Raw genomic sequence first — 107,010 nt, 5'->3', positions numbered from 1 at the left:
CAGCGTTTTTCTCCACACGAACGACATTCTCCAGGAGTACTTCTATTATCAGACACTTCAGCCCGCACTAGTAGGTTCCGTAGACTACTAGGTTGCCTAAAAGCTATCATTGGAGGCTCAGGGAAAATCTTGGACAGTTTGGAATTCTTTTCAACTGATTTCCACTAAAACACTAAAAATAACAATAAACCTTTTGACAATCTTACCAATGAAGAACGGACTGCACTGAAAAACTTACGATCTAACAACAATATCGTTATTAAACCTGCAGACAAGGGCAGTGCAGTGGTTGTCATGGATAAAACTGCCTATATTCAAGAGGCTGAACGACAACTTAGCGATGCAAGGTTCTACCAAAAACTAGACTCTGATCCTACTACATCTTTTAGCAGAGATATTACTAATAGTTTGGTAGAAATGCATGCCGATGGTTTCATCGATGACAAAACTCTTGAATATTTGAAACCAGAAAACCCAAAACCGGGCAGATTTTATCTATTACCTAAAATTCATAAGGCCAATAACCCAGGAAGACCTATAGTTTCAGCGAACGGTCATCCGACGGAAAAAATATCGGAATTTGTTGACTTCCATCTTCGTCAACATGTTGAAGACTTACCATCTCACATCAAAGATACAACCGATTATCTTAGAAAAATGCAGGCCTTAAACCCACTCCCCTCCGACACGACTCTTGTTTCCATGGATGTTACCTCCCTCTACACTAATATTCCACATGCAGATGGCATCGATGCATGCAAAGAAGTTTGGAATTCCAGACCAGTGAAATATCCACCTACTGAATGCCTGGTCAAAATGCTCACGCTGGTACTTAAGAAAAACAACTTCACTTTTGATGGAGATCATTATTTGCAAGTAAATGGAACTGCCATGGGCACCAAAATGGCTCCGTCATATGCCAACATATTTATGGGCAAATTAGAGAAACAACTCCTTGAAACTTCCATCGAAAAACCGCTTTCCTGGTTTAGATTTATAGATGATGTGGATATGAAATGGAATAAAAGCGACGAGGATTTAGACACTTTTATCACTCATGCCAACAACATACATCCAAGTATCAAATTTACTCATGAGAAGTCTAAATCCAAAATCGCCTTCCTCGATACTTCAAGTTCGCTCACAGAGGGCATCATATCTACAGATTTATATTCTAAGCCTACTGACACTCATCAATATTTGTCCCCTAAAAGTTGCCATCCTGCTCATCTTACCAAGAGCATTCCATACAGTCAGGCACTTAGAGTCAAGCGAATATGCTCCAACACAGAAACAACTAAAAGACAACTGCGTAAACTTGAAACTCGCTTGAAGAAAAGGGGCTACAAACACAGAAATATCAAAAAAAGCTTTCAGAAAGCGGAGTCAATTCCGAGGAGTGAACTATTGGAATACAAAGTTAAAAAGAAAAGCAAAAGGACTCCATGTGTTCTAACTTATCACCCATCTCTCAAAAACAGCTTTGGTGTCATTCGTGAGCATTGGAAATCAGTTGAAAAGAATTCCAAACTGTCCAAGATTTTCCCTGAGCCTCCAATGATAGCTTTTAGGCAACCTAGTAGTCTACGGAACCTACTAGTGCGGGCTGAAGTGTCTGATAATAGAAGTACTCCTGGAGAATGTCGTTCGTGTGGAGAAAAACGCTGCAAATGCTGTTTACAGATGCAGCATTCGTCAACATTTCACAGTAAGGCAACCGAAAATAACTATAAGATATTTTGCAATGTTACCTGCAAAAGTATGAATGTTATTTACATACTAGAATGTTCGGTTTGTGGCCTCCAATATGTTGGTGAATCAAAGCAGCCTTTCCACAAACGCCTCAATGGCCATAGGAGTGATATATCTAAGAAGCCACTTCTTCCAGTCTCTCAGCACTTCAGACAGTCAGATCACAAACTTGATGACTTTAACCGCATGAAAATTCTAGTGATTGAACAGAACATTCACTGGAGTGATGCACAGCGACAGGTTCGGGAAAGCTTTTGGATAAAGGAACTTAATGTACATCACCCAAACGGCATCAATAAGAAATACTAACAGTTTTGTTTTCACTTATTTTTATTGTTAATATACACAGACACGTATATTGATTTAAAGTGTTTTGTTTAAATTATGATATTCAGGATTAAAATCAATCGACCAAAACTTACCTGTATTATCACCTGATCTATTTTCACACCTTATACATTATGTATCAGTATTGTTAAAACTTGTGACACAAGAAGAAGGCCATTTGTTGAGCCGAAATATTTGTCAACACGATTTTATAACAACATTTTCGTTTAATAACACCTTATATCAGTACCGTTGTGCAAATCTTTAGACTGATATAATTTTTTCCTTATCTGCATAGTATCGCCTATTCTAGACGATCCGGTACATAGTAAATTTGCTGGTTGGTCCTTTTTATAGACTTTTATATATATATATATATATATGATCAATTTTATTTGGCAATCGCCAATGGCAGTCAGCAGGGTTAAAGAACATCAGTTGTTCGACCTGTTAGTCAAATGCGTTTTGTTTAAATATACTTTTTCACTCTTTTGGTCTTTTGGAAAATGTTGTTTGTGCTGTTTTTAGACCCTTCTACAACGAAATTTGTTTGACATGCACACGTATAAAAATTGCGGTTTTTATCCAACGCAGTCATAGGTTTGAACGTAGTTTTCAATTTAGACTCGTTTATATATATATTATATATATATATGGTATATGTGATATATTATACTGTCCTAATAGTCATCCCACAATTCATATTTCATCGATTTTATATAAAGATTGGTGGATTTATAAAAGTTCATATTGTAACAGGGTCGGCATTCCAATGGGTATTAATTGTAAACCCCAGAGACAAACTCGTGATACTTAACTCCAAGTCAAATTAAAAAAGGGAAAGTTTATGAAAAATTAAAAATAAAACGTCAAAATTCCTATCTCAGTATATTCGCAGTTACTGAAATCTAGTTGAAGTCAAATTTTAATAATAATCACTAAATCATGACTTCAAAGACTATTACTATTAAGCAGTACACAGCCAACGGAAAATTCAATTTTGGTTAATTGATCATTTTATACTTCAGAGTTTGAATTCCCTCTGGTATCTTTCGCCTTTCTTTTCAAGTAGAGGTTGAGCCTGACATGCCCATGTAGATTCATATCTACCCCCAAAAAATTTAGGCTTTTCATCAGAACTAATGTTATACTCAAAGTGTGTGTGTGCCTTGAAGGGTAGATTGCTTTCATTTTGCATTTTTTTGTAATCTTCAATAAAACCTTGATTTGTTATTGAGTGGCAATTTTTAAATTTGAGTTGTTTATCCTCATATTTCTAACGATCATAACCAAACATTTTTATTTCTAAAGAACATTGCTGTATAGTTTGATTTTAATTTTCTATCCTCTGTTCTCAGCATTTCAGTGAAACTTAAGACTTTGTTTCAATTGGTTCATTAATAAGTTTTTGAAAAAAATCTTTGGAAATAAGATCAATGGACACTATTTTAGTCTCTTGAAGTCATAATGTACTATTCATCAGTATCTTCTAAAGATCATTACCACGTGTTTTTCTTTGTTTGCTTCGTTTTGTTCTTAAAGAGAAACCCAAGACGTATTTTACCCTAGGGTTTCAATATTCACTTTGACCTCCATCGAAAACCTGATTGACACTTTGATCTTCAATTAATTAACCACACTTATTGAAGATCACAAAAGAATTTGTCTGACACGCTTGGTTTTCTAGTTGTTCCTTTTGGTTCTTTTCTTCCTTTACGTTTTATGCTTCTCTTAAAGATATCCAACTGGGGACAATAGGACGCTATTTATGACCCTTGCAGTTATATTTGACTATCCTCTTCACCAATATCAAATAACACCTTGTAAGTAACTTCTAGAGGGCTTTTCTACATTGTTTTTTTCTTTTCACTTCATTTATTCTTGAAAAAGAAAAACGTAATTCACCATTGGTTCTCAATATAACTTTTGAATTTCTCTACAGTACCAAAATAAAATCACCTAATCTCCTGTCCTACTGGTGACAAGAATGAAAAGGTTTCTTCAGTTCAGCCAATCAAAAATAATACTGGAATACACACACGTAAATGTGTTGCCCATAATTACCATTGATAGTCCTAAATATAAAGCTTATTGACTATCACATAAACTTAACATAATCTAAGAAAATGAGGCCAAGGTTAGATAAACCAAACTGAAAATGAACTTACACCTCAAAATCATTCCATACACCAAATATGGTTTTAACATATTTGAACTTTTGATCTTTTAGAAACACCATAACCAGGAAAACTTATCTTTGATCAATGTACCATGAAAATGAGACCGAGGCCACCATCCAAATTAACCCTGCCAGACAGACATTCACATCTTACAATCATGGCATAATTTTAGTATAGCTGACTTTTTGCATATAGTATTTACAAAACAAACCTAACCAAGAAAACTGTTGACCAAGGAACAATGAAAAAGAGGTCATGATCAGATTATAATTGCCACACAGACATATACACCTTAGTTACAATGATTATTATTCCATACATTCATTATACTTGTCCTATTGATTATAGTATAAGAAAAACAGACCAAAAACAAATACTTAACATTAGGCAATTGACCATAAAATTGAGGTCAAGGTCAAGTAAAGCATGATAGACATATAAGTAAATCGTAAAATATTTTCATACACCAAAAATAGTTGACCTATTGCATACAGTAATAGAAAAACAGACCAAAACATAAAAACTTAACTTTAATCACTCAACCATGAAAATGAGGTCAAGGTCAGATGACACCTGTCAATTGGACATACACCCAATTGCTTATAGACTTGACCATGAAAACTTAACCTTGGTCTCTTGTCAATGAAGTGAGGTTGAGGTTATGTGACTGCAGCATCATCATTATCCTTAAACCCAGCTTCTGCAACAGAAGTCAGAGGCTTAACAAAAATGCCAAAGGGAAATTGTTTTATACATTAATTGTCACCTAATTAAGAACATTCAGAAATGACCTTGCAAGGAACATCTAGTGGCCATCCTGGATGATGGATCAGCTACAAAGTAACAACACTAAGTCAGTACCCCTTAAAGAAACATTCATGCCATGTTTGGTTCCCTTCCATTCAGTGGTTCTCTAAAAGAAGTCATTTGTATGCATTTCCCATAGGGTCCTATGTTAAACTAAGTCCCCCACTCGCTGCCATCTTGGATGATGGATCCGCTACAAAGTAACAACACTTTGTCAGCACCCCATAAGGAACATTCATGCCATGTTTGGTTTCATTCCATTCAGTGGTTCTCTAGAAAAAGTCATGTGTATGCATTTCCCATAGGGTCTTATGTTAAACTAAGTCCCCTGCTGGCGGCCATCTTGGATGATGGATCAGCTACAAAGTAACAACACTTGGTCAGCACCTCATAAGGAACATTCATACCATGTTTGGTTTCATTCTATTCAATGGTTTTCTAGAAGAAGTTCAAAATGTAAAATGTTAACAACAGACGACAGACGATGACGACAGACGACGGACGCCAAGTGATGAGAAAAGCTCACTAGGCCTTTCGGCCCAGGTGAGCTAAAAAAGGTAGTGATAAGCCTTGGAACACTAAGTTATCAAGTCAGTCACATAATGTTTTGATTACATTTCATGCAATCTTTACCTAAAAATGAGGAAAGTAATTTGATGGACCCCATGTGCCTGACATAAGCTCAGTTTGGCCTCCAGCTAAAGTTTACTATAGTAACTATAAAAATAAATACTCATATGACATTGCTGCATTCTGGATTGTAAAAAAATAGTTACACACACATACATGTGCTATACCACTGATGTGCACTTTATTCATCTCACAATTTGTGTGCAATAATCACCTTTGTAATACAAAAAATATTTATTGGTGAAAAATTTCAGCCTAAATTTATGCATGAGTAGTGAGTATTATGATAAAAGTCTTTGAGACAAACATGCATGAGGCAACTGCAGCTATATTACCAGCTAAAGAAATCCTGTCAACTCAAATGAACAAACAGGTACATAGCCAGAAATTTTCAAGGGGGACTTTACTCTAGTACTTATTTGTTTTCCTAGAGGGTAACTAACCCCTTAGGTACAGGCCTAACAAATAAGCCGACTTAGTCAATACACTTCACCTGAATTAATCAGCTGCTTAGATTCTTCTTAGATTTTTGTACAAGTATTTTCTTTATTGAATAATATCGAAATATATCCTTATCAAAGGAAATAAAGTATGAAACAGATCTGCCTGGAAATATAATGCTTTTATTATTTTGATTACACATCATAATAATGATTGTTTACATAATAATCTATAACTTGGAAGTTATGGAATCTACATAATCTTAGTCCTAATCTAAATTCAATTCGATAATATCAGCATGTAGCTAATCTGAAACTTCTGAAAAATAAAACACATGTACCACAAAAAAAAACCAACAAGAAGAACAAAAACAAATTCAAAATTATCTTATTCAATTCTAAAAAGTTTTATAAAAGCATGTTAATTCCATGAAATTTATTCAAAATTCAAATGACTTTGTAACTTCAATATTTCAGCGCATTTTAATTGCTGACAATAGTTTTTCCAAAACCATTGATAAAAAGTTGTTGAAAATTTTCATCAACTGTGTTCACAGTTAATATGTGCCCTTAATTTTAACACTTATCTTCAGTTTTTTTTTTTATGTAGAAAGCTTTAAATATTTTAATATTTTAAGATGATTTGTTGAAAAAAAAAATAACAGGTATGTCACCTGTATGTATTAAAATTATGATGTATAATATAAAAACAAAAACAAAATTTTATATATAAACAACCTTCACATAAAAATAAATGCAGATTTTGAACTAAATGCAAAAAAATGTAAAAATGAAAATAAAAAACCCTGTGAAAATTGATAAGAAATATCAAAGATATGTTTTCCTAATATGATGCCTTTGAAAATATCAGACAAAGCAATGATTTTAAACCAAGTTGATCATGTTTTACCCTTAGTACAGAAGATAATTATAGCATATTTTCTGATAAGAGATGTTTCTTAATAAATACTTATCAATTCATTTTGAGTTACAAGATTCAACCCAAAATTTATAAGAAACTGCTAGTTTTATACTTTCACATGATTTTGATAATATTTTCTTCCTATTTTACAAAGATAAAACTAAAATTGGACGGAATGTACTGAAAAAACAATAAATAAATGAACAAAATAAAATATAAATAATATCACAGAAATAAGTTCTCAGTAATATCCACTTTTGTGCATTTCTGTACAAATTTTAATTACAAAGAATATAAAAAAAATTTGCATAAAACACTTGTTGTAGTTAAACATAACGTTGTTCAATTTGTAATCAATATATATTATGGAATATCTTGTGTTTGAAAAGACACTTAAGTTATACAGTTTTACTTCTACTTTAATACTGCTATACATGATTGTAATATATTGGCACTGAACTATTGGATAATTATTTTCTATCTTCCTGATTAAGATATTTGGTATTCTAATAATATGAGTAGAATATTTTAGCCTGCTTTGTTTCTTATTATATGAATTAAGATTAAACAATTTTGTAATCACATTACAACAAAATACATATTATATGTTGAGACTTTTTGTAATTCATAATAAAAATTTGATGAACTAGTCTTGAGAAACTGGCCTTTCAAATTAATGCTTGGAATCCAGTATCTATACATGGCATTACAAATATGATTTAATCCAGATTCATATTAAAAATCTTATTTACCAAATCTGTAAGTAAAATAAATTTTAATCAGACCTGACTGCATTTTAGATTCAACCCTGTCTAACAGACATCTCTTGAGGAAATACTGTACATTAATCTGCTGTCAGATTCATATTAAAACACATGACCATTTGACATTCACACATTTTGTGAAAGGTCAAAACTTTTAAGATCTGACAAAATGAATTTAACTCTCTTTCTGATGGATATTTACAGCTTCACCTTAATCCTATGTTGAAGCCTGATAATCAGGCAAAATTAAACAATAACAATCTTTAGGTGGCAAATATAATGATAACTATGGCATAGTTCTTTGTAATATCACAGATAATATAGATTTCCCTGTAACTGTTAATGGATTTCACTGTAAGATCATCCAAAATAACAACTACCGCCCATGTGGTTCAAATGCTTTAGGACGGACATGTGATCTGGATGAACGAGTTGGTGTCATGTATTTAGGTGACCTGAAATAATATAAAATATAATGTTATCAATGAAAAAATCATATTGCTATATGCATGCTCATATTCTTCAAATCAGAAGTCCCTGCCTACCATTATTCCAGGTTACAGTTTACTCATATTTCTAATAATGAATCTTAATTTGTGCTTTACTTGAGTAAATTTAATAGCTGATCTGACATAACATTAAGGTGCAATGCATGCCAATGGAATGATTCAGGGTAAAAGCATATTCAAGTACTGTAAATTCAGAAATTATAGCGAGGTTTTTATTATTGCGAAAAATGCGACAGAGGTGCAAGCGCAATAATTTAAACTCACATTTCGAAATATTTTATATGAATTAAACAGGATTTATTCTTAAAATCGTAAAAATCAGCATCGCATTTAAGTCAAAAATGACAAAATCGCAATAATAAATGCATGCAATAATTTCTGAATTTACAGTATGTGATATTTGCTAGTCCATTTCCACTAGGAAAAAAACATGTCCTTTTCTGGGTTCCTTTTTTTTCCGTTTGCCTGATAACAAAACTGATTGATTGATTGTTGGTTGCTTAACATCCAGTGGCAAATATTTCATGCATGTTCAGAACAAGCCTTTTTTTTAATACTGTGGATTCATTTTTTTTCGTGGGTATCAATTTTTCGTGGATTGAGAACTTGCATTTTCATTAATATCAAGTTTTGTAGTTTTATCAATATCAATATCTGCTTACAAAGCCTAGAGAAAATTTGTAAGTCGCTAAACATTTAAATTTCTGGATCACCTGTACCCATGAAACCCACGAAAGTTGGTATCCAACAAATAATGATTGATTTGATTGATTGTTGGTTGCTTTACGCCGCATTAGCACAAAAAGGCTATATCGCGGCGAGAGCTAATTCGAATATTTTTACAATTTAAAGCATATTTTTAAAATAAGACAAAAGGTCCTTCAATATACTAAAATTCTTGACTAAAGCAAATTGAGTATATACAAATAAAAATCAACAGTAAAATAACGTGATAAAAATTAAAATCGATTTAAATATAATAACAATTTTATATTCTATAATAAATTCCAATTTCTTTTAAAAAAGCAACAATATTTGTAAATGGAACATTATTAAATAAATCATACATATTATTGACATTGAAATGCTTCTTACGAATATCAGCAAAGTCAATACAATTAATTAAAACATGTTTAATAGTATACTTGCAGTTGCAAGGAACACATTGTGGTTCATCTTCATTTTTTAAAAGATACTCGTGTGTTATTCTAGTATGACCAATACGACATCTAGTAATAACACACTGATCTTTTCTGCACATAATATTATCAAAATTATTATCCAACAAATAATAATGAATTCACAGTAGAACAAAACCAACTATATTAAAAACGAAAAATGTTTGATAGTTTTAGTTTAGAACCCCAATCTATCTTTAATTCTGAACTGAATATGCATTAAACAGTTAACAGTAACAATTTCATAATTAAATCAGAAAAAAAGAACACAACACAAATAACATACTTACCTAGTATTAGAAGTACCTGTAACTTACCCAAGTGTACACTCATAAAACCTGCATGGATTTATCAAACATTTACACAAACTTATTTACAATGAGTAAACTCAAAAGGCCTATTAAACAGATTGCAGGTATCAAAGAAAAATCTTGTACCAAAGATGTAGTGCTCAGTAAAAAGGTAAATGTAACAAAAGTCAATAATATTTTAGTACTTTTTTTTTATAAATTCATAAAAAAAAAAAAAAAGTTCTCATTTTTTTCAAGGTTAGTTATCTAGTTTTTACTCTTTTTATCCTTTACTGATATACCAGACAAAGATAAACTACACAATGAGAAAGTAATATGTAACCTCAAACACCTTCAAATCTTCAAATGCTGTGTGGAGTTTCAAACAGGAAAATTTAAATACACACTGAATATAGAACTTTAATTTGCATTCACAACATGTTAAGAACTAATGAGTATGATCTTCAAAGGTAAATTGTTAGTTATTTAAAATTGTTTATATCTGCTCAGAACCTCTTACAAAATGAGAAACATATCTCATAATAAAATAAATTTATGTCCAGAGCCTGGACAGAAAATTGCCGCCATGTAAAGCAATGCCAAGTGCACTTTTCCTTTCCATAGAAGGTTGTATATGTTACTACTTACTTATCAGTTTTCTTACTGCCAGTTTTTGGAGTGGCTACTTTAGCAGCAACAAAGGAAATATCAGAATCTTCTCTGAAAACAAAACAAACATTGATGTCAGATTAAGACATTCCTGTAGTGTTCATGATGATCATATATAAACTGTATTAAAGTTGTTTAAACTAACAAATCTTGTGAATTTTTTTGGAAAAAAAATAGTGTTGATCTGGTTTACTTTTTCATGGCTTTTGTAAGTACAGGTGAACCACGATTTTAAATGTTCAACTAATATAAATACACATTTCTATTAGGTTGTATGCAGACTTTGACAAAACCACAAACTTGCGTATCCATAAAAAGGAAATTTTTTACTCCACAAAAATGGGTATCCACCAAAATAAATGAATCTGCAGAAAAAATAAATAGAGAAGTAATATGTTCTCTTTTCATCAATACTCCACACAGTACACAATTTGAGCCCCTCTTCTGTTGTCAGTTTGTTTATATGATTGTAGGCAGACTTACTTTATAGGCAAGAATTCAGCACTTGTGGAGTCAAAGAAGTCTTCTTCACTGTGTCCTTTATGACAATCTCTGGTCGGTATTTGAGACTGAAATTAAATTAATTCATTTCAAAATATTGATGACTTAGTTTTAAAATTTCTATTCTAAGTGCTTTTAGAACATGCATGTGTGTCCAATGCACACCAAGTTCTCCTTATATCATTAAATTTCGATGTTCAGTGGACTGCAAAATTTGGTTCAAAAACAATAATTTTGCACACATCTTAAAATTTAACTACATATGTACTAAGTTTCATGCTAAAGGGACCCTAAATTGATAATATACATTTATCTAAAGCTTTAAGTTGGTAAAGGATGGACAGACAAATAAACTAGAAAAAATAAGGTGGGTCATCAAAATGATTGTATTGTTGAATCAATGGAAATGTACTTTTTATTCAGTATTACAATTCCTGATTTTTACACTTGACTATTCACAAATAGTGGCATGATATAAATATATATGTCCATTCACAGTACTATTCAAAACAAGAGGCTGATAAATGATATCAGGTAAAAAAAAAACTATAAGGATATTGGATATTGCGTATCAGAAATAAGCTGTATTTAAATCCTACATTATATATATACTTTATTGTAGCATACCTCTTCTTCATACTCCCTCCTGACAGCATCACTGAGTTCTCTCTTCAGTGTCAGTATATGTCTCCTATGTGATTCTATCTCATCCTCTAAAGCTTTCACTTTAGCATAGGCTTGGTTCTGGTGATCTACAAATGCTCCAACCAAATTCTGTAAATATACAAGCATAAGATTGATGAACTGATTATTGCATGCTTAAAACTGAAGAACAGGAATGGTTCCTGTATATTCTATTTCAAATTTCAGACATCATCACATTCAAGTAATATAGCACGACATTTATACAGTGATTCTTAATCGCTTAGGGGGAGAACACTGCATAATGTGAATATAGTTAATAATTTCATCAAAGGGAGGTTATAAAGTTTATAAGCATTCAAATAAATGTAATTTTTTTTAGACACATTTTTATTTCATTCCCTTCTATTTATTTATTTCGAAAATGTGTTGTGAACTAACAGCTATGGAAAGACTAGCATGATGCAAGTAGCAACCACAGCATATTAAGTTTGTACAATAGAAAAGGTAGTCACATTATGTAGAGATAAATACCATTCTGTTTAATATATCAGAAGTTTATTGACACAGTAATTTGCAGATAGAAGTACTAATAGCAAATATGTGGGGAGGGAGGGGGGTAAAGCAAAATTTTATAATTTGGAATTCATGAATAAATTACGTCCTTGTTGGCTGCCAAAACCACTTTTATTTCAGAACCTGAAGAACTGGTCATATACAATTAAATAAAACTGTGGGAAATTTTTGGAAATAGCAGACATAAAACAAATTCCTAATTTTTAGGTTACGAAAAAATGTTTATAGAAAGTATGTAATTGTTTTAAAACACATTTGATATAACTCTACAAAAGAGACCACAGTTCATATTTTATTTCATTTTTGAATGTTCCAAAATCAATCTATGTTTTATAAGTGTACATGTAAATGTGCACTGGCATTAGGTCGTTTCTTTCAAGTGCAGCTCATTTGCCCAGACCCACAACAAAATAAGTGAGAATATCATGTTTTGGATTTACCAGCAAAGATAATACATATAAAATATAGGTTCTTGTCAATCATGGCATCTTCTTAACACAATTAAAAATCAAATTCACGCATAATTAAACTTTTTACAGCGCAATGCAAAGCATAATAAAACAAAATGTAAAAACAGCATGCAGTGATTATTCTGTCTTGACAATTTTTATGTTACTTTTCAACTAAATTAGTCTCTCTAATTTCAGCTAAAACACATTAAGTCGGGGAAATACATGCACTTATAAATAAACCGAGTTAAATAAACTCAAGACATCAACATAAAACTTCAGCCTGACATTGTTCCTCAGTGAAAAGTGATGAATATCAACTATATAAAGTGATGTGTTTCTCTGATCAGACTTTAGCTACAATACCTGATTATCCGATGAGCTATGCAAAATTAGTAATATGACATACAATTTCAAAAGCATGATAATATCTTAGCATGGTCACTTAGACACTAAACTACTGGTATCAATTAATATTTAGTTACAAAGTTTGTTCAAGAATATTATTTTACCCTCTATAATAACATTTTTTCATGAAAAAAAGTTTTGTCAAATCTTATGACTCCTGAAATTCTTGGCTACCTCTACCTTTGTGCAACCTTTAACCTGTGTTGTGGTCACCTGGTGTGCTGAACAAGCAATGTTTTTATAATGCAGATTCCTCATTGTATGAACTAAACTTAAATCTCTGTGGTTTTAAAACTCAACAAAAAAATCTTCAAGAAAATAGCTGACAATTTTAAGAAATCAAGCAACAAATCATGTTTCTGATGTCCTTTTTTCAACCAGAGTAAAGCTTAAACAAAAGACAGAAATGATAAAAGGTTCCTTATTATCAGTACAGGAGGATAGCTATTAAATAGATTTTTCCTGTAGCAAACAATCTGGACATCATATATATAATTCCCATCAAATCATTCCCCATGTACAATGTTTGAAGATAGTAGTTGAGATGAGTATTCATTGAGCTTGATGCTGCAGAATTAGTGCACATTTATCTTATCACACACAACTTACACAAACAGTAAAATACAGGCCCTGAAAATTGTGTGCATAACAATTATTAAATATATCATTAAGAGAATAAAGGATTTTTTTTCATGAACATGTCTGTATCAATTCATAATGTCTTGCCTGTGGTCAGTTCAGTCTATACAGAAAACTGAAACTTAGACATACCATAGTAATTTTGTTTTAAGATAAATCTTTTTGTAAATACCTACCATATAATTGATTTGCCTTGAACTGAACTCAGAAGAAATATGGCATGTGCTGTAATGTTAGTTTTTATCTTAAATAATGAAATATTTTATGTTAACCTTATAGTTTCCAATTACTTCTTCTACATTATCATCTTTACAAGTAATTTAAAATAATACCATTTAGACAAGAATATAGTATTAAAAGATATAAACTTTAGAAAAAATAGATATTTGTTTTTTTTTAAATAATTTGATATTTTACCTGGCAAGCTATTAGCTCTTGACCTGCTTTCCCCACATCCCCAGGTATAAAGTCAGCATTCAGTAACAGCTTGGACAAAGATATTTCTCGTCCAGACACAGGTTTGGCTAACAATAATTCTTTCCTTGCCTTAAAACATAGAAAAAAATACATATTACCAATTCAAAATGTTTTTCACTAAAAATCAAAATGTTGATACAAGGACATTTCTCATCATTAAAACAAGGACATTTTCATTAACTCCAAGACTTGCCTAAAAACAATTCTGTTCTTAAGGATGTTCTTAGGTGAGGTTTTGAAATTTGTATCAAATGTTCGGACTCCTTGGTGTTTTTCCTTACAATACAATGTTAAATATTTTGCCCCATAACACCCATTTATTTTTTCATATAAGACTTAATAGCTCATGCAAGGTCATTTACCAAAATTTTAAAAGATTCTTGATTTTCTAGCTTATCTTTATCCTTAATTGATGCTCTACCAGCTTAAAGTATCACTTTTAATTTCTTAATTTCTTAATTTTTACCTAACCTCACCTAAGTACATCCTTAGATGAAGTTTTGTCATTTTACACAAACTGTTGTATTGTGTCAACACATTACCACAGTCAGTATGTTTAATGTAATATAAATCTATCATTGAAAAACTTGCCAAATAGTTTATACTGATCCTTAAAATAGTGTTTTAGTATATATCAGTATCATTCTTCTTCCAAATTTCTATCTTTTTTTTTTCCTAAATCAAATGTCATACTCATTACTGATTTTCATATACAAAAAAAACACTTTCAAACAGTACCAATTCTGTGACTCAAAATAGGGGACTATTTCTTAATATTAATATTTTACCTGTTCTAAGGCATTTTCAACATTCTTCACATAAACAATCAATATTTCTTTGTCTCTGTAAATATACATTCATAAAATCTGTGTTAAGATACAAAAAAAACACTTTTATAATTATTACACATCTGACTTACAATATATACTTGAATCAGAAATTATTGTGATGTTTTTATTATTGCAAATGATGCGAGGGTTATATCACAGTAATTAAAACTCGCTTTTTGATTTTTTTTATATGAATCAAACAGGATTTTTCTGAATATGGCAAAAATAAAAATTGCATTTGAGTCTTATTTGACAAAATCGCAATAATATTGCACTCAATAATTTCTGAATTTACAGTATATGATTAAATAGCTTATAATAAGATAAATTTTGATTTGTGTTGAATATTAGCTTTATATCATTGTTGTTATGCTTGTAACTTGTAATAATTTGATCATCTTATAACTGCATAAGCAATATCCTTTTTTTTTCAAATCTACTTTAAATAAATCTTGAAATTTATTTTTTAGAAAGTTAGTATATACCTATTATGATTCTACAACAAATCTTACTTTGCGACAGTTCTAAGAGCTTTTTCAGCATCATGAATATTCTGCATCAAGGTCTTTTTGTCCCCTTCATATGTAATGACTTGTCTGTTTAACTGACGTAATGTCTGCTCTTTACGTTTTACTTCCATCTTGGTTTCGGCTAAACCCTGAAATTATTTGTAAAATAAATGTGCAGTTTTTTTCTTCTTTTAATTTATACTATATCAGAATCCAAGTCTGTTTGGGAGATTACAGATATTAATATGAAGGCTTTTTTTAAACCCTTTTCTGTGATACACTGAAGAGATCTCAAGATGGCCTGTTTTCCCTTGCCATATTGCTGTTAAACTGAAATCCTAAAGCTATCCTCTTATCCCTTAGAAACAAGATTTTTGTAAGTATTGTATGACTTTATAAGGCTAAATACATTGATAGAGAGCTTATTTCCTATAATCCTTACTACAAATACCACAAGGCAAAGTTAACCATAGCCAATTTATAATATAGTGTGTTCTATTTAACTTGTTTTAGTTAGTTTCCTGCATTATAACATTGACTTTTAATTAGAATTTAAAATTTTGCTTTTGAAGGTTTAAACAGAATTTTTTTTTGAAAGCAACTAAATATAAAAATAATATGTTAAAATTATTAGACCAAAGACAGTAATTGTCTTCCATTGCCCTCTATTGACTTACATGAACTGCTTCAGTTAGGGTTTGCTCTTTCTCCATGCCCTCTGTCGTGTACAGATCTAATCTCATTGTTACTTCTTCCAATTGTCTCCCTTGTTCTATTAATAACTGTTGAGCCTGTTGTTCTCTGCGTAGAGCATTGTTCAGTTCGTGACAAACTGATTCAAATTTGTCCATACTGACATTCTGTAATTCCTGTTTTAATAAAGAAATTTGTAAATCAACTACTGTAAACAGAGTCCATTTATTGTTAACTTGCATCTTGCTTTATAACTCTCTTCTGCATGTAGGTATTTTTCTACTAAAATTCAAACTATGTTTTTGAACAAGATAATAATTATCCTCATCATCATTTTAAGAAGTGAGACAGAACTTTCAAGATCAGAACAAAGCTATCACTTTGTTGACCATGTGCTTGCATAAAATTCAAACAGTGAAACAATTGTCAACAGACAAAATAAATAATTGAGTTTTACTAATGGAAAAGCTGTATGATATCGTAAATATCATATACTGGAATGAGTACTGGCCAACAAACTTCCTGATACTTTAGTAAACTTAAATAAACCTTTTCACACATGTAAATACCTTATCTTTTAGAGTATTAAGTTCATCTTGTAGTTGTTCTACTTCCCCTCTATCAGGCCCCATTTCACTTTCTTCCCTAAGTTTGTCCATTTCACTCATTAAGTTCCTTCTCTCCACCTCCACTGTGTGTAGTCTCTGTGTAAAATCTAAAATGTGATTCTGTAAAGCACCTAGTAATTCCTGAAAGTACAACAATTACTTACATTAAAAGTCTTTAAGTGAACTTAATTTCTCCACAACCCAACACAATATGCAGGGACCGTGCCCTGGGCCAATTTACAGCTTCTGGTGATACTTCTGGGGACAACATTTAACTATGTCCAAATTTTCAATTCTTGACTGTATTAGTTTATTATAGTTCTTCATTTGAATTTGTATACGTTAGAAAAATAAATTGTATGAATTTATATCTGTCAACAAATTTATACTTTGATAGTATTATTCTTCTGTGTCATGTACAGGAATTGCATTTATCAATTCAATTTATCAAAAATTGTCTACTTTTGAAGATTTGCAACTATAATTACATCATTTAAAGTTTGAATTTTACGGACTACAGTCCTCTATCAAGAGTACCGGTACTTGAAAACATCTTATCAAATATATCTATAAACAAATCTTTAAAAATAGTAAACAAAGCTTACTTGTAATGATACCAAATGTTGTTTCTGTTCTAGAGTCTGACTATTACATGTCCTAGTTAGTGCTCTTCCCATTTGTCTGACCAGAGAATTCCTTTCTCTGAATGCCATTTGTGGCTGACCAGGTACACCCTCAAAATATTTGGATATTTTATCTATTAATTTGGTAAAACAATTCTTGGCTGCATTTACAACTGCTCGAGATTCTGTTTGAGAAGCTGAAATAGAAAAAAAGATGAAAATTTAAAATATTTTAAATATAAATTATACCTGGTAATGCAATAAAAAAAATGTGGTTCACTTGCAGATTGGACAACTTTCAACAAGAGACTGTGTGTCCATACTCAAAGACATGGATAAAACAACTAATTCTGATAAAGCAAGACAATCAGGTTTTTGTCCATCACTGGCAACAACAAAAAATCTAAAATATGATTATTTCCCTTTTGCCACCAAGCAATTATTGTATAAGCTAGTTAAAGTTCCTTTTGGGTTATTGAAGACTTTCACTAAAATGTGTTTCTGGTTTAGAAACCCATTGAAGCATAACATACCTTTATCTTTGTCCTTAACATGGTCTATGACCTCTAGGAAATCAGAGGTTGATGTCAGAATTGTGTTCAGTAACTCTGGATTAGAAAACCATTGAAGCATGACTTCTGGTGACTGCTGTTCATGATCAAAGTCTTCTCTAGCACCTAAAACCACAAAAAGAACTACAAATGTACCATCCAAAAACTCATCATGTTTGAGCTTTACACAGATGATGCCCCACTTGTATATAATGTTATAAAGGGATATAACTCAAGAAATGTAAAAATGATTTATCCAAATTTGTACTTGATCTGAGTTTGGTGGTAATAAGCCTTTTGTATACATTTCATAACATTTAGTTGCTGCAAACTTAGGTTAGGAGAACAGAAACGAAAACAATTTATCCTTTTGTAAAGGGCATAAGTCTAAAAGTGACACCTCTAAAATTCAAATTTGACCCGCGTTTGGTGGTAATTAGCATTGTGTATAAGTTTCATAAGATTTGGTTGAGGCACACTAACGTTAGAGAATGGAAACCAATTTTGGGACATGGGAACATACAGACAGTCAAGGGTAAAATTTAATGCCCCTCCGCTAAAGTAGGGGAATAAAAACAAAGAGTAAGCAAAAGGTTTACATCTATCAAAACTATATCAGATATGCTAATGATATGTCTCTTTAGTTACGAGGTTAATCTACAATAGAATAATTTTCAACTATAATAGTCTATTAATAAAGACGGATTTCTTTCTATATCTGAATTTATAATCTCATTAATTATTAAAGAATTAAATACAAATACAACTAACCTGAGATTGAAATGGCTGGTGGTTTAACCCCTCCTGTACACACAACTAAACCATTCTGTGGAGAAACACCAGTATCATATGTCACAAACATCCTAGAACAGCTATTTCTTAAACAACGAAGTCTGTTAGCTGCTATCACTGTTACAACACCCACCCTGAACAACAATAATGGCTGTCTACGAGAGTTAACTGGTTTAGATTTCTCTGTTATGGACCCTTCCTTCACGACTTTCATTTCCTCTCCTAACGTAGCCACTAACAGTTCTATCCTGTCTCTACAGAACTCCCAGTTAGTTAACTGATCCTCTAATATCTTTCTCTGTAATGACAACTGACTGTTTCTAGAGCACAGAGGAAAGAAAGCTCCTGATAACAAACTGACAGCTGCTAACAATGCTGTGTTATGTTTACGTGACTCTGTCAGCTGTTGACGAAGGTCTACAACTTCCCCCTCTAGACCCTGTTTTACACTTCCTGTCATTCTAATCTTCTCCCACGCCTGATCTGCCATTGCCTGACTTTTCTGAAACCATAAAAGTTCTTGTTCAAAAGTAGGAAAGTTCTACCTCAGTTGTTGAAACAATCCAAAATATTCAATATGAAATACAAATCTTCATATCAAAAAACTATAAATATCAGTTTCTGAACTAGAACTGGCTGCAGAGCAGGATGGTAATATTGCTTCCAATGTTTGTTTGCCATACATTATATCTATTTCCTTGAATATATCATTAAGTGTTAATGATAGGCATGTTAATATACATTTCTTTTCTTAAAATTCCTGAACACATGATAAAATATATATTAGGAGTTTGCATCCATAGAGTACATACTGAATAATACAAAAAAACTTTTAAGAGAAATTCAGCATAACTTAAAGATTTCTTATCAGATCAGGATTTCAAACTTATATGTGCATCTTAGTGTTAGAATCTCTCAATGTATAACGTTTTAGGATTATCAGTTAAAGCATGATGAAGGATTGTGTCCACAAAGTGTATACTGCATAGTTTACAAAAATTCTATGTGCTAAGGAGCATAGCTTTACATACTGGAATAGAATCAAAAAGTTTAAAGTGCAAGTGTCAGAACTCTTGGATTTGTAGACAGATCAGGCTGCCCTTCTAATATACATCTTTTCATATAAACATCTTATAAAAGTTTTATGAACATCTAATGAAGCAAGCAGGAGGATTCAAGTGAACAAAATGCATACTAAAAAATCTATGTACATGTATGAAGGGATAATTCTGGGATCTGTCAACCCACTAGACTGTCTAGAATATAACAATGAACAAAGTTACATGAACATGTTTGATGGATGTATCATGTAAGGAGACTAACATAAATAAGGATTATACTAATAAATATAAAAAATTCTCAATGAATGTAAAGGGGGGGGGGGGGGAATAATTCCATAAATATTCAATAGACAAAAAAAAAAATGCTGACAAGTTGTCCTATCATAATCTGCAATTGTACAAAGGACTTTGTTCTGACAAATAGACAGGTTGATTCAAAACATAGGCATTGGGGTGGGTTATAAAACCTTGTACATTTATCAAAATATGATTGTCAAAAATAGAAAAATTGGTAAACAAATGTCTTCTTCTGTAGTCAGTACAAAGTTAAAAAACTGCAAATTAAAGTTTCAAGGATGAAGGTCAACATATTATAGAAAAGGATGGATAGACAAAATTCTTACTGCAGGTCTTCCATTTGTTTTTGGCTGGCTCTAAAACATTTAGAACCTAACAATTTATAACTTGAAACAATCTCAATACAGATTTCAAATCCAGTCATCATTACTATGAAGATAAAACAACTGCTTAAAATATGTTATTTCATATCTTATTGATTTTGACAATAGGAAACACACAATTTTACTGAAACCATTTGTAAATAATGTGTTTTTATAATAATTCACTTCCTCCTTGTCAATTTTGAAAGCTAAAGCAACTAATTTCATTCAGGATATAAAAGATATGAATGTTTCAAGTTTAAGAATCAGTTTGTCAAACATTCGTTTGATGTGTTTGAGCTTTTCATTTTGCCTTAGGCCAAAAAAAAAAATAGGTGTGTTTCCTGTTGCATGCCCCCAAAAAATTAGGGTCGGCAGGTAGGTATTTTTTTTTTTTTTTTTTTTTTTTTTTTTTTACTGGCCTGCTTCGGTTGTTTTTTGTGTATTTTTATAATCAGTTTGTTATTCTTTCAGGTTATTTTCATCAGTTCATTGTATAAAGTATACAAGATATGAATAGTCCATGTTCAAAAGTTGCAGAAGACTTGGCCAGGACTTCCAGCTTATAAAATTTTCGAACTTTTCAGAACTGATACGCCATCTGTACGGGTCAGGCTATAGTCTTACACAGAAAGCCCATCAAAGTCTGTCTCAGCAAAGACCTGTTTTATAATCAGTTTCTTTCAGACAATTTAGTTCACAGAACTGATGCCAGCTTTTCTACAAATACCAAATATTAATAACATGATAGAGGGATGGGTGAAAATCTTTGAAATTTTGATTATATACTAGCTGTTTAAAAGAAAATCAATTACAAATTGAGTTTTGGGGCTATGGTTGAGCAAATATCAGATATTAAAATTAAATTTAATCCTAAATTGAACGTTTGGCTTCCCTCTTGTATTAGAAAAGACTGTCAGAAGTAAATGCCAAAACATTGTAAACTTGTTATACTGTCAATTTTATTCCTATAAAATTCTGAACAAATTATAAACATTGAAACAACCGAAACATTCAAATAATGTGAGGCAAATAGTCATTGAATGATGGCCATAGCAGAAGCCGTGCCGTTGTTTGACTTCAATCTGTATCACACAAATGCTTACTGTATTAAAATTTTATTTGAAATCAAACGTTTAAAAGATGCCATTCAAAGGCTATACTAAACAAAAACCGTTTGCTAGAAAAAAACGATAAAAATCCGGATTTTTTTTTATTTTTTTTCCGGGAAAAAAAAGTTAGGGTCGGCGCCAAAAAATTAGGGTGGGTCGGGCGACCGGAAACACACCTATTTTTTTTTTTGGCCTTATGGAATTTCCATTTTGACTATTCCTCTGAATTTAGTTATAGCGATTTTTTTTTTTACCAAAAAATAATTTATCTAAACAGATTACAGATATAATAACAACCAACCTTAGATCGATTCTGTAATTCATTTAACAACTGTTGATAATGTCCCTCTATTTCTTCTTTTTGTTTCTGCCATGACAGTTCTCTTTCTTTAGTAAGTGATGTCAATTTGTTCAGCTGATCTTCATATGATTTCTGTATTTCTTCTACAGCGCCTTCCTTGGCTCTTAAAGCTTCCTCTAAATGATGTACCTGTGTAATATAAACACACCAACATTACACTCTTACTGGAATGTTACATTCTACATGTTCTATGTGAATTTGTTTTTTGATTGACAATAATATTTTCATAGAATAAAGTCTCTGTTTGAGGATTAATTTCTTACAATTGTAGATATAATTGTTCAATCATTGACATCCTCACGGAAATTAACAATATTATGTAACATAGATTACAAATCTAATTAATTCAAAGGTACTGTAAATTCAGAAATTATTGCGACTTTGTCATTTTAAAGGTAAATGCAATTTTTTTTTTTTTGCGTTATTGAGAAAAATCTTGTTTAATTCATATAAAAATTTTCAAAATGCAAGATTAAAATTATTGTGATTATAACCCTGTCACAATAATTTCTATATTTACAGTAATCAGAACAGACTGATGATGAGAAATGAGTTGTAAACAAACCTTTTCTTCAGCTCTTTGATGAGTTGATACTAAAGCTGATACTTGATCATAGACCAAACTGGCTAAATCACCCCAGGAGAACTGGTTCAAGCCATGATCTTTGGCAGACACCATGACTCGTCCTGCCAACAATCTTTGGTACATTCCATGGAGAAAAGCTAACTTTTCTTCATCATTATTCTTCTGTCTTTTCACAAGCTTCATAATCTGTTAAAATAAAATATTTAAATTTTAAAATACAAATTATAAGGAACTTACAGGTAAATACAAAGGCTTTATAATCTGTTAAAATAAAATATTTTAATTTTAAAAAACAAATTATAATGAACTTACAGGTAAATACAAAGTTGCCAGTCATAGAAAGAAGGAAAGCCTTATTTTTGCCCTTTTAAACACATAGAAAAGAAGTGTTAAACATCTTTCAACATATGGTTATCATCAATCAAATATAAATATGTTAAATATAGACCATCTTCTTTTACCAGCTATCCTACGTTAAAGGAAATCCTCTTCCAACTATTCATGGAATCTATTCCTATCTATATCCTAATTAGGTGTACTAAAAATGAAGTCTATATCCTCAGTCAATTCATGGACCTTCTTCCAACCAGTCTGATTTAATACTGCACAATTATCAAGGCCTACCTCCTCAGACAAAGCATGGGACATCTTCATATCTTTAATCTGAGCTGATACTGAACAATTACCATTGAAGATATTCACCCCTTCCTAGCTTGTTTCTGAATTAACATTGTACAATGATAAAAGGCCTACCCCCTCAGACAAAGCATGGGACATCTTCATATCTTTAATCTGAGCTGATACTAAACAATTACCATTCAAGATATTCAACCCTTCCTAGCTTGTTTCTGAATTAACATTGTACAATGATAAAGGCCCTACCTCCTCCGGTAATTCTTGAACCCTCTTTCTATCCTTGGTCTGATTTGATGCTGTAAGAAGACTAAAACCTACCTCCTCTGATAATTCATGGACCCTCTTTCTATCCTTGGTCTGATTTGATGCTGTACTATGGAGGTCTATCTTCATCTTAGTGAGCGTACTCTCCAGTTCACCATACTCTGATCTCACTCTATTTAACTCCTTGGCTGTCCTAGTGTAGTTCTTCTGGGCATCCTGTGTTAATAACAAAAAGCTTAAATAGCCTCAATGCTAATCTTTAAGTATTAATTTTGATAGTGGTAAATCATATTTTCACAGAGACAAGTCAAAAACCTCATACAGAAACAAATCCTGTTTATATTTAGATATCTTATAACTCATTATATAAAAAAGAAGATGTGGCATGATTGCCAATGAGACAACTGTCCACAAGAGACCAAAATGGCACAGACACTAACAACTATAGGTCACCGTACAGCCTTTAGCAATGAGCAAAGCCCATACCAGTTAGAAATCAAATGTTTTATTCTTCACCAGTTATCATGTGAATAGTGTGAAGTGTAGACATGCAATATTAACTTGGTTTTCGCATATTGATTCCCAAATTTCATAATATATGTCCAGATTTGTCTCCAGTGAAGCTGTCAATGAATAAATTGAAAATAGTAAAAATTAATTCATAAACAACGACTTAATTCTTATTTAGAAAAACCCACAATTTATTTAAAATATCAACTTTTTTATAATTAGTAACTAAAATATCCTAACCCATATTTGTAATAGTTACAAAACTGGTGAATATATAGTTTTAAATGTAAAGCTCTAATATATAGAAAAAATATTCTCCTATAAACAGGTCACCTTCACCATTTCTAAATGGACAAATAATTCATGAAGCCATTATCAATGAAGTAGCTAAACAATAGTTGGACCATAATAATGTAGAAATGTTTTCACAATATTATGACCTCTACAGAAGTAAAGACCTTTTCCATTGAAAAAATATACCTGTAAACCTTGTTCTTTTGTCTCAATTCTATTCTGTATGTCAACAAATAACTTACAATATTGAGATATATTTTCTTTGAAGGTTTCTTCCTTTGAAGATGAAAATATGTAAAACAAAACTTTTCATAACTTTTTCTTTTCATATTTAACATTTTAGATATATCAAATTCATACAAACGACACGGTAATAAATAAAAACAGAATTATTAAAATATAAAGAAAAATCCAGAAAAGAGAACCCCATAAAAACAAAAGAAACACATGGTACACATTATGGTACTTTTCTATATTTGATGATAGCCATTTTCGTTTTTTGTATCCATACGTTACAGTACAAGAAACATGCAACTTTTATATCTAGACTTAAAATCAATTAAAATTAATAGTCTCCCATTTATTAACAAAAAAAAATCTATATTTTAATAAAGGTTTTGAAATATACAACTTATCTGTAAACTAACCTCTAAAGATTTATCTTTTGCCCAGATCATCTCCTTACATTGGTCTACTTCTTTTCCAAGACTTTCACATAGTTTCCTCATCCTGACAAGCTTAATAAAAACATTGAATTCTTATTGTATACGTTTGAAAAAATGTTATGATTTTATATACTGACTGGCGAATTAGAAATTTGTTCTAATCAAAAATGAAAATACAATACAATCCAAATATTTCAAAAAAGATATTAAAACTTGAAGTACAGGTACTAATCTTTTTAAGCATCACTTGTCTTCCATTTTATTAATGAAAGAGCAATAGAAGGTTCTCCTTTAATGTAAGTAAATCCAGTGAAAGAAGGTCTAAGAGTCAATCATGAATTGACTTTGCTTCTCCCATAAGCATGTAGAATTTAGGAGTAAATGTAAGCAGTGTTCTTCCAAGTGAGAATAATTGTCTGTGTTACATGTGAGCTACCACTTTAAAAATGTGACACATTGTGTCCGTCTGGTAGAAAGCATGGGAAATTCCTTTTAATCATGTTATCTTTGTGATTATACATGCTGGACATTACTCACGAGATTAAAAAAATCACTTTATAATTTTGCTAAAGAGTATGAAAAGACTTAATAACAAACTTACCTCATCACTAGTAGTTTCCAGCCTTCTCTTGTACTCTGACAAAGTATGCCGCAGAGACTCCAAAACAGTTGTAGGGGCAGGTAATTTGTCTGATTCTTTCTTCCCTCCTTTAAAATTGTTAGAACATTTATCAAGATCAAATATTTATGAATATGTGCTCATAAGACATCCTACCCTGTCTAGTTAGCACATTGGTGAAAACAGAAAAAGAAAGATCTTTCCAAAATTTGAAATGCACTTATTGTAACCGCAGAAAATAATGTTGTGAACTGATTATCTAAGTTTGCAAACAGTTTAAACAAACATTAATAAACAATATTAGTATTTCATAAATACATTCCTGAAAATATTTTTCAGACAAAATCATGTATGAGCTAAAATCTATGAAGTTTTCCTATAAAAGAAAATACTATTTTGTAACCATTATTGTACCAAAATCAAATGGTTAGATAACACAATTGAATATCTTACTTGATTTTTTAGGATTGTCATCAACTTGAAAATTGTGCAGTAGTAATTCTAACTCTCTCATGCTTCCTCCATATGTCTCTTCTAAATATATCTGTCTTTTCTTTGCCTGATAAAAACAGATGCATACCATTAAATTCTGTTTATGAACTATTTTAAAATATACAAAAAGTAGATAAATCTATTGCCACATTTGTGTAAAACAATACCAAATACATGTATTATGGTGAGTAAAAATACCAAATACATGTATTATGTTGAGTAAAGAGTCTACAATGTCCCTTGTGAAAACTCCATACCTAGCAAGCACACTGGTTTAACAAAATCACTTTAATTCTTAATCTTGGACATATTCAATTGTCCATTCAACAAAACGCAAACTAACCCTTTTTTTAAATAAATAAAACCCTCTAAATGTTGTCTATGAAGCACTGAATATGAATATAATTACAGTGGAAAAATTGTTTTACCGATAATAAATTATAATTTCTGGCTAAGACCTGAACACCAACATATATGTAAACCAAATTATAAGGTATACATGTACAGCAGGAAAAATGCAAATCAAGATACATCTTTTACATTTGTGGAAAGTCCTCAGAGTTCTAATTATAGGAACTGTCTAAGGTTTAGATGTAGAAAGCAATCATATATTTGTAGTATTCTATCAGAAATTGCAGATAGACTTCATATTATTTCTTCCTTAGTTATTTTTTTCTTCTGACACTAAGTTTTACCTTATTAAGTTCATCTTTGAGTTCATTAAAATTCTTCTGATGGACTTCTAACTCTTTTGACAAGCTACCAATCACATTTTTCTTGTTGTCTACTTCATTTGTTAGCTGTTTCTTCACAGATTTATATTCTTTTTCTGTTCTATAAAATAAATATAAGGTGAGTATTAACTTGGATTAATAAGTGAAAATACTCCCCTGGCTTCATAGTTTACTCTTCTCTATTTGCATAAAAAAGTGCATATTTGTGGATATTTAATTTTGTGGTTTTGGCAAAGTTTACATACATTCCTTTAGAAAACCTGTACCTCGTGGAACATTTATAATCATGGCTCCCCTGTACCTGAATTCTTAAAAAATTGCCATCCAACCAATATTAATGAATCACAATAACACAAAATAGTTTTCTCCTGGTGCATTTAAGGTGGTACCTAACACTTTCACTAAAATAAATTTGGCTCGTTTAATATTCATAAATAAACTTTTGACAAACTACTAACTTCGACCCTATGACAAAAATATAAAAAAAATCAAAAAATTTGAACCAACCATTTTATCAGAAAAATTACACAGGTTATATAGAGTGGGGGCCCATATTCACCGGGGACACAATTTCGCCGTTTTATGATTTTGAGGTGTAAACACTTCAAAGGATGGCTGAAATTGAAGAAATATGCCGATAAATTATAATTTTATAACAAATATGATTATTTTTTAAACCTAAACCAAATTAAGACACTTACTGCAAAAGATTGAAAAATGGACAACGATTTTCGGTCAATTTCCTGAATGAAAAACAGGATTTTCAAAGGTTTTTCCTTAGTAATTTTTTGACTGATTGGCCTAAACTTCTGTTTTTTACACCTTTGAAATGTCTGCTGTTCATCTATAATGAAATTTATTTGATAAATATTATATAAAGCTGCAGTTATTTGGTTTTAAAAAGATGTGTAAAAACGGCGAATATGTGTCCCCCATTGACAAAACTTTAGGAAATTTTAAACACCCTTTAATCTAACTTTACAGATGATTATTTTCAAACAAACACGTTTTCAAGCTTGGGAATGTTTTGCATTTGAAGTTATCTTCATATAGAAATATCAGTTTACTTCAAAAACATATAGACCTGAACATAAACTGTAGAAAACATGGAAAGATGTGGCGAAAATGAGCACCCCACTCTAGTAGTTTGACAAACACTTATTTTGATCATTGAGAAGCTTAATATTCCTCTAACAACACAATGTAATTAAAACGTTTTTAACTGCTTTTACAGAGTTATCTCCCTTTAGTGTTAGGTACCACCTTAATTGTACACCAAATTGTATTTCTTATAAGAACAAACCTTTCCAGTTTAATCCCTAGTTCTTTCCCATTCTTCCTTTCCTCATCATAAGAATGTTCCAATTCTCTGATCTGTTTGGACAGTCGGTCAATGGCTTTGTTTGCTTCATTATTGGCTGATTTCTCCACATCTAGTGCACCCTCTAAATCTCTCACTCTTAACTACAACACATAATTAACATATTGTGTTGGTTTTACACATATAGTATATAAGATATTTTGTACATTCAGAAAATACAATGCAATGTAGAAAATAAGAGCTTGTAGTTACATTTTTTCTAAAAGTGATATAATATTGTGTTCTGATGAATTTTAATATAATCATAGAAATAGTTATAGGCTTTATTTCTTAATATTCTATTTGATATAGTGCATGATATACCCCCTCCCCCTCCTTCCAGTACTCTGCTCAGGTTTTGTTGACTACTTTATAAAACTAAAAAATGTGAAGCGTTAGGTACTGAGACCATTACTTTCCCCCCAATTTTTTTAATGCTACAAAAAGTATAAAGCTACTTATGCCACTATCACAATTCTGGATCATTACATGATTTAATGAACTTATCCCAAAACATCTTTTTAAGCTGAATATCTTTCTTACCTGTACAATTTCAGAGTTAAATTTAGTTTCTAAATGTGATGCTCTTTCTGCTTCTATATTTTCTTCAATACTTCTCAGTTTATGTAATGCAGCCTGCAAGAAAATATTCATAAAATTTTGTTCTACAAAACACAAAATAAACATATCTTAAATTATTTTTTAAACATAGGACACTACTTAGTGAAAATTGTGCACAGAGGAGATCTTGAATCCTTTTTTTTTGAGATATGACAGTAGTTTGATTATCCTGATCCTGAAAAAAAATACCTTCCAAGCATGTCAGTTTATCAAAGATATCAAGGAAAAGACATAGAAAATAACTAAGCCTTTTCAAAACTAAAACAAGAGGTTGTCAGAGTAACAGCAAACCAGACTTTTTAACATTTATTTGTGTCCTGGCATTTTCAATATCACAAGGATCACTAGTCCTGAAAAATTAGAGTGAAAATCATCAATATCAAACTAGACCTCTATTTTTTCATCAGTTACAACATATTAAAATTTGAAAAGCTTTGGTTGAACAGTTCATGAGTTAATGCACTGACACTGTTTGGCAGACACTCATCAATGCCTACCTTCTGTTCTCTCCCCCCCCCCCAAATCAATAACCAATTTTTTTACTTGGTAAATCAGGTTACAATACTTTTCTTTTTTCTGTTAAATGTATAAAATTTTATCATGTATATTTTCTTCTCTTTAGCTAATTCCACTTCACCTTACCTCTAAATCTTTTTTGAGTCTATCTTCCCTCTCTTTTGCATACTCTATTTCTGTTAATGTTCTCCTTAAATTCTCTGTCTGGTTCTTTCTTTCAACTGAATAATAATAGGATATTTAGTAGGTTCATTAAGATAGCAAACATCAAATAGTCACTCAGTATATGATATGGTATACATTAAATAAGGAACCATTTTAAACATTGAACAATTATTAAAAAATCTTATGTATAATACCGCTGACATGAAGCTTATCAAAAATAAGCATCTCCCAAGTCATCAACCAATATTCCTGTTAAACTTTTTAAATTGAAATTAAAGCTTTTCATGTTACAAACAAAATAACAACATTACAGTTATCACTTTTAATATTCCAAAGATTTTAATATAATTACTATTTGAGGCATATATACTTACTTTCCAACTCTTGAATTTTGTCACTCATATCTCCGATTCCACTGAAAAAATAAAATCAAAAAGTTTTTTACAAATGGTACCCCTAAAAATAGATCCTACCAACATGAAAGTTTAAGTTTTCAAGGGACATAACCCTGATCAAAATAATAATCCAACTCGTCTTCATTGTAATTTTTAAACCTTTGATAAAAAGTAAGATAATAATCCTACAAAGACTTTAAATAAAAAGTGCTTGCATGCAATTTCCATCTAATTTATAATTCAAAATATTCCGATATATGTTCTCTGTAACGTCTCTTTCCACAATGTAATAGTTATACAAACTTTTCATGTTGCTGCACCAGAGAATCAAGTTTGTCTCTTTCTGCCCTCATTATCTCTAACTCTGTTTGTAGTTTGGATACCTCATGATTCTGTGAAAATTAATATAGTGTTTAATTCAGTATGCTATTTATTTTTAAAATTATAAATGACTAAAAGATCACCATAGTATAATTGTTTAAAATATATATGTGATTTTTACCATAACGCAAACTAACCCTTGGAAGGATGTGTCTGGTAATCAGAAAATATGTTAGCTTAATCTTTAAATCTTAAAAATCAGCATCTAAAATTTTGTTTCAACACTTTTTTTTATGGTCGGTATGATTATATCCTTATTTTTTTTTAACTTTTGACAGTATGCAATATAAAGAAATATTTGAACTAAATAGAATAATTAATAACCATATATATAATATGAGTAAATATGATGTTATCTAAATTTTTAAAGTATTAAGCTATGAAAGTAAATGCTGGTAAGTAAACACACCTTGCACCTGGTCTTTTAAATACTTATCTTGTTATTTATAATATTTACAAATCCAGAAATATATTCAATCAGTAATAACATTTTAATTTCTATTGATAATGATATGAAGTGTTAATGCTGATTCCTAATCAAGCATATTATCATGAATTTACAAATTAACATGATAAAATATAGGTACCAATCTTGTATACACTCAGGTGGTCAAATAAACAAACATGGATTAAGAATAATATAAAGATAAATCTTTCTATGAGGTCTCAGTGTTACCAGGATCGTATGTTCTTTGGATTAATCTTGTCTTCAACATACTGTTATTCGGAAATTATTGCATGCATTTATAATTGAGATTTTTTTTAAAATAAACATTGATTTTTGATTATTGGTTGCTTAAGGCTGCATTAGCACAAAAAGGCTATATCGCGGCGAAAAATGCAAAATTATATATTGCGATGTCAGGAAGATCTGCATATACATATATGTATCAGAAATAAAAATGTGACTCCTTATTATTGCAATACACACTACGTCGCATTATTCCCATTAATATTAAAAAATGCTTCGCTAAGCATAGCCTGTTACAACCACAGAGGTTGAACCTGAACAGTTTGCCCAAATTTGGACACAATATTCAAGCTTGATACTGTTTGAATTTGGATTGTTATCAAAATTTTGACATGATACAGGTTTCTGACACAAAAAAAATATCAAGATCTCACAAATCTATTGCGCAATACTGTGCAATTAAAGATTTCTTCCTTAAACTTTATAAAAATTTTAAAGAAAAAAATTGAACCCCCCAAAACTTTATGAATCCAACCTTGGAGCAATTACCCTCATTCTTGATCCCTGACTTTCCTTTTGTAGTGTGTAACCTTGTAGTACAATTTTAGAGAGCTCCTTACACTTAAACACAAGTTATTATCTGGATACTAGATATATTATATGCTGGTTTTTTGGACCATAATTCTTGCATGAATGGGACAATAACCCCCAAACTCAATCCCAGCCTTCCTTTTGTGATATGGAGCCTTGTGGTACAATGTCAGATAGATCCATACTCTTTACATTCAAGTTATTGTCCAGAAACTACAAAAATGCTTGTTTTTGGCCCTTAATTCCTAAACTTTTGGCACCATAACATGAATCAAAATCTTCTACTTGTGGTATTGAACATTGTAAAACAATTTCAGAGCAATTGAAATAGACAAATAATTATCCTGAAAGTAGAAAAATGTTTGTTTTGGTCCCCTTATTCCTTAACGATTGGGACCATCATCCCCAAAATCAATCCCAAATTTTCTTTTGTGGTATTGCACCTTCTTACAAAATTTCAAAGAGATCCATTTACATAAAGTAAAGTTATTGTCCGCAAATCAATGTGTCCTCGGATGACGCAGACGACGCAACATCATACCATTATAGGATAAAAAAAAAATGTTGCTGTCTTTTAAATACCTCACAATAATTTCTGAATTGACAGTACACAAACTTATTCACTCAAAGTTATATTGTAGCTTTAGTTATTTACCTTTTCTTCTATTTTCCTCTGTTGTTTTCTATCTTTGTCCTCTGCAGATTGACGTGTTGACTGTACTTTGTCTTCCATTTTTGTCAGTTCTTCTGTCAGCTCAAAATTCTTTCCTGAAATTAATCAAATATAATGTTATTCAACTCAACAATATTTCATTTTATAATCACTCTTACCACAAATATTTCATTAGAGAAAAGGAGAAAGGAGTGTAATGTATATAAAACACTATACAGTAATTCAAGGTCATGTTATACATGTCAAGGAGGCTCGAGGGAACAAAAAATTCAGCAAAAATTTAAACATTTTTATTTCATTTCAAATTTGGTTTATTACACTGTTAGTTGTTACTTTATGATATGGTACTAAAATAAACCAAAAGATCAAGTCGCTTTGATCCCCAAATGACTTTTAAATGGTTAATATCATTGAAAAAGCCCCAAGTTATCTCCCTTTGCAATTTTTTGCATTAAAATTGAAATATCTTTTTTAACTTATCAGTGACCTATATTTTTTATTATTTTTTTCAATAAGCTGTAATTAAACAAAACTGTTGTAAAATTTACACGATTTCTGTAATTTAGTCCTTTTTTTTTTATTTCAATACATGTTGTATTACCTTTTTTACCTATAAGTTCAACAGAAAAAAAGTACCATAACAAAAATACATGCTTCTTTTGAAAGGCAGATTGTGAGCTTAAATGAACAGTGACCCCATATTTCCATTTTATCTTTCTATTCAGTATAGGATAAAGTTTATTTATATCATTATATTTCTATTTGTGGGGAGCAATCCTTCAATAAATGATGTGTATTACTTTCCAAATCTTCTCTGATGTCAGAAAAGTTTGACATTTTTTCTGCACTAGATTGTTTATGTTGATTAACATCACGTCTTGACTTGGTTAATTCAAACTCCAGATTCTGTCTTATAGCTTCTCCTTTCTCAAGCTGGGACCTCAGTCTAGCTACTGTTCCTTCCAATTCAGTAATCTGCAAATGTATGCTACATGTAAATTCAATTGAAGACTGAATATCAATTTACTTATGGAAGTTTCAACATTGCCAAAGAAATTATAAATTTCTGAAATTTATCTATTGTAGTTTATCTTCATAGTTCAGAAATAATGAAATTCTTCAAGGTACTTAAAAAAGGTCACTGTAATGTTAATGATAAAATTATATTATAACAGAGATTGAAAATAATATTTAAAACCTTTATACTTGTGGTCCTAAATAATCAAAATACCTCAGTATTTGAACGACTTGTTGATTCAAGTCTTTCTTTTTCTACAGCATTTAAACGTCTTTTTAGCTGGGAAACCGTCTCTGTCAAAACAAAATAAAAATTTAAGCAGTCTTTTTCAAAATATCTCAAATCTCTCTCTGAAAGATTTTTCCTTCAGTTACCATTTTCTGTGATTCAGCACATATATCAGGGCTTCCAAAAAATATTTGAGCCAGCCGGACATTTCATATTTGATCCTGATTTTAATCCCTTAAGACTTAGCCACAAAAGGCAATTATGGTAATCAGATGGCCACTCCAATGATTGACATTTATACATTAAAAAAAAACGATTTTAAACTTTACTTTGATATGATATGAATTTGATGTTCGGATGTTACTGTTAAATTGGCAGTGCATCATTCAAAGTGTGCACATCAGCGTGCTCCTATCTGCCTTAGATTTTTTATTTGTGCAAAATGACATTGTCAAAAACTTTACTTTCATTTTCAAACGGATGTTGACTTGACAATGGTAAAACGTGGACCATAAACGGATACATAAAATCTGTGTACGTTTTCAAAGCAGGACTGAGAGAAGAAGCTCTTTCCACATTTTCTTCGACAAAATACTTGAATTGAACGTTAGATACAGGTATCAATGATAATTTTAGCATTTTTAAAGAAATGTAGGATGCATTATTAAATTTTCCACCTGTGCACATGCGCACACTTGTTCTAGTTCATACGACGTAGTTCTGACGATTTTTTATTTAAAACCTTTTTAAATTTTTCATCAAATCATGTTAATAAACTAATTTCTAATAATTTTAATCTTTTGGACTAAATCAATTAGATACAAACCGCTGAAAGATGTAAGAAAATAATACCGATCAATTTATACGATGTCCGGTACTGAACATAGTTCACCTGTCACCTGAACAGGTAGATTTCAGCTGTCCAACTTCTAATTAGCCTTGATTAAAATTAGAAAGTATTGAAGTAGGTGTTGTTTTAATAGTAATTAATCATCATGTCACATTTATGACCGGAAATGTGTTGATGTTAAAGGCAAAAGGTGATTTGACCGTGAATTATGTAAAAATGACCGAAAAAGCCTTGAAAACTAAAAAGTATATGACTGTTTCATGCTTTGCCCAGCCGGTCTTTTACCGGACATTATATAAATGACCGGAATATATGACCGTTTTGGAAGCCCTGACATATATATATGTAAAATCTTTTGTAATGCAGTGTTATATTTATTGTTACTTTACAGATACATTTATGTAGTGGCAAGTGCTACCCACTACTCTAGTGTACAATAAACTTAGGTAAAATGCTATCATAGAATTAACAATGAAGACACTATAATTTCGTATTAGATTTTTTTTTTACTGATCTGACTGAAACATAATGAATCTGTATAAGAACAGACATCTCATTGACATATAACAGTTATCATACAATCTTTGTGATTTTTAGACTACCTTACCTTGTTCAGCTTGCAGGTCTAACTGGAATTGTTTAACTTGTATTCTTAGTTGATTGTTCTCAAGACGAAGTTTCCCATCTTCTTGTGATGGAGACGATTTAGACAGATTCCAATCTTTGGTTGGACTACCAAACCCATAGGAAATATCTGCTGGCTTCTGAAATATTTCAGTTATCGTGAATTGACAAGTTTAATACTGTATAATAATACGATGATCCTTCATTCCCCATCATGAAACGTAGTCTTCTAAGCTGTTGCATATTAACTTCAGTGCTCTCTTACTTATTAATCTTATACATTTTTGTACATCTGAACATGGAGGTCAAAAATATTTTTTATTTTTTATTTTGAAAAATGTCAGACAAAATAATGCCATAGACTCATACAATAATGATTTTCAAAACAAATGATAATTCTAAAACAGGTAAAGAAAGTTATGTACATACTGAATATCCCTGATAGGACTGTGTTCCAAAGTCATTCTCCTCACCACTGCCTGGCGTTCCCCTTTCTGTCTGCTGGTTGGGATGGTACATTTCACTGTTAGTCTCCATGATGTTACTTTAACATTCTGGAACAAAGCCAAATTTTATAAATTTAAAATATTTGTGTGACTGTGAGACTTTAACATTTTAAAATGGTAAATTACCATTTGATACAGCCTAATATTTTATTTATTTTACCTGAGAATTTCACTCTCAATGTTTTGAATGATGTATTATTCAAACAAGTACATTACCTTGGTCTATGTTTCCTCCCTCCCCCTTCCCAAAATTATGTCAAGGCTTAAAATTTGGAAAATGTATATGAGAAAAAAAATGTATGATCAAAACTAAACCCAATTATTCACTGATCTTTCAGTATGTACTGACAGATCTCCTGATCATTTTATGAGCCATCTTTAATTGGGTTAATTTTTATCATTATCAATTTCCTAGAATTCAAAATTATTCCAGATTGAAATAATTCCTTGTTGTATGGTTTAATGGGTAAATAAAAGGCCCACCAACACTTTTTTGGGGGGAAATGTCGGCAAAGATGTTGTACTTGTTTAAAATTTACATCAACACATTGTAAATTGATTTCTTTGATAGCAGTTAAGAATCTTCCACTGTTCCTTTTCTAGTCTTATATGAGTCAGAGTCACAGAGTTAACTTGGCTTTTGATCATCATGACAGTGTAACCACAGAGCATGATTCTACATTTAAATAAACTTGGTCACCACTGGAAATAAAACTCCTGGACTTCTGAGTAACAAGGCTGCAGTGTGTCTACCGACTGAGCTAAGGAAGTACACTTAAGGCAGAGTATTTATCTACTATATTTACTATGGGGAGTGATCCTGTCACACTTCCCCCACATAAAGAGTAAGTATACATATAAGACTCTCAAAACACATTACATTATTTTATATTCTTCAAAATTAGTCGATTTTTTTTAAAGTCTAAAAGAAAGTGCACATGTTATCGTCATGTAAGTCATTTGGCAAGAAATTTTACAGTTATTTGACATGAAGGTACCCCCATTAATACCCTTTTTTATGTGTGAGGGAAGATATGACCTTTATTGGGACTCCAGGTTCGGGTGTTTTTAAGCTTAGGATTGACCCTTTAGGAATCCTGGAATTTTTTTCAACTTTAGGGACTTCAGGATTTCGTGTTTTTAAGTCCGGGATTAGTGATTTCATGTTTTTAAGCCCAGGATTTCGGGATCAGGACCCCTCCTACCCCCTCTCATGTGTGGCATGCATGCAGAGTGAAACTGTAAGGGAGTGAACATGGTTTGCACAAATAATTGTAATGTTGTTTGAAAACTTGCAGTCAAAGACATATGTGCAACAATTAAAATTCTGACTGAAGACTTATCCAACCATAAAAAAAAGCATCCAAGGCAAGCACTGACTGAGCTCTGATAGTGATAGTCTGATATGCAAAATAAATATATTTCATTCATTCAGTGTTCCATTGATAATGTACCTTCAGTGATTTTTTTGCATTCAAACTGCACGTTTGTTATGACACCATAAATTTAATTTCATTGCTTTTTAGCTAACACAGGCAAAATTCGAAAATGTGTGCAAGTCCAAACTGGTCAAAGATTAATATTTGATAAACAAGCAACTGATTTGATGATTAGTGCAAGAATTTTTTAGCGAAAATTTCCAAATTCAAAATCATTTCCGTGTTGTCTCGTTTGCTTTTCTTACTATGGGTTTGTTGCTGAGGTTGAACAAGTAAAAAAGTCTATATAAATTTCCAAGTTTGTTTAGACCGCCATTAAAGTTGTTGATACTTCCGGTTGTTCCGATCTTTTTCAAATATCCAATTTCATTGGTCAATAGTAAAGGTAAGGGCTATTGTTACAGTATTTCTGTATCGCTTAAGTTTTGTCTATGTTCACATGTTTACAGACCCCCTTTAAATGTCGGCCTCATATCTTGACTTACATCTAGAAATTAACAATGAGGGTCGATTGGAAACAAAACTTTACGACATAAGAGATGATTTCAGCTTTCCATTTGTGATTTTTCCATTTCTAATTTATTTAGCAACATTCCAGCAGCATACCTGCATATACGGTGTATAATTTTTATATCTCCCAATTGATATGATATTCCCGTGCTTGAATTTCCTACCTTGATTTCTTGATAGAAGATTGTTGTTCACAAGGTAGCTATTAAATCAAGAGTTCCAAATGTTGAAATAAATCAACCTTGAAATAATGTGGAAATAAATCAACTTGATACTAAACCCCTAACGGGAGGGATTGTGCCTGATATTCATATGATGAAGACATAATCAGTTTAATTGAGGTCTGGAGCTGGCATGTCAGTTAACTGCTAGTAGTCTGTTGTTATTTATGTATTATTGTCATTTTATTTATTTTCTTTAGTTACATCTTTTGACATCGGACTCGGACTTCTCTTGAACTGAATTTTAATGTGCGAATTGTTATTCTTTTACTTTTCTACATTGGCTAGATGTATAGGGATAGGGTTGAGATCTCATAAACATGTTTAACCCCGCCGCAATTTTGCGCCTGTCCCAAGTCAGGAGCCTCTGGCCTTTGTTAGTCTTGTATGATTTTTTTAGTTTCTTGTGTATAATTCGAAGTTTAGTATGACGTCCATTATCACTGTATTAATTTTAGTTTCTTGTGTATAATTCGAAGTTTAGTATGACGTCCATTATCACTGTATTATTATGCATATTTTTAGGGGCCAGCCGAAGGACACCTACGGGTGCGGGAATTCTCGCTACATTGAAGACCCATTGGTTGCCTTCGGCTGTTGTCTACTCTATGGTCGGGTGGTTGTCGCTTTGACATATTCACCATTTCCTTTCTCAATTTGATTCAGTTTACGGACACCATCACGCGTTATGGATTAACATTTCAAAAATGATATTGGATATGTTCCTTACGTCGTTACTACAATACCCTTCCCTTTCATAAATGTGACCTACCGAATTAGACTATTTACCGGATTTGTTATCTTATAAGCAACACGACGCGTGCCACATGTGGACTCAGGATCTGCGGCTTACCCTTCAAGAGCACATGAGATCACCCCTAGTATTTTGGTGGGGTTCGTGTTTATTCTTTAATTTTAGTTATTTTTGTAGAATTTGAACAGAGACTTTTAAAAAGATACGAATTTTAAATCAAAATAAATGAAAGCCTTTTGTAACTTTTTATCAAAATACGGTTCATATCACGCTGTGTAAAAAATAATACAACTGAATAGGTCATGGTGCTATTTTAAAAGCTAGATCTCTTATTCTGGATAACCATTATATAAAGACCAATTGGCTTATGATTACTTTCTGGTGCATGCATTGTTTCACTGTATTGTTACAGCAAAATGCCATTGAGTGTGTAAGTAAATGTAATTATGACGTTACGCACGGTAATGCGTTCGGATTAAAATTACGTTATTATATGATTTTAGAACAGCAACCATTTGCCTATAAAGAAATAAAATCACCAACATCCATATATCTACAGAAAGGCCCGGACATGTTTTTCTTATTTTTAAGTTAATTCTATAAATTTTTGCACCATACATTTGTTTTATTGAACTCACAAATCTTACTTTTGCGTTAAAAATATCATGTCCGGCGTAACATTTCAGATTAAATAAAATGCTTTTCCCTATGCCCCGTTGTAAGTTTGCACATAAAATCTGCGAAATTTAGTATATCAGCTTCCTACTAGATTTATATTATAACATCATATCCGTTTTTTGGTATTGGCTGAAATTTGAAGCAAGTCTTCAACGAAAAATTCAGCAGAGGAACCTGTCTTAATGAGTTTTGAGGAAAGTTTATCGAAATTTCAGTTTTATTATTATCCCTATAAAATATTCAAATCATATTAAAACTATACTCAATGGAAAGTTCAGAAAAAGATAAACATTTTCAAAGTTCAAATGCAAAAAAAAACTTTTTCTTGAAGCAAAATTTTTAAAAAATCGAATGTCTAGCCACTATGTCCAAACGTTATTTTTGTCCATTCCTTAGGTGAAACATGTTGTATAAATACTAAATGTGCATTTATAAAACAAAACTAACATATTTATAAGATACAAATTATAAGTTCATACAAATGGCGAAATGAGTCGGGTGTTTTCACAAACATAATGACCTTATATTTTTTTCTGAAAGCATTCCCTTTGTCTAGCCATTATGTCCAAGGGTGTCATATTGACGTTTCTGCACAGTGGCGTCTTCTATACAAATGCACACTATTTACGAACTGTTTAGGCAGTTAAAATGATGCCGGGAAATGTTCATTCCAAAATGGTCTGCTAAATCAAAATAACACTTAGATAAGAAAAACATACACACATAAGGAGTAAACCTTAGACAAAGGGGAGAAAAGGGGGGATGGGCCGATGGATAATTTATTATGGACAAAAGTTTTCAAGCAAATTTAAAACACCTTTATAGATTAGAAACCGATTAGAATCCGAGTTCTAATGGACAATGGTCTTATAAATTTCAAACAACTATATGATAAATACGTATTTGTAAAATGAAACCATCAGTGCTAAAAAGATAGAGAAATAGTCTGAAAACTCGCACAGTCACATACATTTATTGGAAAAAAGTGAGTTCAACAAAAAAAATCAAAAAAAAAAATCAATTAAAATCATTATTAAAAGAAATATTGCTAAATTATTATATAACCGATTTTTATGAAATAAATACCATAAATTTTGATATTAATTTGTCAAAAAAATGTTCAGGCTAAATTTATCTTCTCATGTGTCCCTCCAAAACAAGATTTTTTTTTAAAGATTGCTATGTATTCTATCCAAAATAAAATTGGAAAAAAATGCATTTTTTCATCTAATCACAGATCAGAAAATAAAAACGATCCTTACGTAATTAATTGCCTTATACATGATAAAATTTGAAACAGTTTTTCAGCTTATGGTATTTATTTGACAAAAGTCGATCGAGTAGGTACTCCGCACTTGATAACAAAATGTCAAAGCTAGTATATGGCGTCAAATTAGTCAATTATACATGTTACGTCTTGCGACGCAATACAGTGCGTAACGTCAATATGATCTATAATTACAGGCGCGGAGACAGAGGGGGTTCCGGGGGTTGGAACCCCCCTTTTTTGGACAATCAATGCATTTGAATGGGGACATGTAATTGGAACCCCCCTTTTGTCCTGATTCATGATTAGGTAAGTTATACTACCTCTTAGTCGGAGTAGTATAGGCCTACAAACAGATAGATATTTTGTTCTCTGTCGAACTAGTTTACCATTAAAGGAGGGTAGTTTACCTTTCAAAATAACGACTTTGGTTAGCTAGAAAGAAAGCTTACCAAAAAAATAACCATTACCTACACAAGGAATTTTGCTGTAATAATTACATATTTTAAAATCAGTTTCATGTAAATAGATATCAATTATAGTGGGCTTTCAGAAAATAGAAATACAATCGACGTCACTGGTCATACTCGTTTTTTTTTTTTGCTACTAAACAAACAGAGAAAAATATCTACATATTCTATTAAAATATCAAGGGTGCTATCAGATGAGCTGCGTGAGATTATTGACGCATGTTCGTTTTATTGATCATTATACTTTTCGATAACCAGATTTTCAAATTTTGGGGAAATTGTACTGGAGTTTGACCAATACCTTATGCTACTAAGCAATATTTTATGGTATGTTAGTCGAAAGGGAACGACACTGGAAATAGTTTTGCGACCACCATGTTGTTGACCAAAATAGGGGCTTCTACTAATTACTAGTATGTAGCCTGGGATCATTGTTCCCTTGCTCGCTTCTAAGAGGAGGTGGTTGGACAAGAACCCAAGGCAACTATTTATGCTACATTCAAGTTAATGGGTCACATCAATTATTTTTTTTTTATCAAAAAACAAATGTTCTAAAAGTATATATTTGTGTCTTCACAATGTTTTTCTTCATTTAGAGGTACACATTTTCTCTAGCTTCCTCAAACATCTTCACATATCTACGCCGGAAATATAAAAAAAAATATATAAAAAATGGGATTTGTTTTTGTTCAATCATTAATGAAAGTGAAAAAGTTCAATAAAAAATCGCATTTAGCAACAAGTATGGTTCAGTTTTGACAAAATACGCTAAGAAACTATAAAGATTAAGTATACACTTGCAAGTGAATAATTCGACCTCATTGAATCCGTATTCACGTGAACCTCAATTTAACCCCTTGGCTAGAGATAGATAACGCATCAATCGTGCTTGGTCAGTCTTTTAAAGGAAAAAGAATGTCAACATTGAAAGTGAAACGAAGTCAGGAAATCATTTGATTGACTGATTCACTCGTAAAAAAATCGGTCTTATACAGGTAAACACGATGATTATATATATTTTAAATCTATAATATTAAATTAAATACTAGTAGATCTAGAACAATCCAATTGCACGATTTCTCTTTTAGGAGGCGCGCAGGTAAAAAAAATCAGCAAAAAATTAAACATTTGTTTTTTTTTCCATTACAAATCTTATTTATTACACTTTTAATTATTACTTTATGATGTGGTACAAAAATCAACCAACAAAAATCGATTCGGTTTGGTCCAAGAATACTTCTTTTTTTATTTCGATATTATCTCTATTTTTCCTATTAGTTCAACTTCAGTATGAGATGTTGCTCCAATTTCTTCCTTAATGGCAATCCATCTGGCATACTGACTCCCTATGAAGATTTTTTGAAAGCTAAGGAACCGAAGTAATAGACAGTAAGGGGAAAGCTGCTATACTTAATGAACAGTATGATAGTGTATTTACAGACGAGGATATGAATACAATGCCATCACTTGGGAACAGCAACATCGACGACATAGAAATACTTAGAGTAACAGAAAATGGAGTAACCAAACTTCTCAAAAAGCTGGACACATCAAAAGCCATAGGGCCAGACATGATACCAACTAGAATTTTAAAAGAGGCAGCTGACCAAATATCACCATTTTTAACATACATATTTAACCAGACTTTGACAACTGGGACAGTACCATCAGACTGGAAGCTAGCAAACATCACAGCTATCTACAAGAAAGGTGATCGTACACAAGCAGTCAACTACAGGCCCGTCTCTCTGACCTCTATATGCTGTAAAACAATGGAACATATCATCTATCGCCATGTAATGAACCACTTGGAAAAACACAACATCCTAGTGGACTACCAACACGGTTTCAGGCAACACCGCTCCTGTGAAACTCAACTGGTGAACACAATAGAATCAGTGGCCAGATCTCTGGACATGAGAGAACAGATAGATATGCTTGTCTTAGATTTTTCCAAGGCATTTGACACAGTCCCACACCAGCGGCTACTGCAGAAAATGAGCTATTACGGTATCCGTGGAGATGTTCTTGGTTGGATAAGCGCATGGCTTACCAAACGAAACCAACGAGTTTGTGTAGATGGTGAAATGAGTGATATGAAAGCAGTACGTTCCGGTGTACCCCAGGGGACGGTCCTTGGACCCTTATGTTTTCTGCTGTACATCAACGACATAGGCGATTCTATATCGCCATGTACCAGTCTACGACTGTTTGCTGATGACTCCCTTTTGTACAGAAGCGTCCACAACTCGGATACATGCCAGCAGCTACAACAAGACCTTACGCAACTGGTAGTATGGGCAAGACGCTGGCAGATGACATTCCATCCAGCAAAATGTTTCATCCTTAGGGTAACCAGAAAACGCAACCCTGTCGTTCACAACTACCATATGATGGGGCATTACCTGGAAACTGTTCAGCACTATCCATACCTCGGCTTAGAACTATCAGAGGACATGAATTGGGACCACCATATAACAAAAGCAACATCAAAAGCCAACAGAACACTTGGATTTTTAAGAAGGAACTTAAATAAGTGCCCACAAGACATAAAAGAGAGTGCATACAAAACATTAGTCCGACCACACCTTGAGTATGCATCTGCAGTGTGGGACCCATATAAAAAGTGCCATATTAACCAAATCGAGATGGTACAACGAAGAGCTGCCCGATTTGTAACATCAACCTATTCTCGGGAACCAGGAACTGTAACCAACATCCTACAGACACTTGGCTGGCCAACACTAGCAACACGCAGACAAGGAGCCAGGCTCATACTCCTTTATAAGATCCTACATGGAGAAGCATCAGTCATTATTCCAGATTACATCAGAAGACCAACTGTAACAACCCGACAATACCACAGAGACAGGTTTTCCAGAGTCAGCACTTCAACGGATGCCTATAAATACAGTTTCATCCCAAGAACAATTGTTGACTGGAACCAACTACCTGAATGTGCCATCCAAGCTCCCACAACAGTCGCCTTCCGGGTCTGTGTGTGGCAGTTCCTGGCGTAACTATTGATGCCTGATTTTAACCCTGTACAGTTGTTGCAAACATCACATAATTTTATTTGTTTTTGTTCCTGTAAATACACAAAGTTTGTTATTTTTAACTTGGCGTGTACTGGTTGACACACGCGCACAGTATATTTGCGTTATGGATTTTCCGACTGCAGATTAACCATATAGAAGTAGAAGTAGAAGAACAGAAAAAAGGACATTAACAAAAATGTATGATTCTTTCGGAGGCAGATTGTAAGCTGAAATGAACAGTGACCCCATTGTTTTATTTCATTTTCCTATTTTAAATATATGAAAAAGTTCATTTAAAAAATATAAAGAGAAATCCTATTTAAAAAGTTATAAGAGTTATACCCTACAGTGAGGGAACGGAACTGTACGGTTTTCTTCTAATTTGGTCATTCGGGAGACTGTCAAGCGGTGCTCCGACATTTGCAAAATAACAAGTTGCTTGATGGAAACTTTGACGAACTCTTATGTTCCTATATAACGTTTCTGCCTCAAGTTTTGAATGTTAATGGCGTCACTTTTACTGCTCTAGAGTTTAGAAATGGAAAACTGCTGAAATTTTTACAGCCGTTTTTAAACTGTAGTTTGCCTTAAAAATGGTAGGAAGCTTATATGCAATGAGGTCTAGTATGAATTTTGGTGGCCTCACTTTTCCTCTTATGTCCTATATAAATGGGGAAAATACTGACTTTATTGGTTTTTTTTCTTAACTTAATATAAAAAAAGAAGATGTGGTATAATTGCAAATGAGACTACTCTCCACATGAAACTGAATGACATAGAAAGTAACAATAATAGGTCAACGTACGGACTTCGACATTGAACAAAGCCCATGCCGCATAGTCAGCTATAAAAAGCCTCGAAATGACAATGTAAAACAATTCAAACGAGAAATCTAACGGTCTCAAGCAAATTTTATGAAACTTATACACAATGCTTATTACAACAGAGGTTAGATCAAGTACAAATGTGGGTAGTGTCACTTTTGTCGTATGAGGTTATGTCCCTTTTGGATTGTTATATGCAAGCGGACTCATTTCCCATTTTAATATAGGATTAATTGCCCTAAAATGAAAACCTTTTTTTGCCTTCTATCTTGAAAATTATAATAGATATAGAGAACTTAATGGTGATCAGCAAGATCGGTTCTATAAATGAGGTAACATAGTCAAAAATGTTAATCGACTCTTTATTACAGATAATGACAATTGATGATAATTTTTGACCATTTTTTGGGGGGGGTGGGGGGCTTTAAACCTTATATCTTAAGTCTACCATGAAAACAATATGAAGGGGACTACTTATTGGAGTTTTTAGCCTTTAAATTTAGTGTCTCTCACATTCTTGGATTGTAAAAAACAAGAAAATCTAAGGTATAATTTATAATCATAATAGCAAAATTTGATGCAGAAATGCAGATGACTAATGTGAATTTTCAATTAAAAAAACAATTTTATAAGAATTAAACTGATAAATATTAATTTTTTTACAAGCATAGATTTTATTTGTTTGATTTTTAATGTTTTTAAATTGGCATTTTTAGGGGAGATAGTGCATTTTCTGAAAGAATTTAAATAAACTTTTGCTATCTTAAATTTTAGCAGAAAAAAAACCGCACGGTGACCCTATAGTATCTATTGATAATTTCAAAGCATTTTCTAAAAGCTATCTACTTGCAATTTGTTTTCAATTCTAAAATTTAAGTTAGCTTCTGATCACATAAAGCTGTTTCCTCCCGTATAATCCATATGCAATGAGGTCTAGTATGAATTTTGGTGGCCTCACTTTTCCTCTTATGTCCTATATAAATGGGGAAAATACTGACTTTATTGGTTTTTTTTCTTAACTTAATATAAAAAAAGAAGATGTGGTATAATTGCAAATGAGACTACTCTCCACATGAGACTGAATGACATAGAAAGTAACAAGAATAGGTCAACGTACGGACTTCGACATTGAACAAAGCCCATGCCGCATAGTCAACTATAAAAAGCCTCGAAATGACAATGAATAACTGATTTGGTCAGTTCTACCTAGAACTGATTTGGACAGTTCTAGCTAGAACTGACCAAATAGTTAGAACAGTTCTACCTAGAACTGATCCTGACAGTTCTAACTAGAACTGACCAAATATTTAGAACAGTTCTACGGTTAGAATTGATTTCTAATTCTACGGCTAGAATTGACTTTAATAAATTCTACGGCCAGAATTGATTTCTAAATTCTACGGCTAAAATTAAATTATAAATTCTACGGGTAAAATTGATTTAAAATCCTACGGCTAGAGCTAATTTATAAGTATTAAAAACTCTTTGCCTTAATTATATAAAGGCTTGGGTAAAAAAGCGATTTAAATTATGTAAAATTTTGCTATTTTGTCGGTTTTATTTCAGATTTATAATCGGCAAGAGAACATGTTTAACCTGTTAACCCCGCCATATTCTGCATGAATGTGCCTGTTCCAAGTCAGGAGCATGTAAGGCAGCAACCATTTGATTTTATTGTTGTTGGGGGGGGGGGGGGGCTACGAATTTTTTTTGGAAAAAAAGTTTGTTTCCTGTTTTTAGAGAAAACAATAATTTGTTTTCAACCCTGAGAAAACAAATTGTTTGTTTCACCCTCAGATTCTACTATATGTAATGCTTAAATTGAAAGAAAAAAAATGTTGTCAACTTGTCGCCAAAAAATAGATTGTTTTTACCAGAAGGCGAAGAAAAAAAGAAAAAAAATTGTCCAGAAAAAATAGTCTGCATCGGCACTTCAAGCTAATTACAGATATACCGTATAACTAATTTGACAGCTGATTAATAGAGGAGAAAAAAGTGCCGATGCAGACTATTCCATTATTCAAATATCCATTTTATTATTTAAAATTGGCTTTCTTAATTTTCACACGTATTTTGGCATTCAGGTCCTCCGTAACTCCTCTAATTGTTATTGCGGCACATGTTGTTTATAACAATTGTGTTCCTCTATCAATAAGCTTTCATATTGTGTATAAAGGCTTCTTAATCTAGGACCTGTATTGGTGATCATGTGCTGGTTGCATTACTTCTATCTTGTTAAGTTTTGCTCAAAACACAAAAGAAGATAAAAGAAATCCTTATTGAAGGGCAATGACTTCTATAAAGATTCACAGTCTACTTAACTTATATTATACAAAATTATAATATACTAAGATACACTTTAAATCACAAAAATGATCAGAAAGGCAATATCTACTATCATGTCAAATGCTGTCGACAAAGTTAAGTCACTGCATATTTTCCACAATTGATTCGATATTTCCGGTCTTGCATTTCCTATCATGATATTCTTGATAGAGGCTTGCTGCTCACAAGGAAGCTTTTAAATCAAGAGTTCACATGGTGAAGTTGAAATAATCTCTTCGTAAAGTTTACGGACACCATCACGAGTTGGTTGACCGTTATGGAATTAACCGTTTCACAAATGATATCGGATATGTTCCTACAATACTATGTAACTACAATCCCCTTACTTTTCAGAAATGTGACCTACCGAATTAGACTATTTACCGGATTTGTTATCTCATAAGCAATACAATATCTGCTTACCCTTACGGAGCACCTGAGATCACCCCTAGTTTTTGGTGGGGTTCGTGTTGTTTATTTTTTAGTTTTCTATGTTGTGTCATGTGAACTATTGTTTGTCTGTTCGTCTTTTTCATTTTTAGCCATGGCGTTGTCAGTGTATTTTCGATTTATGAGTTTGACTGTCCCTCTGGTACCTTTCGTCCCTCTTTTAAAGAGTCTTTTCAAAGGATGCAATTGCTTATAGACTGTATATTTACCCTCTACAGTAGAACAAATAATCCACAAATCCTCAAAAAGGACCTTTTAATGATCGACCATGTCAAAGGAGATATAAAGCAACAAACGCCAAGCAGGATCGATGCGTTTGTCTGAAACATCTCCGATATTGATTTCGCGTGGCTTTCAAATTGACATGAGTATCCATGTGGTGTTCATGGTAAATTCTTTGGGGTTATATCAGTTTCATGGAAATTAACAAAGAGAATGACAATCTTTCCTTGGTGAAGTTGAAATGGCTGCCCATTTGTTTTTTTTAAAAAGCAAGTGTTGGACTCTATAAGCTGTACTTGCTTTTGGAATAAAGTATCATTATTATAATTTCATGTTAGCTGTCATATTTTAAATGTACTTATCTGAGAACAGGAGTGCATTCCAGCGGCTTTCTTTCGTTTACTTTTGCGTACATTTTATAGACCAGTATTTTTTTTTCAATTGTTTTACCAATATTTTAGCTGCATGCAACATCTTGAATACTCAAAATAGCGGGGGGGGGGGGGGGGGGGGTTATTTCGGAAATAAATAGCATTTAGCCATCATGCAACAAAAAGTCTTTCAAGAGATGTTTTCGTTAAAGGATAACCATCATTTTTTTAGCTGTTTTAATTCTTAACGACAAAAAAAAAAGATAAACAGAACATTACGTAAATCACCACCTATAGTATTTTACAACCTTCATTGGTGGTAGTTCATTTATATTTCTGATAATTTTTTTGGATATAAGTTATTGTCCTGGATAAACATCTTGATGCGTTTGTGCGTTTTTCCGCATGCGTTTCAGTTTTTATCATGAAATTTCTTCTGTAAGCCAAGAAAAACCTTAAAATTTGACCGTTATAAATGTTTCACCATTACTTTTTTTTAATTGTTATTTGGATGGAGAGTTGTATCATTGGCACTCACACCACATCTTCCTATATCTATTTGTCATCTTATAGCGACACATTTAATCATTATATTATTATCAACCATCGCATACGGCTTTAAAATAAAACTCCAATCAAATTTAAACTAAAAATGCTAATTTATATCTTAGAATTAAAATATTAGGATCAGCACCTCCAAAACACGTTGTATATTGTAACTGAAAAATCTCGGGCAGATGGATCTTGACATGATAAACACTATTATCCCAGACTCTAAATGCTATTATTTCAGATATATAAGCAAAAATCTACATTTTATCACAATGTTCTATTTTTAGATATGGCGGCCATTTTTATTTTTGTGCGGGGCCATCGGATACTTTTTTGAAACTAGATACGCTAAGGATGATATGAACATATTTGCTTAAATTTTGTCATTGGTTTCATATTTTTCTGAAAATTAACGACGACGATGGATGTCAAGTGATGAGAAAAAGCTCACGTAACCCTCTGGTCCAGGTGAGCTAAAAAGGCAAAACGGACAAAGAGCAAAAGTGTCGGACAAAAAGCAAAACGGACAAAAAGCAACGGACAAAAAGCAAAATTGTCGTACAAAAAGCAAAATTATCGGACAAAAAGCGAAACGGACAAAAAGCAAAAGTGTCGGACAAAAAGCAAAATTATCGGACAAAAAGCAAAAGCGGACAAAAAGCACCGTATCAGACGTATAATAATAATAATAATAATAATAATAATAAATTCTTTATTTAAAGAGGGTAACTCAATTAGAAATAGTCTAATTTTCATTGAGGCCCTCAAACAAAATACATGCATACAGTTAACATTGATACATTAAATTACAATATGTATTACTAGTATATACAATAATTCAATCATTGAAATATACAAAGGGTAATAAATGACAATATTTGATATAGTTTTGTTAGAGAAAAACAAATTATTTGACTTAATAATTATAACTATGTTTCTTGAATAATTCCACATTAGGACTTTTTTTTTATATCGAGTGGTAAATTATTCCATACTTTGGTTGCAGAGTAATGAAAAGATTTTTTATAAAAAATTGTATTTGGTCTTGGAACAAAAAGATCATTATTAGAGACAGATCGTAAGTTGCACATCATCAATATTTAGAATTGCTAAGTAATCAGGTGTTAGCCCATTTACAATTTTATACATTAAAATTGATTGTTGGTATATTTTATTCTTTTGATAAAAGATAGCCATTTTAAAGAAGAAAACATGAAATTAGATGGAATACAAATATCGCATTCCAGTATAATTCTTGCTACTCTTTTTTGAAGTTTTATGATTCTATCTGTAATAAATTTACCCAAACTGAACTACAATGGTTTATATATGGTAGAATATATGCATTATAAAATAGTTGCCTTGTGTGTATTGGCAAATATACTTTAATTTTATATAAAAGTGATACTTTAGATGAGATTATTTTACACACACGATCAACATGATCTTCCCAGCTTAAATTTTCATCAATGTCAATTCCAAGTAATTTGAAAGAATGGACATTCTCAATTCCATGTTTCGTTGACGGTAATGCATAATTCTGATAGTTGTTTAAGTTTTGGTTTTGAACCCAATTTCATACACTTAGTTTTTTGTGCATTGATTTTTATACTGTTATTGTTACACCAAGATTGTATAACATGAAGTGTTAAATCATTTATATATATTAAAAATAACAGCGGACCTAAAATAGAACCTTGAGGCACTCCATACTTTACAAACGATTTATCAGATTTAATGTTAGCGTATTGGACTTCTTGTTGTCTGTCAGACAAATATGATTTTATCCAATCTATTATATGTTTTCCGATATGATAAAATTTTAACTTTTCTAAAAGTATGGCATGCTTAATAAGGTCAAAAGCCTTACTGAAATCTAAAAACACTGTACCAACTATTTCTCCATTATCTAAATATTTTAACCATTCGTCAATTAGTTTAGTTAGCGCTGTTTGGCAGGAATGACCTTGTCTGAAACCTGACTGGGCGATATGTAACAATTTATTATTGTTTAGGAATTCATATAACTGTGTACATACATGTCTTTCACAAATTTTAGATATGGTATTCAAAATAGAAATTGGACGATAATTTGAGGGAATATCTCTTGGTCCTCCTTTATGTACAACAGTTACTCTTGCAAGTTTTAATTTTTGCGGAAAACAATTTGAAGTTATACTTTTGTTTATTAAAAAAGTTAATGATGGGGATATTATTTCTGCACTTAGCTTTAAAAATTTGGGACCAATTCCATCCAAACCTGCGAATTTATTAATATTAAGATGTTTTAGTTGAGAACACACCTCTCCAATGGAAATGAGTTTTAAATGAAAATTTACAGTTTTCTTTAATTTTTCACTAGTAAAATTTTTTAGCATAGAAAAATCCATATCTGAAGTATTATTTCAAATAAGTTTTTCAGCTATAGTATCTGATAGTATAGTATACAAATCCTTGGACGACGTTTAGACTAAAATACACACGAAACGAAGCTACATATTGGCGATCATTTGCTCTATAAATTGTTTATTTTAAACGTTTTAAAATCTAAATAGATGTTTTACGTTGCTATGAATCAAATATGAGAAATTGAGTCAAATCGGTGAACATGAATTTGACAGCTAGTGCCCCTTTAAACATTGACAACTTTTTAAAAATAAATGTAAAAAAATATGACGTTTTAAACTTTATGTAAAAAATCAAGAATAGCAAAGACAGTAGGGGTAAGTGCATGGGCAAGATTGTCCATGGCACAACATGGATAGAAATTGAGGTTCAATAAAATCTGATCAATTAATTGGTTTAAAACGTTATAAACAATGGAAATTCAACCAATCGGACGTAACGTTATTTTCACTTTGGGGTACGAACAATGAAATTACCCATGATGCTTTTGATTCTGAAACGGCTAATTGTGTAACTGTTTTCAAGACAGATAGACAAAGAACAGATCTCTGTCAAGTCCTTTTGACTATAAATGTATCAATTTATGCCCCTAACATTAATTTATTCCTTTATTCTAGAAGAATTTATAAAGACAAATTTCTAGTGGAAAAAGCTACTTGTAATTAAGGTTCCGGCGAGCCTTGCTGATTGTTTCATTTTTAGCTAAAAACTATTTGAATCAATATGCACATTGGAACTTTCAGATCACGACTCTTTTCAATCTAATTTGAAAATATAGAACTCTGATTTCGTTATGCTTCATATTTAGTATACTTTTAAAATCATGTAATGTGCATGTATATACATTGAACATAAGACAAAACATACATTTTGTAGACTAGTCTACGTATGCCAACAATATGTTATCATCGGTTGTCGATGGACTATTGTATTTAATACCAAAAGAAGAAGAGAACCAATTTGAATTGTATGCAGGTCGATATCTAACTTTCTTTGGCTCATCAAATTATGTTAGACATAGTAAAATCACAGATTTATATTTCAATAAGATTGTTCTCGAACAAAGAAAGAAATTCGTCATCATCACAATTGTTGGGTATAATGTATAATAATGTGAACATGTGGTTCTGACAAGTACTTTATGCCAAATTTCCTGTTTCGACTTGCATGTTATATATATGCCACTTACCGTACACTAATTATCCACAAGGGATGTGAATATTTCCTAGGAAATCTATTGAGTATCAAAGTTTAAAATAAATTTTGGGATTTATTTTCTTTCTTGGTATTCAATAACAGAAAGAATAAACTGCTTGTCCGCTTTTGGTGTATTCTTGCCAGTTAAAACAGACTAATTACATATTTGTTTTTCGAGCGTTCATTTTTTTTTTATATAAATAAGGCCGTTAGTTTTCTCGTTTGAATTGTTTTTCATTGTCTTAACGGGGCCTTTTTATGTAGCTGACTATGCGGTATGGACTTTGCTCATTGTTGAAGGCCGTACAGTGACCTAAAGTTGTCAATGTCTGTGTCATTTTGGTCTCTTGCAGACAGTTGTCTTATTGGCAATTATACCACATCTTTTTTTATATAGTATTCACTAACCATTCATCTATTCTTCTTTTGTTTTAAGTGAGGGGGAAATCATAGGACACACATTTGTTCTCGACTCTAATATAAAACGAGCTACTTGACCACCTAAAACCATAGGCGAATCTAGCCATTTCCCCTGTTGTGGGAAATTTTTGGTTGGTTATAGAGGGAATCTCTGAAGCTTACTTTTTTGTATTGGCGCTCTGTTAGAAACATTAATTTTCAAAAGTTATCTTTAAGAGAGGTTGAATGCTCACAAACATATCAAACCATGCCAAATAATTTGCTTGCATATCGCAAGTCTGTATGGATGCTTGCTGTTTAATTGTTACATCTGTTTTCCGTTTTGTCATTGATCACCCCCCCCCCCCCCCCCCTTTATGTTTTACAGTTTGTGACATTGCTAAACGCCGCCGTTCATTGACCTGTAATTTTAGTTACTATATAGGATAGTTTATTGACATGTCATCCAACATTAGGAAAGAAGCAGGCTGTGCTTATATGATTTCAAATCATGCCTTCATCGGTCAAGCTATGTTATTTTCACTATAAAGATTTGTTTTGATTCCTATACTTAATTAGATGGGTCTTGAATAAACTCATCATAGATACCAACAGAGACATATAATACAAGAATCTCTTGTATTATATGTCTCTGATACCAGGATTAAAATTTTATATTTACGCCAGACACGCGTTTCGTCTACATAAGACTCATCGGTGACGCTCGAATAATTTATTTTTTAAAAGGCCCCAAAAAAGTACGAAATTGAAGGGCATTCAAATTGAGGACCAAAAATTCCTAAAAGTTTTGCCAAATACAGATAAGGTCGTCTATTCCTATACAGATAAGATAATCTCTTCCTGAGGTAGAAAAGCCTTATTTTTTTCAAAAAATCAAGTTTTGTTAGCAGTAAAAGCATACTATTTAAATTTTTTACAAGTAAATGTATCACTCCCAACATTTGAGTTGTCAGGCCCAAAATCCTGGAGGCGCACCTGTCAAGACAGTGGCATATATATGAGGGTAGTAATGCCCTTTACCATCAGGCGTCAGACGGTCATTTTCGGCTACCGTTAGCGTCAAATTGATTAAAATTTTACCGTGATTTGTCAAAATATCTTTACCGTGATTCGTCATATAGGTCTAAAATTGATTTATCGTCTAATAGAACGTGCGCATTTTATCGTCATGCACCAAATTTTACCGTTATTCGTCATGAAGGTACCCCCATTACCATCCTCATATATAAACTATTGACGTCACGGACCTGGACTTCATGCGGACTGGTTTTTTCTTTTGTTTAAGTGCATGTAATTGAGAATGAAAATGAGGAATGTGTCTTTATTTTTGTTTTGCAAGGACCAGAGTTAGGATAGATAATATTTTAAAAGAGATACAAAAGACACCAAAAAAAAACACCAATCAAGCTCAAAGGTCGAAAAAAAAATTGACACATATGGGCAAAGATTCAACAACCCGACCGAAGAGCAGAAAACTCAATACATTCTGAGTGCGTTTTTTTGTTTTGTTTCATTTCATGCATTTCCCTATTCACGGTTCATTAAGCCGCTATCCATTTATTGGTTAATATATTTGGCGGGTAAATCTGTCGAGACCGGAAGTCATGATCTAACTCTGGAACTGCGAAAAAAATCTAAAACACCTATTTACCATTTAATAACTTGACTTTGTGGTTGGAAATTCATTATATTATCAGTCAGGTAAGTCTTATTCTTTCGCTATTGACACAAAATGGCCAAATCACTGTGTAATTTAATGTTAACCGATATTATGAATGTTTACTTGATGATCCTTGACTGACGAGAGCGAGTAAATATTCATATATATAATTATGATATACACCTCCTGTTTATGACTAGGTTATGTCTTATTGTTATCAGCCCTGATATTCATCTCAAGTCATAACTCCTGTCGATGAAAGTTAAATGATCAAATATGCGAAAATTAAAGATGCCATATTTAAATGAGCTAATATGGGAATCGAGTAGACCGGTATACATGTAAATGCTGATTATTTAAATTTTAAATTTTGTTTGACAGGTGGAGGACAACTCACCAAATGATTAACTATCCTTCATTTGAGTAATTTGGTAGTGCTAAAAACTAAATTTTCTTATTAAACTGAGTTTTTGTTAAAATGACACATTCATGAGATATGCTGCAAATTCTCCAAAAGATGATTATCCCTATCTTGATTTACTTGAAAAAGTTGTTCCATTTTCTATGAATTTGTGTAGTTTTTTCCTAATACATTGTAATAGCAGTATGAACATGATGAAATGATGAAATGATTAGTCAAATGAGGGATTGTTATGTATTTGGGGAGTATGACTTGAGATGAATATCTGGACAAATAGTGTATGAAGAACAGTCCCTCATTTTAGGGATATCGCTTATTTGGAGGGTTGTCCTGAACCTGTTTAACTGCATACTGTATGATAATGTAATGGAAGAAAGTCCATATACTGGTATACATAGATATAGAAAGATGTGGTGTGAGTGCCAATGAGACAACTCTCCATCCAAATAACAATTTAAAAAGTAAACCATTATAGGTTAAAGTACGGCCTTCAACACGGAGCCTTTGCTCACACCGAGCAACAAGCTATAAAGGGCCTCAAAATTTCTAGTGTAAAACCATTCAAAAGGGAAAACCAACGGTCTAATCTATATAAACAAAACGAGAAACGAGGGACACGTATATATTACATAAACAAACGACAGCTACTGTACATCAGATTCCTGACTTAGGAAAGGTGCAAACATATGCAGCGGGATTAAACGTTTTAATGGATTTAAACCTTCTCCCTTTTTCTGAAACAATAGCATAACATCACAACATAGAAAAACATACGATAAAGTATCAAATGGCAGACTTAACTCAATCAAAAAACGTATGATTACACAATGAACGATTAAATTTGATCTGTGATATCTGAATACAAATGCAGTTAATTAAATATTAGAGACAAACATTCATGACCAAAAAGCTAACAAACAAATTCAAACAAAGCCATGGCAGGACATCACTGCAATCAATCAAAATTCACTCTAGAAAAAAACCGGTTTTAAAAAAAAGATTTATAATCTTGAAGTTTATACAAATGTAGTAAGAATAAGTGAAAAATTTAAGATATTACAAATAATCAAGCTGGTGTGACAAGATCCATATAAATAAAAAATAACAAAAAGGCATTATAAACAGTATCAACAGGTCGAATTAACAAGAAAATACGATTTGAAAGTACTCGCAGTTACTGACAGCTAGTTAAAAGCCAAAACCAATTAATAATAAAAAAATCATGCATCAGAGACTAAAATCAACTAAAACATAACATTTGTATAAAGGAAAAAACAGGATAAACAGGAAATAAATTTTAACAAAATTTCCTTCTAGATACTAGTTTTTGATCATAACAAGTTTCTGTCCAAGTTTGATAGTAATCAAGGCTAGGAAGAAAGTTAAAAAAAAAATTAAAACTTTAAACACACAGTGCCAATGTACTTTTCTCTAATTTTTTGTGCCATTTTCACATTTCCTGACCGGTGTGAGAAAAATATTTCTCCTCACTAGTGAAAAATCTGTTCTCTGCAAATGATTGGTTGAAATCTAATTGTAATTGAATTTACTTGCTTTCTTCTGAATTTTCTTATTGTGATGTCACAAAAAAGGCGACAATGCCTGGTGACGTCACATCAAAAGTACTTTCCTCTAATCTCTCAAAAGGAAGGATAAAAATCATAAGAGAAACAGATTCCACCACTATAACTGATGTATAACGATATTCCTCCACTCTCGACAGTTAAATTTCAATTATTTAACGAAAACTAATCTAGGGTTCTGTTCTTTTAATACACAATATTTAAGACCCTACAACATATAATCTATAATACTAAAATTAAGAGGTCCAATTTGTCAGCCGTCATCTCGTGAAAACGACGAATCTAAGAATTCAACTTTATATACAACTTATATAGTACAAAGGTGTAGATTAAAAATTACACCTCTCCAGGCCCTTTTGTTTTCCACGTTATTAATATTGCCAATAATTAAGAAGTTCCGGGTCGAGTCCGATACCGATACCAATAGTATAATCACCTGTTACCTATTACCTTATCTGTACGTTCCGCATCTGACAGGGGCACCACCAAACAGTGTATGCAGGACTTATTTGCTATTTGTCATAACCACAGGGTTGAAACACTACTAAATTGTCAAATTGTTACCTATTGTAGTATTTTAATCAGTAAGACTTTCTAAGATAACAATACGAATACTAAAAATCTGGACTAAAAATAAGGCGTATAGGTAAAGTTTTCAATTTGTTAGCGGAAATGATCAGTGACGTAAAACAGCGAATCAAAGAATTCAACTTAATTTATAACTAATACAGGACAATGCTGTAGATTAAAAAATAGTCCATTCCAGGACCTTTTGTTTTTCAAATAATTAGTATTTATCATGACCAATAATTGATAAGTTCCAGTTCGACGGGTTCAAACAGAAAGATTTGAAAGCAGAGAAAACTGTGTATCTTATAATCGGCATGATTTTATCAGATGACAATACTAATACTAAAGTAAGGCTTGCGCATAGTTATATACTTTAATTCAGTCACTGACCCGCGATGTCACGGGTGTGTTCTAGTAACAAATAATAAATATTCACATCACAAGACAGTACATGTAACAAATGGGCAAAGGGGAATAACTACAATTCATATTTATTCCTTTGAATATCTATATGCTGAAATAAGTCCTTAAAGCACACAAATGTAACTCTTTGGTTAACTTTCCAATAAAATACTCATATGTATCTCATAATAATTGATGATTATATATATACATCTCAAATCTATTAATGAGTTGTCCATTTTATAAATATATTTGTAAATAAAGTAAACAAATTCTGACCAACATAGATATATTACATAAACTACACTTCACATAAACAGACAATTACTTGAGTAAAACATAGACAGGGCCAACCTTAAAAATATGTTTGTTTGCAGTTTTCCGACTGTACCTTCAGACTGAAGGGTCGGTAGGTAGGAAAAATATTTTATTTTATCAGCCAAAATACAGTTTAAACAAGCAGTTACACGTGCACTAAACCAAGTTTCTTGTGAAGAAAAAAAACCCATTTTGAAACAACAAACACTGGACATGCTGAAAACCAACATCAAATGAACAGGCATTTTCAGATAAAAAAACTTTTTAACCAAAACTGAAACTTTAACATAGTGTCATTATCCAATTTATGACATAAAATATGGTATAATTATTAAATACTGGAACATTTATAAACAAGGATTGTCAATATGACTAGAACTGTTTTAAAGAAATATATTCAGACAAGTATGCTTCTTGACTAGAATGTTTTCATGAGTAGAGTATTTTCATCAGAAAAATGTAAATATTATTATAGATTTATAAGACAATTATTAAAGAGTGTATTTTTAATAAAAAAAAAATAACCATTGAATCTTCCTCAATTGAAAAAAAGGCAACTTAAAAAAAAGTATTCAGACATCCGACTGTTTTCATATTTCTAACAATATTTAATTATATGTGATAAGGTTACACTTTTGCCAGGCTTTAAAGAAAACCAAAGAAATCTAAAGTTGGGGTGAAATCCATAGCACCCTATTAAAAGTAAATGGTCTGTATTGAATGCATAAAAAAAAATTGGCAGCATAGCTTCTTAGGACATGATTTAATTGAATTCACACAGGCCACACAGTTTGGGTATATTTAAAATTGTAAGGAAGAGAATACTTGCAATGAGTGGGGCAGCCCCCCTTATCCTAAAGGAGCATACTCATTGCAATCGAAGATAGATTTAATATAGAGAGAGTATATTTATTTTTCAAGCTAACCATTCATTTTCTCTACATCTTTGTGTAGTTAGGGTTGCTTCTTATTGATTTGGCATAATCTATATCCATTAACATTTTCAAATGTCAGAGCCCTTCCTCCATACAGGCGTGTTTACAGATATCCATGAAGATTTAAGTCACGGATGAGTGGTTTCATCTTTGTCCTCTTCGGAACGATTTGTAGAAAATATGCCATACTTCAAGCTGCTGTCGAATTATTTAACCACTGAAATTGGTTCCATAAAGTCAGGCTCCACAGATTCTGGACCCTATTTGTTTGAGACAGAATGGTTATCGTGTCAGTTATGAGTATCTGCTGCATCATCGTCAATGATATCATCACACATCATTACATGTGCCTGAATCTGTATAAACAGTTTACTAATAAACTTTTTTGTTTGTTATTTGTCTTAAAATTGACACGAGACGACAGCGTAAAGTACTCCTCCGAGACTTCATGGATACCTGTAAACAATTTCCATGTGCTTTATCATTAAATGGTCACATGAACGCTTGACGGGAAGCTAAGAAAATCCGTACTTGAAATGCGTAATTGACCCAGACTTTAAATCATTTCCCGAAAGGACCCAAAGTTCCGGATCGCGTCAATAGAGGTATTAAAAAAAATTTCTTCAAATTTAAAGCAATAAAATTTTCACAGTCGGGAGGATTTTCAAGGGTCGGTCGGTAAACTGCAAACAAACAATATTTTAATTTAAGCCCAGTACAGACATTACAAATAGATAACATAGAACGCAATGTTTACCATGTATATGGTACAAAGGTCAGTGTATTAGCTGGAAATATCACAGTGCTGTGACTATATTAAAATATGAGCACTACTCATATGACAACTTGACAAAGTATTAATCCATATCCTGAATAAATACAAATATAACATTCATAAGTCCAGTGGCAGGACTATCTCACCAATTAAATAAAATATACAACTACATCTAAAATATGTAGTTTCAGAGTTCTGTATTATTCAATTTCTAAAGTTTTCTGTCTTTTACTTTTATTGTAACTTTATATAATATTTGTACTAGAATGTTTTATATTAAAATGTTTAATATGACTTTGCGTTTTTTTAAAATGATTTAATCTTTTACTCTTTCATACTCCAAATATTCTTCCATTCAATTAATTTGATGAATTGTTTATATCTTTTGATATTCATGTTTGCAGACAAGTACTTCAACAATGAGAAAAGGTTAAAAAAAATTGAGGACAGAAAAAGCAGCAGAAAGTGAAAGACTTGAAGAAATATAGGGAATGTAAGTACGATTAAATGATTTTGCTGCTTGTGGCGTTTCCTTGAAGTAGCTCGTTTCCTCCAAATGAGATGACAGTCATGGATGTTTAGAAAAACATGCATGAAAAAATAGAAGAATAAGAAAGGGAAAAAGTCAAATTCACTTGGTCTACAACAAAGGAGCACTTTTGTTTATTTTATTCCAATTCTACCAAGGAGGACAAAAGTAAAGACTTGGAAGAAAAAAGGCAATGTAAGTAAACTGATTTAATAGAGATATGCTTGGTTGGCTTTTTCTATATATTAAAGTTATGTTAGTGAAAATGGGTTTGGTTTGCAAAATGAGGACATATTTGCAGTGTTTTATTTCAAATTTCAAATCAATATAGTGCAAATGTATCAGATTTTTTTTCAGTTTTTGGTATATTGAATGCATCGTGTTATATTGTAAAACAGCATAAACTTTTAATTAATTAAAACTGATTTAAACAGCTTGATCGAATAAAATATATTTTTCTCTTTTAATTTTCATAAAATTTTGACAAAATATTTTCTTTAATGACTCTGACAAAAATATAAAAATCTCAAATAAACTTATGCCACACACTTTATCAGAAAAAAATCATTTAATATATAGGAGTTTGACAAAGACTATTTTTTATCATTGAGAAGCTTAATATTACCTCAACTAAAGAATGTGATTAAAACGTTCAGCTGTTTTTTACAGAGTATATCTCCTTCATGTAATGAAGGCGTCAGACCACTAGTTACTCCCTCAAATTTAGAACATATGTAAAAGAAGGCCTACTCTAACACAAAACAGTGCTTTTGATGTCATTGTTTACTTTTAAAATTTAACCAACAAATTTGCAGAAATGAAACTTTTGGTGAAAGAAAAATGTGTTTCGACCAATTCATGCAACTTGAGCCAAAATTCACTTGTCTATCCGTTTGCATTAAATTTCAGCATAAATGCGCTCCACATTATACTCATTTAAGATTACCAGAAAACCAGACGTTATTTAAGGAGTACCTCTGTTTCTAAGGTCAGATGTACCACCTTAATAGTAGAATTTTGCAACAAAATATTTATCTTAATTATCTTAATTTGAAAACAATTTGCCATTGACAATACAAATATCAAATGATCATTTCAGAAATACATTGTGCTTCAAGTGCAAAGTCTTTTCTAACAATTAACAATTAACAATTTAATAACATAGTTGTTTTCTGAGCTAGTTCTGATTGGTCAGGTTTTATTGTGTTTCTTGCTTTTTTTCTATGGATAGTTCAGTGGTATCTTGTTTTTCAGGATATGGTGTGTGTTATTCAAAGGCATCTTTTTATGTAATTTTGAAATGATATACATTTGATATTTGATAGCAATTGAGATTGAAAAGACCAAACATTATAGTGCATTAAGGAGGTACATAACACTACAGGGAGATAACTCTGTAAAATCAGCTAAACGTTTTAATGATATTGTGTTGTTAGGGGAATGTTAAGCTTCTCAATGATCAAAATTAGTGTTTGTCAAACTGCTATATATACAGTCCGCCAAAAGTTAAGCACCACCCTATATTTAACATCAATGATATTTAACAACACCTTTTAATCTAAAAAACTCAAAAGTTAACTAAAAAGTGTTATTCTTTTGTTAAATTATGAGTCATAAACAAAATTTAGGTCAAATTTTAAAATGGTCTTTTTAAACTTTTGGTACTCTAAATTTATGTTTGAAATACTGTCAAAATTGCAACTTGTTAGGGCAACAAAAAGTTTCACTTTGACAATTTTTTTTCATTGTTAAACAAAATTTAATATGTGCACAATTAGCATAGCATAAAGTCAAAGGACCTGATAATGTCTACATGAAATTTCGCATCAATATCATGTGTATCCGCCCCGCTTCCGGTAAAGTTCTCTTACACAGCGTCTCATACAGTGGACCAGGCATCTCAAATTTGCAAGTGGAAATATCTGCCATTCCAAAACTATTGCTGCTCGTAACTCTTGGAGATTTTGCCAGCGGTTAAGATTTCATCCAATTGCATCCCACACATGCTCGATTGGGTTCATATCTGGAGACATGGCCGGCCAAAAGATACTGTCAATAGACTCTTGCTGCTTGTAAGCTGTCACAATTCTTGCTCTGTGCGGTCTGGCATTATTGTCCATGTACAGGGGACGATCAGCAAGTGGATGGCCATCAAAATGTGGAACAACAATGTCACGTAGCACTAAGTCCCTGTAAATCTGACCATTCATATTCCCTTGTAAGACATGCATATCCAGTTTACAACTTAACGAGAAACATCCCCACACCTTGACACCACCTGCACCAAAAGCATGAGTTGGAAAAATGTTCCTTTGGTTATAGGCGTCAACAATGTATTAGTTTGTGATTAGCTCAGTTTTATGGGGAACCACTAGTGGTATGTCAATGATAATTGGTATGCAGATGTATTACCATTGCCACATCTCATTGCCATGGAGATTATTTGGCTCCCCCCTCAGTCATGGTCTATTGACTTTGAATGGTTTGCTTACTTTACATGTATTAGTTTGTGATTAGGTCAATTTATGGGGATCCACTTGTGGTAGGTCATTGATATTTGGTTTGCAATTGTATTAGCATTAATTGGCACAATTCATTGCCAAAATTACAAAAAGGCGAGACATATCTCTGTGATAAGTTTATTAAAATAAAGTTGAATCAAAATCTATTTAACATATATGTATGTTGAAAATGTTACATAACCAATCTTTAAAATTAAAAATTGGATATTTTAAAGTTTCAGTTTTCAACAATTTCTTCAATATCCATATTGATTTAATGGCTGGTAATTTTCTTATTTATTTAAAAAAAAAAAGGCCATGTCACTTAAGTCCTTTCTTGTTAATTTTTGAATAAATTATTTTAAAGAAAATTCTTATTTAATGTCAAACCTTTTTGGTTGGTTAATGGGTTTTTATTGGTTTAGTCGTAGAACTTGTAAAAGATACTACTCTTTAAGCTATGAGAAATATAAAAAATATAATGTTATTTTTTTGGCTGAATCATTAATCAAAAGCAAATAGTGAAATAATAATTCCCTGTAAACAGACAGTATGGGTCAATTTTAAAAATGTTTTGATTTGTGTACATTAATCTGAATAATAATGACTTTCTTTTATTTCCAATTCTACCAAAGAAGACAGAAGATCGAAGCAACCCAAAGCGAAAGACTTGAAGAAATATAGGCAATGTAAGTAGGATTAAGTGATTTTGCTGTTTGTGGCGTTTCCTGGAAGTAGCTGGTTTATACCTCCAAATGGGACAACAGTCATGGATGTTGAGATGGCCTACGTCGCAGATTCGCGAGGACGGGCGGCTCGGATGTTCGCTAGCGACCTACGACAGCTACAGGCTTCCTGCCTATGCCTGTAGAAGGGGACTTTGAGATGTCATGCTGAAGTTTTCTGGAGATTATCTGGTTTCATTTTTGGGAAGCAGTCCACATGGAAAAATGATGCAGCCAAACTAAAGATACGCTCGATTGGTTCTTTCTAACCTCACTAGCTGTTATTAAGAAGCAGGAAAAATTGCAGAATAAGAGAGGGAAAATGTCAAATTTGCTTGGTCTTCAACAAAGAAACCCTTTTGTTTTATTGCTGTGCTTCATATACAAGTTGACAGACCAGTCCTTCAACAATGAGAAAATGTTTAAAAAAAATTGTGTATTAAAATGTTTTGATTTGTGTACATTAATCTGAATAATAATGACTTTCTTTTATTTCCAATTCTACCAAAGAAGACAGAAGATCGAAGCAACCCAAAGTGAAAGACTTGAAGAAATATAGGCCATGTAAGTAGGATTAAGTGATTTTGCTGTTTGTGGCGTTTCCTGGAAGTAGCTGGTTTATACCTCCAAATGGGACGACAGTCATGGATGTTGAGATGGCCTACGTCGCAGATTGAGAGGACAGACGGCTCGGATGTTCGCTAGCGACCTACGACAGCTACAGGCTTCCTGCCTATGCTTGTAGAAGGGGACTTTGAGATGTCATGCTGAAGTTTTCTGGAGATTATCTGGTTTCATTTTTGGGAAGCAGTCCACATGGAAAAATGATGCAGCCAAACTAAAGATATGCTCGATTGGTTCTTTCTAACCTCCCTGTTATTAAGAAGCAGGAAAAATTGCAGAATAAGAGAGGGAAAATGTCAAATTTGCTTGGTCTTCAACAAAGAAACCCTTTTGTTTTATTGCTGTGCTTCATATACAAGTTGACAGACCAGTCCTTCAACAATGAGAAAATGTTTAAAAAAAATTGTGTATTAAAATGTTTTGATTTGTGTACATTAATCTGAATAATAATGACTTTCTTTTATTTCCAATTCTACCAAAGAAGACAGAAGATCGAAGCAACCCAAAGTGAAAGACTTGAAGAAATATAGGCCATGTAAGTAGGATTAAGTGATTTTGCTGTTTGTGGCGTTTCCTAGAAGTAGCTGGTTTATACCTCCAAATGGGACGACAGTCATGGATGTTGAGATGGCCTACGTCGCAGATTCGCGAGGACAGGCGGCTCGGATGTTCGCTAGCGACCTACGACAGCTACAGGCTTCCTGCCTATGCTTGTAGAAGGGGACTTTGAGATGTCATGCTGAAGTTTTCTGGAGATTATCTGGTTTCATTTTTGGGAAGCAGTCCACATGGAAAAAGGATGCAGCCAAACTAAAGATACGCTCGATTGGTTCTTTCTAACCTCCCTGTTATTAAGAAGCAGGAAAAATTGAAGAATAAGAGAGGGAAAATGTCAAATTTGCTTGGTCTTCAACAAAGAAACCCTTTTGTTTTATTGCTGTGCTTCATATACAAGTTGACAGACCAGTCCTTCAACAATGAGAAAATGTTTAAAAAAAATTGTGTATTAAAATGTTTTGATTTGTGTACATTAATCTGAATAATAATGACTTTCTTTTATTTCCAATTCTACCAAAGAAGACAGAAGATCGAAGCAACCCAAAGTGAAAGACTTGAAGAAATATAGGCCATGTAAGTAGGATTAAGTGATTTTGCTGTTTGTGGCGTTTCCTGGAAGTAGCTGGTTTATACCTCCAAATGGGACGACAGTCATGGATGTTGAGATGGCCTACGTCGCAGATTCGCGAGGACGGGCGGCTCGGATGTTCGCTAGCGACCTACGACAGCTACAGGCTTCCTGCCTATGCCTGTAGAAGGGGACTTTGAGATGTCATGCTGAAGTTTTCTGGAGATTATCTGGTTTCATTTTTGGGAAGCAGTCCACATGGAAAAATGATGCAGCCAAACTAAAGATACGCTCGATTGGTTCTTTCTAACCTCCCTGTTATTAAGAAGCAGGAAAAATTGAAGAATAAGAGAGGGAAAATTTCAAATTTGCTTGGTCTTCAACAAAGAAACCCTTTTGTTTTATTGCTGTGCTTCATATACAAGTTGACAGACCAGTCCTTCAACAATGAGAAAATGTTTAAAAAAAATTGTGTATTAAAATGTTTTGATTTGTGTACATTAATCTGAATAATAATGACTTTCTTTTATTTCCAATTCTACCAAAGAAGACAGAAGATCGAAGCAACCCAAAGTGAAAGACTTGAAGAAATATAGGCCATGTAAGTAGGATTAAGTGATTTTGCTGTTTGTGGCATTTCCTGGAAGTAGCTGGTTTATACCTCCAAATGGGACGACAGTCATGGATGTTGAGATGGCCTACGACGCAGATTCGCGAGGACGGGCGGCTCGGATGTTCGCTAGCGACCTACGACAGCTACAGGCTTCCTGCCTATGCCTGTAGAAGGGGACTTTGAGATGTCATGCTGAAGTTTTCTGGAGATTATCTGGTTTCATTTTTGGGAAGCAGTCCACATGGAAAAATGATGCAGCCAAAGTAAAGATATGCTCGATTGGTTCTTTCTAACCTCCCTGTTATTAAGAAGCAGGAAAAATTGAAGAATAAGAGAGGGAAAATGTCAAATTTGCTTGGTCTTCAACAAAGAAACCCTTTTGTTTTATTGCTGTGCTTCATATACAAGTTGACAGACCAGTCCTTCAACAATGAGAAAATGTTTAAAAAAAATTGTGTATTAAAATGTTTTGATTTGTGTACATTAATCTGAATAATAATGACTTTCTTTTATTTCCAATTCTACCAAAGAAGACAGAAGATCGAAGTAATCCAAAGTGAAAGACTTGAAGAAATATAGGCCATGTAAGTAGGATTAAGTGATTTTGCTGTTTGTGGCGTTTCCTAGAAGTAGCTTGTTTATACCTCCAAATGGGACGACAGTCATGGATGTTGAGATGGCCTACGTCGCAGATTCGCGAGGACAGGCGGCTCGGATGTTCGCTAGCGACTTTGTAACGACAGCTACAGGCTTCCTGCCTATGCTTGTAGAAGGGGACTTTGAGATGTCATGCTGAAGTTTTCTGGAGATTATCTGGTTTCATTTTTGGGAAGCAGTCCACATGGAAAAATGATGCAGCCAAACTAAAGATACGCTCGATTGGTTCTTTCTAACCTCCCTGTTATTAAGAAGCAGGAAAAATTGAAGAATAAGAGAGGGAAAATGTCAAATTTGCTTGGTCTTCAACAAAGAAACCCTTTTGTTTTATTGCTGTGCTTCATATACAAGTTGACAGACCAGTCCTTCAACAATGAGAAAATGTTTAAAAAAAATTGTGTATTAAAATGTTTTGATTTGTGTACATTAATCTGAATAATAATGACTTTCTTTTATTTCCAATTCTACCAAAGAAGACAGAAGATCGAAGCAACCCAAAGTGAAAGACTTGAAGAAATATAGGCCATGTAAGTAGGATTAAGTGATTTTGCTGTTTGTGGCGTTTCCTGGAAGTAGCTGGTTTATACCTCCAAATGGGACGACAGTCATGGATGTTGAGATGGCCTACGTCGCAGATTCGCGAGGACGGGCGGCTCAGATGTTCGCTAGCGACCTACGACAGCTACAGGCTTCCTGCCTATGCCTGTAGAAGGGGACTTTGAGATGTCATGCTGAAGTTTTCTGGAGATTATCTGGTTTCATTTTTGGGAAGCAGTCCACATGGAAAAATGATGCAGCCAAACTAAAGATACGCTCGATTGGTTCTTTCTAACCTCCCTGTTATTAAGAAGCAGGAAAAATTGAAGAATAAGAGAGGGAAAATGTCAAATTTGCTTGGTCTTCAACAAAGAAACCCTTTTGTTTTATTGCTGTGCTTCATATACAAGTTGACAGACCAGTCCTTCAACAATGAGAAAATGTTTAAAAAAAATTGTGTATTAAAATGTTTTGATTTGTGTACATTAATCTGAATAATAATGACTTTCTTTTATTTCCAATTCTACCAAAGAAGACAGAAGATCGAAGCAACCCAAAGTGAAAGACTTGAAGAAATATAGGCCATGTAAGTAGGATTAAGTGATTTTGCTGTTTGTGGCGTTTCCTGGAAGTAGCTGGTTTATACCTCCAAATGGGACGACAGTCATGGATGTTGAGATGGCCTACGTCGCAGATTCGCGAGGACGGGCGGCTCAGATGTTCGCTAGCGACCTACGACAGCTACAGGCTTCCTGCCTATGCCTGTAGAAGGGGACTTTGAGATGTCATGCTGAAGTTTTCTGGAGATTATCTGGTTTCATTTTTGGGAAGCAGTCCACATGGAAAAATGATGCAGCCAAACTAAAGATACGCTCGATTGGTTCTTTCTAACCTCCCTGTTATTAAGAAGCAGGAAAAATTGAAGAATAAGAGAGGGAAAATGTCAAATTGGCTTGGTCTTCAACAAAGAAACCCTTTTGTTTTATTGCTGTGCTTCATATACAAGTTGACAGACCAGTCCTTCAACAATGAGAAAATGTTTAAAAAAAATTGTGTATTAAAATGTTTTGATTTGTGTACATTAATCTGAATAATAATGACTTTCTTTTATTTCCAATTCTACCAAAGAAGACAGAAGATCGAAGTAATCCAAAGTGAAAGACTTGAAGAAATATAGGCCATATAAGTAGGATTAAGTGATTTTGCTGTTTGTGGCGTTTCCTAGAAGTAGCTTGTTTATACCTCCAAATGGGACGACAGTCATGGATGTTGAGATGGCCTACGTCGCAGATTCACGAGGACAGGCGGCTCGGATGTTCGCTAGCGACTTTGTAACGACAGCTACAGGCTTCCTGCCTATGCTTGTAGAAGGGGACTTTGAGATGTCATGCTGAAGTTTTCTGGAGATTATCTGGTTTCATTTTTGGGAAGCAGTCCACATGGAAAAATGATGCAGCCAAACTAAAGATACGCTCGATTGGTTCTTTCTAACCTCCCTGTTATTAAGAAGCAGGAAAAATTGAAGAATAAGAGAGGGAAAATGTCAAATTTGCTTGGTCTTCAACAAAGAAACCCTTTTGTTTTATTGCTGTGCTTCATATACAAGTTGACAGACCAGTCCTTCAACAATGAGAAAATGTTTAAAAAAAATTGTGTATTAAAATGTTTTGATTTGTGTACATTAATCTGAATAATAATGACTTTCTTTTATTTCCAATTCTACCAAAGAAGACAGAAGATCGAAGCAACCCAAAGTGAAAGACTTGAAGAAATATAGGCCATGTAAGTAGGATTAAGTGATTTTGCTGTTTGTGGCGTTTCCTGGAAGTAGCTGGTTTATACCTCCAAATGGGACGACAGTCATGGATGTTGAGATGGCCTACGTCGCAGATTCGCGAGGACGGGCGGCTCAGATGTTCGCTAGCGACCTACGACAGCTACAGGCTTCCTGCCTATGCCTGTAGAAGGGGACTTTGAGATGTCATGCTGAAGTTTTCTGGAGATTATCTGGTTTCATTTTTGGGAAGCAGTCCACATGGAAAAATGATGCAGCCAAACTAAAGATACGCTCGATTGGTTCTTTCTAACCTCCCTGTTATTAAGAAGCAGGAAAAATTGAAGAATAAGAGAGGGAAAATGTCAAATTTGCTTGGTCTTCAACAAAGAAACCCTTTTGTTTTATTGCTGTGCTTCATATACAAGTTGACAGACCAGTCCTTCAACAATGAGAAAATGTTTAAAAAAAATTGTGTATTAAAATGTTTTGATTTGTGTACATTAATCTGAATAATAATGACTTTCTTTTATTTCCAATTCTACCAAAGAAGACAGAAGATCGAAGCAACCCAAAGTGAAAGACTTGAAGAAATATAGGCCATGTAAGTAGGATTAAGTGATTTTGCTGTTTGTGGCGTTTCCTGGAAGTAGCTGGTTTATACCTCCAAATGGGACGACAGTCATGGATGTTGAGATGGCCTACGTCGCAGATTCGCGAGGACGGGCGGCTCGGATGTTCGCTAGCGACCTACGACAGCTACAGGCTTCCTGCCTATGCCTGTAGAAGGGGACTTTGAGATGTCATGCTGAAGTTTTCTGGAGATTATCTGGTTTCATTTTTGGGAAGCAGTCCACATGGAAAAATGATGCAGCCAAACTAAAGATACGCTCGATTGGTTCTTTCTAACCTCCCTGTTATTAAGAAGCAGGAAAAATTGAAGAATAAGAGAGGGAAAATGTCAAATTTGCTTGGTCTTCAACAAAGAAACCCTTTTGTTTTATTGCTGTGCTTCATATACAAGTTGACAGACCAGTCCTTCAACAATGAGAAAATGTTTAAAAAAAATTGTGTATTAAAATGTTTTGATTTGTGTACATTAATCTGAATACTAATGACTTTCTTTTTTTCCAATTCTACCAAAGAAGACAGAAGATCGAAGCAATCCAAAGTGAAAGACTTGAAGAAATATAGGCCATGTAAGTAGGATTAAGTGATTTTGCTGTTTGTGGCGTTTCCTGGAAGTAGCTGGTTTATACCTCCAAATGGGACGACAGTCATGGATGTTGAGATGGCCTACGTCGCAGATTCGCGAGGACGGGCGGCTCGGATGTTCGCTAGCGACCTACGACAGCTACAGGCTTCCTGCCTATGCCTGTAGAAGGGGACTTTGAGATGTCATGCTGAAGTTTTCTGGAGATTATCTGGTTTCATTTTTGGGAAGCAGTCCACATGGAAAAATGATGCAGCCAAACTAAAGATACGCTCGATTGGTTCTTTCTAACCTCCCTGTTATTAAGAAGCAGGAAAAATTGAAGAATAAGAGAGGGAAAATGTCAAATTTGCTTGGTCTTCAACAAAGAAACCCTTTTGTTTTATTGCTGTGCTTCATATACAAGTTGACAGACCAGTCCTTCAACAATGAGAAAATGTTTAAAAAAAATTGTGTATTAAAATGTTTTGATTTGTGTACATTAATCTGAATAATAATGACTTTCTTTTATTTCCAATTCTACCAAAGAAGACAGAAGATCGAAGCAACCCAAAGTGAAAGACTTGAAGAAATATAGGCCATGTAAGTAGGATTAAGTGATTTTGCTGTTTGTGGCGTTTCCTGGAAGTAGCTGGTTTATACCTCCAAATGGGACGACAGTCATGGATGTTGAGATGGCCTACGTCGCAGATTCGCGAGGACGGGCGGCTCGGATGTTCGCTAGCGACCTACGACAGCTACAGGCTTCCTGCCTATGCCTGTAGAAGGGGACTTTGAGATGTCATGCTGAAGTTTTCTGGAGATTATCTGGTTTCATTTTTGGGAAGCAGTCCACATGGAAAAATGATGCAGCCAAACTAAAGATACGCTCGATTGGTTCTTTCTAACCTCCCTGTTATTAAGAAGCAGGAAAAATTGAAGAATAAGAGAGGGAAAATGTCAAATTTGCTTGGTCTTCAACAAAGAAACCCTTTTGTTTTATTGCTGTGCTTCATATACAAGTTGACAGACCAGTCCTTCAACAATGAGAAAATGTTTTAAAAAAATTGTGTATTAAAATGTTTTGATTTGTGTACATTAATCTGAATAATAATGACTTTCTTTTTTTCCAATTCTACCATAGAAGACAGAAGATCGAAGCAATCCAAAGTGAAAGACTTGAAGAAATATAGGCCATGTAAGTAGGATTAAGTGATTTTGCTGTTTGTGGCGTTTCCTAGAAGTAGCTGGTTTATACCTCCAAATGGGACGACAGTCATGGATGTTGAGATGGCCTACGTCGCAGATTCGCGAGGACAGGCGGCTCGGATGTTCGCTAGCGACCTACGACAGCTACAGGCTTCCTGCCTATGCTTGTAGAAGGGGACTTTGAGATGTCATGCTGAAGTTTTCTGGAGATTATCTGGTTTCATTTTTGGGAAGCAGTCCACATGGAAAAATGATGCAGCCAAACTAAAGATACGCTCGATTGGTTCTTTCTAACCTCCCTGTTATTAAGAAGCAGGAAAAATTGAAGAATAAGAGAGGGAAAATGTCAAATTTGCTTGGTCTTCAACAAAGAAACCCTTTTGTTTTATTGCTGTGCTTCATATACAAGTTGACAGACCAGTCCTTCAACAATGAGAAAATGTTTAAAAAAAATTGTGTATTAAAATGTTTTGATTTGTGTACATTAATCTGAATAATAATGACTTTCTTTTATTTCCAAAAAACAGGCATGAAAAAATAGAAAAATAAGAAAGGGAAATAGTCAAATTCACTTGGTCTACAACAAAGGAGCACTTTTGTTAATTTTATTCCTATTCTACCAATGAGGACAGAAGAAGCAGCTAAAGATTTTTCTTTGGTTACATCTTCTGACATCAGATTCGGACTTTTCTTGAATTGAATTTTAAATGTGCGTATTGTTATGCATTTACTTTTCTACATGGCTAGAGGTATAGGGGGAGGGTTGAGATCTCATAAACATGTTTAACCCCGCCGCATTTTTGTGCCTGTCCCAAGTCAGGAGCCTCTGGCCTTTGTTAGTCTTGTTTTTTTTTTTATTTTAGTTTCTTGTGTCCAATTTTGAAATTAGTATGGCGTTCATTATCACTGAACTAGTATATAATTGTTTAGGTGCCAGCTGAAGGACGCCTCCGGGTGCGGGAAATTCTTGCTACATTGAAGACCTGTTGGTGACCTTCTGCTCAGTGCTGGTGTTTTTTATATGGTCGGGTTGTTGTCTCTTTGACACATTCCCCATTTCCATTCTCAATTTTATTGGAAGAAAAAAGGCAATGTAAGTAAACTGATTTAATTAATAGAGATATGCTTGGTTGGCTTTTTCTATATTTTACAGTTATGTTAGTGAAAATTGGTTTGGTTTGCAAAATGAGGACATATTTGCAGTGTTTTATTTCAAATTTAAAATCAATATAGTGCAAATGTATTAGATTTTTTTTCAGTTTTTGGTATATTGAATGCATCATGTTATATTGTAAAACAGCATAAACTTTTAATTAATTAAAACTGATTTAAACAGCTTGATCGAATAAAATAAATTTTTCTCTTTTAATTTTTATAAAATTTTGACAAAATATTTTCTTTTATGACTCTTTGACAAAAATATAAAAATCTCAAAAAACTTATGCCACACACTTTATCAGAAAAATTTCATTTAATATATAGGAGTTTGACAAAGACTATTTTTTATCATTGAGAAGCTTAATATTACCTCACCTAAAGAATGTGATTAAAATGTTCAGCTGTTTTTTACAGAGTAAATCTCCTTCGTTTAATGAAGGCGTCAGACCACTAGTTACTCCCTCAAATTTTAAAACATATGTAAAAGAAGGCCTACTCGAACACAAAACAGTGCTTTTGATGTCATTGTTAACTTCTAAAATTTAACCAACAAATTTGCAGAAATGAAACTTTGGGTGAAAGAGAAATGTGTTTCGACCAATTCATGCAACTTGAGCCAAAATTCACTTGTCTATTAGTTTGCATTAAATTTCAGCATAAATGCGCTCCACATTATACTCATTTAAGATTACCAGAAAACCAGACGTTATTTAAGGAGCACCTCTGTTTCTAAGGTCAAATGTACCACCTTAATAGTAGAATTTTGCAACAGAATATTTATCTTAATTTGAAAACAATTTGCCATTGACAATACAAATATCAAATGATCATTTCAGAAATACATTGTGCTTCAAGTGCAAAGTCTTTTCTAACAATTAACAATTAACAATTAACATAGTTGTTTTCTGAGCTAGTTCTGATTGGTCAGGTTTTATTGTCTGTTTCTTGCTTTTGTTCTATGGATAGTTCAGTGGTATCTTGTTTTTCAGGATATGGTGTGTGTTATTCAAAGGCATCTTTTTATGTAATTTTGAAATGATATACATTTGATATTTGATAGGAATTGAGATTGAAAAGACCAAATATTATAGTGCATTAAGGTGGTACCTAAACTGGTCCGTCATTCTTTCTACAGCTTCACACCGAAGGAATAAGTTGGAGCTTTTGTCACCTTGTCATTAATTGGACGAGTCTTACAAATTCAACAATTTGCTAATAAAATTGGCCATTTAAAGTCATAGGAAATTGACCTAGCTCAAATGTTAATACTGGGATGCCGCAAAATAATCAAGTATCTGTTAATTAATTCCATGATGGTAGCGCAGATGAATGACCAACGAGCTTCTTAACATGCTCTTGACAAACTGAGCTGTTATCTTTCAGTCCCTTAAGAACTAAGTAGGGTTATAAATATGATAATTTCTGTTTGAATTTCTATCAGTATAATACATAAACAAACATAGCACATGATGTACACACTAAGTCTTGTCAAATTATTAAATCCTGTGGTCAGAATTATGACCACTGGATTTAGGCCATACCTGTTGTCAGTGTAGCAATAAGTGAACACAACAGGGGTCCTGTTTAGGTGGTACCTTATACTACAGGGAGATAACTGTGTAGAATCAGCTAAAGGTTTTAATGACGTGTTGTTAAGGGAATATTAAGCTTCTCAATGATCTAAATAAGGGTTTGTCAAACAGCTATATGTATAACCAGTGTAATCTTTCTGATAAAAAAGGTTGGTTCAAATTTTTTTGAAATTTTTAAATTTTTTGTCATAGGGTCAAAGTAAATACTTTGTCAAATAGTTATCAAAAGTACCAGGATTATAATTTTATACGCCAGACGCGCGTTTCGTCTACATAAGACTCATCAGTGACGCTCAGATCAAAATAGTTAAAAAGCCAAACAAATACAAAGTTGAAGAGCATTGAGGACCCAAAATTCCAAAAAGTTGTGCCAAATACGGCTAAGGTAATCTACTCCTGGGGTAAGAAAATCCTTAGTTTTTTGAAAAATACCAAGTTTTTTAAAAACAGAAAATTTAAAAAAAAAAAATGACCATATAAGTGATATTCATGTCAACACCAAAGTGCTGACTACTGGGCTGGTGATACCCTCGGGGACGAAACGTCCACCAGCAGTGGCATCAAAACTTTATGAAAATTCAACAAGCCAAATTAATTTTAGTGAAGGTGTAAGCTTTTAATTTTGTTTATAATTTTCAAAATAAAGTTAAAAAAACCATTTTGAATCAAAATCTATTTAACAATGTTGAAAATGTTACAAACCAATCATTTAAATTAAAAATTTGAAGAAAAAATGTTTGTTTTAAAAGTGAGGCTTTAAATTTTAAAGTTTCACTGTTTTCAAGAATTTCTCCAATATTCAAGCTAAAGGCTGGTAATCTTCTTATTTATCTAAAAAAAAAGGTAAGATAAGATGAGATAATTTTTTTTAACCAATCATGGTGCCCAAAATTTGACCTATACAATCAAATGAATGAATTACAAAATAAAGCACAGAAATGATTAGAATGATTAAAGTACAGTTAGACAACAAAAAAACAAAATACAAAAAGAACACATGAATACACATTTACACTAATTAACCTGATATAAACCAAGTTATTGACAAAACATAGTTGTTATGGGTGCCACTGTGACCTGGAGAAATTACATAATTCTTTATAGAACTAGGTCTATGGGAGACAACTCCTGATCAATTTTATTTCCTATATATATCTATATATATTTTTCTTCTTTTTTTTTTCTATTTTTGTCAATAGTCCTTTCTTTTCATGTTTGAATTAATTATTTTTAAGGAAATTCATATTCAATGTCAAACCTTTTTGGTTGTTTGGTTGTTTTTTTTTATTGGTTTAGTCATAGAATTTAAAATAGATTCTACTCTTAAATTAATTTCAAATCCAAAGTTTAAAGTGAACTATTTCATTTTTACTTTCAATTTGGGGGAGGGGAATGGAGGGACACATTCTCCATTCATTTGTTTAATATTTAGCATTTCTATGTTTTAAGGGAGATAACTAACTCATCATTAAAATAAGTTAACCACAACAATTAGGAAATGTGTTAAATTACCATACAAACCATTGTTGGTTTTCTAATTTGAATGGTTTAACAATAGTAAGTTTTTATGCCCTTTATATCTTGTTCCATCGGATCCAAGGCTCAGTGTTGAAGGCCGTACCTTGACCTATAATGGTTTACTTTTATAAATTGTTATTTGGATTGAGAGTTGTCTCATTGGCACTCATACCACATCTTCCTATACCCATCATAAGTTTGATAATCAAAAGAAGAAATTTGATAGTTTTGAATACATTTTGTACTCTGGTCTTTTAAAGAGCATATATTTTTTTCAGAGCATAATCTATATATATTTCCTCATTGGAATCTTTATTTGAGTCATTTTAAAATTATTGCAAAATATTTTGTAATGTGGTTTTTAGATATGTATTTGACTTTAATGTTAATTTTGTTGACACTGTCTCTATATTTGTAGAAGACGCAATCATTTCATGGCTATACGTGATGATGACTATGTAGCACTATTTTATATCTAAGAGCGGTATTTTTCAATTAATGTTATTAGGACAGAATAAAAGAGGTATTGTATACGACTATTCTTTCAAATTTAAGAAATGGTAGATGATTTATTTTAAACAATTAAATTTTGCTGTGGGGGCCTTGGTGGCAGAGTGGTTTCTTCTGTAATCACTAGCTACTCAACACTGATGTGAGTTTGAACCTGCTCTTGTGGGTGCACGACAGTAAATAGACTCCAATTTTAATTGACTATAGGGTTGCAAGTTTCATTATCAAAGGTCAGTGGTTTTCTCGTGGATCTCCTGCTGCCCCCACCAATAAAAACTGGTCACCACGAAAAATCACAAAAGTAGTGTAAAAACACTAACAATCAATCAATTAATCAATATGTCTGTGCATTTTTTGTTGTTGTCTTGTCTTGAAACATTTAGAAAGACAATTGACAAAATTAATTGATTTTTAGCTTTTCCCATCACTTTGCATCCGGCGTCCGTCGTCCGTCCTTGTTAACTTTTACAAAAATCTTCTCCTCTGAAACTACTGGGCCAAATTGAACCAAACTTGGCCACAATCATCATTGGGGTATCTAGTTTAAAAAATGTGTGGCGTGACCCGGTCAACCAGCCAAGATGGCCGCCACGGCTAAAAATAGAACATAGGGGTAAAATGCAGTTTTTGGCTTATAACTCAAAAACCAAAGCATTTAGAGTAAATCTGACATGGGGTAAAAATGTTTATCAGGTCAAGATCTATCTGCCCTGAAATTTTCAGACGAATAGGACAACCCGTTGTTGGGTTGCTGTCCCTGAATTTGTAATTTTGAGGAAATTTTGCTGTTTTGGGGTATTATCTTGAATATTATTAAAGATAGAGATAAACTGTAAACAGCAAATATGTTCAGCAAAGTAAGATTTACAAATAAGTCAACATGACCGAAATGGTCAGTTGACCCCTTTAGGAGTTATTGCCCTTTATAGTCAATTTTTAACCATTTTTCGTAAATCTTAGTTTTCTTTTACAAAAATCTTCTCCTCTGACACAACTGGGCCAAACTAGGCAACAATCATCTTTGGGGTATCTTGTTTTAAAAATGTGTTCGGTGACCCGGCCATCAAATCAAGATGGCCGCAACAGCTTAAAATAGAACATAGGGGTAAAATGCAGTTTTTGGCTTATAACTCAAATACCAAAGCATTTAGAGCAAATCTGATATGGGGTAAATTTTTTATCAGATGAAGATCTATCTGCTCTATAATTTTCAGATAAATCTGACAACCCATTGTTGGGTTGCTGTCCCTGAATTGGTAATTTTAAGGAAATTTTGCTGTTTTTGGTTATTATCTTGAATATTATTATAATTAGAGATAAACTGTTAACAGCAATAATGTTCAGCAAAGTAAGATTTACAAATAAGTCAACATGAACGAAATGGTCAATTGACCCACTAAGGAGTAATTGTCCTTTATAGTCAATTTTTAACAATTTTCATAAAATTTGTAAATTTTATTAACATTTTCCACTGAAACTACTGGGCCAAGTTTATTATAGATAGAGATAATTGTAAGCAGCAAGACTGTTTAGTAAAGTAAGATTTACAAACACATCACCATCACTAAAACACAATTTTGTCATGAATCCATCAGCTTCCTTTGTTTAATATTCACATAGACCAAGGTGAGCGACACAGGCTCTTTAGAGCCTCTAGAAAGAGCCTCTAGTTTATTTTAAATTTCATATCACCCACATGTTACTATTAATTAAATGTATCATACAAATTCCTTTCATAATTGGTGATGTGTTTCGATTGTTGTGGTATTGAGTCCTAGCAAATTTCATAGCAGGTTGAAATTAAGGGGAGGTAATATCCCTGTTGAACTACTCATTATTTGATATTTTATGCATAAAATATTTAAAAGATATTGGATAATTCATGCATGAAATATTAAAAAGGTATTGGATAATAAATTGGGAGCATAATCTTTATGTTGCGTAGTTATTTGGTTTAGTTAAAAAAAGGTCAAAAACTGAAGCTGTCAAACGGGAATTTAGAACCCCTTTCTATAGAATTGTCAATATTTTGAGTTACAGCTGTTTGGTATTATTTCTCCTAAGGCCAATTAAAATTAATTGATAGATTTTCATCCAAGCCCGCCCTGATTTTTTTTAATTTGAAAAATTTACAATTTCTGGATTTTGTTCATTTCCGTTACCGATAACTGTCAATAATTTTGATTCAATCAGAACATCGTTTCATTTTGTCCACCATCAGCCAACCTTTATCCACCTGCATTTCATTTTGGTTTTGTATTTCTTCAAGAAATCTAACTTAAGGTGGTATGGGTGTCTTTCGCCATCTTGGATTGTAAAAAACAGAGAATCTAAGGTCCATATTTTCTATCAAGTTAGCAAAATTTGATGCAGGAATGCAGATTTTTAATGTGAATTTTCATTGAAAAAAAACAATTTATAAGAATATAACTTATAAATATTAATATTTTCACAAGTGTAGATCATTTTTGGTTGTTTTTTTAATATTTTCAAATTTGCAATTTAAGGGGAGGTAACTCTAAAACAGTGCATTTTCTGAAGGACTCTTCATGAAATTTTCCTATTTGTCTTTTAGTCGGAAAAAACGTACGGTGACCCTATCTTTTCTTTTGATATTCTCAAAGCATTGTATGAAAGCAATCTTTTCCTAATTTATTTTACAATTCTATCATTTTGTTTAGTTTCTATTCACAAAATGTTGTTTTTTCCTGCATAATCCATACAAAATTTGTCATTTTGTCACAACCTGTAGCTTGAGAAAATGCACGGTGACCTATCATTTTCATAATATTTTTGAACATATATCAATAGATACTATATTTTGACAAAATATGAACAAATTCTATCATTTTTATTTTAGACTCCCATACCACCTTAAATGATTAAGACGACATATTCTGTGCTCTAACATGACAACCTCATCTACCAAGAATTTAGATTGATTACGAGAAGGGCATGAAATATTCGGATTACGAGTAAAACGCTAAATTTGCATTTTGCATATGCACCAATCCTAATATTTTCAACACTGTTTGAGTTTTCATATCATTATGTACTTATACAACTTGTGTTGCATACCAATGCATTTGCTTCATTTTCTGGGGACTACAAATCATCGCTTAGAAAGCAACGTTCTAGATGATAATTTTTAAGGGTAGAAGAAATTGTGGTTTACAAACAATTTTTTTCAAATTTTAAAAATATAAGATATGTTTTAACCCACATCTGGTACTTAATACATAATATTATAATTTGATCCAATAAATCATCATGATTGGAAAAAAGATATTATTGTGAAGAAAGAAATAAAACATTTTTGTGACATTACAGTTATTTAAATGGACTGGATTTTGATATCATGAAACCCAATGTTGAAAAGCACTTCAAAACAGCTTGAAATCAATATCAGCTCTAAGAAAGATGGTTAGAAAGATCTTCAACCAAGTCTGAGGCTTAATCATGAACTAAATCAGGCAAGTTTATTTAAGCCATACAATTTTTACAGATTTTATAGAAATGAAAATGTACACGAAAAAACACAAGACATCAAACAATATATTGATTTGAATGTGTTTCATTCATATCTCAAAAAACGAGTTGATTATATAGGGAATCACTGAAGCATGACTGGAGTCCCCCCCTTTTTGATTAGTCCCCCTTTAGTTCAGTCAATAGGCCCACCTTATAAAAAGTACTGGATCTCCCACTGAAACATGTTTGTGAATGCTCAACAATGCACTAACCTGGGACAATAAGAATAAACGGTAAAAATATGGTTCTTTTGGCTTTCCACACTAGTTTTGTACGAGGCACGTAAATAACAACTAATATAGAAAGTAGACACAGATAAATAAATCATGTTTTTTTAACTGAAGTATTATTAATATTCACAGACCAATTGATTTTGATGGGTTGGAGCCATGGATTTTATATGAAGCTAGATTTTTAAGCAAGACAAAATTTTGTTTTTTACATCATTCATATCCTATTTGCCAAAAATAAATCCAGAACATTTTTTTTGTAACTGAATATGTAGGTCAGATTATTTGTTTAAACATTACAGATTAGTTTTTGGTTTGTCCATAAGGATTGAGACTGGAAATGGCAATTGAATCAGACTTTTAAAGTAAGATTTGATCATAAATTTTTAAACTAAAATAATGTAAAAAGTGAATTTACGTGAGGTATAATGTTTTTGACCTGTCTATCCTGTCCATCAACCTGTTTCTTGTCATTACAACAGAATTTTTTAAAACAAGGTAGTTTGTACACAATACTATGTAATTGTACATGTTTACAAGAAATTTTGAATGTTTGACCGTTTCAATACAAGTCCTCTGAAACTGCACAACAGAATTTCATGGATCTTTGAAGTTAATGAGGACAGTATATAGCATATCCACAAAATATCAGTTGACTTTTTTCTATCAATACAAGCACAATAGATTTATTTAACAAGTATGTGTTATTAGTAGACTGTTTTGTGAAAGATATTTATAGTGCTTAAATGGACCTGTAAAAGGAATATTTCATACAAGTATATTGCTTTTATTATTTGTTTATAGGCTGATGTGAAGACTGATTTCATGGTGTTGGAAGTAAGAACTGGCGATCTTATACTGCTAACATATTGGTAAATATACCCAAATTTTTATCCTCCACGTAACACATATCTCAGACAATTTCTATAATGGTGGACAATCAACTTTTTTAAAAGAGTTATGCCCTATGGAAATATAAAATAAGTGCAACAAGTTGGACATTGGAACTATATTCTTTTATTGTAATCTTAAAGTGTTTGATGTCAATTTTAATAACGGTTCAGGTATCATGAAGATTGAATTACATGGGAGATATTCAGCTCTAGAGGAAAGGGGTACATAATTGTCCAAGATAGTAAAGATACTGTCAAGCTTTGAAACAGAAATTGTTTTTGACTTTTTTTCTATTTATCAAGATTCAAACTAAATATCCAATGAATTTCTTTTGTAATTATGAACCACAAACGTTCAAAGTATAATTTTTTATCAACCAACTTTCTATCAAATATCCACAGAAATCAAAGTTTTCCTCAATCACAATGAAAATCATTTAATCTGTTGGTTTTTTGAAGAGTTTAGATAACTGATTCAACTTTGTATTACAGGTTAGCATCACAGATTGTCCTTTTGCATACTGTCCGGAGTAGAATTTGGATCTTTTTGAGGTGAAAATATATATTTGTCCACATACAAGATGGTGGTAATGGGGATACCTTTATAACCAATAATGGTAAAAATTATTACTGAATGATGGTTACTGAAACTTCGGAGCATGCAATAAAATGTAAAGTTTTAGATGATGAAAAAATTAAACAAATTTTGACGAATCAAGTTAGTTTTTTTCCAAAAAAATAATGGTAACGATCATTGTTTGATGCTAGCAGTAGCCAATAATGACTGCTTGACGCCTGATGGTAAAGGGCATTACTACCCTCATACACATTTTGTTAATTGATGTAATCTTATGGACAGTTTAAATTTCTATAAATCTTTATTATTTGCAATTATATTTCATTTTTATATTTTCTACTGCAGCCTTTATAGATGCAAATCAGATCTTTTAATGTTAAGAAGGTTTATAGTTCTTTTTAACTTCTTTCTCTTATACCATTTTTAAAAGAAAAATTACCACTCAAATATTTAAACATTACCTAATTCATATACTTTAACATTACTTGAAATTACTATGGATTGTCAAGAAATGAAATATGATTTTATTTCTTTTACAGGTGCCCTTGTGTGGTCAATCCAATGGACAATAACAATCATGCAGACCAGATATATATTGCTTTTTGTATAATAAAATCTTTAAATGATAATTCTGAAAGCCAAATGATTCATTTTTTTATGCTGTTACTTTTTCCATTTACTGTAAATTAACAATTTTTTGTTTTTAATGCTGTTATTCGTTTGGCTCAAATGAAGTATACTGATATTTAGTTCCAGATTTTGATATATGTATTCCTATGCAAATAAAAACTTGTATTATAGTTATAAAAATAGTTGATTAATACTATCATTTTATAATTATTATTTGATGAAATGGAAAATTATAATTGTAATGGTTGACATTTTGATAGAATAAAATAGTCTGTTATGATTGACTGGTAGACAGATCAACAGGTTGACAAGTCAAAAGATGCCTATATTAAGGAAACTCGCTTGTCATGTTTTGGAACTTTGGTAAGGCAGCAACCATTTGATTTTGTTTTGGGGGGGGGGGCTATGGTTTTTTTTGGAAAAAAAAGTTTGTTTCCAGTTTTTGGAGAAAAAAATAATTTGTTTTTGATTCTAAAAAAAATAAATTGTTTGTTTCACCCTAAGCTGCCACCACTATATGTAATGCTAAACTTGAAAGAAAAAAATTGAAAAATCAATTGAAAATCAAATGGTTGCTGCCTAAGATTTTCTGAATCCTCTGGTCTTATCCATTTGAATGCCATAACAAATTTTGCCCGGTGACCCCCGTTTTTCTTTTTATAATTTTTTTACATGTATAATGATAAGCTGTCTGTTGAAGTCTTATATAATTTTTAATTCATTTTTGAGGACTTAAACTTCTCAATGATACAGCTATGAAAAGTCATTAAAGAACATTTTCCCGCCAAAATTTCAATGGCTAATATATCAAAACGAGCATGGTGACCTATGTATTTTTTTTTTTGCTTTTTGGATTCCTTTATTAATCCCCTATCGATATAAACTAGTCTTTTGAAACAGAGAAGCAAGTTCCCTTAAAATAATGCCTTTCTTTTTAAGTAACAATATAGGGCACTTAATTAATTACACATTAATAGAGCATTTCCTCAACCCTTAAACTCACTATCATCCTTTACTTTAACCCTAACCCTCACCCTTAATCTAACTCTAAAGGAAGTTTGCTGCTCAGTTTCAAAATAAATAACTTTCCATAAAACCAGTATATTTTTTTTATAAGAGATTAATTGAGGAATCAAAAAAGCAAAAAAAAAATATAGGGATCAATGTGCTTGTTTTCAAGATATTAGCCATTGGAATTTTCGCAAGAAAATGTTCTCTTGATTTTTCATAGCTTTATCATTGACCAGTTAAAGTTCTCAAAAACTTTTTAAAAATATATTAGACTTTTACAAGTGTCTTATAATTATACATGTAATAGATTTATAAAAAGAAAAAAGGAGTAACATGGGCAAAATTTTTTTAATGGATAAAACCAGAGGATTTTGAAAATCTGACAAAAATTCCAAAACAAGACAAGCAAACATCATTAATCATAAACCTTACACTAGATGTAATACCCATGCATCTTTATGCGTGGGTATTAACTCTATGCCTAACCTTACCTCTAGTCCTTGAAACTTGTCGGCCTATGTAGGTAGACAATTATTTGTAAAAGTCAATTTGTCGACCTGTCGACCAACAATTTTGTTAATGTTAAGTTGTTGAGCTTTGAATGTAGACAATTTTTTAAAAGTAAACTTGTTGTTTTCTTGTGATTTTAAACATTTTTTCAAGATTCTACTGTCAACTTGACGACAGTGTATCACATATTTAACAAAAGAAGATAGTCAGCAAGGAACTACATATCTGTATACTCCAGTTTATCCATTTATTTTCCAATGACTATAAATTCACAGATTTTTCATACATTTTTGTCGAGCCAACGACTTTAGTCGAAAAAGCGAGACTAAGCGATCCTACATTCCGTCGTCGGCGGAGGCTTTAACAAATATTTACTCTGTGGTTAAAGTTTTTGAAAATTTAATAACTTTCTTAAACTATACTGGATTTCTACCAAACTTGGACAGAAGTTTGTTTATGATCATAAGATAGTATCCAGAAGTAAATTTTGTAAAAATAAAATTCCATTTTTTCTGTATTTTATTTATAAATGGACTTAGTTTTTCTGCAGGGAAACATTACATTCACTCTGTGGTTAAAGTTTTTAAAATTTTAATAACTTTCTTTAACTATCCTGGGTTTGTACCAAACTTGGACAGAAGCTTGTTTATGATCATTTTAGATAGTATCCAGAAGTAAATTTGTAAAAAATAAATACATTTTTTCTGTATTATACTTTTAAATGGACTTAGGTTTTCTGCCAGGAAACAACACATTCATTCTGTGGTTAATAGAAATAGGAAGATGTGGTGTGAGTGCCAATGAGACAACTCTCCATCCAAGTAATAATTTAAAAAAGTAAACCATTATAGGTTAAAGTACGGCCTTCAACACGGAGCCTTGGCTCACACCGAACAACAAGCTATAAAGGGCCCCAAAATTACTAGTGTAAAACCATTCAAACGGGAAAACCAACGGTCTAATCTATATAAACAAAACGAGAAACACGTAAATATTACATAAACAAACGACAACTACTGTGCATCAGATTCCTGACTTAGGACAGGTGCAAACATTTGCAGCGGGATTAAACGCTATTTTTTTAAAAATTTAACAACTTTCTTATACTATTTTAAAATTGTACCAAACTTGGACAGAAGCTTGTTAATGATCAAAAGCTAGTATCTAGAATGGAAATTTTGTAAATATTTGGTACTTGTGTATCTGTATTTTACTTATTTTATTTTATGTATAAATGGACTTAGTTTTTCTTCCACTTAACATTACATAGTCTGCAGTTAAAGTTTTTAAAACATTTATTCGATTCATAAACTATCCTGAAATTTTTACCAAACTTGGACAGAAGCTTCTTACAATCAAAAGATCGTATCAAGAGGAATATTTTTATTGATTGTTTTCCTCATTTTTGTTGAGCCTGTAAATTACAGTCGAGACACTGGGTTCCACGGAACCCTTACGAATTTTCTTTTAATAAAAATTGCTACACCAGTATAGATTTCACAAAAATAAAATTATATTGTAAATTTCGATTTTTTTTTAAACATGTCCTTTAATGACAACAATTATTTGTTCTTTTTGTCCAATGTTTAACATTACCAAGCAATAAATACTTCGAAATTTGGTTTGATGAATTTACAGTTTTCATTATTTATATATCCATGATACTATTGTACATTTTATTTTGCTTTGTATAATAAACAAAATTGTATAATAATTTTTATTTGGGAAGTACCTATTTCACATTTAAGCATCCTTGAGACTTTCATCAGTTTACAGACGTCGTTATAAGTTTTGCATATTAGCGCAATGGAACAGGATATGTCCGTTGAAGGTTGATTTATTTTAAAATAAAATGTTCCACAGCATGCCGCTTGGTACATCATGACCAGTTGGAGCAAATATGGACACATCATTTAAGATTTGATACAGGTCGAATTTGGATTGTGATTAAATATAAGGCACAGAACAATTTTAATGAATGTGGTCAATTTAGAATTTGTGATTTACTTACTGATTATAAAAAGATGTGGTGTGGTGCTAATGAGACAACTCTCCACAAGAGACCAAATGACAGAAATTAACAGCTATAGGTCACTGTACAGTCTTCACATTGAGCAAATCCCATACTGCTCTTCAGCTATAAAAGGCCCCAAAATGACAAATGGAAAACAATTCAAACGAGTTAAACTAACGGTAACAAACTACAACCACTGAATTACAGACTCCTGACTGAGGACAGGCACATGCATTCAGAAGTCCCCTAACCTGGGACTCTGGTGTAACAGAACATAAGTAAGAACTATAAAAAGTTGAAAAGGGCTCAACTCATCAGATGGTACTCCCAGTTACTGATAGCTAGTTCAAAGCCCAAAACAAATAATAAAATAATCATGAAACTAAGACTAAACTATCAATCAGTGCACATCCAACATCAAATGGATTTAGTATAAACAGTCTGAGAAAAAAAAGACCTTATGCAATGCCAAGATATAGAAAAAAACGAAAAAATATCAAGATAATGGTCAGTGTTGTTGAATTCATCAATCAAATGCAATTTAGACGGGTCTCTACTGAGTTTGATTATAAACTGTGTTTCATAACAGTACAAAAACAAGTATTATATTAAAGGGATACAATAAGTGTCCATAGGAATACCTACATCTGTCGATAAACTTTGTTACAGAAACGTACATCAATATTATCAAGGAGAAAACTAACAGCTTCAATCATCTCATCACACCGTCAGTAAGTATATCTAGCATATGCATGTATACCTTTCTCATTAATAATTATAATACAAATATATTCCGTGAGACCCATTCTATATGGTCCAATATTCCAAATGTATATGCATGGTTAAGTTCAGCATATCGAGGAACCATGCCCGTGAATAATATTTTTTTATGAATTTGGACCACTTGGACTGTGAACCAAATGACAGCGGGCCTAAAAACTCTGTTTGGTGTCAAGGATTGGATACAGTGGCGGATCCAGAAATTTTCATAAGTGGGGGCCCACTGACTGCCCTAAGAGGGGGCCCGCTCCAGTCACGCTTCAGTCTTCAGTGATTCCCTATATAAGCAACACATTTTTTACCTAAAAAGGGGGAGAGCCCTGTCCCCTCCCCCTAAATCCGCCTCCGGGATATGCAAAGTTTAATTTTGGACCCTGATGGAGACCAGTTTGAAAACGGGGTAAACAAACTATAAATCCAAATAAATGTTGAGATTCAGCATATCACGCAACCCCAGTTATACAAATTTTGGTGCAATCAAACAGTTCGCAGTCAATGTTTGACCATTTGGATATCAATGTGAACAAATTTGAAAACCGTACCAAATAATACCAGGGCAGTAAACAAGAAAACTGCTCCTCTCAAATTGACTCGGATACATGGGCCAATCATTTTCGTTCTCTTCATTCTGCAATTGAAAATACATTTTATTCCCGGCTGAACAGTTAAACCATACTGAGTGACAAAGAAAAGTTTTATCTGATGAATTACTAGTATACAAATGTTTAATTTGTGCCTCACGAACTGTGTACACAAAGATTTGGGCTGATCAGGGACGTATATAATATAAGTCCTTGGGCTGATGATTATATTTCGCCAATTTTTAAATCTGATGATCCTGGTGATCCATCTAACTATAGAGGTATAACAATTACTAGTACCATTGGTGAACTTTTAAACAATATTTTGAATTAAAAACTTGACAAATGTTTGTTCTAAAATAATTAAGTTCATTATTCTCAGATTGGCTATACAAAAAATGCCAGAACTTCAGATCATATACTATTTACATTATTGTCATAGTAAAGTGGGTAGATTGTACACTTGTTTTGTAGATTTCATAAAGCATTCGACAGTGTAATTCATAAAGGTCTAAAACTAAAGCTTATAAATATGAAAGTTGGTACCTTATTCTATAATATTATATAAGACATGTATAAAATTAGTAAAGCATGTTTAGGAATTGGAGCTCCTCTCACTGATCCATTAAGCATTAAATTAGGTGTAAGGCAAGGGCATAGATAGCCTGAGTCCATATTAATTCATTTTTTTTTTTTATTATAAATGACTTTCCATCTAATCTTGACTCCTGTCTGGATGCAAATTCACTTCACTCAGAGAAATCAAACTGTTTGATGTATACAGTTGATTTGTTATAATGTCAATATCAGCAACTGGGCTTCAAAGTAGACTTATTCAGCTAGAAAAAATATTGTACTGATTCGTGCCGTAAAGTTAATATTAGAAAAACTAAAGTTATTATTTTCAATAATGCTGGAAGAAAAATTCAGGCTGATTTCCTGCTTCTGGATAACCTTCTGCTGTTGTTTTTTTTATTTGGTCGGGTTGTTGTCTCTTTGACACATTCCCCATTTCCATTCTCAATTTTATTGATTGATTGTATGTCACATTGCAAATACTTATTTGTTCACTTTACTGCATCTGGAAGTTTTCATCTAGCTAAAACTGAACTAAATAGTCCAGAGGCGGATTTAGGGGGCAGCCCCCCCCCCCTTTTTTTGGAAAAAAATTGGTTACTTATATAGGAAATCACTGAACATGCTGAAGCTTGACTGGATCGGACCCCTTCTTAGGCAGTCAGTGGGTCCCCACTTATGAAAATTTCTGGATCCACCACTGTAGTCCTAAATAATAAGGCTTTCAAGTTAGGCCTATTAAAAACTAAGAAAGGATTTTAAAAAGGAGTATAGGTCCGGTAAGACCCCTTTTTGGCCCAAAAATATAACAGTTTTACAAAATTGTTAAAATATAAACTTTTAGTTATTTATTGGACAGTTGAATGCTTCTGCTACATAAATATGGGCTGTTTTTGACAATACAATGCACATATATCGGGTTGTAGCACCATTAAATCATGCTAAATTACTGAAATCTTCAAAATTCTATCATTTTAGTTAAATTTTAGACGGTTTCCGTGTAAAACGAAAGTGGCCGCATTCGTGTTCATCCTTAATATTGAAATGTAAGTTGTATTTTATTATAATACATAACATATATAAAGGTTGTAGATGAACACGGATGCGGCCACTTTCACTTTTGACAAAAACCATCTGAAAAGTGACGTTTTTTGGCATATTTGAGAGATTTTTCATATTTGAGCTTGAATCGGATCGTTTTTAATGACTAGTTAGTTAAAATCTTTCACAAAAACTAATTGAATCAAGTGAAATAGACACTTAAGTGTTTAAAAAGTGGTCAAAATCTTTTGTCAGATGAAACTGAAATTTGAGGCCAAAATGACTCCTTACCGGACCTACTCCTTTGTCTCTGGGAATAAAATCCTGTTAACATATTTTTTATCATATACCCTGAAACCCATTCTGTTATATAATTCAGAGGTATGGGGAGGTTATAATGTTTCATGTAATAAATTACAGTCCTCCGTATTTAATCTTTAAAATGTTAATAAAAATCTTTATGGCGGGGATTCGCTAGAAGATTCACTTGTTGATCTTTTCACAATAATTTCTGATCTCGAAACTGTACCTGACGATTGGCAGAAAGGCATCATCAAACCATTACATAAATCAGGTTCCGTTTTTCTATATTGATAATTGTAGAGTCATCATGCCTACTTCTAATGTTTATAAAGTATATGCAAAAATTTTGGAAGAATCGATAATGTCCCATTTGGAAGAAAATAATATTTTGGGTTAAGTCCAGAGAGCATTTCGTCAAAAAAGAAGAATCAAGAACCATCTTTTTACACTACAAGGTATTTGCTCTATTCGTGAAAGTTTCTCGCTTTTCTAAACCTTTCCAAGGCCTTTGATAGAGTCTGGCGAGATGGCCTTTTCTATCTTTTGTGGAAACACGTCATTCAAGGCAAGTGCTGGAAATTGCTTAAATCTCTTTACAGCAACGTATCTAATAAAGTATTGTTTGGTGCAAGTGAAACAGGTTTCTTCGATCAAGAATTTGGCCTTAAATAAGGCTATGTTTTGTCTCCTACACTTTTTTTCGGTTTTAATGAATGACCTCGCAGAAATGCTTGAAACCACCAGTAATATTGGCATCGAGCTCTCCTCACAAATTTTGAACTGTTTAATGTTAGCTGATGATGTAGTCCTTATCGGGAAGTCCGAGAAGGAACTGCAGTGTCTGCTGGATATAAATGCCTTTGCATCTAAGTGGAATTTAAAGTTTAACCCAAACAAATCTAAAATTTTGATACTAGTAGTAGGTAAACGCCTAGATAAAACTAAGTAATGATACCTAGGAAATGAGCATTTGGAAGAAATCAAAATGTTTTAAGATTACCCAGAGGTGGATTTCTTTCATAAAGGGGGAGGGGGGTAATGAAATCACTGTTACGGCAGTAGAAGTCCCCACTGCTACACCCCATGGAATTCGACGTTTATATAAGATCATATAAGGCATGTTAGGTATTAATTATACCTTACTCGTATCATTTTTTTTTTTATATTTCCTTATTATATATATTCAATGAGATATATTGCGGTTTCAAAAATATTGCTAAGTACGTTTAGATATTGAGAATATACTCACTGTAATAATTTGTTTTAGTAAAGATTGTAGGACTTTTGAAAAATGCCCTAGTTTGTATATGGGTTCCTGAAAAACAATTCTACCCCCCCCCCCTTTTTAGCTCACCGGGCCCGAAGGGCCAAGTGAGCTTTTCTCATCACTTGGCGTCCGGCGTCCGTCGTCCGTCGTCCGGCGTTAACTTTTACAAAAATCTTCTCCTCTGAAACTACTGGGCCAAATTTAACCAAACTTGGCCACAATCATCATTTATGTATCTAGTTTAAAATTTGTGTTTTTGGACCCGGCCAACCAACCAAGATGGCCGCCATGGCTAAAAATAGAACATAGGGGTAAAATGCAGTTTTTGGCTTATAACTCAAAAACCAAACCATTTAGAGCAAATCTGACATGGGGTAAAATTGTTTTTCAGGTCGAGATCTATCTGCCCTGAAATTTTCAGATGAATCAGACAACCCATTGTTGGGTTGCTGCCCTTAAATTGGTAATTTTAAGGAAATTTTACTGTTTTTGGTTATTATCTTGAATATTATTATAGATGGAGATAAACTGTAAACAGCAATAATGTTCAACAAAGTAAGATTTACAAATAAGTCAACGTGATCAAAATGGTCAGTTGACCCCTTTAGGAGTTATTGCCCTTTATAATCAATGTTTAACCATTTTTCGTAAATATCTATGATCTTTTACAAAAATCTTCTCCTCTGAAACTACTGGGCCAAATTTAACCAAACTTGACCACAATCATCATTTATGTATCTAGTTTAAAATTTGTGTTTTTTGACCCGGCCAACCAACCAAGATGGCCGCCATGGCTAAAAATAGAACATGGAGGTTAAATGCAGTTTTTGGCTTTTTACTCAAAAACCAAAGCATTTAGAGCAAATCTGACATGGGGTAAAATTGTTTTTCAGGTCGAGATCTATCTGCCCTGAAATTTTCAGATGAATCAGACAACCCATTGTTGGGTTGCTGCCCTTAAATTGGTAATTTTAAGGAAATTTTACTGTTTTTGGTTATTATCTTGAATATTATTATAGATGGAGATAAACTGTAAACAGCAATAATGTTCAACAAAGTAAGATTTACAAATAAGTCAACGTGATCAAAATGGTCAGTTGACCCCTTTAGGAGTTATTGCCCTTTATAATCAATGTTTAACCATTTTTCGTAAATATCTATGATCTTTTACAAAAATCTTCTCCTCTGAAACTACTGGGCCAAATTTAACCAAACTTGACCACAATCATCATTTATGTATCTAGTTTAAAATTTGTGTTTTTTGACCCGGCCAACCAACCAAGATGGCCGCCATGGCTAAAAATAGAACATGGAGGTTAAATGCAGTTTTTGGCTTATTACTCAAAAACCAAAGCATTTACAGCAAATCTGACGAGGGGTAAACTTGTTTATCTGGTCAAGATCTATCTGCCCTGAAATTTTAAGATGAATGGGACAACTCGTTGTTAGGGTGCTGCCCCTAAATTGGTAATTTTAAGGAAATTTTGCTGTTTTGGGTTATTATCTTGATTATTATTATAGATAGAGATAAAACTGTAAACAGCAATAATGTACAGCAATTTAAGACTCAAAAATAAGTCAAATGACCAAAATGGTCAATTGACCCCCTAAGAAGTTATTGCCCTTTATAATCAATTTTTAACAATTTTCATAAAATTTGTAAATTTTTACTAACATTTTCCACTGAAACTACATGGACAAGCGTATTATAGATAATAATTGTAAGCAGCAAGAATGTTCAGTAAAGTAAGATGTACAAACACATCACAATCACCTAAACACAATTTTGTCATGAACTGTCTGCTTCCTTTGTTTAACATTTAATTCACATATACCAAGGTGAGCGACACAGGCTCTTTAGAGCCTCTAGTTTTGTTGTAAATAGGAAGTGATAAATTGATAGATGTTTTTTTCAAACCATAAGCAAATGTAAGCAAGGGGTCTGGAAAGGAAGATATCAGCGCATAATAAACTGATCTATTTGTATAAACATTTTTATTGAAAAAAAGTGTTTTGTAAACTAATGATTTGCTTACAATGCTACCCTTAATTTTGTGCTACGCCACTGAAAACTTGATCATGTTTTGTTAGAGTTTAAAACATATTGTTGTATCCAGAAAATATTACACCCATTAAAAGATGATTAAAGATTAAGTAGAGGAAAGTCGGATTACCTAAATATTTTTCTTCCAATGCTCATACGTCAAAACATCAACCTTGAAACCCGTTGTCTTAAATATGCGCCAATTGTTCATCATCATTATACTATGTTATGTTCTATTGAATTGTTTAACATACCTGTATCAATTTAACCCCAGCTCTTTAGAATAATAGCATGCATTGATCAATAAATTTAAATAATCATAATAAACTTCTACATGGATGAGTACATAATATGATAAGCTAGTATATATGTCATACCGTGTAATTAGAGAAAGGTTCCGATTTAAGTATTCCTTAGTTAAGTGAAGACTTAAGTAAGTTTATGCATACCACTGAAGAATTGTACTTAACTAAGGAAATTCTTAGTGAAATCTAAGTTAAACTAGTTGAGATGTTTTTATTCTCATCGTGTATTAAATCTTAGTGTATTAAATACGGCATACTCTTTCTGGTCCTTTCTGTTTATCCTAAGAAATATAAATTTAAAACTTTGCAAACTGTGTTTTTTTTTGTTATTAACATAGTTAAGATCAACATAATTAGATGATAAGTAAAAAAAAGTAAAAATTCGCGGAATTTCCCTGTTTCATATTAGGTCAGTTAATGCTATGGATAGTTTAATTTTAATATGGCTTTACATCTGTTTTGATACCTCAAGTAAAATAAAACTGTAACGTTAATTTGAAATTGGGTCGACAAGAAAATATTAAACAGAATAAAAGGTTAGACCTGTTGGTGCGTAACAGTAGCCACATCCCTTTTCACCGTCACCTGTTTATTTATTACCCATTTATGTAAACTTCCGGTATTCCTGAACGAAATTAATATTTCACTTTTTATGGTCAAGGGCTAGAGGGAGGTTGACTTTGTGAAGTCTTTGTATGGACAATGCATTTAATTACTCACAGTATCGTTTAAGAGCGATGCAAGGTATCTTCTGATTGGTATTATAGATTAAACATATAATTCCACTGAACGTATGAGGCTATAGTAGACGATAGTCGATACTACAAAATGTTATATCTATAATTTATTTTTTTAAGTAGAAGGTGCAAATCAGAAATTTGTTTAGTGCTGTTAGGGACGACATAAAAAGATCACTGTAGGAAAAAAAAAAACTTAAATTAAAAAGGTTGGAAAAGGGGGGGAAGGTAAAATTGCTGCAATTTTAACCTCGATTTTCACGTACATGTATCGATATTGGTCAATCAATTTTTCACAAATTAAGTTAAGAGGGGGGAGGGGTCACTGAAAAAACTGTGAAAAGACAACTTTCGAGTTCATCCATCACTAGGAAAAACTCGTCAATTATGCATGCCTGTATTAAGTCATTTGCCAGAAAGAGGGGATTACCTGTATCCCTGTACTATTAGTATTTGTCCGAGATTACTCTGACGTCTGACGGCTGTTTAGCTAAACAAGCTGGGGCCGTGGGACATCAGAGCTCGTTCCATATCAAAAAGTGGGTATTTGCCCACCCAAAATAGATGCACTGCTTCCCCGCTTCTGGAGCCGACTGAGGGCCTTGGAGTTATATAAATCGGGCATCAATCTCTTCAGTTTTCATTTATCTCTTCATTTATGTAAGTTTCACCTACCTGCCAAATCGTTATTTTTCTACATTTTAACATTTTTCACAGAGACCCATGATTTCTCCTTTTTGCCTTTCATTTTCAAAGATTATCATGTGACCACGAGAAAACAGTGCAAATGACCATAATGTAACACCTAGTTCATTTACGCAGCAAGTTACCTAAATGTCAGAGAGCTGCCGATTGTTATCGTGGTGGGACCTAAATGCTAGTTACCCGATCTACTGTAAAGGAGGTGAAAAACGTGGTTGCTTCTAAATGTTAAACATCGATCTCCTATAAAGGAGGTAACAAAATATATATATTTGCATATTTGAGTCTCTAGGCCACGAAATCTCGTGTAACTTGACGTCCATTTGAAAGTGAAAGTCAAAAATGCAGAAGTCATGGGTCTCTGTGAAAAATGTTAAAATGTAGAAAAATAAAGGTTTGGCAGGTAAAAAAAAAATGTAGGTGAAACTTACATAAATGAAGAGATAAATGAAAACTGAAGAGATTGATGCCCGATTTATATAATTCCAAGGCCCTCAGTCGGCTCCAAAAGCGAGGAAGCAGCTCATCTATTTTGGGTGGGCAAATACCCACTTTTTGATATGGAACGAGCTCTGACGTCCCACGGCCCAGCTTGACTGGCTAAACAGCCGTCAGATGTCAGAGTAATCTCGGACTATATTACAATGTAGTATTAATGTCCATCAAGCAACTAAGTGATTGTCATGGTGCAGGATAAACTAGGAATACAGTTTGTTTTGTAAGTACTTAATCACAATCCCCTTATGACAGCAGTGCTGATTGATAATTATGAGAATTTAATTTGCCAAGAATAATAATGCATTATAGTTTTCCAACCTCTCACTCAACATTGGAGTGGAAGTGACTATGCACCTTTAAACACATGATTGATGTTCACTGAAACCAGAGTTTTCGACGGAAATGCATCAAACTCAAACATTGTCTATTAAGGTTTTAACTTTTTTTAACCTACATTGATCTTTTGATGTCATCCCTTAATGTTATGAACATGATGAACTTTGATCATAAATTTAAAGCTCTTCAAATTACAATGTAAAAGTCTTCTTGAACACTATACTTTACCCCTTTCTGTAGGTGTTCACTTGGTTATTGAACATCAGTAGAAAATTCTCATAAACACTCTTTCAATTAACATGATTAATACAAAATCTCTGCATATAACATGTATAAAAAATATCATTAATCGGGTCTCATTTATATTTTCACAAAAATGTACAGACAGCTGAATGTCAAGAAGAATTAAGTTTATAGTGACAAGAAGAGAAAAAAATTAGCATTAAATGGTAGTTAACATATTTTAAAAATGTAAACTTTTATAGAGAAAAAAAATAATGATAAGGTTCATTAAGGAAATGAAAAATATGGCCATGTTTACACCACAAAATCTACTATGAGAACAGAGTAACTGATGCATCTAGAAATGTTTTAAGGCATGGCAAAGTTATATGTATAATCTATGATTTCGAAAATTTAAAAGAACTTACCATACTGTAATTTTGATATGCATTTGTTTCCAGTCTGCAGAAGATTGCAAAATAAACTAACAGTAATCAAACAAGTTCTATTTGATTAGGTCCACTCAGATACACACTTTAAATCACCTATTGCTTGCAGAGTCTATATTGTTCATCTATTGTCTATTTAAATCAATACTACTCACAACATTTATTATATGTCATGAGAGGAGCTTCTTCTAACTTTTCTCCAAATAAGTATCTTTTGCACCTTCTGCTGAAAAAAAATGAATAACAAAACCCTGAAAAGTTTATAATTTTATGAAACATAAAATGGATTTAAAATTTAATTATCTAGGTCATGCCAGGCCTTAAAATTTCTCCAGGTGCACAGGTTTGTTTGTACCCTTGAGTTAAATTTGTGATGTAAATACAGCCATATTTGAAAAAAGGTTGATGAACCTCAATCTACAAATGAACCACATTGATTTCACAATTGTCTGAATTCATGCAAATGCCTTGTTCATAACAAAATAAAAGATGATTTATTTTTTTCATTGATACTTTAAATGTTGTTGGTTTTTTGTACTCTGATAATAATGTTTTAAGTTTATTGGTATCTTCAGTTAATTAACGGTATGTAGATAATTGTTGTACATGTATAAATATTCAAATCTTCAATAATCTACATTTTGTATCTGTAAAACTGTCACTTTGTTTAGTTCATTGTTTTGGACAGAACTCACTTTATTCTGTCTATCTTTTTATCTGATATCAAAAAAGAAAAATTCCTTATGTTTGAATTGAAAAAAACATAAACCTGTATTTATTATCTGATATCATGTCATCCTCTCCTTTTTTTTTTTAGATTATATTTGTATATATATTCGTTAAAGATGTTTCAACTGACTTTAAGATAGGTTATATTTTTTAAAATTAGAGTCTTAGCCAACTTACTTACAAGTACTGTTACTTTTTTGCTGGCATTCAAAAAGATGACTGTTAAAACTTAAAAGCAGTTCAAAATTAAGAAACTTTTCAATCAATATTTTTTTTTAGATAAAACATTTGGAAAGAAATTACTTACATGCATACATTGCATAGATATACTATTTGGTGGTCTTTATAAATGACCTTCACTGCCTGGTTAGCCCTTGCTTAGATGGTAATTTTTTTTGCAAAACATCAAGACATGGTGATTTATACAAGTTATTATGCTTACTGGCTCCATGCCTTGATTACATGTATGTCTAACTTGTGACATAGACTTCTTTGGGTATCTGCATTCTCCTTTCTTTCTTTAATTTCATTATCATGTGCACTAATTCATGTTTTATACATGCTTTAATTTTGACTTTTATAAGTCCATGTTGTTGTAATTTTTTTTAAGAATTCTGTTGTTGTCCTTACATTTTATACTGTGTAGTTACTTAGTGGCACCCAAATTTTTGTGTGTTGTTAAGTTGCTGTCTCATAAATGTATCATCTGCACTTTGTTCATGTTGTTTATAAATTTACTTCTATTTGAACTAAGTTCAAACCTATACCATGGCAGTAAAACTAAAAGAAATCAACTAAGTACAAATGTATGATGATTTTATTAATTTTAAAACATGTTATGATGTAGCATGTTCAATTCCTCTTAGTTTTCTCAAAATGAAAATAGAAAGATGCGGTATAATTGCCATCGAGACCAACATCCACCAAGTGTCTTTCCTGATAAAAATTATGAAACAGATGATTTTTATTTGATTTCTTATAATTCTGAAACTTGCATGTAATTTTTGTTTATTTGTTGAGGTTTTACCTGTTATCTCATGAATAATTTTCAGATAAAATGCTTTATTAATTCAAAAGTACTGCAATTCTGTTAGTGTCCTTTTTTCAGTGAAATAGACTGTTATATTGTTTATTGTTTATCAAGTTTAATGTACAGTAGGTACAGCAATACTATAAGTGTCCTTAGACTCTTTCTCGTCGATGTTAGACTGTCATATTGTTTATCTACATTTTGTAGTTCATTGTGGGTATTTAGGCAAACCCTGGAATCATAGACTTCCTACGTTATTTTTTATAGGTGGTGACAGTTTGTACAATAGAATGGCTACAGCAAACTTGTTTAAAGAGGCTCAAGATGCTGAATTAGAATACAAAGCTAGGAAAGGTTAGACTAAGTTATTTCAAATTAAAAAGTAATGATAAAAGAAATTGCTATGTAAAGGTAAAGTGATACGGAAATAATTATGCTTTATCATGCAAGTGCCCATGAAGTGTATTAAGTAATGCTTACAATTTCTTGGAATGTAACATTAAACAACACCATAATTACTTCATCACATAATTGAAAATGAGATAAGCAATATGTAAACCAATAAATGTCCAGGCTAAAGTCATTAGGAGATTTACAATGAAATACAGAATTTGTAGTAATGCCACATGGTGCGTTTCTTTTCGACTTTAGGAAAAGATGTTGACCTTGTCACTCAGCATCTAAGGTAGCACTCCACAGTTAGGTGTGTAGTTTCGTATTTTGGCCCCTGTGGATTTTTTAAATATGAGAGCTAGTTTGCAATACAATTCATTTTTGGATAGCTGAGTATTAAAATAGCCTTTGTATTGGGTTTATATGAAGATCAAGGTTATGTAATGTATGTAATATAGGCTGTTTTCTGTATGACAGTCCGTATTTGCATGTCCATACCATACATTGGTCCGGCAATTATTGTAATGTTTTTTTCCAACTTTTTATCGCACGAACTTTGTGATTGGATTTTACGAAAAAATGAGGCGAAAACACCCTTTTTTTATTTGATCATTAGGAAGATTTAAGAAAACAGTTTCTAAAAAGGTATCACTCAAAGGCATTGAAATTCTAGTTTGATCCAAATTTTTGGGGGATATATGACATGTTCACCCCCCTTTTTGCAATATTTTATGGTAAATAAATGCTGAATGTTGCCATGGATACACATAAAAGAAATTAATTTTCACCCTTTTAACTTTGGAAAATTGAATCTATGGAAGATACTGATTACATACATATGCACATGTACAACACAAACAGTTAGGTTAATGTATTAGAAATCCAGGAATAGGAGGTGATAAAACATTTTGGGGCTCATTTTTAATTTTATTTTCTAACTGTGGAGTGCTACCTAAACTAAAAATAGGATTGAAACAAATAAGGTACCTTCAGTAATTAGTAGGTCTACATGCATAGGTGAGATTATTGTTAAAGTTAAGATTAATTTCCTTGATACATGTCTCTATCAAATATATAAATGTCACTACACTTTTTAGTTCTATCGATTCTTGTTAAAAAACATTCTGTTAATAATTTATTGTATTATCTTTTTTCTAGTGACAGACAAAATCTCAGAAAATATGAATGTTATAGCTAATGAGCCATCTTTAGCCTTCTTCAGAATCCAAGAACATGTGAGAAAGTCTCTACCTCAGCTTGTAGAAACTAAGGTAAGTTCTACCTCAGCTTGTAGAAACTAAGGTAAGTCCTCCCTCAGATTGTAGAAACTAAGGTAAGTCCTTCCTCAGTTGGTTGAAACTAAGGTAAGTTAGCTTGTAGAAACTAAGGTAAGTCCTATCTCAGCTTGTAGAAACTAAGGTAAGTTAGCTTGTAGAAACTAGGGTTAGTCAGCTTGTAGAAACTAAGGTTAGTCAGCTTGTAGAAACTAAGATAAGTCAGGTGGTAGAAACTAAGGTAAGTCCTCCCTCAGCTTGTAGCAACTAAGTTAAGTCAGCTTGTAGAAACTAAGGTAAGTCAGCTTGTAGAAACTAAGGTAAGTCAGGTGGTAGAAACTAAGGTAAGTCCTCCCTCAGCTTGTATCAACTAAGTTTAGTCAGCTTGTAGAAACTAAGGTTAGTCAGCTTGTAGAAACTAAGGTTAGTCAGCTTGTAGAAACTAAGGTAAGTCAGGTGGTAGAAACTAAGGTAAGTCCTCCCTCAGCTTGTAGCAACTAAGTTTAGTCAGCTTGTAGAAACTAAGGTAAGTCAGCTTGTAGAAACTAAGGTAAGTCAGGTGGTAGAAACTAAGGTAAGTCCTCCCTCAGCTTGTATCAACTAAGTTTAGTCAGCTTGTAGAAACTAAGGTTAGTCAGCTTGTAGAAACTAAGGTAAGTCAGGTGGTAGACACTAAGGTAAGTCCTCCCTCAGCTTGTACCAACTAAGTTTAGTCAGCTTGTAGAAACTAAGGTAAGTCAGCTTGTAGAAACTAAGGTAAGTCAGGTGGTAGAAACTAAGGTAAGTCCTCCCTCAGCTTGTAGAAACTAAGTTTAGTCAGCTAGTAGAAACTAAGGTTAGTCAGCTTGTAGAAACTAAGGTAAGTCAGGTGGTAGAAACTAAGGTAAGTCCTCCCTCAGCTTGTAGCAACTAAGTTTAGTCAGCTTGTAGAAACTAAGGTTAGTCAGCTTGTAGAAACTAAGGTAAGTCAGGTGGTAGAAACTAAGGTAAGCTACTTGTAGAAACTAAGGTAAGTCCTCCCTCAGCTTGTAGAAACTAAGGTAAGTCCTCCCTCAGCTTGTAGAAACTAAGGTAAGTTAGCTTGTAAAAACTAACTAAAATATGCGAAGATTAAATATAAAAATAAGAGGGTTTGGTATGATTGCTAATGATACATATATTCACCAAATACCAGAGCACACTGAAATCTAAATATTCCAAGCACTATCATTGCTGTAATACAGTTAGAATAAAATTTTCATTTAAAAATAGAAATTATAAATCCTTGATGTCGTAATTCTCTCTTTTTCTAAAGCTAATTATAAGAACTTTGTATTTTCATTTGAATATAAAATAAATTTTAATCATTATACGTTTTTGATAAAGAATATTTAAAAAATACAGTGTTTTATATTATTTTTTCCAGCATGAAGTTCAAGACATACAACAGAAGGTACAGGGTGCAAGCTTCGACACAGAATATGCTACAAAGTATATACATATTTTAGAAAATTCATTGTTTTTAGTACTGTGAAAGTACATTTATTTGTGGGGTACCAATTTTCATGTTTTTTTGTGGATGACTTTATCCACGAATTTAAGTGTCCAACGAAATAAAACAACCATTGTCCAAATCAAGACATGGAAAGATCCCCATGTAGGTTTGACTACTCAGTGATAAGATCCAGAGAATATATTTTTGATCGATGAAAGTCTGATTTCCGGTATTGATATTCTAGTATGATAAAGTGTTCATTTTATTTACTCATAGTTCTCGTACATATGGGAAATAATAATTTCATGCTGGGGTTAATTTTGATAAGATTATTTGACAATTCAAGATTTGTTTATGGCATTTGTTTATGTTACTGTGTATTGCCTAATTAACACCTTTGATGGTCTTTAATCTGTTGATCACTTTATCTTGGGTTAATTAGTGCTGTCACTACAATTTACTCGGGTCAATGATTTCTTTGCAATTTCTTACAATCCAGACTATTTGTAACCTTCGTTTTGAAAAGGCTTTATTTTTTTGATTTTTTGTTGTTGTAGAAAACTAAAGTCCACGAATTTAAAAACCCATGAACATGTAAATATTGTGCAAACCATGTTAATTGATACCCACGAATTAAAGTACTTTCACAGTATTAGAAAGTATAAACAAGGTATTCAATTGATTAAAGGTAAACTTCGCAAAAAAATCAAAAATTGATATTATGTCCATTCTGTATAAAAATGCTCAAATTTATTAATATTAAAGTTTTATTCCGCTAGATAAGAGATCACCATCGATTTTAAATTTTGAGTATCAGTTGTCTGCCTTCCGCCATTTTGTTATCTTGTCCAAATAAAAATCACGATATGTCTATAAACCACAGAGAAACAAAACTACAGTAACCGATGTAGTCTTAATTACGTGTCGATATCTTGTCAATCGTACGGTTGTTTTATCTGACTAACTAACTTGATACGGAAAATGTTCTTATTTTTTTAATAACCATATAGTCTGTTATTTTTAAACTGTTAATATTGGAATTAGTTAAAAAGTCAAAGTTCAAATCATTAATAAGTGTTCCATGAAAATTGTTTTCGAAAATCTAATTCGTTCATAATTCTTTAAAGTAATATACTTTATTCAAATAAATTAGGATCTTCGCTCCACTGATCACCCGCATGGCTTAAGGTATTACTCACAAAGGTATTGTGAGGGGTGTAAGGTGACACGTCCAGGTATTCAAGTGATTTCCTGTCGGATTGCAAGTTCATGCATCGTTTCACTTCTGTAGGTATTGATCAGTGTACACGGCTGATAACTTATAACTTTCCATTTTGAACTATCAGGTGCATGTATAATATACATCTCTGTCTTGCGTGTCCGAAAGTGATATAATATACTAGTCATTACTTAACTCATACGCTTGTTTATAAATAAAATTTCTGGTGTAAAGAACATTATTTATAAAAAAAAAAAAATGATACAAAAAAAAAAAAAAAAAAAAAATTGAAGATATACAAATATACGTATTTTTTCAAAGGGTTAATTTGGGAAAATCAGAGACATATAATTGTATTATATGTCTCTGGGAAAATGTAATATTTACTCGTTGTCAATAGTAAAGGACATAGTTGGATCATTCCAGAAATGTTGATTAAAAAAATGTGCGCACTTGTGGACTATTCGTTTATACGCCCGGATAGAAAGTTACGGAACTACAGCGCAATTTAAAATATATACATGTATACATTGAACATAAGAAAGAAACATACATTTTGTGCAAATTGGGGTAAAAGTTTTGTAAATAGACTAGTCCACGTATACCAACAGTATGTAATCATCCAATTCGATAGACTATTGTATACCAAAAGAAGAAGAAGAAGAGGACCAATTTGATTTAAATACAGGTCGATCTATATAACTTGCTTGGGTTCATCGAAGTTATGAACATAGTAAAATCACAGATTTATATATCAATTAGATTGTTCTCGAATAAAGAAAGAAATTCGTCATCTCCACAATTGTTCCGACATATGCAACTGGACGTACACTAATAATCCCCGAGGGATGTGAATATTTTCTAGGAAAGCTATTGAGTATTAAAGTTTCAAATAATTTTTGGGATTTATTTTCTTTCTTGATATTCAATGACAGCAAATTTAAAGAATAAACTGCTTGTCAGATATTTGTCCGCTTTAGGGGTGTTCCTGCCAATTGAACAGACTTTATAATTACATTCAAAAATAGGGAAAGATGACATTAAATTCGTTGTCTTTTGTTTTTAAACATCTTTGGTCAAATAGTTATTAAGTATTATACGTTGTGAGACGAAGACTATTTTAATAAGGACGTCCCCGATTATAATTTAATTTGGTTGACGTTTTTCACACTTGATAAAGAATAGCTATTCGTAATTTTTCGATTCCATTCCAAGAAGACCTTAAATTTGCTGTCAATTTTTTAAAACTTCTCAAGTAGAAAAAAAAAAATTCTTTATTCGTTCATATTATATTCCGCTTCGGTAGAGTTATCTTCAGTGAGTTCCAGTTATTAATTTATACGTGGCTTTTAAAAAGTCTAAATCTAAGTGTTCTCATTCATTTATTTGCTTAATAAAGACAAATAAAAATACTTTGGTAAAGCTATTTATAATTTCTAAGTTCTCCTTTTTATTCGACATCAATCAAGGACAAAAGGTGTAAATCATTTCAATCGGACATATTATTTAAGTTTCCCGTCTTTAACCGAAAATTGTGTATTTCTTAGTAAATTAACTTATTTGAATTCAAATAAATAATAGCACCAAACATAATTAAATAATTCCACGGCGATCAATTTTTATTTGTCACCAACTTGAATATATATTTTAAATATGTGTATTGAATGCTTCCTTGTCTTATAATTCACTGATCCGAATAGACAGTCACACCTGGCAAGGTGTGCCCGAGAGGCGTGGTTAAATACCGAAGTGCAAATAACTATTTACCTTTCAACAAGCCATCTACGAGTATTGCCACAGAACCGTGAATACACACATTGTATCAACCAAGTCATAGCAGAGATAGTAAAAGGTCAATAAGAGTACACCAACATATTGTCTTTACAGATTATTGAACTTTACTTTGTTCACCTTATCAGTCCGAAAATATATTAATTAAAAATAAATTTATAACTTTTTGTGTTGTCTACAAAAATAATTCGAATATATACGTTTAACATAGAAAATTTATCTCATGAATATGTACAATTGAACGCCTGTGCGTTTTATCTTCTTATTATCGGATGGTTATTTAGATAAAGCATAAGTCATCGGCGCGCTTACGATTACGTTAAAATATGATTAAAAACCAAGACTTTTAATGATTGTATTTTAAATCCCGGCATGCAAAAACCAGGAGAAAACGTCACGACCTACAGGAAGTAGTTAATATTTTTTCATTAAATATTGAATTTCTCCTTTATTACTGCACATATAGCGATAAAACTTTGTGAATATATATATTATGTCATAATGAACATATTTAAACCATAAGTAAAAAATCGTGAATTTTCCCTTTAAGTATTTCCCCACTGTAGAAGTGGGGCCCTATATTGCAATGACTTTTTCATTTCCATCAGTTCCTTTCTCCAACAAGTATTTTTTGAAACTACTATTAAAGTAGAATATTTCATATTTTGTCAGCAACAAATAAGTGTCATTAATGTGTCAGATTGAGAAGAATTTTGCATCTTGCATATTACATTTTAAGCTTGTTATTTTTTATGACCTTTTGTACAAATGGTTCTAAGAAGAGAGAAGTTGTTTTAATTTTTTAAAACAGAAAATCTTTTTTTTTCCTTCTATTTTACAGTGCAGTGAAGAATTTACAGAAAAGTAGTATGCATTTCCAAAATATACAAGATCTTATGAAAAATGCCATGTTTATGAAGCAGCAGATAGATTACCAACATGACAGAAGGTATTATGAGATTAAAAAACTGCCTAAGTTAGAAATGGTCTATAGAAAGTTTATTAGAAACTACCCAAAATGTGATTAAATAATAGTGTTCTAAGTTTTTAATTGGCGTTCTATAGAAACTGTCCTGAATGTGAATGATATTTTCACTTTCTTGCTTTATGTTTCTATGTAAAGTTTCTTGGTCTGACAGATATGTTTTTGGAGAATGAGCTGATTGATGATTATAAAATCAAAGGCTAGAGTAGACACCTTCTTTTAGATAACAAATTTAATAAATTAAAAGGACATGTTTGAATAAGATTGAGGAGAAACACCTACCGTATGATAAAGTATAATTTTTATACAGGGTAAACGACATGTTTTAGTTCAAGCCTCTTTCTGGCAGATGTTGAAGGACTAGTTATAGTTGTTGAAGTTGTGCAAATGCATTCACCCTGTTCTTCATGACACTTCATACTACAACAGTGGATTGTATCTTGGACTAAGGGGATAATTAAGGAAATTGAAAAAATGTTTTAAATGCTCAACATATCAACACTGAAACATCATATGAAATATATTAATATAAAATAAATTTGTTCCTAAAATAGACACACAAAAATGTAAAATAAAAGTAAATTTCTATGAAACAGAGAACAGGAGAAAGTGAGATCTAGTATGTACATGTCCCTTACTGATGAGCAGCTCCTGTCTGATAGTCAGTCACATGACAAGTAAGTTGCTTGGCAACAAACATGTGATGCTTAACAACAGTCACTTTGTTGCATGCAGGAACACAGTTGAAAGCGTTTTTGATTTAGTTAGAAATAAAATAAATTCATGAAAAAAACAATTGAATTGAATTTCTTTTAGAATGAAGAGGTAGTATGATATTTTGGCAAATATTTATATATTTACCTTTCAACAACTGTTAATAATTATGACCTTATGTGCTGAATTAAGCTTATGTGATGACATTTATTTCATTCCAGTTTTTGTGAAAAAAAGAAAGTGTATTGTCATATTTATATATATTTTTTTGAATTTTCTTATTTTTTTATGTTTTTAATTTGATACTGTGCATGAAGTGATAAGCATGTACTAATATTACAGGACCTAGTGTTGTGTCAGTCAGTATTCTGATAATGCTTTTGAGTAAGTCAATGATGTTGTTTGTAGTTGTAAACTGTGTCCTTTTAAATAGATGTTGTATGTTTTGAACTACTTTTATTTCATTGTTTATTAACTATTACAGTTCACTAATGATAATACATGTATTATAAAGTACTTAGTTAAACAGTGAATGAAAGGAAAGAAAAAGAAAAACACTTAAAATGAATAATAGGCAATTTTATTGTTTAAGTTTCTTTAGTTAAGCTGTCTGCTGATCCTTATGTCCAATTTCAGCATTTTTATAAGATCTCTGCAATTAGGTTAAATACTTGATCTAAAATTCCCTTTGAGGAAATCAGTTAGAAGGAATTTTGCAAGGTTTATTTTCTGCCCATATCCAGGGACTATATAGCCATATCTAACACAACTTGTTTTGTCAGTGGTGTCCAAATGTCTGGTCCATCATACATTTTTTGATTGAGTTAAGCCTTCCAATTGATATTTTATAGTGTGTTTTTCTATGTTGTGATGTTATACTATTGTTTCAAAAAAGGGAGAAAGTTTGGTACCATTAAAACATTTAATCCCGCTGCAAAAATAAATTGTTATTTGGATTGAGAGTTGTCTCATTGGCACTCATACCACATCTTCATATATCTAAGGAAAATCTTGTGAAGAAACTGACAATTTTATTTATTGTTTGTTTTTATCTTGCAATTGTATTTTTTTTTTCTCTAAACTTAGAAAACATAATTAATTAAGCAAAACAATTCTTGAATATTGAATAATATTTTGCACATGTTACTGTTAATTTAGAAATCTATGAAGAAATTTATTATTCATTGAACATTTTAATTATTATCAAAAACTACAACAGAACCAACAAATAAAACTCTTTGTATTTAGAAATGAGGTGTCATTTTATTTAAGTCTCTGTTTTCTTTAATTAGTATCACATGTGCATGAATGTAGTAAACAGTAGTGGTGTTATACTGCATTAATGGTTTAATAATCAAAGTTCTTTTAAAATTCAAACATACCTTTTTTTTATTCAAATCTTTAACAATTTTATTCTTGATATATACACAATAAATAATTTGAAGTGCTAAAAGTAAACTCTTTGTTAATCTCTGAATGTTTTTGATTTTTTTGTTGAGTTGCCTCATTAAATGTCAACAATATCCCCATTAATTCCTTTTATACTTTAATAAGACTCATTCAGATTATAAGATATTTTTCAATAGGTATAATTTTTTTGTTCACGCCTCATGTTTGTAATGCCAGTGACAATGCATCTGCCTAAACTTTATACAAAACACTGCTTTTAAATTGAAAAGGGAGTCATCTTATGCATTCATTGCAAAGCTGTTAATTTATTACTATATTGTTATTTGCTAATTTATTTCAAATGGCACAGACTGAATTCAGCATATGGCAGTTAGAGTCAAAGTTTTAACAGAAGTTGAAATCAGTGAGAAAAAAAAATGAATAAAGTGATTGAGATTTATTTCAAATGGTGGTCTTTTCAAAATACAAGCATACAAGACAGGATTCACGAGTCCTTATACAATAAATGTATACATGGATAAAACCACTTAGAAACTCAAGAAATTCAACATGAAGTTGTTTGTTTCAATGCCAATGCATCTAAGCTTCTAGTAATGAATACATTTTGAGCTTCTGCTAATTATTTATTTCAGTGAGCCACTAGTAACACCAGTTAATGAGCCAGTTGAACCAGTAGTAGAAGCATTAGTATCACCAGGTCAATTTAGTGTAAATTCTGATGCATCATGACAAAAGTATTAACAGGGTGATGTGCAATAACATTCCATTTATTTATTGTTGTTAAGTAGATAATTGTTTTGTATATAAATGTCAACATTTCATGAATAAATAAACTATTATTGTTATCCATAGTATTTTTTACACAGTTATGGGTTGATCTTTAGAATATTTAATTGAACAGGAACTTTTTGTATACCCCTTGCATATAAGCATATAATAATAATTTCACCATTTTTGTTTGAGATGTACTTGAAAAATATCCCATGGTAATTTTTGTCACCAGAATATTGCCTTTATTTTCTGAAAGTCTTCAAATTCTTTTAATTCAACATGATCATTGTTATTCATTTGATATAAATTTTCCTGGAATATGTGTGAATGAATGAATGAATGAATGAATCTTTATTTCCTCCATGTTTATGAAGATTTTGCATACAAACAGAAATTAATAATTATTTACACAATAAACTAAATATCATACATTTCGAGATAAATACCCAATGAAAAAAAAAAAACAACATCCATATTTAGATAAACACACAATTCATATAATGACATATTCTTGTATACACAACAAAAACAC

General features: G+C 32.3%; 3 protein-coding genes and 2 long non-coding RNA genes across 12 annotated transcripts; 4 read left to right on the top strand and 1 right to left on the bottom strand.

Moving 5' to 3' along the window:
- Positions 1-294: 294 nt before the first annotated feature.
- Positions 295-2,061, top strand: LOC134716529 (uncharacterized). Its single transcript, XM_063579538.1, has one exon. It carries the CDS (start codon positions 295-297, stop codon positions 2,059-2,061), a length of 1,767 nt encoding a protein of 588 aa, XP_063435608.1.
- A 4,238-nt stretch (positions 2,062-6,299) lies between these two features.
- Positions 6,300-37,174, bottom strand: LOC134714956 (coiled-coil domain-containing protein 171-like). Of its 5 annotated transcripts, none has more exons than XM_063576696.1 (32): positions 37,063-37,174; positions 35,302-35,426; positions 34,856-35,012; positions 33,384-33,463; positions 32,953-33,127; positions 32,135-32,247; positions 30,120-30,208; positions 29,796-29,836; positions 29,383-29,477; positions 28,663-28,755; positions 28,063-28,223; positions 26,721-26,859; positions 25,987-26,092; positions 25,516-25,622; positions 24,897-24,986; positions 23,500-23,661; positions 22,525-22,731; positions 21,900-22,088; positions 20,451-20,480; positions 18,746-19,268; positions 17,957-18,100; positions 17,406-17,620; positions 16,762-16,941; positions 16,177-16,368; positions 15,503-15,648; positions 14,949-15,003; positions 14,101-14,229; positions 11,597-11,743; positions 10,952-11,037; positions 10,448-10,519; positions 9,800-9,847; positions 6,300-8,277 (listed from the first exon to the last, which is right to left on the bottom strand). In XM_063576696.1, exons 2-31 carry the CDS (start codon positions 35,407-35,409, stop codon positions 9,823-9,825), a joined length of 4,056 nt encoding a protein of 1,351 aa, XP_063432766.1. In that variant the 5' UTR covers positions 35,410-35,426; positions 37,063-37,174; the 3' UTR covers positions 6,300-8,277; positions 9,800-9,822. The 5 variants fall into 5 exon arrangements, with proteins under 5 accessions (XP_063432766.1, XP_063432767.1, XP_063432763.1 ...); XM_063576697.1 differs by having other exon boundaries at positions 9,800-9,815; XM_063576693.1 differs by lacking the exon at positions 9,800-9,847.
- Positions 37,175-54,105: 16,931 nt separating this feature from the next.
- On the top strand, positions 54,106-78,920 carry LOC134714955 (uncharacterized). Its single transcript, XR_010106595.1, has 3 exons — positions 54,106-54,223; positions 59,591-59,910; positions 78,782-78,920. It is a non-coding gene; the product is annotated as an uncharacterized LOC134714955 (long non-coding RNA).
- Positions 78,921-78,946: 26 nt separating this feature from the next.
- LOC134714954 (uncharacterized) lies at positions 78,947-81,701 on the top strand. The gene is made up of 4 exons (XR_010106594.1): positions 78,947-79,577; positions 80,017-80,084; positions 80,598-80,657; positions 81,222-81,701. It is a non-coding gene; the product is annotated as an uncharacterized LOC134714954 (long non-coding RNA).
- Positions 81,702-92,342: 10,641 nt separating this feature from the next.
- On the top strand, positions 92,343-106,552 carry LOC134714953 (BLOC-1-related complex subunit 8-like). Of its 4 annotated transcripts, none has more exons than XM_063576688.1 (7): positions 92,343-92,488; positions 96,715-96,801; positions 97,999-98,111; positions 99,520-99,584; positions 103,440-103,547; positions 104,180-104,260; positions 106,340-106,552. In XM_063576688.1, exons 1-7 carry the CDS (start codon positions 92,440-92,442, stop codon positions 106,434-106,436), a joined length of 600 nt encoding a protein of 199 aa, XP_063432758.1. In that variant the 5' UTR covers positions 92,343-92,439; the 3' UTR covers positions 106,437-106,552. The 4 variants fall into 4 exon arrangements, with proteins under 4 accessions (XP_063432758.1, XP_063432762.1, XP_063432760.1 ...); XM_063576690.1 differs by lacking the exon at positions 92,343-92,488 and adding an exon at positions 93,239-93,586; XM_063576689.1 differs by lacking the exon at positions 92,343-92,488 and adding an exon at positions 93,774-93,901.
- The last annotated feature ends 458 nt before the right edge of the window (positions 106,553-107,010 follow it).

Source organism: Mytilus trossulus, chromosome 4 (genome assembly GCF_036588685.1).
Source record: "Mytilus trossulus isolate FHL-02 chromosome 4, PNRI_Mtr1.1.1.hap1, whole genome shotgun sequence".
In the NCBI taxonomy this organism is placed as follows: domain Eukaryota; kingdom Metazoa; phylum Mollusca; class Bivalvia; order Mytilida; family Mytilidae; genus Mytilus; species Mytilus trossulus.
The sequence above is the reverse complement of the archived record's forward strand: the minus strand, read 5'-3'. Positions and strand labels throughout refer to the sequence as shown.

Excerpts from the sequence above, each read along its gene's own strand:
- LOC134716529 (XM_063579538.1), top strand. The coding sequence starts at position 295 with ATGGATAAAACTGCCTATATTCAAGAGGCTGAACGACAACTTAGCGAT.
- LOC134714956 (XM_063576693.1), bottom strand. The coding sequence starts at position 35,409 with ATGGAGACTAACAGTGAAATGTACCATCCCAACCAGCAGACAGAAAGG. Across the intron at positions 29,837-30,119 it reads CTGGTGCAGCAACATGAAAA|TGGAATCGGAGATATGAGTG; the intron begins GTTTGTATAACT and ends TTATTTTTTCAG. Across the intron at positions 16,369-16,761 it reads TTAATACTCTAAAAGATAAG|GAATTACAGAATGTCAGTAT; the intron begins GTATTTACATGT and ends TTATTAAAACAG.
- LOC134714953 (XM_063576688.1), top strand. The coding sequence starts at position 92,440 with ATGGACAATGCATTTAATTACTCACAGTATCGTTTAAGAGCGATGCAA. Across the intron at positions 98,112-99,519 it reads CTCAGCTTGTAGAAACTAAG|CATGAAGTTCAAGACATACA; the intron begins GTAAGTTCTACC and ends TATTTTTTCCAG. Across the intron at positions 103,548-104,179 it reads GATTACCAACATGACAGAAG|AGAACAGGAGAAAGTGAGAT; the intron begins GTATTATGAGAT and ends TCTATGAAACAG.